Below are 124,655 nucleotides of genomic sequence, written 5' to 3' on the forward strand. Positions count from 1 at the left end.
GAGGAAAACTAAACATTGCCAAAGAAGAATTAGAAGATGTCATAGATGCCATCAAAAAATTAAAATAATATAAAATTATAATGATATGAAAGAAGAAAAATACTATAATTAACATCTGTTGTTTTAATACCATGCCTAGATCTTGTTATGGATATCTTAAAGGAATCCAAAAATGGATTTAGGCTCTTTACCTAAAATGTGGTCATTACAAATATATCATGAACAGGTGACAACTTCTTATTTAGCCGTCAAAAATTTTTAACAGAATTAAAAAAAGATTAAATCAACTCTCACTGAGAAAAACAATATATGAAATTATTACTAAAAGAAAGGAAAACAATATAATAAAAATAATAACAAACTGAATTACGCATGTACTATACCACGTGAAGCCTGTATCATTAATAATTTTTACCAAGAAAAACAAAAAGTTACAAAAAGAAAGAAATAGAAGGAGGAGACAAATGACTTATGGAGAGAATTGTACAGTGAAGGATGATGGAAGTTGTGGGCAAGATCACTACATGAAAATATTTCAATTCTTAAGACAACAATGTTTATTGAAGGACACTGGAAGGCTTTATTAACGTGAAGGATTTTATGGAGATAATCAAGAACTGATTGCTTGGAAGATTTCATGCGAGCATGTGACGCAAATGGAATCCAGAATGCACGAAAATTAGAAGTTGTACCTGCTTATTTGGAAAAAAATCAGATTTTCTTTATAAATTCTCCCCTTTATCTTGTTATTATAATATATATTTTTTAGATTCTAAGATTATTTTCAAATAACGTTAAAAGAGAAAGACAATGAAGTAGATAAACTTCTTAAACACGATTAAACAATATTCTGCAGTCAAAAAAATACTTAACTATTTATAAAAGAATTCATTAATTTATTAGAATAATATAATAACATGGTATAGATTGGGATGGGCCAATTTTTACTATTAATATAGAACTTATACAATTTGTTATAAAATACTAAGAAAGAAATATTCGGACATAGAAATTGACATTATTAAATGCCAATGTTCTAGTAAGTTTTTGCTGATTATTTATTAAATCTAATACATTTAATAATTTAACAAATATATTACTATAATTACAAACAACACTGAATGCCGTAAGAAACATGCAAACAACATTAAATACCATTCAGCGTAATCAGCAGGCAGATCAAGCATCACTAAGAAATATGCGTTAATTTATAACTAAGGAGTAATTCATTTTTCTTAAAAGAAACACAGATGCTTAGTTTGGAATTACTGATAAAATTCAACAACATAAATAAGCTATTAATGATAAAAGACAAAGGATGACTGAACTGTATAATAATTATTTGCATGGATGTATATAACCATTCACCACTTCTTCCTGAAAGAACTCCTAATGGAATTAAAGATGATCTTCAGATACTAATAAAAAGATTGTAAAGGATAACAATATGACTAAAGAAGTGGTTAATAATTTGAATTAACTACTAAAGATTTCTTTGTAAAAGATGTACTTGGAAAAGTTATAAGCTCATGTTCATGTAATAGAATTCCAAAAACGTGGATTACCACATAGTCTCACTTTGTTCTTGGATTCGTTCCATTTGATGGTAATTTTAACAAATTTATACTACCATTTATTTATGAAATGAAAGAATTTGAACAAGAGAAATTAATGAAAGTGAATGGCCAAGATGCTTGGAAAATATAGGTGTTATAACTACTGAGTATAGTTCTTTAACATATAATCTTTTCACTCTTTTCAAATAAAAAAAATAAAAAATATAATCTATTCTTCATAAACTATATAGAAATTAAATCCACAATAATATTAATAATTTATCAATTACAACTTCAACTTTGTTTTAGCAGAAAGTGATAAAACTACACACAGTCACACATAATATATTACCTCAATTAGTAAAATATTTTCATTTCATACATTTTTAAATTTATTCAATAATTGGCTGAATTTGAAAAGATTATCAAATTTATTTTAAACCTTTACAATTATACTTATGGAATTTATTACTTAACAATGAGATTCTCATCCAAAAATTGTTTTCATCAATAACCTGACTGATGTTATTGAGAAAACTCTTTTCAACCATCTAAAATCCTACTCCATTAATATCAAGAAATCAGGTGTTAAAAATCATACAGAGACTATAAAAAATCATCAAGGTGCCTGATGTTCAAAATTTGATGTCCTCCTAATTTTAAAATTTCTGAATAACATATTTAATGTTAAGTATCTGTCAACATCCCAAACTTTTAACATTCATTAATGGCTGTATTACTATCTGTATACATTACAGCACACACACAAAAAATATGAATGTTATTTAGAAAAAAAAAAGAATGAAGCACTCCAGGCCACAAAAAAAATTACCATTTGGACCTAACATCTGGAACTTGGCTGTAATAGACAACTCAGACGCAAAAGTGCACAATGATTTACTTGATAAATATAATAAGGTGATAAGAGAGTTTTTAGAAAAAAATGATGACAAATAATGTATCAATTGGATTAATCTATATGAAATTTGAGATACTCTTATATACTTCTATAAAGATGTGATCAGACCTACTCAACAATTACCTCCTTTACCTTTTCCTTCTCAATAATTAGAGCATCAAAAGTTATCTTCTTTTAACATTACAAATTACTACTAAAGATACAGAATTAATTTTTTATGTATAATTTTAATCCCAACTGAATTTTTTAAGTATACAATGAAAATATTTGAAAAATACTATTTAGAGTATAATTATTATTTGACCAATTTAAAAGATAGAACAGTAAAAGCAGTGGAACTCCAATTATTTGATCTTTATCATAACTTGCTAAAGTTATATTTTCAATCACACCATATTCTGCCAATTTGTGAACCTATTTTTTTCTTTAGGCTGGTTTGATTGGAAAAAAAAAAGAACAAATTTAGATACTCAAACAATTGAATCAAAGGCAAAAATTTAAAAATAATAGAATTGAGAAAATATATATTACATTAAAATAAGTAAAAAAAAAATGTTGTTTACATAGAAAAAAGATATCTTAATTAGAAAGTTTAATCCGCCTACACAATTGAATTATGCTGAAGCATCTATGTATAATAATAAATAAATTTATCAGAAAAAAACAATCAAATTTCCCGAAATATATATTGAAGGTTATCAGCGGCTTTCCTAGTCTTGTGGATCCGCTCAAAATCAAAGGGGAGACGCCTATTTTTACATAGTATTTGTTATATAATTCATTATATATTTATTAAAATTAAATTACATTTTAATGAAGAACTTTGTAATAAATCAAGAAAGGAAAATGTTGAAAATTAAATTTTATTAAATACTACTCTTTTCCGATTCCATATTCCAGTAAGTTTCAACTTTTTTTGTTTACCGCTATAAAAAACATGTTTTTTTTAAAATATTCTTCACTTTAGATTGGAACGTAGAGATGAACGCGGTCACCTGATCTCTTTACAATTATTTATTTTACCATACAAGATATATCTCATATTTTTTGTTTTCTTCTAGATCATGTATCTAGGTCATGTAATGATATTTATCTTTTAATTTTCTACATTAGAAACAATCAAATTTTGTTTCAAACACGAATTTTGGAATGGCAAATCTCTTCTTACGATTCTTTCTATTGCAAGCTTTATTTCCTTTGTAACAATGTCACTGTAATGATTAAACACATACAGTACATTGATTTGATAAAAATCGCCTATAATTTAATTTAATACACGCGGAAACCCTCCAAACCAACGTGAAAATCCACTATTACTTATTTTACATACTTATTTTACATTACGCCATAAAATATTCATTTTAATGATTAATAATTTAATACAGTTTAAATATCAGAATATATACAGAAAAATAATATTATTTTACCATTATGGTTAACAAGAAAAAATATTTACAATATATATATATAGTATTTTACAAAAAGATAATATTCTACGTAATTTATCAAGTAAATGAGATTACTTCCAATTTAAAATATAATTTATTAGAAAAGATCTCAAAGATGTGTTACAACTCATATGAAAACGTTTTAGCATGTCATTGGGAGAAAAAATGATTAAAATTCAGACCTTCATAATGCGCTTCTTGCAAATGGTATGGATATACAATCTCTTTACTAAATGAATCCAGTATTATTCAAAAATTCAATTTTTCGTCGGACATGACTATATTAATTGTATACGGTCGATCATCTGCTATAATTAAATGCAAACTTCTTCCAGCTGAGCACTCAAATCTCTGATGATATGGACGGGAGGAGTAGAGGAGCAAACTGCCAGCTGGCTCTACCATTTACGACTCAAACTTTCTCTCTCTAAAAAACACTTCTTTCTTTTTATATACAGATTTATTTCCATAATGGTCACTAAATTGTATGGTTCGAAATTTTAATAAAGATAACAGTGTTGATATTTTTAGAATTTTGTGGAATGGAGGAATGGGAGCAATAGAAGTCGTTGGTCCATATGGCATAGTCAAAAGCAATCAGAAAACCATATAAAAGCAGATGGAGAAAAAGTGAATGCTTTTCATTTAAAATTATTGATAATTTAAAATATTATAATTTCTATTTATCATAATGCAAAAGATGAAGTTTCGTGGAAATCAAAAGACTCAAACCTTAAGAAACGACAATTGCATAAAAAAAAAGACATTAATTACATTAATTCATCTCAACACCTCTATTATTATAGTACTATAAAGAATTTACTTTCTGTCGGGTTTTGTATTTTTATTCATTCATATAATACTTTTTAAAACTTTTATAATTGTTTTATTTTATTTATTTTATTTTACAACTTTTTAACCTTTTAACAAATAATTCTCAAAGCTTTATTAGTAAAAAAATAACACATTATTATAAAAGAAGTAATTAAATAATAATCGTTTCTAAATATTTTATAATAAAATATTAACTTCTACTAGTATATGAAAAAAAAAAACCTATAATTTTATTATTTTATATTAAATAATAAATCTAAAAAAATTTATAAATAACTTTTTTATTAATTAAATAAAAATAATTATATAAAATAAATATTATTTAATTTTATATTATTGAAAATATTCTTTTTTTTTATACAAAGAATTTATTTTCAACCTATTCATCATCATCATCATCATCATCATCATCATCTCCCTCTCCTTCATCATCTTCCTCTTCAATATCGGAAACTTCTTGGTTTAATGCTGTTAATCTTTCTCTATATTTTTTAATAGATGCTTCTTGATCGGCAACACAATCATATAAATCATCTCGTTCTTTTTCCAAATTAGCACAATTGGCTGTTTTAGTTTCAATTGTTTGTTTCAAAATATCAATTTCGTTGTTTAATGAACTTATTTGTCCCTCCGCTGATAATTTCTATAATTAAATGACAAGTTAATTAAGGAAAAAAAATAAATTCTATTTAAACATTTCAATTAACGTAATAAATATTTTCAATTTACTTGTGATTCCAATTGTTGTTCAAGCTGTTTTATTGATTCTTTTAATTGACTTAATTCTTTCTCTTGGGTTTGAATAACATCTTTATACGATGCAATTACTGAAGTTGAATCATTGTCGCCTTGATAGTCTGAACCTAAAAATTAATAATTATTAGATCAAAATAATTTTATTATTAAAATAAGAATACTAAAGAACCTTTTAGTCCTGAAAATGATTTCGTATTCGGATCTGCTCTAATAGATCGTTGAATTGTTTCTACGAAATAAGAAAATATTAATTAATTATTAAGAATTTTGAGAAATCCAACATTTAATAATCTTACCATAATTATTTTTAAAAAATTCTACAAAGGCATAATCAAAGTATAATTCTGGTAAGCCTCTTGCTGCTTCCTCTGGTACAACCTAAATGTGAATTCATGTTTAATCCTCAATTACATTAAAATAATTTATAATACTGTTATTTACCTGTAAGTATTGTGAAGCATGTTTAAAATGCGGAGATTCTCTTAATCTTGTAATACGATTAACAAATTGGTCATATCCAATTCTATTAAGTAAAATTTGTTGAAGTGTTGACCTAAAAACAATAATTACTTATTATTAATTTCAATCTTTTGAAGAAACATAAGCGTATGATTGATATCATACTTTGTAATTTGTGGATCTAAATTATGATTAAATTCATAACATATTCCCAATAAAAATGCACATAAACCTTGAACTCTTGCATCTACTCCAGAAGATTGAGTTATTGATGTAATTAGCTATAAAACAAAAATATTATTTAGCTAAAGAGTTTAAAAATAAAATATAATTATTCGTTATGTTTAAAAAAGGTACCATTTGTAAATGACCGCTTTCTGACAAAAATTCTCTAACACTTATTGGACTGTCCCATAACCAAATGCAAAGAGTACAAAGATATCCTATCAACACCCTCACATCTGCATTTTGTCTTTCTGCATTTTGTCTTGTTGCTATCATTAAGTTTCCAGCAATTGTGTGCAATAAAGTGATATTTTCTTCTCCGTTATCATCACCATCACCAAAAAATATTCCTCGTGCATACTCTTTTGATCTTTCATTATTCATAAGAATGTGAGAGAAAATTACCGAAGCAAACCAAACAACATATGGGTCTGCCTCCGAATCTTCCCATTCTAATAATGCTGAAAGCAACAAAGAACCAGCTGATTGAGGTTTAGCTAAAAAATCGTTGATTAATAAGAATTGTAATTAATTATTTCAAAAATATGATATTATAAATTAATAAATTGTAAATCTTTCTCAACCTATAATTATTTCTGAATTAGGATTATCATCGGGTGGTGGTGTCAGTGTTGATGCTAATACAAGTTGTGCATTAATATTATTAAATGTGTAAGACTAAAAAAAAAAAATTTTTATATATATTATATTAAAGGGTTCATTAATTGAAAAAAAATGCAAAAGATGAAATAATTTTAATATTAATGAATCTACCTCAAACGCATAAGTGGCAGCTGCCCTAGTTGAATAACTTTCTAGATACTCTGCTCCGACCGCAACAACAATAAGTGACATTACAGCAGGACGTGGTGGTATAAGAATTTGATCATAGGAAGACGACTTTGCATCATTTTCACTAGATTGAGATGGATGTGGAACAGGAACAACTGTTTTTGCTAAATATTCTTGACCATTTTGATTCCCTCTTATGAGGTCTGCCAAAGCATAAAGTGACTAAATTTAAAATTTTACAATTAGATAAATCAATGTTAATAATTAAAAATAAACTTAGAGCTGAAAGAAAAACGTACATGGGATTTCACTATTGAAGGGGCATTTGAAGACAAAGATAGTTCAATAACTGTTTTTAATACTCCACACTGAATCATCACATTCTAAATAAACAAATTACAATAAGTTGACTATTATCAAAATTTGTTATGAGTAAATTAATTGAATAAAATTTAATCCACCTGGTTGGTCACCGTATTCATATTATTCGGAACAACCAATATCTTAATTAATTCTAATAATACAATAGTATTGGCAATTTTCTGTTCATGCCAATCTTGAGTCAAAAATTCAAGATCAAATCCTTGATGTTGATATTCTGCTGAAAAATTCAACAATGGAGGAATTTTTTGTATACAGCTTGTTTCCCGGAAAAAATTCTAAAATACAATAAATTAATTAATAAATTAACTATTTTAAATACTAACAATTGTAAGATTTTAATTTCATACCTGATTTGAAACATTATACCGTAATAAATTGAGAATTAAATGCAAACAATCCTGAACAATAATTCCACCATTTAATCCATCCTCCTCTGTAATTATTTCCAAAAGTTTTTCAAATGCATTCTCAAATGCAACAATTTTTTGAATATCAGCATTATTTTCAGTAAGTGATATTAATAATAATAGCCCCTCTATATAGAGAAAATTAACATTAGTTAATGAAATTATGAAATTAATTAGTTACTTTGCTCCACAAAATATTTAACTTGCCATTTCTTATAATTTCTCTTCGGTCACCTAATAAATCCATCAAACGTGAAATTCCCATAGGAGCAGTTAATACACAATCCTGTACATGATCTGGTCTTATAGCTAACAATGTACCCAACAATTGTATATCATGAAAACGAACATAAAAATCATACTCTTGTAAAATATCCAAGAATAAATTTATATTTGCAGAATTCTAAATTAAACAAAATTTTGATTCAATTGAAGAATTGAAAAATATTAAATTTAGATGTTAAAATTAAGTTTCAGTTTACCTGAACAATTTCATCTGTGAATTTTATGGCCACATCGGTTGCAGAATCCTAAATCAAAACAATTAAAAAATAAAAATACTATAATAATTCATGTATCAAGAGAAAAAAGTAAATTAATTACCTGTCTATCAGGTGTACATAAAATATTTAATATTTCTAAAACAGCTTTTGCCGTATCGATATCTGCCCTATCCTCATTTAAAATATGTAAAAGGGCACCAATTCCTTTTTCTCCAACTTCCTATTTTCATCAATATTAATTAGTAGTAATATTTTTAAAGGAAATATAAAAAAAATTATCTCTACCTGCCGATATTCTCTTGAAAGGCCTTTTAAACCTAAAATAGCAGCTCGTCTGTCCTCCAACAATGTAGAACTAGAAGCGCGATCCACTAGTTTTGCAACAGTGTCTTCGACTGACTGAGGTTGACCTTTTTCTCCCAGTAACCCTTTATAACTTCTACTAAAAAAGTCCATTATCACTGTTGTTTTAGTGATTTTTTAAACGGTTAAATACAAGTTCGCAAATTTGGAAATCATACCGAAATTTTATGTTGATCTGACAACTTTTATTTATGATTGGATGAAATGTTTTACAAAAACTGCATGCATATCCTTTTTTGTGGCGAAATTTGATTGAATATAATCACAGTAACTGCGGTAACTTTACAAAAAGGATCTAATAACATGGAATCACATGCATGATGGTTAATCATTTGATTTCGTTAATGAACTCTATGTCTTTGCCTTCGCCTTTCGCTGGGATCTAATCGTCACCACGTGGTTCTTTTTAAAGCAAAATGAATTACAATTAAAAGGAACAGAAATTTACTAATGTTAAATCCTTTCTTGCAAACTAATATAAATTATATTGATAAGACCACGTTCGTACCAACTAAAAAGGTCCTTGGTAAAAATGCGAATAATTATCTTAGGACCTGCGAGTCATAATTCGAAAAAGTAATCGTTATGACAGTGACGGTTTCTGGCTTTCTGCATTATCATTTAATTAATTTTACCCCGATGATTTTTTGATGATGTTGCAGCCTTGCAGTTGCAGATTGTGAAGACGTGACCCTTTGCGTAACCATTAAGTACACAAAAAGTTCGTGATCATGCACAAACACCAGATACTGCGTAATTTATTTATCATTTCAAAAAAATTTTCACCTTTCTTTCAAGTCATAATCAATTTTCTTAAAAAAGGTATATACTCTTTTTGCTGCTACGGTTAATTGTCCACATTTTTGAGAATGAAACAAGAATTACTATTTTATTGCGGTGTTCGACTTTATGAAGAAAAAAATTAAAATCTTTTTATTCCAATTTTACGTTTTAAATGCGATGTGTTTCCCAACGTACATCTATACTTGTTTAGTTTAGCTTTACTCAAACACATGTTGCGATCTGTACTTGGCGGGATAAGAAGACAAGGTCAGAAAAAAACTGTTATGTGGTCCCCTGACGTGGAAGATAATTCTAAACCTTTACCAGGTGTGTTTTGTTTTCTCTTTATGTACTAATATTTTTATAATTTTACTAATAAAAGCATTATCTTTTATAGACCTACCAAGAGAAGGTATGACTGACGACGAAGCTTTAAAAAAGTCAGATGAGAAGTCTGTTATCCGACGTGCTAAAAAACATGGATATGCAAACAACAATTCCGATTTTGCACAAATAGGTTCAAGCAGCAAAGTAAATTATAACGTTAACCAAAAATCAAATTTTAGTTTTAATCAACCAACATTAACGAATGCAGTCAATTACAACTTTACACCAAGTAATAATAAACCGATTTTTAATTTTGATACCATGAGTGGTAGGTTTTATTTTATTTAATCAAAATTTCAACATATAATTTTATTAAATCTAGAAATTTTAATAGCTGTTCAAACCCCCGAAAGTGCAAAAAAATTTTGGTTTGGGATGCAATCATCAGATAATGAAATTCTTATGGATCAATCAAGTGCACCCAATTTAAGCCAGCAGGCAATGGATGGCGTGGAAAATCTCATTAACGAACAAAAGACACATATACGCAATAATCAAGCGAATAGTTTCATAGACCAACAGTCAGTTAAATCAGGCATAAATGGTAATTCCATCTTTTTAATTGCCGCATTAGCATTTACCCTGGTTTAATAATCTTATTTATTTACATTCAAAATTATTTAGCAGAAAAATTTAATACATTCTCGAATAGTGGAGGTCATCAAGCCTTTCGATTTGAGACGCAATCATCTGAGGATGATAATAGTGTAGTTCAAGAAAATAAAATGGATCCGCTATCAGACTTTGCTGTAGATCAAGGTATATATAGTGTAATTTTTCGTTATACTCTGAGCCTTTTATACTCTGAGCCTTTTTATTTGTTAATATTAAAGTATTCATTTTATCTTCTAATAGCTGCACAGATAGGTAAACTAACTGAAAACGAAAGAAAACGTAATCGAACCCTTCGGTTCGCACAACCGTCACAAAATCAAAAGGTATGTCTTAAAGTATTTATTTTCCTATGGAAATTTTTAAAAATAATGATTCTTTGTTTTTATTAATTTAGTCTCAAAAGATAAAGAGTGCGAATATAAAGTCCCAAGAATTAGAACAATTAGAACAATTAGGAACGAGAGTAAAAGATTTCGTTGATACAACAAAGCTTTACGCTCAAGTACAGGATGCAATAATTTTAAAGACATCAAACGAAATACCATCAAATGCGTCAGGACGGAATCGAGCATGGGACTATTTCGATGACGGTTTTAAAGCTGAAACAAAAATCTCAGCCAGAGTCGAGTCCAAGGTTGAATCTTTAACCGTTTACCAGGAAACCCCGCGAGTTTTAGATAATGTGGAGGAAGATAACAAATCCGGATTAAAACTTGGAAACGATTTGACACATGAAAATGACGAGCATCGTGACGTTGATGCGAAAGTGGTTCAAGTGATTGAAGATTTCCCTTCCGTTCCTGTCTTACCGTTATTAAATCAGATTATAAAGACTTCCGAGGTTACTCCCGTTCAATATGAGGAACAACCCATTACAGACGGAAACAACGACAACGAGATCGTCGATAAAGATACACTCGATAAATCGAATACATTTGAAAAATCGGATATTGATACAGAGAAGAAGGAGGAGGAGAAGAAGGAGGAGGAAGAGGAGGAAGAGGAGGAGGAAGAGGAGGAGGAAATAGACCCTGCTTTTCGGTTTGTGCAGTAATTTTTTTTATTAATAATTGATTTTAGTTCTGCCTTTTTATTTTTAACTATTTGTAAAATTAATTAGATTCACAACAATCTGCGATTTGCGCGACGAGGTCTTTAGATCTTCACCTCCTCAATCGCGACGAGAGGTTTCCCTTAAGCGAAAAGCTACCTTTAAAAGGGCTCCGACAAAAATAAAGAATGATAGTAAACCTGAGACAGAACATTCACGGAGACGAAAGGATCGTCTGTCAATTTTCGACGCGAATCGCGCAAATTCGATTACTAAAGTTCTTAACGAACTTGATTCAGTGATAGACCTTGATACTCCTGCTGAACGTCTATTTCGGCTTGAACATCCCGAATATTTCCCAATTGAGCCCTCGGAATCACGTGAAGAACGACTTTACGAGTACGAACGGGCACGTAGTACGCATGAAGCATACGTGGCTAAGTTAATGGCCAAACAAGAAAGCCGTCAAGAAAAAGTAATAATTATTAGTTGTTATTTATTGTATTTATTATATGTACTTAATATTAAAGCCTTATCACTTTTAGGTTGTGAAAAAACGCCTTCGCGAACTAGAAGATGAAGAGCTTCTTCGAGAAGCTAGAAAGGTGGCCCGAAAGAGAATCCAAGAAGAAATGGGCTGGACCCCACCTTCTGACGCAGAGATCTCGAGTTGGCGGGAACAAAGAGGAAGGTTTTCCCCGGCTGAAGAAGACGTATATGATGAAAAAGAGAGCGACGAAGAAAATGTTGAAACATATTTCACTCCTTTCGAAGAATCTACAAACCCATCAACTGCCCTGCGATCTTCTTCTATTCAACGCAGTAAGAAGGGTTTATCATACAGTGAACTTCGTCGTAGGACCAGGGAGAAAGAGCGTAACAAAAAGATTCAGGCCGAACTTGCAAAGATGCAAGAAACGGTACGAAAATGTCAAATTGAGGATTTACGTCACCAAATTCTTGAAGAAGAGCGTGTTCATAAAAGGCAGAAGCTTGTTGACCTTTCTAACGAAAGGGATAGGCGCGACGCAAAAACTATTCAACATATTCGCGAAGTGGCAACATCCAAAATTGCAATAGGACGAGCGATTCGCGAATTGGAGGATAAGATTGCTGCCGCAGAGGCAGAACTTTACCGAAAGAGGCGATTTGAAGACATGGTAAATGATCAGTCTGTCTATATGAAATGCATAAGAGATGAAGAACTTCAGAATGGAACCGTAAGCTCATGAAATAGGTTGGAATTGACCTCAAAAAAAGATTATTTGATGCCCGAATCTGGTCATAAAACTTTGTTGATGTTGAACAAATTGCTGAAGAACGGACTGAGTCGAACCGGAAGCTTCTAGAAAGGATAAAGGCAAAGCTTCATCAATTACTTACTGAACGAACCTCAGCATTATTAGACAATATATTGCTTGATACGAATTTGTTTCCTATCATAATTATCTTGTATATATTTTTTATATTTTTATTTTTATATCAGAAATTCTTAATTAGTAATCATTAAATTCAAAGGATATTGTATTTAAAACATAATTTTATTTCGTTATTTCAATATTTTGCAGACCAATTTTTATTGTATTTTATTATTTGTTATTTTGGGCAATTATGTAGTTGATAACAATATCAAATATAACGTAAATTTATAGAAAAAGTAATATATATATATATATATTAATTTTATTGAAATAATATTTTAGGTGATATATTTCATCTGCATTAATTTGTAAATAATTAGAAATTTGGTAAAGAAAACCAAACAATTTGTAAATATCAAAAACCTCAAAAATGTGATTCACTTATTAATTTTACTTTATTCATATAATGCTAAATTGTAATTTTAACAATAAACGAAAAAAAATTACTAAATTTAAGAAAGTTATTCAAATAACTTAACCTCCACAAGACTATCTCTCTATTTTGAACGTATATATTTTCCAATAACAAGAGCATGATCACGCTCATACGGTTCAAGAGTAATTTGCTCTATAGGTTTTATACGCTGTAATTTTAATTTCGATACTTCACTTGCAAATACTGATTCAGCTTTTGCTGTAGAATCAATGCAATTTGCTTTGATAGATATGACAATATATCCATTATTCTTTAAATAATGATGTGCATTCAATGTTATAATACGTGCTTGATCAGGTTGTGCAACATCAGCAAAGATAACATCTACCATACCAACTAACATTCTGTATTTGTGTGGATGTCGAGCATCTTCAATAATGGGTATAACATTTGTACGTTTCTTTGCCACATTAATAAGATCACGTCCTGATCGATGAGAAAACTCAACAGCATATACTATACCTTCCTATAATATAAATATTAACCATTAGACATTATTTCAAATACACGTTTCAAAGAAAAGAATGATAAATACATACTGGACCAACAATATCAGCTACATGAGATACCGTAGTCCCTGAAGCTGCACCAAGGTACAAAACTTTTTTATCAGGAGCAATAAAAATATCTTCAACACCACCAAGAATACCGGCAGCTAACTTTGATCTGAATGGATTCCAAACTCGATATTCGATTTTGACACCATCTGGTCCTTCTACTGAAATTCTTTTTTCTCCATAAACAGATTCCCCACTTACAAGATTTTTTGTGACAAGAAGATCTTCTTTACCACGAGCAACGAAAATACCTAATAAAAAAGAAGCAATGAATTATGTTATTAAAGGATAGATTTGAGTCAGCAATATATATATATATATATTATAGAATAATTACCTTTATGTCTGTGTGGTTCGATTATAACTCTTGATCCTCCTCTAGATCCTCCCCTACCACCTTTTCCACCACGACCTCTTCCTCCTCCTCCTCCACCACCACCACCACCACCGCCGCCGCCGCCACGGCCACCGCCACGGAAACCGCGTTTTTGAACACTTCCTAATTTAGATCAATTTTATTAATTTTTTTTATTTTTTTTTAAAAAAAATGCAATCAATATAAATATTCTTACCACCGCGAGTACCTTTACATTTATCGAATGCAATTGCAAATAATTTAAACATAAATTCATATATGTTAAGTTTCATTAAATCAACTGTACAAAAAAATTCTTTACCAAAATTTGCACCACCACCGCGTCCACCGCCTCTACCGCCTCTACTAAACGGACGACCACCGCGATTACCACCGCCTCGTCCTCTATTTGTAACTTTTATATTGTAATATAATAATAAGAAAATTTGATAATATCCGAGATAAAATTATTTTACTTACAAGCCATTTTAATTTGTATCCCAAATCTACTTAATGAGAGACTTTTAAATCAAATGAAGGGTATTTATAGACTTTAAAACGAAAACTAGGTCAATGGTGAATGATACAAAACAAACAACAGTTTATCAAAAAAAAAAAATGTCACGTGAAATCTGACATGAAAATATCGAGAATTTTTTATCCTGATTATCAGAAAAATTTTATTACAATATGCCTAAGAAAAAAAAACAATCTCGAACTACTAACAACGAGTCTTATAACAATAATAATGAAAAACAAAAAGAAACTTCTTCAACTAATCAACAGATTCATGATGAGACAACTAATAGCAGTATAAATGAAGTCCGATTACCACCATTAGAAGAACTTTCTAATACAGGATTTAAAATACTTCCGATTGAAATATCTTCACAAAAAACTATTTTTGATTCAAATTCATCTGATCCTTCTACTTTTACCTCAATTCATTATTGTTATTTTAAAAGTCATGAGTCACGTAATACTAATAATGATGATAATGATAAACACTTACCTCTCAACAGTACTCTGTTTATTTCAAATTTACCAATAGATTCAACAGAAGCACATATTAAACATTTGTTTCAAGAATGCGGAAAGATCGATAGAATTATATTTAATGAAGTTATTAAAGATGATGAATTTTTAACTAATATTGTTAATGGAAGTGATAATAATGAAGGTGAAAATAATAATGGATTAAATGAAAATGAATCAATACAGCAAGGAAAAAAATCTAAAAAAAAGAAAAAGAGAAAGCCAAACATGCAAGGGGGAATTGAGAAGAATGTAATTAGAAATTTTGAGGAAGGTGGCTTAAGAAAATTGTTGATACCAGATTCTTCTGCTCATATTGTATTTCAAAATTCAGAAGGATTAAAAAAAGCTCTTGAAATGACTCAAAAAAAGAGAATATGGACTATTAAAGATGTTGTTGAAATTCCATCATTGGGATTATCTAGTAATATTCTTTTTTTTTACGTATATATCGACTGTTTTTATTTTTATATAATAATTTTATTAATATATATTTTGACAGGGTGGTTACAAGATTATAGATTACATCGTCCAGGTCAAATAAAACTTCAAGAAGAAGTTGATGAATATATGCGTAAGTTTGAAGAAGCTGAATTAGAACGACATAAAGCTTTAGAAGCCAAACTCAATCAACCAGACGAGGATGGATTTATCATGGTAACAAGAGTTGGAAGACGTAGTGCTAATACGGATGGTACAATCACCGTAACAGCTGCTAAACCAGAGGAAATTAAGAATTTGAAGCCAAAGAATAAAGAATTGACAGACTTTTATCGATTCCAAATGCGTGAAACAAAACGAAATAGTAAATATGAAATTTATTTCTTATAAACGTTTATTTTTGCATACCATTATAACTTTATTTTTCATTTTCATTTTAAGAACTAATCGATCTTCGCAAAAAGTTCGAGGAAGACAAAGAAAAGATCGCTAAACTTAAGGCCGCTAGAAGATTTAAACCATATTAATTATATTAATTGAGAAATTTATGTGTATATATATAGCATCTTGTAGTTTATTAAATCTGAACTCTTTTTTTTTGTTTTTTTGAAACTTATATTTTTCTCGATCGCAATTCATTACTTAAGGAATTTTCTTTCCTGGTTCTACTTGATATATCACTCCAGAACCTACAAATATGCGTCAAATTAATATGGTTTCTTTTTTAAAAAAATACTAATTTGGAAATACTTGCCTTCAATACCATCATAAAGAAAGAAATTGTTGATAGGTAATTCCCTTTGTGATAACGTATTAAGGATATCCTGAGCTAATATACCTCCAAGAATAGCGCATACAGGCGATAATTCCGCTGTTATACTCAGAGTAAATGTCCTGAATTGCAATAACTATTGAATAAGTCTATGTTCGCAAATCGATTTCAATGATAAAATAGAGAGCTTACCGAAGAAATTCATCAGTAACAGTTGACACGTTAATATTATTCGAAGTAAATAATGAATCTTTTAATGATTTTAATTTTGTCATATCAATTTCATTAGCTGTGGGTAATCTTTTTTCTTCCTGTTGAAATTTCCATAAGACTGCATTATACAAAAATTGATTTACTAATTTATGCATCAATAATGAGAAGTGTGCACAATTATGTAATTAATCACTTACTTAGTACGCTCCACAATACACGGGAAATTTTATTTAGTTTCTTAACGGAAATCTGATCCCAGTCATTTTTTGACAAAGCTGTTTCTAAGCTCACAAATTCCTCATTTTTCTTTAATCGTGTTATTTCGGGTTCTTCCTTACCCGGTACAACTGTTTTTTTCTCCCTATATAGTCAAACAGTTAACTTTTTTAAAGTCACAAGCACAAATAAGCAAACACGTGACTTACTGTATATAGTCATGATGATTTAGATCACTGAATATATATCCAAAGAAACCATATGTACAAGCCGAATAGAACTTTTTGTTATATTTTCGGCAAATACGATCTACGTGAATCTATTACACAAAATGAGCACTATTTTTTAATTCGTTGAATAGACAAAAAAGTTAAGAATCTAGTCCTACCATAGTATCAGGACCACTATCTGTAAGACATATTAAATCGTAATTTTCAAAAAATTCCTCGGCCTTTTCGCGTATGTCATCCGTATCAGTTTTTACAACTACACGAGGATTCAAATGTCTAACACCATTAGCTGAAGCCAATGCCCTCTTGATGAAGTTGTTATAAATTAGCAAATTTTATCTACAACAAATTAGCATAAAGAGAATAAGTAATTCATGTTTAATTACATTCTTTCCAAGATCCTGTTCTGTTATTAAGAATTGTGCACCCAAATCTTCTTCCGTAACAATATTGTGATCAATGATTGTAACCGAACCAACACCGGCTAATACGAGATTCTTGCATACTTCATTACTTAACCCTCTTATTCCACTTATAAGAATCGAAGAATTACGCATTCTTTTATAATTATAATTATAAATAAAATCAATCTAAAAGTCTATATTTAATTAGAAACCAAATTTTTAATGAAATTTAGATTTACCGTTGTTGAGCTTCCAAGCCCCATAGTCTTATCTGTCTATCATACAAAGCAGCTTCATCTATCAACAGGAAAACAAATATTTTAATTATAATTTTATAAATATCAACATATAGTCAATTAATCAGAACCTTCAGTTATTTGTAAAGTTTGTGAATCCATTTAGAAATGAACGAAAAGATCTGATAAAGACTAAAGAGACAATTTAAACTTTAGAACTATTGACTAAAATGGAATAAATAATCGTTGTTGATCTGAAGTTAAAAATGATTAACATTAAAGCACCGGTTTATTTGTCATATGGTAACACAGACTTAAGCAATAGGTGCGATTGTTAACGGGTCCAGATTGTAACGTTTAATTTACTTAGTCTCCTGAAAAGGAAACGTTCGAGTGACAAGGGCCAAAATTACTGATTTTAAAGTATTTTCAATTGGTACATACATATGGTTTTACTAATAAGGCAGTGAAACAATATTTTGTTAAAACTAAAAATTTCTTCCGGGAAGAATAAACTTTCAGACCTTTTCGTCGCTTGCGAAATAACTTGTCGATGGTTTCCCATCTCCCATTACTGGCTTCAAAGCCCACTTAAACACTCTCTAGCGGAATTCATATTAAAACAATCTCACGCTTCTTTGTGCGAATTCTGTATTTTTTGACTTTTTCTTTTTGGAGCTCGCAATAACTAAACTCACTCCTCGACTAGTATAAACACCAAGCGTTAATATTACAGTCAAAAAAAATCATATTATTACATTCTTTTACTTCATTTTTTATCTAATTTATATCCTTATTTTTTTTATCTTTATTTCATTCCTTTCCTTGTTCATTTGTTAGCAATTATTGTTTATAAGATAATAAAGTTAATTATAGATGTTTTCAATATCAAAAATAAAATTGTATATGCTCGTTTGGTTAGTGTGTATAACAATAATATTCATAAATATAACGCCGGTAACAGCACAAGGTAGGAAAGATTATTTTTTTATTTTATTTTTCAATTCTTAAATTATCTAATATTCAATTATTAATACACAACCAAAACCTTTAGAAAATAAAGGTAGTTCGTCATGTATACCATGTGATGTCGTTCCAACATGTCCTCCATGCGGTAAAGATTCAAAATGTACTCTATCATTAAGAACATGTTTTCAATGTCCACAAGCAAGTTGTTCCAAATCATCATCAGACTTAGTGGACAATAATAATAACAGCAATAACCAAGGAAATAAAATTTTATTGCCAGCGGTTATTGGTGGTATTCTTGGGGTTGGTTTTTTGACAGCAATAGGCTATGTCTCCTTTGTACGGAGACGAAAAGCTCGAAATAATAGGGGTATTAAATTAGATAGTAACGAAGAAATGACGTCATTGAATGGAGAAAATGTCATTCCAATTGCATATATTCCATCAACTACTCCAACGACACCAACCACTCCTATACCGGAACCATCATATCTAAGAATACGAGTTTCTAATGTTAGCGCTGGAACCACACCGTTAGCCAGTCCCTTACCTCGTAATCTACTCGATGAACAATTAATTGATATTACAGATGATGATGATACAGCTCCTGATATTGGTACAATATTGCAAGCGACAAAAACATCACCTGCAGCTTCTACAGCTACTCTTGTGACAGCAACACGCGCCAAACCAGCACTTGTTCGGCTTAATACTATAAAACAAGCAACAAATAAAGAAATGAGTTCTACTCAATCTACGAGAAGTGAAAATAGCATTCCTAGTACCCCAAAGACACCTATGAAGAATACTTTCTTATACGCTCCTTCAATATCATCAGTACCAAGCAGTCCAACTTCCTTAAGAATTGGTGGTGATTCCGATACTGAACAAATGATGCCTCATATAGATATAGAAAGACCATCAGCGGAATCTTTTCGTGTTACAAATCCAAATCAAAACACGACGTCACAAAATCAAAATTTAAATTCGGCTGCATTAGATCCAATAGAAGGTCGACAATCATTTGGATTATTTGGTAGTGATGAAGTATATAGTAACGATCCATCATCACCTCAATTACATAGAGAGAGTATAATAAGTTCTTCGAGCTCAAACGGTAGAAGTACAATGTTTTCAGATGATGGAGATGGTGAGATCATGATCTTTTGGGGAGGAAATACACCATCTTTTGTAAATGTAGCAGGAGGGGAAGTTAAAGAACCTGGAAATAACGTAGATTCAACTAAAAAAGGCCAGAATGAGGAAATAAAAACGAAGGAATCCATATAAAAAAAAATAAGACGAAAAAAAGTTACATAAATAATTAACATTTAAGGATGATAATTTTTTAATTTAATCCGGAATTGTATAGTTTTTCCTTTAATTGTTACATATATGTGTGACTTGGTTAACTGGAGTCACGATTTCAGATATATTCGTCGGGGTTAAAATATCTTGGGTATAAATAAGTATAAATAAAAATAAAAAATTTAGATAGGCTAGCGGGTTCTAGCTAGTTTTCTTATAGCTTGGTTCATCTAATCGTCTACAGTAATTTAAATGGTTAAGAGTTATATACAGACTTTTTTCCTCGGAACACATTTCAATTTTTCTATTATACTATATTTTTTAATTTCCATTCTCTTATGCATCACACTCAACATTCACTTTTTTTTTAATTGTTTTCTTGCACTCAATTTTTTACATTTGTTTTATATATACAAAAGTTCGAGCATTAAACGGAAAATGAGATATATATATATAATATATATATATATCACTTTTTAAACATCAATTCTTTTTTTACTGTAAATTTTTGTAAGAAATAGAATAAAATTATTAAATTTTTTTATTGTTGGGGAAAGTGCACCACTAATTTATTTAACCGCTATTATAAACATATAAAATTAAAACCAATCTGAAGAAAATCCTAATCTATTCAAAATATCTGGGAACACAAATTCTAATTTCTTTACTTGTTCCTTGTTTGCTACTTCCTTACTTGTAATAAAAGAATGATTCATGTATCCTTTATTTGATTCAAATTTCCCATCACTTAACGACTGTCTTAAATCCGGCAAAATTGCTTCTAATAATTTTTTAGAATTCGCAGTATTTTTAGTCATATTATTTACAACCATTTCAACAGTAACAATCTCTTCACCTTGTTTCCAACAATCATAATCAGTTGACATGCAAACCATTTGATAAGCAATTTCTAATTCTTTAGCTAATTTAGCTTCAGGTATAGCAGTCATGTTTATTATATCACAACCCCAACTACGATACAAATTTGATTCAGCTTTAGTACTAAAAGCTGGCCCTTCCATACATACTAAAGTTTTGTTCTGATGCAAAGTACTTCCTTCTTCTTCTAGTACATTTTTATGTTTATAAATTAATTCTGATAATATTTGATTAAATGGATCAGCAAAAGATACATGAGCTATTAAACCATCCTCAAAAAATGTAGAAGGACGAATCCCTTTCGTTCGATCTATAATTTGATCTGGTAAAACGAAATCTTTTGGCTTAATTTCTTCACGTAATGAACCCACAGCTGAAAATGCTATAATAACTTCTACACCAATATTTTTAAGTAACGCCAAATTTGCTCTTGTTGGAATTTCTGAAGGATTATACTTATGTCCTTTACCATGTCGAGATAAAAATGCAATTTTGAATCCACATGGATCTTCAGCTATTGTAATTTTACTACTAGGATAACCCCAGGGCTAAAAAAAAAGAGTTTTTTTTAAAAAAAATGATTTTTTTAGAAATATAAAAAAATAAATAAATTCTTACGGTTTCATAGTAAATTTCATCAATCGTTTTCAAATGGTCAACTTCATAAATTCCACTACCACCTATAACACCAATTCTTACTCTATCCTCGTTATTATTACCTGCCATTTTTTTTTGGGGGGGGTCTTTTTTTGAGTGGTTAAAGTAGATTAAGTTAAAGTAGCACATATTTTCACGTGACTTTAAATAGTATAACAAACTTGGTGATTTTATAAAATTGATGAAAGATGTCTATCATGCTTAGATTTGGAAGGGCGTTCCGTTACTCTAAAACAATTTTTTAGTTCTTTAAGAGTGTTACATACGTCGTTGGACCTTTTTCTAACACTCTTCGAGGAATTAATAAAAAAAAAATTAATTTCCTAATTTCATCAGTTTCAGACAATTTAGAATTTCTTGTTAGATTTATTTTTAAGTTTGGAATCAAAGATGTGATATTTAGTTGCATCATGAATGTTACATTTATAACATTTATAACATTACAATTATGCCTATCCTTTTATAATAAATTGTTCTCTGTAGCTCAAAAATTGTTTAATATTGTATGTTAATAATTATTGTCTTTGAATTTTTTCATTCATTGCATTCTTGTACATTATTTCATTATTTTCATTAAACAAAAAAAAATAATAATAATAAATCATGGCTTCATCTGTTTCAACGAACGATATGAGTGATCCCTTAAAACCATATATTCCTTCAAATGAAACCGCTGAGGACAAGCGTAGACGCGTAATTGCAGAAAAGGAAGCAAAAAAGAAAAGTGAAGCTATTGACAAACAAATTAAAGCTGAAAAGGAAAGACTAAATAAACAAAAAGTGGCAAGATTGTTGTTGCTAGGTAAATATAAAAATGTTTGCATTAGTGATTAGTACTTGTTATTTTAATATTTTGACATTCTTATCATTTATTCAATCTTACAAATAGGTTCGTCTGAAAGTGGTAAAACAACTGTACTTAAACAGCTAAAAATTATTCATGGAAATGGTCTTGAGGATGAACGCGAGCAATATCGAAGAATTGTTCACCTTAATGTGCTTACTGCAATGAAGGCTTTAACCAACGCTCTTACAAGCTTTGGCTATACGTTAGATTCTAGCAATTTGATTCATCTCGAGAAGTTTAGTAGATTAAATTCAGTTAAAGATTCTTTGAACCGCAATTCTATTAGTGTTCAGGCAGGTGTTAAAGATTCTAGATTGAATGACAATGCATATCAATTATTCATGGAACATTCTGAAGCGATCGAGGCATTATGGAAAGATCCAGCTATTGTAAAAGCTTATGAACATGCTAGCGAAATTGGTTTACAAGATTCGGCGAGATAGTAAGTGTACTGTACTCTTTCATGTATCAATTCTGACATTTTTATTAATTCTAATTTTTTTTTTAGCTTTTTAGATAACGTGGATAGATTTACCGATAAGGACTATACACCTTCTGATGAAGATATCTTACAAGCTCGAGTTCGAACACTTGGCGTAACTGAACATCTTTTCAAAATAGACGGCACTACGTATAAGTAAGTATATAATAATGATAACACAATTTACGAAAATCAATGCTATATATTTACATTTAGTAATTCTTTTCTCTTCTTTTAGAATTTATGATGTAGGCGGTCATCGTTCTCAGCGACACTTTTGGGCGTAAGTTTCTTTTTTTTTTAATGTATTCTTTTTTTATATATATTTTTGTTCTGTAATAATTTATAATGTAATTACATAACCGACTTTAGTCCTTATTTTGATGATGTGAATGCCATAATTTTCATGGCTGCTATCTCATCGTTTGACCAAACACTTGAAGAAGCTCCAAATGTTAATCGTATGGCTGATGCAATTCAATTGTTCAAAAGTATATGCAATCATGAAATGTTTGTAAATACGAGTATTATCTTGTTTCTTAACAAGATTGACATTTTAAAGCATAAACTTACTTATATTAAATTGAAGGACTATTTTTCTGATTACGAAGGTATACTTTATAAAATTTTCTTCTTTTCTTTTTTATTTTCTTATATATCTTTTACATCTTTAACGTATTATATAGGTGATAATAAATTCCAAAGTGTAACAAAATTCTTTCAAAAAACATTTATAAATTGTAATGAAAATGATGACAAGCATATTTATGTCCACCTTACACATGCCACGGTAAATAATATTTATTCTATTTAACATTTTGATATTTTATCATTTTTAATGATATTAATCATTTGGCGTTTCATTATCTCTTACAAAGGATACAAAACAAATGCGCGTTATTGTTGCTTCAGTGAACGATACAGTTCAGAGAATGAACCTCAAAGCTTCGGGTCTTATCTAAATGATATTTGCAGATTATCAGACACTCATTCGACTTTTTCCTTCGTTTGCAATTTTTATTTAAATATTTATTTAATTTATTTATTCGGGAATTAGTGATTTATATATTGCTATTTCCAAATTTATTTATTCATTATTCTTTTTAATTTAAACGTCATTAGAGGCATTAGGAATACTGTCTGATGGATATTCGTTACTCTGTTGTCATTTCACAAAAAAAAAAAAATTGTTGAACAAATAATTAACGAGTACAACAATTGTATTTATAAAAATTTTTATGCTTTTCTGTGTTATATATTAAACATCAATTAAGAAAAAAAACTTTAATTTATTAAATAACTTAGTAAATATAACATTTTTTTATTTTTTTGAAGTTAAAAATTTCAGATTTTAATATATTGCAGAATATTTTCAATTTTACATCCTTTTTGAATTTTATTATCCAAATCCTTTATTGTTACTTCACCTTTCGCAATTTCATTTTCACCTACAAATATTACATGTGAAGCATTTGTCTTTACGGTATTACTTAATATATTTTTCAATGATGATTGGTGCGAAGAATGATAAAATAATGTCGGTATATCTTTATCACGTAAGAATTTGGAGAGGTTAAGCCCATAATAATAAAGCTTATTATTCTTTGAGGAAATAATAGGCTCAGTTTCTGTTGAAAGATTTTCAGACTTTTCACGATCCGGTATTATTATAATTGCCATTGGTCTTTTTCTCGACGGTATAAAGTTATCATTTAATATCATTGCTAGTCTATCAATTCCAGCAGCCCAACTATTAAAAAATAATATTATTAGTATAAAATATATATAAAAAGATCTTATTTAAAGAAATTGTATTCGTACCCAATTCCAGGAACTTTTTCTTTTCCGCCCATGATTTGAACGAGGCCATCATACCTACCACCTGCTAATACAGTTCCTTGAGCGGTCCCAAGATTAGGGTTCAAACACTTGAATTCAAATATTGTATTATCATAATAATCTAATCCCCTAACTAAACGGGGATTAATTTTATATAATATATTTAAATCTTGAAGTCCTTGACAAACATCATCAAATCTCTTGGCAGATGTTGAATTATAATATTCAGTAATTGTTGGACAGTCTTGAATAACTGGAGCATCTTTTGGATTTTTTGAATCCAAAACACGTAAAGGATTCGTTGAAATCCTTATTATTAGAGAATTTCAAATAATTAATATCTTCTAATATTTTAAAAATTTAGATAATTTTTGTTACCTTTTTGCGCTATCCTCTGAAAGATGGTGTTCATTTTTACGCAAATATTCTCTTACAACATCTCGATATTTTGTTCGAGATTCACTGTCGCCCAAGGAATTGATTTCAAGCTAATGCAATAAATTAAATTAAATTAATAACTTGCGGTTATAATACAAAATTTTTTAACTTAAATGCTTACTTCAATAGAATCACCAAGTCCAATCTTATTTAAAAATGTCCAAGCCATGTCAATTACTTCAATATCAGAGGTTGGATGTTCATGACCAAACAATTCAACACCAAATTGTTCAAACTATTATTATGTGATATAATTTCCTTTTAGTAACAATTGCGAATATTACAATAAAATAATTTCTTTAGATGTTCACCTGCCTTAACCTCCCTTTTTGGGGTCTTTCATGACGAAACATAGGTCCATAATAATAAAATTTTTGTGGGAGATCATAAATTAGATTATTGCTAATTAATGCTCTAACAATACCTACGCCAAATATCAAAAGTAATAAATTAAGTTCAATTGTTTTTCAACTTCGGAACATTCATCGGGAACTTTATTCCTTACCAGCAGTTCCTTCTGGTCTCAAAGTTAACTTGTCGTCTCCCTTATCAACAAAACTATACAATTCTTTTCCAATTATATCAGAATCTTCTCCTAAAGTTCGTTCAAAAACTTGAGACAATTCTAATATTGGAGTGGAAACCTAACATAATATAAAAAATAAATAGATTATATAATTGTTTAGAATTCAATCTACGAAAGATTGATTATATATCATTACATGATCATAACAATATAATTCCGCAATGGACGACGCAATTTTCAAGATATGACTATATTTTATATTTTCGCTTCCAAAACGGTCGCGTGTTCCTCTAATAGGTCGAGCGGGTTCAATTCTACCTGACGAATAAGTTTGCTCAAAATAACCGAATTAATTTCACTTAAACTGTTATAAGCCAAAGTTACCTATCAGTAATAACCTTCGATATGACTCTCTTTTGAAAGCCCTGCCATAATAATTGACCATGCGACTTAATCATTATTATTTTATTTATTTATTTTTTTTATAGCATATAATCAATTTTAAAAATTTTATTTAACCAAAGTTTTTTCCGATCAGTTATTGAGCTATTTTGGCCAGAATCACGATTCAGTCGACTCGGAGATTTTTTATAATAATAAAAGAATTCTGTTTGTTTTACTATGGCACAAGAAAAATTAAATGGCGTGTCTGACGATTGGAAAAAACAGACAAAGCATATAAGTTTTCAAAATAGCAATAGTGCACCTAGTTTTTCTGACAATATTCTTTATATTTACAATACGGTATTTGAAGGGGAAATAAATTTGTCGCAATTTCCTAATTTAAGAAGAATCAGTTTTGCTAACAATGTCACTGTAAATAATTTGGAAAGTATTGACATTAGCGAAAACAAGGAGTTAAGCAAGATAGTGCTAAATGAAAGTGCCGCCCTATATCCTTTGAGGAATTCCAACTGTAATTTACTTATCAAAGAAAGGCAACTAAGTCAAGTTGTTGTAATGTATCATCAATTAATGTATGTAAATGGTACAAGTGTTTGGTTAGAAAAATATAAGCTTTTGGGACAACAAGAATTATTACCTTACGTTTTGATTGAAAATGGTAAAAAATTGGAGCAATTAGAAGCAGAAATAGAAAAATTAAATCAAGCCATCGCGGAAAAGGACCAACAAATAGAAAGTTTGAAAAAGGAAAATGAAGAAACTCCAACTCTCAGTCAATTTCAAGAGTTAGTTGACATAGTATTTTCGCCTAATACTGATCTTGACTTTAATAAATTGAAAAAAGAAATCAAAGGGCTTAAACTGAAGTTTTATCTTCCTCATTTTCAAAAAGAAGAAAATACCCTTAAAAAGTTAATAACCGATGCTAAAGAAAAAGCAGGCACTAACATGGGAAAGTTTTTGGATCTTCTTCTCCAAATCCAAAAGCAAATATTTGAAAGACAACAAGAGAACGATTCTTTTGCTCAAGGCCAACTAAGTGCTTATCAAATTATTTTGCAGGAGAAATTGGACTATGATGAACTGCAAAAAATTTTAACTGAACAGAAGAAGCTTTTAAAATTAGAACAACAACTACGCTTCTTGCAATCTGATGAAGAAGAAATAGAATAAACAGAATAAACAGACGATTTGTATAGTTAGAGCATTATTAGTTTTATGAAATTTTTTATGTATTATACACGTATTATACACACTAGAATTGAAATTGATGAAAGTCTAATATCTATACCTATGAAAATTGACTATACAAATTGGAAACACTTGTATATTCTTTTAGCTTATAGTTATAATATTGCCAAGCTTCACTGTGTAATATTGTTGTTTCTTGACAAATTGTAAAACATTGTAAAACATTAAACAAACAGTGTAAAATATATATTAGCTGTAAAAAAATTTTATTTACGGTACATAATGTACAAAAATAATTATGAATAATACTTCAAATTTTGAGGATTTACATCGATTAAATCTCGGTTAGTATAATGTTAGTATCCCCACCTGTCAGGATATCAAGCACACGGGAGACCGGGTCAATTCCCTCGTGATGATTTCTCTTCCCAATATTATTCCTAATATAACCGAAAAAAATAAATGCAAAATGAATTAGTAATATTATCATAAATTAATGTATTACATTTATCTGTAAAAGAATATGATCAAGAGATCAGAGAACCTTGTCTCATCAAGACATGTGTCGTTCTGACGGCAATTCCTATCGTTAACAATATTCAGTGTATTTTCGTCATTTCTCTCAAGAATATTCTCATATATCAAAAATCGGTAAATACTTAATAAATAAACTAACCTTGATTTTTGTCAAATACACAGGCCTTTTTTTGTTATAAATTTTATTTAGATACGTTTGGGGAGCAAAATCTTTCGATGGAAACTGCTAATAAAACGGAATGTATCTTCATATCTCGCGGAAGATCTTACCAACCAAAAGTGAATCTATTACAAAAGATTTTAGAGGTCAAGAGTAAGTGTGAAAGTTAGTATTATAAACAACACAAACATTAATAATTAAAGATTATATAAGAGGTCAGACATCCAAGGATTGTTTGCCATCATAAGGTATTATTATCCTTTCGGTGGAAACTGCGAATCAAACGAAATTTTATCATCATGCCTCTCTAACACTCAAGAAACTAAATATCAACTCACCAAATATTTTAAAAGAACGTACAATAACACCTATACATAATAAAAAAACCAAATATTAGAGAAGCGTATTAAAGCTAAAGAGTTTTTAATCATTTATTTATATTTGCTATTTCAGACAGGTACTGGCTAAAGTAAATCTTTCATTTTTCCTCATGGTCGATAAGATGGGGAAAGAATAATAATATCATCATTCAATGAAGTCTTCGATGATAAAGAATTGCGTAATTTACCTTATCATAAAATGTCAATCATTATTTTTAAACTTTTGTCCGATATAAAAAAAAAAGAGAGAAAAAAAAGAGAAAAAAAAAGAGAAAAAAAAGAGAAAAAAAAGAGAAAAAAAAGAGAAAAAAAATTTTTTTTATCAATCTACCGATTAGACCACATTATATATGGGTGGTTTAAAAAAGCACGTGATGTTCGTTAATAATAATGATTCACTGTTAGAAAATTGGTATACATTCAAATAATTTATAACCGTCCAAGAATATTATGTTTTGCAAAATAGCTTAGAAAATATGACTTCTATCTTAGACCAAGCGACTCAAAGTGGTTCTTTAACTCAAACAGGCGTGTTAACTTCTGAAACTCTGTTATTTAGCGACTTTTGCCGTTTCTTAGAAGTAGTTTCTAAAGAGAGTGGAGACGCGAAAAAGAAAAAGTGTGCAAAATTTATACAAGTGAGAGGAAGTTCTTTTTAAGCCTTTGAATGATTTTAATTTCTTCGATAAAGCTAATAATTTTCCGGATAGAATTATCGTAGTAAATATGGAAATGATTTTTATCCTGTTATGCGTCTATTACTTCCACATGTAATTTTTTTTCTAATAAAGATGAATATTTAATGTCTTTTATATAAATTGATATGTATGTTTAATTGAATTTGTTATCTGTGTTTTAGCTTGACAAAGAAAGAACGAATTATGGTATGAAAGAGATGGTTCTTGCCAAAACTTATATATCTGTCATGGGATTAGCCAAAGATTCTGTTTATGCTAAAAGATTAATTCATTGGAAGATGCCTGGAAGCTCGAGAAGTGTATGACTTAAATCATTTGAAATTTCAGTATCTTTGGTATTACTTTAAATAAATTAATTTTAATTATATGATGGTATGCAAATAGAAAACTGCTGGTGATTTTGCATCTGTAGCATTTGAAGTAATTTCTCCTCGATCTACAGTTGTTGGTCGTGGAACAATGCCCATTGAAGATGTAAATTATCAACTTGATGTTTTAAATGCAGCTAGCGGAAAGTATGTTATAATCTTGACTCTCGATTTTTTTTTCACGTTCATTTGAAATTAATCATAATTAAATTTTTCAAAAATGAAGACAAGAATACCAAAAAGTAATACGACATTTCTTTAACGATTATACTGCCATGGAACAAAAATGGATTATAAGGATAATTTTAAAAGGTATATCTTTAACGATGAAGGTTTTTAAGTATGTAATAAGGCGATCCTTTTTTTTAATTAATTATAAATTTTTAGAGCTCAAGATTGGAATCAGCGAAAAATCAATATTTTCATTATTTCATCCCGATGCTTCTAATCTTTTCAATGTTTGTAGCGATTTGAGAAAAGTTTGTGAAGATCTAAGTGATCCTCACACTAGACTTCAAATATCGGTACGTATAAAGATGAACTATGAACATATAAATTTATCGAAAACTCGTATTTTATTATTAATTTCTTTTTTTTTCCATAGGATATTATTCTTTATCATCCATTCAAACCTATGCTTTCTAAACCCGTTGCTGTTCAGAATGTTATTAAGACTATGGGTGGTGATTTTTGGATAGAAGAGAAAATTGACGGAGAAAGAGTACAATTACACATGAAAGATGGGAGATTTGAATATTTTTCAAGGTAGGCTACAACTTTAAATAAAAAGACAAGTAATAATCAAGATAAATTCCTCATATCAAACTATTTCTTTAGGAGAGCCACACAGTATACTTATTTATATGGTGGTAGTAAATTTGAAGGTTCATTAACGCCATATATAGCTGAATTGTTTCATCCGCGTGTTAAGAAGTAAACAATATTGATTTAAAATCATTTTTTTACCAAAACAAAAATTTCAGTTGACATCTTTTACAAATTTTTTAATAGTATTATTCTGGATGGAGAGATGGTAGTATATGATCCTTTATTAGATATCTATAAGCCATTCGGAACTCTGAAAACCGCCGGGAAAGGTATTTATAATAATATTATCTCTTTAGTTAATGTTCGAATTTCTTATGTTTAACTATTATTTTCTATATGATAAGATCACTCCAATGACCCAAATAAAGAAAGACCTTGTTGTATGCTTTTTTAGTGATATTCTGATCTTTAGGGCTTTATAATCATGCTTTAACACATAATTATATTGAACAGTCGTAGTATTTGATGTTGTCTTAATCAATGACAAGCCAGTAATTGATCAACCATTACAGAAAAGAAACGAATGGCTTAAAACGTTGGTTACTGAAAAACCAGGATACCTGAGACTCCTTAGTCACAAAGAAGGCAGCACGGCTAAGGATTTAATTGATGCGTTAGATGAAGCTGTTATGAAAAGGTAGTATAATAAACTTTATTTAAATATATAATAGTGTTAACTTTAAAAATTTTAATTAAATAGGCAAGAAGGAATTATCATTAAGAAACCATCCAGTAAATATGTCCTTAATGAAAGGATTGATGACTGGGTTAAGATAAAGCCCGAGTACTTGGATTCCCTTGGCGATAGTTTAGATTTGTTAGTTATAGGTAAGTTTATAGGTATTTCTGTAATATAAGTTATATGAGGTTATTTATAAAAATTATTAGGTGCGGATTTTGGCGCCGGAAGACGTGGAAATATGTTCGGCAGTTTTATGTGTGGCCTAAGAGATTCAACATCGTCAGATGATAACCCAAAGTTGTATTTTATTTGAAGACAACTTTTTTATTGTAATAAATGTACATGCTTATTAAAATTCGGGGTTTCAAATTTTATTTATAAGGTTTATATCATTTTGTCGATTTGGAACTGGTCAGACGATGAAAGAAGCTGAAGATATTAAGTAAGTGACATGTATGAAAATTACTTGAAGTTTGAAGAAAGTTTACCACTAAATTGATAACATTGTTCATAGAAATAATTATGAAGGTTGGCAGCGATATGACCCAAATAATCATCCAGATTGGCTTGAACTTGGTAAAGACAAGCCTCATATGATAATTCATCCGGAAAAGTAACATTTACATTTTACTTTTGTTGAGAATTTATTGATTGTGAGTTTTACTAATTTGATTTTGATCAATGTCTAGTTCATTAGTGGTACAAGTTAAAGCAGCTGAAATTGTTGCTGGAAGTAATTATTTGCGATTTACAAATTTAATGCTCGAGAATGAGATAAAATGTCACTGAATTAACTTCATTGGATATAAATTATTAGATCAGTTTGCTTCCAATTATACGCTTAGATTTCCTCGATTTGAGAAAATTCGCGAGGATAAAGATTGGGAAAGTGCAATGAATTATGAAGGTATGTTACTCAACTTAATTATTTCATTAATCGTATCTATATTAAATTTTTTAATTTATCTTAAGAAATGATGAACCTTCGCAGACAGGCATCAGGACGATTGCAGTCCAGAAAAGTTACCGAAGATGATTTAGTGTAAGTTAACAAAAATGTAAAATTATGGTTATAATTATTATTAATGAGAATCTAAATTTGATGAAATTAGTACCACCGCGCGAGCCGTTAAGAGAAAAGGAAAGACGGCAGCACCACGTAGAGTAAGGCCAGTTCAGATTTTACTTAACCTTTTTCATTATATTTGTTCATTTAATTTATTGTTTATTTTAGGTTAAGAAATACACTATGCTTGAAACCTTTACTTCCAATATAGGACCGGTAGAAGAAAAATCCATGATATTTAAAGATATGAAATTCCGTAAGAGAATTACTTTATTCAATCTTTTAAATCTTTCATGATTGTTCAAATAATAACACGTTAAAACTTTTTATATTTCGTATAGACATAATGTTGACAAAATATAAAGAATATACAAAATCAGATTTTGAGCGTATGATTAAAGAACACGGAGGTAGCTATTCTCAACATCCTGGCTCTGATTCTGAAATTCATTTAATAGCTGAAGACGCATCAAGTAACTTATTTATTTATTGCTATATATATTCAACATTAATTTTGCAGATACTTAGTGAGTTATTTATATTACTATAGACTTTAGAGTCAAAAATCTTATCAGCCAAGGTGTAAGAGATATAATTCATCCTAGATGGATTACGGAATGTATTGATGCGTTAAAGCTGATCCCCTTGAGTCCAAAGTTCGTAAAACCTTTTTTTACTTAAATTGTTAATACTGTATTTCAAATTTTGCGTTATAAAAAGACAAATTATCTTATAATGTAGATATATGGTATTTATTACTGAATCAACAAAACAAGAATTTTTGACAAGGATGGACGAATGGGGAGATAGTTATACGGATGAAGTTACTATAGAAGATTTGCAGGAGGTATACTAACAAAATTTTGCTTTTTTTAAAAAAATAAATAAATAAATAAAAGTAAATCTTTTTTGATGATTTAAGACATTTGATTTAATGCCCTTGGATGAAGAAACTATCTTTTCAAATTATCCAAAGCGTCAAAAGTTAGCTGACGAGATCGAGGAACGTTATTTTGCAGATACTGGATTACCAAATTGTTTATTTCGTCGTTGTGTAGTTTATATCGATTATCCGCCACCATTAGAAAATATAAACAAATTATGGGCTTTATATGAAGGATGTCGTGATAGGTTTGTTGATTTACCTCAATATTATTTATTATATAATTCGTGGTAGTTTGTATATTTATATTTTATTATGTAATATTAAATAGGTTGAAGCTTATTGAATTGACTCTTCGTTACCATGACGCTCAAATTGTCTCCGATTTTTCGTTAAGTAAAATTACCCATGTAATTTTTGACGAAAAAGACTTAAGTAGATTTAATGAAATAAAGGAATTTCATGAAAAGTATGATTTAATTATTATTCATTTCATTTTATTATATATTAATTCATAATTCAATAATATTAAATTTGCAGGCGTAAAATATCACCATATTATGTGCGTTCTTCATGGGTTACAGACAGCGAGAATTGTGGAGTTTTACTAGAAGAGAATGGTAATTGATAATTGATTACTTAAATGTTTAAAATATTTATTAATTCTTTCTTAATATTAACAGAATATATTCCAAAAATATCAAAATAATGGCAACTGGATTTGTTCCTCATAAGCTTGCAATTGATATTTTCAATAAGTTGCTTCAGGCCTATTTTTTAATTTGCTAATTCCGGTATAAGCTTTAATAACAAAAATTTATATATGGATTTGCATTCTGGATATAAAATTTGCAAGCCCGGATCCGTCCTGTTACAGGCTTATTCATGATTAAATTGGTAGAAGCTACATTAATTGACTGTTAATTATTTGCACTGTTACTTTCTATATATTTATTTTCGTAGCATATTATCATTATTCAATAAATTGAATTTGAATCTGTGCAATTTGTCAAATTATTGTTCCATTGACCATTTCGTAGTGTTTTTTATCAGTAAACTGATAAGATCGGCAATTATGTATATATGTATGATATATTTCACAAACAACAAAATTTAGATTCTTCCCATGCGTTAAATTTGCAAATATGATAAAAATTCTCCTTGGTTTACAAAATCTTTAAAAATGGAATTAATTAATTTAATAATGCTCGCTATTGTAGCAATTTGTGGAGTAAGTCTTAAGTATGGTTTTGCACGATTCCTAATCGTGTTGTAAGTTGTATAACTTCCAAAAAAAAAATCAAATGCAATTTTTATTATTAATTTAATCAAATCCTATTAACCTCTTAATTATCTTTTATAGTTGATAATATGTATAATATGTTTAATCGTATCATCACCGCGACCACGATCACGAACTGAAAGTGAGAAATATTACAAAAGTTCTAATACAGATAAAGCACAATTGTTGCCTAGTATACATGATGAACCACCTAAATATACTTATTCAATTATTGTACCAGCATATAATGAAATAAAGAGAATCCCAAATATGTTAGAAGAAACAGTAGAACATTTAGAAAATCGTAAAAATTCGGATAAAAATTTTTCATACGAAATTATTATAGTTGATGATGCCAGTAATGATGGTACTAGTAATTATGCTTTGGATTTTTCTAAATCTAATAAAAATGTTGAATTAAAAGTATTAACTTTGGAAAAAAATAGAAAAAAAGGAGGAGCTGTTACTCAGGTATTTTATTTATTATTATTGGGAAAGTTTTCTTTTATTAAATTAATCGATGAATTATTATAGGAATTTAATTATTCTTTATATATATTTAGGGGATATTATGTGCCAGTGGAAAGTACATTTTATTTGTTGATGCAGATGGAGCAACAAAATTTTCCGATTTAGATTGTTTAGAAAGGGAATTAAATAAAATTATATCAAAAGAAGGATATGGGGTAGCTGTTGGTTCTAGGGCACATTTAGTAAAAACTGAAGCCGTAGTTAAGGTAAACTTTTATAATCCTTTTCCTTCACACATAGATAATAATCACATTTTAACACAATTTAACTTTTTTTTTTTGTTTACGCAGAGATCATTTATTAGAAATTTTTTAATGCATTCATTCCATAAAGTATTATATATATTAGGAATAAGAACAATAAAAGATACACAATGTGGGTTTAAATTATTTACAAGAAAGGCTGCATTAAATATTTTTAATAATATGCATGTAGAAGGATGGATATTTGATATTGAAGTATTATTATTAGCAAAATATTTTAATATGCCTATTGTAGAAGTATCTGTTACTTGGCATGAAGTTGATGGTTCTAAAGTTTCACTTATAAAAGATTCTATAAAAATGGCTATCGACTTATCAATTATTAGGTTAAACTATTTTTTAGGAATTTGGAAAATTAAAGATTATAATTCTTTGGGTAAAATTAAAAATGAGTAAATGTGAAAGAACTTTTATGTTTATTTATTTTTTTTTTTTGTATGTGAATAAATGGTTTATATCTAAATCCCTTTAATATTTTTCTTTATATGATTGTTTAATATAAAAATTAAATTTATGATTTCTCGTATTAAAAAAAAAAGGCTATTGAAAAAATGACAAAAATTTATAATAATAAAATTATCTTTCACCAAAATCCTATTTACTTTCAAAGAAACTAAAATTTTCCCTTTCCACCCTTCTATTCTCCTTCTTTCACCTTTTCCCATTTAATTCACATTAATATATTAAAGTCTAAAGAAACAACATCAGTATCAACACCATTACCAAAAGATGATAAATTCCAATTCGCTTCAATTGTAGGTACCCAACTAAAATGACTATATCTTGTTTCATCTTCATGTATAAAAGATTTTAATACATTAGGACCAATAAGTGCAGTATAAACATGATTAAAATCTGCTAAATTAAAATCAAGATAAGTAGAAGCTTCATCAAAAGTTACAACTAAAAGAGTTTTAGTAGAAGTTAATAAATGTTGAATTGAAGGTATAAACTCATTTTTTAAATAATTACTAGCGTATGTTAAATTAGTATTTTCTCCATTATTATTAATATTTGGTACATAAAATATATATTGAGGAACTTGATTTTTTTTTAAATCATGTTTTAATTGTGATGAATTAACAATTTTTGATACCAATGTTAAATTATTTCTTATATTATTCATTGAAATAAATGGATTATGTTTACGAACATATAATTTATCTTCTGATACATCTGCTTTAAATCCATCACCAGGATAATTTTCTATATATGCTTTCCATGTAATTCCTTTTTCTTCTAATGATTCTGGTAATGAAGGTCCTCCTAGATCTTGTGAAAAGTCTGTTAACATCCCACTTTTTGATGCACATATCATTGCTATATAATTTGGTTGTGATGGATGCCATATTCCATGTATATGTTTTAATAATATCCCTTGCTTAGACTAAAATAAAAGGAGAAATGTCAACAATTAATCGAGAACCTAAACCTTTTTTTTGTGATAACTTTATTTATGCTGCAAACATTGAAAAAATTTGAAAATATTTCTTACAAGGTACGACAAATACGGATCCTTAATTGCGTCTTCGTAATCAGTTGATCCCAAGACATACGTTATGATACTATTTATTTTTTTAAAAAAAAGAGTTTAATAAAAAATAATACCTAACATTCAAAACGTATGAATTACGTACCGATCAAAATATACTCCAGGTACTTCAGCCACACACGTAAAATTCAATAAACTTATAATAACTAAAAAACTCAAGTATATTCGAACTATTTCCATTTCTATTAAATAGGAACTAAAGAATTTTATATAAGTAAAAGTTTATTCAGTCAAGAATGCTCGTTATGAAATAAAGTTCTTGAGAAAAAAGAATAAAATCAATTTTTTTTTACATAGTATGAAAAAAAAAATGTTTTTTTTATAAAGGAACAGCCACAAAAATATCATACAAGTTTTTCTATGAAATAACCATTTATTAAAAAAACCTCGATGTACGTGATACGATAATGTTTCACCAGAATTATTGCTACTGCGGTGATTTGCCTATGAAATACTAATATTGTTTTTTGACAAATAAAAATATTTATCAAAAAACTTTTAAAATAAAGATTATGAAAAAATTCATAAATTAATTAATTTCTATTTACGATTAAGATCAATTAGAAAAACTTTGTGACACATCTTTACTAGTATTATTATGTACTATGTACTTTTTAATTAATTTTTGAAAATATAATCTATTGAAGATTCAAACGGTCCAACTCTTTCCGTAATGTTGCTTCAGTCTCGATTTTTTTTATCTGATTAAATTAAGAAAAAATAAAAATTAAATAAAAAAAAGAACCATTTACATTATAAGAAAAATAAATCTACTTGATAATACCTGTGTTTGTTCCAACTTATCACCGTTCTTTTGTCTCTCTTTAAGTTCATCAATTTGTCTTAATTTTTTTGTCAGATTTCGAATCTTTTTATCCTTTTCCGATAATTGACTCGCAGAATCAGATTTTACCGTGTCAACAGAATTATTAATATTATTAATACCGTTACTTATTATCGGTGATGTTGGATCTAAAGAGTTTTGAAAAATGTTAATAGAAAATTTATAAATGAATCGGGAAATTCATTAAGAATATGACCTTTATTCTCTGTCTCATCAACTTTAGCAGTTTCTTTTGCAACTTCTTCCTCCTTTTTTTGTTTAGGTTTCTTTTTATTTTTAGATCCTACGGGTTTAGCTCCATTTTCATGAACCTTTTCATCCGAAATGTTAACGAATAATAAATAAGCATTTTTAATATATTACGTTTATGGAATGAGAACAAAAGAATACCTTGACAGCACTTGGTGCACCGCGAGCACGTGCATGTGGTGGTAAATATGCACCTGCTTTTGTAGCTGCTTGGTATTAAAAACAAATATACATTGTATTATAAATAAAATTGTGATAAATTATTAAGTTGTATATTAGCAACAAACTTACGTGCAGTTTTTGTTGGGGACGCGAGACCCTTTGTTATTTCAGGTGCTGGAGGCAAATCAGCCAGAGGATAAAATTCAACACTTGTAGGACGCCATTGTATCTATCGATTAATAACATGCTCAATAAACATTTCAATTTTTTCATCCTAAAATAAAGAACTAACCTGCAATAATTCATCGATATTCTGATTATGCACTAAACTACCAGTATAATGCCAAATTTTATAACCGTTATCTACTCGAAGTCGTGGACTTAATATTGCTGTCATAATATATATCCCATCTGGCGACCAGGAACTTTCAGATGAATTGGGAGCTTCAATTTCTGCTATTTTTTTCAATGTTTTACGATCCCAAATGTCCATTTCTCCTTTCAAATTGCCAAATCCAGCTATGAACACCAGTAAAATCAGAAATAAAAGAATTAAGGTCATTTTAAAAGTTCTAATACGTTATAATTCAATATATAAAAAGGTTTGCATCGACATAAAGAAAGGATATATCGTCCTTGAGGATTAAATCTAACGGTGTTACGGAATATGCCAGTACCAAATTCATGTATGGGATTTGCCCGATGGTCAAATAACGTTGCTTTTGCAGGCATATCTAATTTATTTAAGAAAAATTATCTATTTTAAAAATTTTGTCAAAAGAAAAAAACATATACTAATATTACTTACATCCATAGATGACTACAAATTCTTTTGAACTTGGACCCCATGTAACATCGTGGATCGGACCTTCTTTGTCTATTAAATTAATAGAAAAAACATTAATATAATTAATTATGACTACTCGTATCCTGCCAATAAAAAATCCTTCGATTACCAAGCATAACGCGACAATCGTAACTGCCTGTCACTGATAAAAGGAACAAATTTGTCTCTAAAAATCAAAAGGAATTTAGTTTTTTTATATATATTTTTAAAACAACTTAAATATATTAAAATGTATTTACCCCCGTAGTATGATTTATTCGTTTTGTCTACATCAGTTTGGGTTAAAACTAATAAATTAGTACCCGAATCATTCCATTTCATTTGAATTTTGTCGGCTTTATAAAATGTCTTTTGTGCCAAAGGAACTTTAAAATTGGCAATGGAATATATTCGAACGATAGCAGGTGCTGCCTATAACACATAAATTATATTAAAAAGTGAATACAATTTATACAGAAATAGTCATAAAGTAAAACTTATCATAACCTACGTTTTTTTCGGGAATAAATACAGCTATAGAGGCACTCTTCCCAGGTGATATGGAAAAATCGCCAATATTTTCCAAACGTAATTTATTAGTAATCCCCTCATCCAAACGTTTACTATCGTAAAAATGAACCTCTCCAGTAACCATTCGACTAAAATACATTTCGTCTTCAGTCCATTGAACATTCCTGTATGTAAATAATATAACAAATTAATGTGTTTAACCAAACATACAAAATATATTAATTACAAACGAAAAATTAACTAACCAATTGTTTTGACTTTTTTGGGTAAACGAAATCAATTGTTTTCCAGTTATTACTTCCCAGATAATTAAATTTTTATGAACCGATCCATCTGCCGATTTAACTAATACGCATTTTAAAGGGTTAGATCAGTACAATCAGCAATAAAAAAAAAGATCGATGAACTACCTGGACGCTCCCAAGTGGAAATATATGTTCCCTTTGGTGAAAATCCGATTTCAACAATTTGTTTCTTCGGAATTTCACTCACAAGTTGAGCAGTTTCAGCATCAAATATTTTTACGCTAAAATAAAGTATTAAATAAGTAATTTTGAATTTAACAGATTTGACGTTACAAACAGCTATTTACCTTTCTGGTAAAGCACAACCAAGATATTCACCATCCTTACTATATTGAAAAGTTTTGACGTTGCTACCTGGGCTATTGAAGGTGATTTGTAAAAATAAAATAAAAAAAACACACATACAAAACGCTAATTTTATAAATATCTACTCTTCAAAATTTGCTACTGGTTCGTAAGTTGGGTGTCCAAAAACTAAACCTAAATTATTAGCCGAACGATCTGTTGAGCAAATCAAAAGAATTATTGAATTATTAAGTTATTTGTTAAAAACACCGGGAATCATAATATGTTAATATACGATAAAAACTTGCAGGCAAATTGTGTAGGTGGTGCGTCTGTCATAACTTCGAGCAGTATTAGACGTTACACTGACAACGGCAAAGAGGTAAACAACGAGACGTTTTTTTCAAAAAAAATATATATTTGATCAATTTATGTAGAAAAAAAAAATATTTTTATTGATTCCAAAAAAATTCCGTTGTCCGACACTAATTTAAACTGTGCATAATTCTTGTTTCTATGTTAATCATGTAAATATAAATTTATAATATAACAAATAAATAGTTTTTTTTTCAAATGCTCATCATGATGAATTAAGATTATTATTACAAATCTAAGTGAAACGTGACAAAATATTACGTTATGTCTGAAATTCACTTAGTAAATTTTTTGAAGCTTAAAGATCTAGATCTTTGGAAAAAAGCTAAACACCACTCATTATCATTAACTAGACAAAAGTGTATCTACACTAGCTCTGTCAATTTTGTCCAACCAAAGAAACTATTAAACTAGATTGCTTTTACAGAAAATCATACACACACCTAGTAAGTACAATTATATAATCGATCACTAAGTAAAAAATGTCTTTTTACGGCCATTATCATCTCTTAAAGCCCAAATCATCAAAAATTATTACCAATCCGAATCCTTTTTGAGGAAGGACTACCGATGTCGGTTGGATAGAAGTGGTTTGGTCAGTATTTTCCACGCTTGCTCTTGCTACTTTCAGATTTTCTAATAAATAGTAAAATAACGTTAACATTTATTAAAACACTTAAATTAAAATCAATCGACTATAACAAACAAATGCTTACGATGTATCTAACCCGCGTTTACTCCCTTTCTTAGCATCATCCAAGAACTGATTAAAACCGAACGGATCTGCTTCTTCTTTCTCGAATTCCACAGGCCCGTCCCTCGACTGTAAATTAAAACATATTATCATTAGCTATCTTAAAATTTAAGATTCGGAAGGAATATTGAATGAACTTCACTTACATGGGCGGTGTCAGCCCCTTGGAAACCTTTTGTAATCCCAAATCGGTCTACGTTAAGCATTTTATTAACGCTCTCAGCATTCCCACCTCCATACAGATCCGAATCGTATTCCTTTTTAGGTCTATATATGCTCGAAGAACTTGCACCGGCAAACAGCGGTTTATCGTAAAGATCATAAGCTATTTAAAAAACCAATATTGTTATTAAATTAAGACAGAAAATTATAACTTATAAAATTGAAAATGTAATAATTACCTTCATCATCTTTAAAACCAGAATCAAGACCTTCAGATTGATTAAATAATCGAGCGTCAAACATGCTTTCTTTGCTCAATGTTGGTTTGGCCAATCCCAAAGCAATCTTTTCTGAAATATCTCTATTTTGCTCACTAAACAAAAACAATAATAAAATTAAAATTTACTTTAATTTGGTAACTATCAAATAATATCAAAAGGATATCTTACCGAGCAAGATATTTTGCCCTTTGTTCAGCACCCATTCTAGAAAGTCTATATTCTCTCTCACGTTCCTTCCGTCGATCTCGTCTTAATTCTTCTCTCTCTCTCACTTTTTCCTCATCGGATTCAGACTCCGATTCCGACTCTGCAACAGCTCCAGTAGCTCCTCCAGAGGCTGAAGATATACCGGCTCTATTATTAAGTATAACTTTTAATATTTTTATTTATATGCAAAGAAAATAATTTTAGTTGCATACCTTTCTTCTCGTGCTTTCTGTGCTAACATACGTAATCGTTTTTCTTTTTCTTCTTTTTCTTTTTGAGCAAGTTTATCTCGCATCAAAGCACGCTGTTTTACTTCCTCACGAGCATGTCTATCCGCAGCAAAAAGAGCCTCAGATAATTTTGAAAAGTTATCATTAATTGTAACCTCCTGCAACCCTCGTCCATCTGCCGCCAAACGTTTGTCAAGTGGAATAGTATATCCTTTCGCATTTTTCCAGTTAGATATACAAGGTGGAATAATCCATTCTTGTTGTTCTTTAGCAGTAACTTTGCGAGGAGGAGAATGTAAAACTGGTGCCGGCGGCGATGGTGGACCTATAATAAAAAAAAAAGTTAATAAAATTGTAGTGGATTACTCACAAATTTTTATGAATATAGAGAACATTTAAACCTTACCTCGTGGAATCTTTTTGTGCTTGAATTTCGGAGGTTCCATTGGATCAACAGGCATTTCCACCATTCTAATAATTCTCTGAGTAGCTCCGGAATTATAAGTTTCACCTTGCTGTCCAGGAGTATAACGGATATATGTTGGTTCTAACGGTTTATTAACTTTTACATTTTTAGGCTGTGCTGCTTTTATTTTGCCTAGAAAATCGAGAATTATAATAAATAAATTGAAGCGACAATTGCACTTGGAGATTTTTATTTAATTATATTCTGCCAAGTTCAGATAATTTAGATGTAAACATAATTTCGCATTGATTATGTTTTTATCAATCTTATATTATTGGGACGGTAAACATAATTTAAGCCTGCATATAATCAAGTCTCTTTCAATCATTATATTTATACCATTTTAATCGAATTTCCTCAGGTCCTTTCCCTATTCGTAATCTATCAACTAAACACTAAATAATTATTTCAATATTCCATATTATGCGCAAAAAATCGGAAGTTGTCATTATAATATTACTCTTTTTTCTCATTTTTTTTTCGTCCTTATTTCAAAAGCGAAACCTAACATCCTTCGATCACAGATTATATAAATTTTCAATGGTTGTCGCAGTGATGAAGGAGTCTGGCTGAGACTCTCAGCCTCTCCTGATTGTCGACGAATCTCCACTAATTAAACTAGGTCTTCTACTCCAGGTTATTTATTCATCGATTTTTAGATGAAATGACGATAGTTGTTAATTTTGAGCTCGTTAAAAAAACACATTTTCTTTTTCATCATCACGATGATTTAAATTCCAATTCCTAATAAATCCAGCTTATCCACTCTATTATTTACCGTCACCAACACCACTATGATTTTCTTACTGGTATCCTTATAAGACATGTTATGTTAGCAAATAATTTACCTTGTACAATTTTTTCTAACGCCTCTCTTGTTTTTTCCGTTGTTTCTTTTACTTCATCTTCGCCCGGTCTTTCTAAAGTAACTTTTTCGATATCGGCTCTTTGATTGAGGGGTACCAAGTCTTTGAATTGTGAATGAATAACTCGAGATTCAGTATGTCCATGTTTCGCAATAGCATCATATTGAATGTTTCCTTCAGCATCAACTTGTAATGCAAGCGATTCAACGCTTTTGGTCTATAATAGTTGGTAGAAACGTTGGTTTGTAGAGATAGTTATCGTATGATGTTAGATATATTATTGATTTTTATAATTATTATAATTATTTATAATATAAATTAACTCTTATACTCACTGTTGTAGTGCGACCCATATCCAGTGGATATTGCGCTACATGGATTTCAGGGAAAGCACCACCATTGCCAAAATCTTCCTGAGTTTTTGGTTTCCAACCAGATCGTTGTCCATATGGAGGTGGCTGTTTCCTTGGCTTTACAGATGTAAGTTCATCATATTTTCGTTCATACTTATTTTGTTGTTCCGAACTTAAAAGTTGTTGTCGTGGCTTTGGTAGAACACTAAAATGTATAAAAACTCGAATTAGAAGAAGTATATAAAGTAGATCTACAAAAATTTAATAGATCTTGAGTAAAAAGAAAAAAAATATTTTAAAAATTTCACAAGAAATTACCTTGAAAGAGTAGTCATTATTTTAAAAAAAGTTATTATGAAAGATCTTAAAAAAGTTCGTTGTTATTTCAGCCAGTTTATTTAAACATTTTAAATCACGTCATAAATCTTAGTTCTAAATTACCCAAAAGGAAAATTCGTTTGACGATCATTTCTTAAGATATACCAGAAGAACGTTGAACATAAGTCTGTCATAATCTATAATTAATTTACTTTCGATATAACGGATTTCTCGATTTAACGAATTTTTAACAAATTTTACTAATGGAACGGATGGTTTCATTATATCGAATTTCACTGTGTATTATATTAACTTTATAAAAAAAAATGTTGCAATATTTTTTTTCCTGTTTTACGGATACCACACAAGATTGTGTATTTTGTGACCTAACTGACAAAAAGATAGTTTATGAAGATGAAAGAATTGTCGCATTTCATGATATAAGTCCGGCCGCTAAATTACATTTATTGATTATTCCTAGAAATCATATAGGTAAACGAAAATATTAAAAATAAAACTTGTTATAATTAACTAATTTAGTTATTAAATATTTTCTCGTTTCAAAGATAACGTAGATTCTTTAACACCAAATGATGCTCCTTTATGTAAGTTTCTTTTTTTTTTAATGTTTTTTTTTATATTCAGTGGTAATTAATAATTATCTCGCGTGCCATTTAGTAAAACATATGATTGATACAGGGAATCAACTTCTATCCGAATCCGGTTATCAATTATCAGAAAGAAGGTAATAAAATATAGTTCTCTCTCGGATAATTTGTAATGATGTGATCTGTACTAATACAATAATTTGATTTTAGAGTAGGATTTCACGTTCCTCCTTATAATAGTGTTCATCATTTACATTTACATTGTATCGGCCTTCCTTATAGAAATATATTCTATTCAACAAAATATACGGAATTGGTGCATTGGTATTCCAGCGGTGAAAAGATATTGAAATCTTTATCATCATCTACTGAATAGAACATAGCATGGACTTAATTTAATTTAATCTTTTAAAATTAATAATTAATTTATGGAAACAAAATATAGAAAATAATTAAAATAATTAAAATAATTAGAAAAGTAAAAAACTTTTTTTAAAAAAAATTACAAACAAAAATAAAGACAATTCACATAATTTATTTTTGCCAATGACAGCTACTTATTACCAAAAAAAATCTTGAAATTGAAATATTTTATTCAATTTTATTAATTCACAAGTATTATCTTTAGATTGTCAAAGAAATACCAACCAACCAAAATATTTAAAGAATAATAATTTTGCAAGTTCCAAAGATCAATATATTTTTATATATTTTATTAAGAATAATTATTATAATTTTAAAATTACATTAACCAGTAATCAATCTACAATAAATATTGACCAGGTCTATATGATAATAAGGCAAGAATGGTTAGAGATTTAAAGAATTTTTTCGATGATAAAAAAAAATAAAAATTTTTTGTTATTTTGATTACCGGAAAATTTCATTTACTTTCAGTTGTTGTTTCTTTTCGATTTTGCATTTTTAACATCATCGATCGATTTAAACGTTCAAATTTCTTTAAATCGCTGGCTTGATCTGTTTTATATTTTAATGCTGTAAAATTGTCCGTAACTTTTAAAACTAATTTTCCATGACGCCAACTTGTTAAATATCGCGTCTATAATATATTATTTAATGGATAATATAAATACTTAATTAAACTGAACATTGAATTATTTTTAAAAAATGCTTTACCTCTTTTGGAGAATTCAAATAAAGTTCTTCAACTGCTTCTTGGTATTTATTCCATTCCTTAATGTAAACCATTGTATAAACAAGAATTTATTATATCAGAATTAGAATTCTTACGCCCGTAAATATAGATGCACCTATTGCGTTATGCACAGCGTAACTCAATTTCACCCAATTATATTGAAATCGGTAAATTTTTTTTGATGATTGACGATCTAGATACATACTTAAAATCTTCCAAAGGAGAAAAGATGGACATCTAATCTTATATTTATACTCTTATTTCTCTTTCCTTTTTCTCTCTCATCTTTTAAAAATCCTGTCCTCACCTCCATTAAAGTAATCTTTTCACAGTATGGCACCAGTTGGTATTTCTGTTCCTATAGAAAAAGATGGCAATTTAGAAAAGAAACCTGTTAGTTTTATCAACCTTGCCGTAGGTGCAGGTGAATATTTATTTTTTTGTTCGATATATCGCATAAATAGCTCATTTAAACTAGAAGTTTCAATTTAATTGAAGGATATGTAATAAATGATAATTTATTTATTTAATTTAGGGTTAAACATGTTTGAGGTAACTACACTTGGTCAACCTTTTGAAGTTATAAAAACTCATTTGGCAGCAAATCGAGGTGATAATATCATAACAGCTACAAAAAAGACTTATCAAAGAGGTGGTCTTTTAGGATTTTATCAAGGATTAATACCGTGGGCTTGGATTGAAGCTAGCACAAAAGTATGTTATAACTATTTGTTAAGATTTTCGATTAATTTATTTAATTTAATTGATTTAACATTTTTTTATTAAAATTCAGGGAGCAGTACTTATCTTCACTGCCAGTGAAGTCGAATATAGAGCACGTGTTGCCGGTGCGTCTCCTTTTGTGGTATATATATATAAATATAAAATCTAATTAATCTTGGTTTATTTTGTTTAAATGATTCATTTTATATTTACATTCCGTTCATAGGCCGGAATTGTTGGTGGTATGGGAGGGGGGTTAGCGCAAGCCTATACCACTATGGGATTTTGTACTTTTATGAAAACTGTAGAGGTTACTCGTCATAAAGCTCCTGCAGGACAACAAGTTTCAACTATCAAAGTTGCAGCTGATATCTGGAAAAGAGAAGGTATTCGTGGAATAAATAAAGGTGTAAATGCCGTAGCACTTCGACAATGTACCAATTGGGCAAGTAGATTTGGGTTAACAAGAGCAGGTGAAACCATAATTAGGAAGGTTCGAGATGGTGAGATACCTGATTATAGTAAACCATTGTCTCCAATCCAAAAAATTTGTGCTAGTGCCATCGGAGGGGGTTTGTCTTGTTGGAATCAAGTAAGTGACAAATTTATTAGTATCAAAAAATACTTATTTAATCTAATTCTAATTTATTTATTTTTACAGCCTATTGAAGTTATTAGAGTAGAAATGCAATCTCAGGTTAAAGCACCAGGAAGACCCGAGAAAATGACAATTGTTACTTGTGCTAAATATATTTATAAAAATAACGGGTTTAAAGGATTCTTTCGCGGTGTGACACCTAGAATTGGTTTAGGTGTTTGGCAGACTATTTGTATGGTATTTGGTGGAGATGCTGTCAAGGTAAATTAATATAATTTTATTATTGTTGTTGTCATTGTTTATATTTTTACTAACAAATATTTTCATATTAAGGCTAAAATTGCTCAAAGGCAAGCTGCAAAGATTTAATTAAGATCAAAGAGGAAAATAGATAAAGGTTCATGAAAATGTCACTAATAATATATATAATATATATATGTATAGATATAGATATCACAAACTTATTATTTAAATTATTTTTTTTTTTTATTAAATTATTAAATTATTTTAATTTAAATATATATATATCCATATATATATATTTTTTAATTAAAAGAACGAGTATAAATAATTAGCATATTAATAGTTTTATCTTTTTGTGAAGTCAAAAAAATATTGAAATTTATAAAATATTATTAAAAAAAAAATAGTACATATAAAATTGAAAATAAATTACAATATTGTAAAAGCAAAAAAAAAAAGTCCAAAAATAAAAGTTTATATGATTGAAAATATCTAAGTAAGATGTAACCAAAAATTTTTATTTTTTTAAGAAAAAAAAAATTTTTACTGATTAAAATTAAAAAAAAAAAAAAAATGATGATGTCACTTATGAAGAATACAGGAAAAAGTCACTGTAAACTGAACTAAAGACTAGTGGTGAATTATTTTTTTTTTACAATTAACATCTCTCAAATTTCTCTTTGATAAAAATTTTTTTTTTTTTATTATTCCTTTTTTTTTTTATTTATTTATTTTTTCTTTTTTTCTTTTTTAATAGAATCAAATAAGAAATTATTCCCATGAATGCTCAACAACTTCTTTGACTCTTCTATTATATTCTTTACGATTTTCTCTAAACAGATTAGCAGCTTCGGCATTTGCCGGTGAATTTGGATTAGGGTCATGTAGTAAACTTTGAATACTTGTCAAGATAGCAGCGACATCATAAGTTGGTGACCATCTATTTTGAAGAATATCAAGACATAGTTCTCCATTAGCATACACATTTGGATGAAACATTTTTGAAATGAATTTAACCGAAGGAGGCTTATTGGGATAATTTTCGTCAAATTGGAGAGCCAATTTAAAAGTTCCGTCTTCAAATGGTGTATCGGCTAAGAAGGAGAAGAAAAAAAAGGAGATAGAAAAAATAGAAAGAATAAAATTAAAATATAGAAATATAGAAATATAATGTTTTCATAATTCAATAATTTGTCATCGTATTTTTGTATAATCGATATTTCAATAAATATAATAGATCATATAATCATTTTCTAAATAAAATAAAGATATCTCAATATAATTAACTCATAAATCACACATTATGTGGAGTTAAAACAACTTCTATTGAAAGAACTTTCTTGAAAATTAATCAGACAAGATAATTATTAAAAAGATTTTCCCGACTTTTAATGTTTTAAAAAAAAGTTGTCTGATAAAAAAAAGGGCAAACTAAAAGACAAACTATACAAACATACTGCAAATTTCTAAGTAAGAAAGTTTTAAAGATTATAAAAGGCAAATAATAAACCTTTTACTTACCAGGACCAAAGATGACAGCATTCCATAATAGAATATTATCAGGGCAAGGTGCTCCTGAGATGCCACCTGGAGGATCATTTTGAAGTCGTTTAAAGTCTCTCATAAGTCTACGACGCGCTTCAGTGGACATTTTTTAATTTTTTTTTGTAGGTTCAAATATGAAAAAAAAATTTAATAATTATAAACGGGGGCTTCAAAGGTTTGCTGTTTGTTCGTGAAAATTTGATCTGCGGGGTTTATAACTGAACATTCTGGCCTTATTATTTATATGCATCAAAAAACGTTACGCCATTTCCAGTCATGTGAATTATTTGATTAGAAATCTGTCTAGCCAATCAAAACTCAAGTTAAAAATATCGTGAATATAAACGCGTCAGAAAAATAAACAACCTTTAATAATTTATTTTTTATCCTTTTTTTTTTTTATATTTAATTTTAAAACAATGAGCTTCGAAACAAAAAATATTCGAGAAAATATTTCGTTAAAAGGTTCTACCAAGATAGTTGTGGAATTCTTTGGTAATTTATAACTTTTTAAATCTATGCTATAAATTTTTTATTTTATTTTTTTTTTAAGCGTTCGAAATTAAACTTTTTATTTACTTTATATTCAAAAAAAGAATTTGCGCTGAATAGGTAAATTTATTCATTACCTTTTTTTTTTATAAACTTATGGTTAATAATCCTTAATACTATTAAAATAAAAGTATTCTATTTCAACGTGCCATATATCCTCCGGAGGATTTTAAAATGGTAAAGAAATACGGACTCAATGTTCTGGTAACAATTGATGATTCTTTAAAATCTTATTTGAAAAAACTTTTAACTCAAGTAGAAGGTACGTTTTGTTGATTTTTTCGTGTTTTCTTAACTATCCATACCTTTTAATTAATAATTTCTTGGGACAGTTTGGATAAATGCTGGAAAAATTAGCAAACTTATATTAGCAATCATGAATGTCGAAAATCGTGAAATTCTTGAACGATGGCAATTTGATATACAAATCATCGATGAGGAAAATAAAGAAAATAAGGGACCGTATGTATTATATATATAAAGTTTGCTTTATTTTATTAATTTTTTTTGTTTATGAAAATCAGAGGTGGGGGAAAGAAACAAAGAACCGATCAAGAAATAAAAAATGAAATTCAAGCAATTATTCGTCAAATTACGGCCAGCGTTACATTTTTACCTGTACTGGAAGATGAATGTACGCTTTTTTTTTTAAAAAAAAAATGAATTCTGAATTTTAAATTTGTAATCTATAATTTATATAGGTACGTTTAATATTCTTGCATTCACCGACAAAGATGCGGAAGTACCAGCTGAATGGGATGACTCAGATCCACTTATTATTCAAAATCCTGAATACGTTAGGTTGAGATCTTTTTCAACCAAAAATCACAAAGTTGATGCAATCGTTTCGTATCGTTTAGGTTTTTATGATGACCCAAAACGATGAATTAGATAGCAATATAACGTGTATTACGTGCGAAGCTTGAAAAACGCTTTTAACAAGGTTTGAATTTTATATGTATAAAAAAAATAATAATAAAAATTGTTTATTAATTGAATTTTTTTTTACTGTAGTTAAATAAACAATTTATTACAACGAAGAATTTTAAATTATATTTATACAAAATTTTTTAAGAATAAATAGTCAAACAGTTTAGGTAGTCATGGATAGGATCAAGGATTAAATAATCTTTGTTACTTTGTAAGAAAAAATTTAAATGACTCATCCTATAACTCTGCAACATGAGGTAAATGGTCCAAATTTATTAAAAAACGATTTTTTTAGAATTCCACATAAAAATATTAAGTATGGCTTGTAAATCTATCCTAACAGTTAAGTATTTTTCTTAAATATTCCCACTTTCATCACTTTTTCTACCACACGGTAAGTCAGACTAACTCTTGTACTCCTTTCCAGAATTGCGTCTCTATTCACATCATCCGATAAATTCATTATATTCTTTTGGCTCAAATTATCAGACTTTCTTTCTTCGATTCCGTGTAAATAAGTTTTATACAAATCATCTTGAAGTACTAAGAGACTAATATACAAAATGATGCGTTTATAATTGAAATTTTTACAATGATTAAAAATTTAATGTTACCTTCGAGGTTCAAGAAGTAAAGAAAATTCTGGTATAAAGTTTGTCACATTTTGTTCCAAGTTTAATTCCTCAGTACGACGTTTATATAAATCAAGAATAGTATATGAATTTAGTGAAACTGTTGCCACTGTAGGATAATAAAACGGACCATCCTCATGTGGCTTCAAAAAATTCAATTAAAAATTTTTTAATCGGTCAAATAGTAAGATAATCTAAGATAATCAAATAATACAATATCTATCAAAATTCATATTCACTCACCATAATACCCTGACCAGATTCGTATTCATTAATTAAACAATGATTTGGCAATTTAAATTTTGAGCAATTATTAAAAATTTCAAGTTGTGAGAATTTACTAAAAATAGAATCTTTTAACCATGATGGAAGTGGTTCAGCTATCATACCACGTTCCGTTGGTTTACCACCTAATAAAAAATACATATGAAGATTAAGCAGTGTCATCATTATTAAAAAGAGAAGCATAATTATTTTTAATTCTTTTTACCCCAATTCTGAAGTCTGTACAATGATATCATATTTTTTTTTCGAGTTTTTTTTTTAAAAATAGATCAAATTAAAGATTTTCCTTTTTTTCATGTGTTTGGAACAAAAAAGAAAAAATAGGAAAAGAAAACCTTCGATTTTTCAGAGTGACCCATTTTGGTTTTGGAGCTGAATAAACCTAAATGATTAATTAATAATTATTGATTATAGGTATGAATTAAATTAATAAATTAATTAATCGGTTTCTTCATTTTCATACAAAATAAAAATATATATATATATATATGTAAATACCTTATTTAAAAGTTCTTGTTCTTCTTTTTCTGATATAAAATCTCTTATATAAAAACCACTATCTGGAATATTTTCTATTTTAAAATCTTTTAAATTGACATTATCAAAATCGACCATATTCGACCGATCTCTAAAAAAAAAAATAAATAGATAAAAATTTTTTTTTTCCACAAAAAAAAAAAGGAAAAAAAGAAATTTTTTATGGATTACATCATCATAATGAAACAATGGATCATGGTGATGTATTTGATTATGTCAGAATATGGTTCAATAATATTCAATTAATTATTAATTCTGAAAGAACCGTATCACAAAATCCCGTATAGGATGTGATTAGCAAGTATCTCTATCTTAGAATCTTTGAGTAACATCGACGATTATCGTTCATTATCGTTCGACCATAATATCGACATGTTCGTGATTTTTTTTTAACGTTTTAACGAATCATGGACTAATTATAACGATAAAATCACAAACACAAATACCAGTAAGAGATTGGAAATCAAAAGGAAGCATCTTTATCTTTATTAAAGGAAAATGTATCTAATTTGAAAATCAATTTTTACAAAAAAAAAGGGTTGAATTTGAAAGAAAGTAAGTAAGAAAAAAAAGAAAAGAAAAGAAAGAAATAAAAAAAGAAGAACTACTCCTCCATCCTTTTCTCAACAAAAAAAAAACCTATCAAAATTTTTTTTAAAAAAAACCTCTATTGAATTTGAATCATTTAAAATCAAAAAATCTTTCAGTTATTTCAGTTATTACAGATAATTTAAAAAAATGAGTTATTACTAATAAATTTATTATTTTCTTTTTTTATAATAAAATGAAACAAAGTACTCGCCGAATTTAAAATGTATTTTTATAAATTGTAAACGTGGCGTAAATCACCATAAACGCGGTTTGCAAATTGCAGGTCTATAATAATAATGTCGTAAATTGTAATGGTTAAAAAAGTGTTAACTGGAACGTATATTACCTTTTAAAGGAGCTTTACATATAAAAACGGTACTGTAAGTCTGTAACATGAAACTTTAAAATTTTAAATTATGAAAAAAAAAGTCAAAAAAAGAAAGAGAAAGTCAAAAAAGAAAGAAAAAAAAAAAAAGAATAATAATAGTAAGGTAAAAATGGTTCAAATCGAGATAAACAAAAAATTGAGATCAAAATGAGATTTCATCAATCTCATGGGGTTTGAACGAATAGCAAATAGTTGAACGAATTTGAAATTGTGATATTATTGTTGGATGGAAGCCCAACAAAAAACATGAAAAAGGATTGATAGAAGGGTTGACAGATTACATAATTAACATTTTTGGAAATGTTTTTCGTCATCGTGCAGATTTTATCACGTTCTTCATTATCTCAGCAAGTTTCAATGATATATTTACGCATGTAAATTCCATATAAGTAATAATCAGCAAGACTTATATAATCAAAGATCGACGAAAATTTTTACAAAAACTTTACGCAGTAATGTAAATCGCAACAAAAAGTTTATACAGTATATCTCTTTGACTCTTATCTATTATGATTAATGAAAAATACAATGAAAATTGAAAATCTGATTGTTTTTTTTTAAAGTTTTTACGATACCAATGAATGATGCATTTACATATTAGATTGTATATCATATTTAACAAATGAAAATAAAAAAAGTAACACAAACTATTTTAAAAAAAGAAAAGTTTTTTATGTTCTCGCGTAAAAAAAGATTAGCGATTCATTCAATTTAATGATTCTATAACAGGATTTTTTATCTTTTTGTTCTAAAAAGAGAATAACAAAGAATTTTGTTTATGCGATGCAAAAGAAAATCTTTTCAAAAAAAAACTTGCATCAGAACTTACCATCTTTATTTTCAATGAAAAAATACCCAAATTTTCTTTAACCCACTTTTTTTGATATTTGTAACACCACATTTTTATACAATTTTTTTCAAATATAACAATATAACGTAATACAAACAATGAAATTGGTTCTATACACGACATACAACACGTGGTCGCGTGATTTCTATAATATAGGGAAAAGTTGGAAAGTTAATTCTCAAAATTCTATTATTTTCATCATCATCTTCTCGTATGTAACCACCCCGCAGTTTTTGCAGTTTTCCTAAATAATTATGTCATGTCAAAATCTTTCTTTGAATGATCATTTTTTTCAATTTCTTCTTTTATACATCTGTCGGAATTTCCTCACAATTTCATTGGAAGTTCAGAAATGGAAAATAACGCCATATTGCTGTTTTTATGTATTTTTTTTTTCGAACTTCTTTATTTATAGAAAAAGAATACGTAATGTACGATGACATAAATTACGTAATTTTTAATTTCATGTTTCTTTATCTTTTTTTTTTTTGCTTGCATTTTTTTATTTCCCGCTTGTTCGGTTCAGCCAACTCATAAGAAAAAAGATTATATTTCGCGTATTCAAACATCGGCATTATTCCGAATCAATTAGTTTAAACCAGAATACATAAAAAAAGGGGTCTTTTTCGTTGTTTCAATAAAGTCTCTTTTTTTTTTTTTTTTTTTTTTTTGAATTATGATGATAATAATATTTATTATTGCTACTATCAATTGATAATTATCTTTAGATATTTTGACATCCTATCAAAGATTTTTTTTTTCTTCTATAAAAAGAAAAATTTGTATATGAATCCATTTTAGAAAACTAGATTTTTCTTTTTTCTTTTTTAAAAAAAGAATCATTTTTTTTTACTTTACGTAAAATATTATTAATATTATTATTCGTTTTTTTTTTATCCTTTGTCACTTTAAAAAACGTAATTGTATTCAAAATGTAGAAATCTCTCAATTGGAGGATGCAAGAAAATTTGATAACAAAGTAAATGCAATGAAATGCACTTATTAATCTCATCGTATAATGTCGTTGCTAAAGTGACTATCTTTCCGAATCGAGTTGAATATACCACATCTTTGTCTTTTTTTTTTTGATTATTATTATAATTATTATTTCGTTCTATTCGTTTGTCATTGTTTTTTTTTTAAATTCAAAAAAAAAAAAAAAATTTTTTAATTTAATCATTATATTATATTTTCTTTATCTTTGTTGTACAAACGATTTAAATGACTTGTAATAAACTGCAAGAAACAAACAAAATATTAAATCATTAACTATTAACAATGACTGCGCCCAGATGAATTTAGAATAATTCGATCCCTCCATGCTTTCCGAACCTGGTTGTTGGAAGAAAAAAAAAAATTAAAATGAGTGCATAAATGTTGAAATTTATGATATCATATTGCTAGCAAGTTCATCTCTGCAGATCATATCTGGCGAGTAAGAAATCGAGAACAATTCTACTTGTTTGAAAAAAAAAAATCTATTTTTTTTTTCTACAAATGTATGTCGAACAAATTTTGCAGAAATATGAAATAATGTATGCAGCTAAAATTTGTCAACATTCTTGTAGATTATTTATTATTCTTTCTAAAGGTATTTATTCACGTAGATTTCGGTTTGTACCTTTTTTTTTTTTTTTTTTAATTCTCTCTAACCCACCAATTCATTCCTTTATTTTATAATTAAATATCTTCGCCCCCCCCTTTAGATTTCGACATTACTTACCGTTAAAGAGTAATAACTAAGGGGGGGAGCATGAGAATTCAAGTATCTTTCGTGATACATCGCTCTTCCTTTATTTTATACTCGATTTTTTCTAATATTTCAGTCAGTATAACACGTTTGATCTTTAATAATGTTGATCTATTTTCATTTATTTGCTTATATAATCTTACTTTGACTTCTACCTTTTCTTTTCGGTATTATGGATATTAAAATTTTTTATCATAATAAACTTTTATTTTCTTATTTATTTTTCCTTTCCTTTCATCTTTCTAGCTTGCGAACGGACGGACCAAATCGTTACGGCTTATCGTTTCTATCATCTTTTTTTTTAAATCTCGTAAAACAAATTACATTTTCGATTTTTTTTTATATGCCAAATCATTCAAACCATTCAACCATTTTGTTTATTTATGCATTATGAATTTATTATTTTTTTTTTCATATTTTCCTTTTGTGCTCTGGATGATAACATCCAATTTTTATTTTTAAATATTATGGTTCTTTGTTCTATTTTTTTTGTTGTTTCTTTAAAATTCGTCTTTTTGAAACTCATCGACCCTTTAGTGATCGTATTTATTTCTAGCCGAATATAATTTGGTTAGTATGTTATTATTAAGGTTGGTTGTATTCCTTATAACTTAAAAGTGCGGAAAAACTCAAAGTCAAATTATCAGATCTTAGCTGTTTATAGTAAAATATGCCGTGAACAACAACAATATGCGCGATTTCACGTAAAACATTTTTTTCAAACTTTATTTTTGTTTTTTAATATTTTTATTCTTTACATTACAGGCTTATCGTAACAGCCACAACATTATAACTTTAATGTTATCTTTTTCAAAGTGAGTAATATTTATTTAATACGCGTTTGAACGGACGGTGATGGTGACTGGATTTAAATATATATATTTTTTTAATTTTAGGAATTAATTCGCTAAAGTTTTTTGCGTGTTTTTAGAATTTTTTTTCTAGTCGTATTTACTATATATTTAAAAAAAATTTATACGCACTTTTTATTTATTTGTTTGCCCTTTTTTACTTAAACATTCATTCATTTTTTCAAATCAAAAAAAAACCATTATTTTTTTTTAAAAAAAAAAAAATATTTTTTTTATTTATTTGTTCATTTTGAATTCTTTTTTTTTTTTCTTCTTTTTAAATTTTTTTTTCACTATTTTTTTAAAAAACATTTTAAAGTGAAAAACAAATTGAAAAGAAAATTATTTTAAAAAAAAAAAGAAATAATTTTTTTTAAAAAGTTAGGTTTTTTTTTTGTATTAGTAGTAGGAGGGGGGAAAATAAAAAAATAATTATAAAATAAAGATGTGCGGAATTTTTTTATCTGAAAAAAAAAAAAAAAAGAATATCTTCTTTTTTTTTGTAAAAGGACCTGTTGTTTGTTGTTTTGTTTTGTTTTGTATTGTATTGAAAAAAAAAACAGTATTTTTTTTTTGGAAAATCATTAGTTAGTTTTCATAAAAAAGTTAATATTTAAAGGGGATTGGAAATCCCCCTTTTTTTTATAATTTTTTTTAAAAAAAAGAGAAGAAAATTGGGAGCAAAAAAGGTTAAGATAAAAAAAATAAAATATTTACCTCAATTATAAAAAATTTGTTAATGATATATATATGATATGTAAATTGAATTACAAACTTTTAGACATTGATGGATTTTTTGTTAATTGTTTTGTTAAAAAAAAAAAGTGAGAGAGAAAATAAATTTTGTTCAAATTAGTTGTTTTCCAAATTGGGTTTCCTTCTTTTTTTTTGTAGGTTGTGTGTATTTTAAAAGAAAAAAAAAATCTTCCTTTTTTTCCTTTAAAAGAAAAAAAAAATCATTATTATTATTTTCATTTCAAAAAAAAATTCATTATTTTTTAAAAAATTAAAAAAAAAACCAAATTTTTGGTTTTTTTTTGAAAAATTGTCCAAAAAAAGGCTTCTAAAAAAAAAAAAAATTTTTTTTTTTGCTAAAGGAGATCTTTTTTTCTTGATTTTTCTTGATTTTCAAAAAAAAAAAAAAAAATAATTTTCTTTTTTCTTTCCTTTTTTTTTTTTTTTGGTTCCAAAAAATCATTATTTTTGTTATTATAATATATTATTTTTTTTTTCTTTTAAAAAAAAAAAAAAGAAATTTTTTTTTTTAACTTCATTACGATTTCATTACGATTGTTGATTTTTTTTTTTTTGTGTTTTTTTTTTGTTATTTTTTTTTGTTATTTTTTTTTTTTTATAATCGATATTCGATTCATTATATCGATTATTTTTCATTTCATTAAAATTTGTTCGACATTAAAAAAAATATTGATCATTAAATTAAAAGATCAATTGTAATTAAACATATATATATATATGTATGTAAAAAATAGAAGAAAAAAAAAATTAAGCTTGACCGAAAAATAAACGAAAGGGATAATTTCCATTATATTGCGGGGATTTTTTTTTTGATTTTGAACGAGCTTCGTTTTTTTTTATGATTTTTTTTCTAAAGAATCAAATCTTAAAAAATTAGAAAAAAAAATAATAGAAATTATGGAAATGATTACGTCATATACTTCTTATCACGTGTTTTTAAATCGCAAAAAATATAAAGAGAGAGAATGATTTTTTAAGAAGAAAAAAAAATATGGAAAAAAAAATTATGCATATAACGGGATTATAAGAAAATATCTTAAATTTTTTTGGTCCATGATATAATGAATGATTATATCATGACTAATTATCTTATAAAAAACATATGCTTGTAAAAAAGAAATATTTGGGTTATAAAAATTATAAAAATCATAAAGCGTATTAAACATGCTAGGGAATTTGGAATCATATTTAAATTAATAATTTAAGGTAGATATCGAAAAATTAGGTGCGGTAAGAAAATGTAAGGGAATATAAATTATTTTACAAAAATGATTTGCTTTTGATAATAAAAAAAAACATAAATCGCTATAACGAATTAGTATCAAAAAGCAAATGAATCGATTATAATGTTTTATAAAAAATTTTGGATAAAGGTATGTATATGAAGAAAGTATTTGAAAGATTTCATGTTATTTAAATTCTTCGGTAAGTTCTTCAATGTCGTATCCGTTAAGCTTTTAGCTCACTCTCCTCCCTATGATATGAATCGTAAAAAAAAAGAAAAAAATTGGAAAAAAAAATAAGAAAAAAAACCTACCAATAAAAAATAAAATGAAAAAAAATGATGATAAAAAAAAAAAAAAAAAAAGAGGGTGCATGCACTAAATTTTTTTTACTATATTACTAAAAATTTTTTTTTATTCACATTACAACAGTATCACTACCACTAGCGGTAGTGACAACATTATTATTGTGTTGTTGTTGTTGAGGCCAATTATTCATACCAAGGTTTTGCGGCAAAGCGGGTCTTGATCTTGTTTTCAATAATTCACATAAATCATCATATACTCTATCAGTATCTTCATCGTTGCTTGAATATCCCCTTCCATTGTTGTTATTATTTTGAGAACCTCCATATGGACCACGGTTACGATCAGAAGATGCAGATGATGGTGGGGATGGGCTATTTGAATTTGGATGACGATAATCTGGTCTAAAAATTGGTTCGACTGTAGAATCTGTGTTTGGACCTGGTAAAACTAAACTTGATCCTCTTGATGGAGTATCTGTTACAGGACGATTCAATGCTGATTTACATAATGACGAAGAACTTGGAAAGTAAGAATACTGGTAAGAACAGTCTTTATTTACAAAACCATTTTAAAAAAAAATTCAAAAAAAGCTCACCTTCTTTACGAACGGAATCCCTATGTCTGAGCCAGGGTTCTTCACCAAGACCTTGAGATTCATCTTCATTTCTTGATGAATTATTATAATGAGAATAACTTGAATTTGCACCAGTACTAGAACTATTTCCATTATGTCTGTTATCATCATCGATAACTTCCTCCCCTTTTAATTTTGCATTTTCATTTTTTAAATTACGAATAATCACTGCCATTTCAGCTTTTTCTTTTTGCAAAGCCTCCAACTGCTTTTTTGTAGTCTCTAGTTCCTTAGCTTTTGCCTCCAAATCTTTAATATATCTATCCTTACGTTGGCGAAAAGCGCGTTGAGCAGCTCTATTTTGAGCAGCTCTCTTAGAATTTGTCAACTGTCTAGTAGGAGGTCTATTAGCAACCATACTTGCTGCATTTGTCATATCAACACCAGGATGACTTTGTGGAGGGGGAAGAGTAGGTGCTTGGTGTGTACCCATGGTATGTTGAGGATAGATAGGTTTTTGAATTTTTTCATCCATCGCAACTATATTATGGACTAAATTCAATATTATTATTAATTAAAAAAAAATTAAGGGATTAATATTAAATTTTTTTTAAAAAATTGAAAACGATATAATAAAAACCGAAAAGCAAACCAAAAAATTGAAGAAAAAAAAAAAAATTTAAAAACGAAGGACGAATTTTTTTTCTTATAAAAATATATAATATAAAAAAAAAAAAATTTAAAATAATTTCTTTGTTGAGAAAAAAAAATATGATTATATAAGAAAAGGAAGATCAGGAAAAAAAAAAACTGTGACATTATATATATATATGTAAACACACACACACACACACACACACATATATATAAAATAATGATTACTGGAAATTAAAATACAAAAATAGGGACTGTATATTAATTGATATTAATTGATGCCCTCGGGTTACGACAACTTTTACTGGCAAGGATGTACATGCCGTTGAGCCGTTTCTCCGCTGGTCCCGCATCGATCATCCCAACATGGATTTTTTTTTTCCAAACCCAACAAATAAAATAAAAATAAAATAAAATAAAAAAAAATAAAGAAATATTGATGCAAGACTTTAATAAAAGAACTGGCAAATGTGTAGATGTTATATATATATAAATAAATAAATAAATATACAAATAAATGTATATTATTAAATTAACGGTTTTTTTTTTTTAAAAAAAAAAAGATATTCAGGTAAAAACGGGTGGTCAAAGCACCAACTATAATAAACAAGGTAAAGAAGAAATTCGTGAAAATAAAAATAAAAATATTTGATGAAATAAAAATGTTCGAAAATAATAATAATAAAATAATAATATAATAATATAATCAAATAATAAAATAATAATATTCAAATATAAAGGCAAGTAATATCAAGAAAGAATCGTTTCTATCGTTTCTTTTTTTAAAAAAACTTACTTGAACCGTTCGATGGTTGATAAGGGGAAAAAGATGAAACTGGATACATTGCATTAATTCTGTTATCTGTCCATTGTGTTGATGGGATGGTTGCCTTTTGAGACATACTTTGATGTGATTGCTCAATAACAGTAGTAAGTGGAGGAGGTTGAATATGATGATAATAAGGACTTGTTGAAGTATTATGGCTAGGATTATTATTAATAGAGGAAGCGTAATTTTGTCTTCCGTATATAGTTGAATTAGAAGAAGGAAGGGGACCCAAAGAAGACGTATTATGTGTGTACACTGAACTAAAAGACATGGTTGGAGATGACATCGAATGTTAGTTTGAAACACTTAATGTCGATTTTTTTTTTTTTCGTAATAAGAAACGAAACGAAGGTAATACGAAAATATTTCCGTATAATATATATAAAGAGGGTATTGGCTTAGTAGGACGAAAAGATTTATATATTTGCGAAGAACAGGTGAAAAGAAGTAAGAAATCTTAATTATTTTTTTTTTCTTGCATTAAAAAAAGAGTACTTGAGTGGTTTATATAATAAAGTATAAGAATAAAAAAAAAAAGCCATTTAAATTAAATTACCTGAAAAATTTTTTTTTGTGTATGTTTTAATCGATGCAATAGATGCAAATACACCTGAAGCGAGTATATATTATTTAGAATAAAAAAAAAAAAAATTTTTTTTTTGTTATTTTCAAAAACGAATACAAAGTATTACATAAAGGCCAAAACTGCTTATTAATTATCATTCGAACTTTATAAAAGTTAGGGCGGCCTAGTAATATGATTTTAGTTTGATGCAAATATAAATACCTGTATCTCTGATTACATAAATTACAATTTTTCTGTCACCACACTTTTTCGGGATCTAAAAAAAAATCTGATAATAACAATGTTTGTTATTAAAAGGAAGATAAAAAAAAAGAAAAAAGAAGGTACGTTTAAAAAAGTAACAACCTTTTTTGTATAAAAAAAAGTGTGGTGTATTTATAATTATAATATAATAGAAAAAAAAACAAATAGAAAAAATTAGTTGTGATACTTAAATAGAAGAAAAAAATTTTGTTTCTTATGTTGTTTACTGTAAAAAATTTTTATTTATATTTTTATTTATATTTTTTAAAAATCATATAAATAATAATTCAAAATATGCTAACCATATTTTATATGTATATAATAACTATAATAACTATAATAACTTTAATAATATATATATATATATATATATAATAATACATAAATATATATGATATATGATATTATTTACTGTATTATAAATATATACTTTACATATATATATAAAAATAAATATATATAAATATATATATATATATATATATATATATGTATGTACATATATTTATATATTTTTACAAAAAAATATTGAAAAATTTTTTTTTTATAAAAATTTACTATGGCTTGGGCCATTTGTAGAAATTTCAGGTTTTAAACTTTTTTAAATCTTACATGAAAACAGTTTTGTAACATGTAATCGATCATAATATCATCTTATTAAGCATAGTGTTTGAAAATTGAAATAATTTAATTAATTTATTTTTCTTTAGATAATCGGGAAAAAAAGAAAACAATAAGAATCATTGTTATCAACAAAGGAAGAAATAACAATGACGAGATTCTTTTTTTTTTCCTAGATTTTCAAAAAAAAGAAAAAAATTACGATAAAAAAGATTGTCAATTTGGTTCACAGGTTTTTTGGTCATCATTATTTATAATAAAGATTCTACTTCAAACGAAATTTTTTTTTAAAAAAAAAAAAAAAAAAAATTGGGATTATTTTTAATTAATTTTATTCACCCAAAAAAAGAAATTATTAAATTTTAACGTACTCCGAATATATCACATTAATATATTTATTGTACACCTTTTTTTTTCATTACAATGCAAAAGTATGAATAGGATGCAATCTGCGTACATAAACAACAGTTAGTTCTGGTGCTTCAGCATATAAATTCCTCTACTTTAAAAAAATTTGCAGATCAAATATTTTTTTTTTTACTTGTTCCCAAATTATTTTTTTTTTATTATTTTTTTTTATTAATTCAGTAGTGAATATTTTTGATCTATTGTTATGTATATATGTAATACAGCGCGTTTGCCTTGCTTTATCAATATAAATCTAAATGATAATTGTAGATACTGCATAAACACGCATTTATTCAATGAAACTTTCTTTTTTTTTTTTTTTTAAACAAAAGAAAAAAAGAAAAAGAAAATCGAGATATTGTAACGTTAAATTTCATTTTGTGTAATATTCATTAGATGAGAAAGAAAATTAAGAAATCTGACGATAAAGGCAAAAATCGTTCGATGCAAACAAAAAAAAAAAAAAAAAATATTTTTTTTACATCTAATTGAATGGATTCTTTAAAATTTCATTTGATTATTCTGAAAATGGGAATTCCATGAGAAAAAGTGCCCCCAGGTAAGTGCGCCATGTTCAAAAAATTTTATATTTTGAAAATGATATAAAAATGTAACAATTGTATGCACCTCTTTGCTTTATTGCTTTTATAAGAGATGCCCACGCCAAAACGATTGTACCTATTCTCATTATAATTAACATATTTGATACAAACTTTTTGGGCTACCCTGGTTTTCATGAGTCGCATGCAAATCAACTATTGAAATCTCACTATAATTGTAAAAAGAAAAAAAGAATTAGAATAAGTTTAACCTTAAATTTCGATCGGGAAATTTTTACCGTTCGATTATTTATATAATCTTACTAACCACAATTAGAATCCCATTATATAAATGTTTCTTTTTTAATTTTTCCAAATAAAGGGACTTTGAAATTCTGGGATCTCCTCTTTCTTGCGCAATTTGTCTTATTTAATATTCTTTGAAAATCAATTTTTTTTTTTTCAAAGAGGATGTTCGTTAATTAAAACCTGTTGGAATATTTTACGAAAAGAAAATCTTGTATGATCATTTCATTCAACAACTGTCAAAAAAAAAAAAAGTTGCCGAACAATTAAAAAAAAATAATATATTATTATTATATTATGTACAGTATATAATATAAATAAGGAAATCTTCCCCATTTATATTGGTTCTTACTTTCACGTCAAAAAAAAAAACGAGTTTTATTTTAATATGGAAAGTCATAAATAAGCAAATAAGCAAATAAGCAAAAAGTGAAAAAGACAATCAAATAAACAATGCTTTCACATTGTTTTAATCTCACCCCCCTTTTTTTTATTATTTACGCTAGAACAACTTGGTGACTCTCCCCCACTTTTTAATAATTCTTCACAACAATTAAATAATTCATTGATCACTTTTTGACAACGTGATTCTTGAAAATTATTATTTTGTAAACACGTTTGAATTTGACACGCTTCTCGAAGACATGGTTGAGTATTATCTTTTGGGGGTAATGTTAGATCCCCAGAAGATGGTTTGTTTGGTGTTGATTCTCTCGTATTTGGACGCTAATACCATCAAAATAAAAAAAGTTAAAATAAATATATACAGTATAATAATGTATACATAATTAATTTAAAAAGATGATCTTATCAAAAATTACCATAGCGTGATTTTCATAAAAAGAACTTATTTAAATAAAAAAAAAAAAAAAGGAGGAAAAAAAAAAAATTTTTTTTTCTTGTGAGAATAAAATCCATTCAATTTAATGAACTTACTATTTAGGTCAATGATTACCATTGGCTACTTGGCTTTCTTATCTTATATTAATTAAAATTTTAACCGGGTCTTAGCGTGATCGTTTTGATAAGCCAAACGTAATGCATCTATGAATCTTAAATTTTAGGTGAAAAATTACTATGTCATTATTCGATAAAGCCGTATTGTGCAAATCAGTTCTCCGCATGAGAATGACCCGAAATAATAATTACCTTTACATAATCGAAAATTAAATCTACCTTTATCTTTTACAAATTATCGGGCAGATTATCCTCGTACAAAAAAAAATTTTCTTATTCAGCGCGCACACATTTTCTGCACCATGCAAACGCAAAATAATTAATAAAATACCGTTCGTAAGACCTTTCCTCTTTTTTCAATCAAATTAAAAAAAAAAAAACTCACTTACTATAATTTTTTTTACCGGTAATTCACGGTATATCCGATGCACACAAAAGAATCTAGTAAATCATTGTACTTACTCATCAAATATTTATTTATATTCATATATATAAGCAAAATTAAGTAATCTATAATAAATAAATGAATCAAATCGGATTGTTTTTCTAAAGATTTGCGGGTTGGTGCGTTCTTTTTTTTTTGCAGTAAAGTTTAAAATTGTTGTTACAAAAAAATTTTTTTGTGATTGTGCTTTTTTTTTGTTTGATTTCTTGATTAATAATCAAAATCGCTAAAATGTTTGAATAAAAAAAAAACCAAATTAGCATGGAAAAAAAAATGGCCTGAGCCATGCATGACGCCTAGATAACATTTATCATTGTAAATAATTTGTCAACTTTGTTTATTTATCCCTTAATAGTTTACAAATATAAATAATTTTTAGTCATCATAATGATGAGTTCCTAAAGTAAAAAAGGAGAAAGATTCTTTTTTTGGGTTGTGTTTGTGGAAAGTATTTAACAAATAGTTTCATGTGTAAATATAAATAATGAAAAATGTTATAATGAAAAGGAAATTTTATTATTACCAGATATTATTCGTAAAGTTTAATTTTTTTTTTTCAGATTTATCCCGGTATTTTTATATATATATATTTATTTATTATAATAAATATATTAGGAATTAAGAAATTTAGAATTAGAAATGTTCGATTTTAAGAATAAAAAAAACCATAAATACTATAAATTCTTCAAACCTTCATTTATCCGGAATTCCATACAGAACAAACAAATAAAATTTATCATCCGATTATTTCCGTGTTGTAGAGGTCGCGAAAATAAACTTATTCGACAAAAAGGTTCGGCCATAATTTTAACTTTATACTGTAAATAATTTTGTATCACGTGAAATGATTTTTTATAGTTTTTTTTCTTTTTTTTTCTTTTTTTCTTTTTTTTTGAAAAATCATTTCTCGATTCTTGCCTTTTTGTAAAAATGAAATGCAATAATCACATAACTTGATAATATTTTCCAAATTTCCGATATTTCTCATATAAAATCATCTCTATTTATACTTTTTATGTTTAGTTTTATAGAAGAAATATTATGGATTTGACAAAAAAAAAATCAAATATAATATAACCAATATAACCAAAACTTCATTTAATCCTCTCTTACGTTCTTTTTTTAGATTATTCTGAAGGATCTTATCAAATATCATCCAACCAGGACCTTTTTTTTTTTTTTTTGAGGGTTTCATTATCAAAAGGTAATTTAGAAAAAAAAAATCTAATCTTTATATATATATATATATATATATATATATATATATATATAAATTATATATAAGACGGTTATAAAAAAAAACTTTTTTCTTTTTTTTATTTACCTTTTCTTAAATATTTTTTTTTACCTAGATTTTTGTATCAAATTTTCTTCATATATACTTGGATTTCCCCCCAAAAAATGATCTGTTATTTCTTATTATTAACTAAATTTTCTTCGACAAAGGTTTTAGCATTATTATAACCAGATTTAGTAGTTTCATTAATATCAAAATTAATCAAATATTGAGCAATCCCCGTAACATTCTCATTCCATGCAGATTTAAAAGAAGGGATGAAACGATTAGAAACATAATGTTCGGTTTTAGAGACTGATGGTAAAGGTAATTTTGGTCTATCGTCTAATTGTGTAGATGGTAATTTTGGTTTCTAATTTTAATTTAATTTTAATTAATTAAATTTTAATTAAATTAATAATATATAATTATTCATATTTACAGAAATAATAAAAAATTTTTTTTAAAACGTCAATTTCAATATTTCAATGTAACCAAAATATCCAAAATATCATAAATTTTAAAATGAGTAGTCAAAAAATTATTAATTACTTAATTATGTAACTTACTTCATCTCTTAAATGCGAGGGTAAAGAAGCTTCAAGTTTATATTGACTATTATAAAGATTTTTCCGAATTTGATCTGTATTAGATTCAATTTCATATTTAAATTGATATAATATAGCAGCGGATGTTACAGCACCTGCTGCTAATGCTAAAAATTTAGACATTTTTTTTTTTTTTTTCTTTCACTTATTGGAATTTTTAGGAAAAAAATTGTAAAAGTGTTACAAAAAAAAAAACATTCCCCCCCGAATAATTTCAGGTGATATTTATGTATGAAAATTTCGTGTTACGTTAAAAAAAAAATTTCTGATCAAATAGAAAGACTCGATCGTCAAAATTAAAAAAATTAAAAAATTTTATCGAAATCAATCGAAAATCATGTTAAGAATAAATACTTTTAAAAAATATCCTTTCATTAATACAACCAAAATATTCTTGACTTCAAGATGTCTTAATACTTTAGGAAAATCAAAACCTTCAACTAATACAATAGATAATTTGGAATTTTATCCAGGAAAAAGTTCAATGATTAGATTGGAAGAATTTTATGATAATACTTTATCTGATAATTTAATGATATTAAGTTATAAAGATCCACGAACAGAAGGGGAATTTATTAAAAAAAGAATTAAACAACATCCTCCTTTAACAAAAGCTGCACAAGATGTTGATAATCCTTTTAAGAAAAATCGTCCACCAATAAAACCTAGAGGTGGTAAAAAAACTCAACCTGTACCCCCTCCTCAATCACACGAAACTATTCCTAGGTTAGATGAAATATACATACATTGTATGATTAAACAAGCTATACATAACAAACAACATTTATTAAGTGGTCTTATGGCTTTACAATGTATCACTTCCGAAAGACCAAATGTCGTTTATTCCAAAACTGGTGTAGCTAATTGGAAATTAAGAGCAGGTTAGTCGATTAGGTTAATCGTGACTAAACAAGGTTAAATGAGGGTAACCGCGATTAAAAGAGGTTAAACGAGTTTAAGCCAGTTTAAACGCGAGTTAAACACGAGTTAAACACGACTTAAACGCGTAATTATATAATAAATTAAGTGTAATTTTTTTTTTTTTTTAGGAATGCCTATTGGATGTGTGGTGAACATTAAAGGTCCTCCGATGTATACTTTTGTCGATAAATTAGTTGAAATCGTTCTTCCACGATTGAAAGAATGGTATGGTGTACCATTAAGTTCGGGTGATGGAAATGGAAATATTGCTATGGGATTTCCTTCTAGCGCATTATCTTTATTTCCAGAGGTTGAAGGAAATTATGATTCATTTCCTTTGATGACAGGATTTGATGTTATATTTAATACTACTGCTTATACTGATCATGAAGCAAGAGCTTTATTAAGTGGTTTCCAAATTCCTTTTAATGAAAAAAAACGAAAAAGAAGAAATATCCGAGTAATGGAATAATGGAATATGAAATTTTAGTAATTAGTAATAATGGAATATGAAATGTTAGGTAATTAGTAGTAATGGAATATGAAATTTTAGTAATTAGTAGAATGTAATGTCAAATTTTAAATTGTAGAATATAATTGATTATTTAAATATATATATGTATATACATATTTTTTTTTTAATGATTATAATTTGGATTATAAAAATTGGATTATAAAATTGGATTAAATAATTGGATTAAATAATGGATTAAAAATTAGATTTTTGATTAAAAAGTGTTTTTTATTTGATCTTTTAAGATTTTTTGAGAAAATTGAATTGGATAATTTAGATTTGTTTATGCAATTAATTAGGGTTTCAAGACAAGAGACCATACTTGGGTAAGATATATCCATATTAGAAAATGGCTTAGCGATAAGAGGTATCGATTTGTATTATTTCATTATCGTATTAGGAACTGGCAAGGCCTTTGTCATTGAGAAGTTTATGGTTCTTATCATAATGACGTTAATTATTTGGTATACGTATAAGCGTATTTGGAAAAGAAGAAAATAACATTGAATTGAGGTGACAAAACATGAAGTATTTTCTTTTTAATTGCATTATTCAATTTTTTCTTGCAAGAGATTACTTACTTTAAGAATGCATTTGATGTTATCAAGAGATTTATTTACTTTATGAATGCGTTTGATACCTTACTTAGAATGCATTTGATGTTATCAAGAGATTTATTTACTTTATGAATGCGTTTGATACCTTACTTAGAATGCATTTGATGTTATCAAGAGATTTATTTACTTTACGAATGCGTTTGATACCTTACTTAGAATGCATATGATGTTATCAAGAGATTTATTTACTTTATGAATGCGTTTGATACCTTACTAAGAATACGTTTGATGTTATCCTTACCATAAAGTGTCACTATTTTCAAAGTCGGCCTAATATTAGAGCGCCTACCACTTTTAAAAAATTCGTCGGATTTTTTGCTGAATTGTTGATGTTGGTTGTTTACTGGCAAGATTATCAAGTACCATCACAATTTTTAATCTCTTTCAGATCCAAGGATTGATCATTGAGAAGGTTACGTGTTTTAACCAAGGACGGGGGGACCTTCCCTATCAGAAACTTTATATGTCAAATCACTTAATTAGATATGATTAAAATAAGAAAGCTACATTCTATAATCCAGACAAAGAATGAATTCAAGTCTTTTTTAAAGAAGAATGAAATATTAATGAAGCTTTAAAATGGTTAACGAAATCAACAGAAAACGGAAATGTTAATGCTCAAAATACTTATGGGACAATTATAAGGAGAAAATAATAAAACAAGGAAATTTTTGATAATCCATCAAATTATTTTAATTATTTTTCAATCTATTGAACTGTTACATCCTGATATTTAATAACAATAATTGAGTCTTCAAACGGAATAGTATATATAATCTTTCATAATAAATGAAGTAATCTTGAATTTTGTGGACGGTGGAACAGATAATATACCACCATTAGATGGCATATATGGAAATTTGGGTAACAAACAACATAATTATGATCTTTATAATAAATGGGGCGAGACACCAGGAACTCCTTTAAAAATATTAAGGAATCTATACTTTTTTTTGGAAATGAATTAAATTAATAATGAAAATAGACCATTGTCTATTATTAAAAAGAAGGAACAATCAATCTGGCTAAATCACAAATTTACAATGGATGTAATGGATGTCGAAATGATAGAACCAACAATTAATTAAAATAATCAGAAAATAGACCTTGTCTAAGAAGGAGACATTTACGATGGATGTCTTTAGTGATGGAAATGATGGAATCAGCATTTACGATGGAAGATGGAAATGATAGAACCAACAATTAACTAAAATAATCAGAAAATAGACCTTGTATAAGAAGGAGACATTTACGATGGATGTCTTTAGTGATGGAAATGATGAATCAGCAATTAACTAATAAAAATAGACCCTTGCCTAAGAAAGAGACATCACTCTGACTAAATCACGCACATTTAGAATCAGCAATTAGCTAAATAAAAAAATAAAACCTTGTCTAAGAAGGAGGCATCACTCTGGCTAAATCACGCACATTTACGATGGATATGGAAATGTAATTCTCATAATTTCATGAATAAGAAATGGATCGTTATTTCATAGTATAAATTTAATTTCTTTTATTAATTAGCACTTAACAGAAATTTTCGCGAGAAATATTATATAATGATGGAATTAATACTTATCGGACAAAGAAACTTATATTCTTTTATATTCGTTAACAAATATTTGAGTGCAAATGCCGCACCGATATTATCAATATTATGGTCAAATATCACTAGTCTCGACAAATTCTTTATCAGGCTGAGCCATCAGGCTGAGCCTTTCCTTAAACTGAACGAATTCTTGGAAAACCCACAAGATTCTGATCATTAATTTCTGATGCATACACACTATTTAATACCATAATACGAAATCAACTGAAATTTTTTTTATTGGTAATAGCAAAAAAAAATAATTACATATTCAATTCAAATAAACTTAATACTTTTTAACTAAAAAATTTCGATACAAGTTTCTGGTCTAAAGAATTTTCAATCTCCCTGCAATGACTGCATACACCGACCAAATTATATGAAGGAATGACATGTGAATGATCTATCCGTGATTGGATTAGAACCTTCAATAATATCGTCACGTTCGAGTATAAGAAAGAAAGTCTCTCTTTATTTGAGACGTGCTAAAGACCAATATTATCAGAAAGTAATCCATGATAAATTAATGCGCACATGAAACCAACATTAGTAGCATGAAATTTTACATTGAAACATCATTGTAAAATATGTCTTGAATAAAAAAATATAAAAAAATTAAAAGAGAGAAAATAAAAATATAAAAGAAATAAAAGAAATAAATAAAATAACGAATTTTACAAATTGAATCACTACAATTATTGTTTGGAAAATAATAATTGTAGTGGAAGTGGAAGTTCAAGCGGCGGATCCAGAATTTTGTTTTGTAAGACGACTTTAAATTTTCCTTCGCGTAGAGACTTTCGAGGAGTAATTCGCTCAAGTATATCATCTCAGATTGTACCTAATTCATTTATATTCGCGCTATTCATAAAATCCAGCAGCTTTTGTCTGTTAATCTTCACGAGTTCTTTATTACCACTTAAGAAATATTATCCAAGTTTGTCGTAAAATATTAATATTATTCCTGCAATCCTGCAATATTCGCTGACCATACCGGAAATATATTTAATATATTTTATCTCATATTATCATAATAATCTTTCTGGGATGGACTTCTTTGCACGACAACCTTTCGACCTTCGGCTTTTCTTCTCTTCCCGGGTAATCTCTGAATTCATATTACAGATAACTCGAGAAACGGAGTTGGTACCAAAAGGTGGGTTGTGTTACCGTTGATACGCTTAAAATTAAAGTCACATGAAATTATAAAACAAATGTTGGGCAAGATTATGTTTATTATGCAACTTTATGCAACTTTATGTTTCCCGATCAATTACATTCTCATGTGACTGACCAGACTGATCTGTGTTTTTTCGAAACGCGTGATGTCACTATTCTTATCATTGTTCTTTTTTTTTTTGCTATTTATGCTATTTATTTATTATTTTTTCTTTTTTTGTTTCTTTCCCTTTGTCAATTTGTCAATTTATTAGCTTTGGCAGCGAGACCAGCGCGTCAATTTTAAAAAATGCCTGAAAGTAAAGGTTCGACACTTTTGATATTTAACCTTTAATTTGTTACTTTAAATACTCAATTCATGTTTATTTAGGTCTAGAACTCACAATTTCTAATCTTCCCGAAAAATACAAGGATCGAATTCTCGAAAGAAGAAGAACCCATGGGTTTGTTTCTTTTAATACGGGCTCTTATATGAGACTTTTTTTTTGGTTCTAAAAAACATTAATTTTACAACGATCACAACTTTTACAGAACTCGCAGAACAACGTTTCGGGATTTTAAAATAACATTACCTCCAAGACCTGCCGAACAACCACGTACTCCAGAGCAAATATTACAACGCCCTGAAAATGTTTTTGATAATAATTTTAGTACTAGTAAATCCGTATCCTCAAAGAGAAAATCTGTACATGATGATGATGATGACGAAGAATATGAACAATTAGGTTAGAAATTATGTGAAATTATTTGAGAATTATTTTTCGTTAACCCTATATATCATTTTAGGAACACCAACACCTAAAATGAAAAACAATGATCGTTCACGTTCTAGTCAAATGTCTTTGGGCTCTCCGATGGAGATTGATTATAGTATCAATGTTGGAAATATTGAAGTTTTGATATCAAAAGGAAAATATAATGATGATGAAGAACGATCAGGTAAAAGAATCTTTATTATAGTTATTTTCAGTTTGGATTGATGCCGATGATCAATTTGTGATGCTCGAAATTTTCTATTATAACTACAGATATTGTTATAATGGATGAAGTAAATATTCTCGACAAATCACCAGGGAAACAATTAGGTTCGGAGTTTTTTAATTTATATATTAATATATATTATTGGTGCAATTTATTTTAATTCAACATTTTATTTTTTTATAAATTATAGTTACTATTTTGGATGAAGTAGATATTCCGGAAAAGTTTTCAGAAGAACAATTAGGTTCAGATTTTTTCGATGAAGCTCTAACATTTAATTATAATTTATATTTAATTTTATAATGATGATAGATATTTTTATGGGCGAAGGAAATGAAGGGAATGAAGTAGATGATAGAGATGAAGAAGAAGTAAATGTCCAGGATAAATCGTCAGAGGAACAATTAGGTCAGATTTTTAATGAAATCCTCAAATTTTATTATAATTATATTACTCTTTTTATTCATTCATTTATATCAACGATAGACATCGATATGGATGATGTAGAAGTAGTCAAATCTTCAGATGAACAAGAACAAGTTACCGAAGAAAAAGAATTAAGTCAAAATAAGAGAAGGTCATCACGTCGTAAGAGTAAAAATGAACGTGAGATTGTAAATGATAAAGATAAAATTCCGGCTAGATCATCAAAGATGCATATAGGTCTGATTAATATGGAAATTCAAATATTTTTTTTTAATTGTAATTTAAAATTATTTTTTTTTAAAATCTTATTTTATCCATTCTATAAATTATAGATACTGAAAAAGATATGGAGGATAAATCATCGGAAGAACAGATCGTTGAGACCACCGAGGACACTGAAAAAGTAATAGAAATAAGTAAAGGCAAGAAGAAGCCCACGCGTCGTCACAAGAATATTGTTAGACGTGGTGTTGTAAAAAATAAAGGCAAGGCCTCGGCTAAGTCGCCAGAACAAATAAGTTGGGTTTTAATATATATACATGTATCTATGTTATCTAATTGTTTTTGTAAGAACAATTTTTAACTTTATTAAAATGATAGACACTGTCATGAATGAGGTTGTTCCAGATAAGTCGTTTGAAGAACAAGAAAAGGTCACTGAGATTAATGAAGAAGCAAGTGAAAAAAATCAAAACAAGAGGAGGTCCACGCGTCGAAAGAACATTGTTAAACGTGATATTGTAAAAAACAAGGACAAAATCTCGGCTAAATCACCAGAACAAATAGGTCGGATTTTAATATATATGTATCTATATTATCTAATTGTTTTGTAAGAACAATTTTTAACTTTATTAAAATGATAGACACTGTTATGGATGATGTTATTCCAGATAAGTCGTCAGATGAAAAAGAGGAAGAAGAGGAACAGAACGCTGGGACCGCTGAAGAAGCAAATGAAATAAATCAAAGCAGAAAGAGACGCACGCGTCGAAGGAATGAAGTTGGCCGTGAGATTGTAAAGAATAAAGGCAAGACCTCAGCTAAATCATCAAAACAAATAGGTCAGATTTTAATATGCATATCATTAATAGTATTTGAAAAAACAATTTTAACTTTGTTTAAATGATAGACATTACCATGGATAAGGTTGTTCCAGACAAATCGTCAGATGATGTAACAGGAATAAGTCAAAACAAAAAGAGGCCTACACGTCATAAGAAAACTGTAAAAAATAAAGGAAAACCCACGGTTAAATCTCCGGAAATATCAGGTCGGATATTAATCGTAAAATTTATAATACTTTATATTATTATCGTTGGTTCATGATTTTATGTAAATAACAGATACTGTTATGGATGAAGATATCCCCGAAGATGCATCTGTTATATTGCCAGAAGACCAGAATGTTGCCGAAGAATCTATAAATCAACCTTCTGAGGAAACCATGGATTTAGAAGAAGCGTTCGAAGAACAGACCGCCATAAATCAAAGCAGGAAGAAGTCCTCCCGCCTTAAGATTAAGTGTCATAAAATTGGAAGTAGTACTATTCAAGACAAAGATGGAAATATAGTCAAGAAGACAAGTGCGGCCAAATTAAATGAACTTGATATTATTGGTGATGCTATAAATGACACTATTATAGAATTTTTGTTCGTAGAAAGTTACTTTTTTCCTATAAATCTTATTGTTAAGCACTATCCGATCATAATTGTATCTTTATTTTTTTTGTTTGTTTGTTTTAGGAACGATAATAATTCATTTAAGAAAGAAATTCAATATTTCAAGAACGAGATAGAATTACATTTACTTGAGCAGGTTTGCTAATATCATTTATTGTTGTTCGATTAACATCGTGTGTCTTTTCTTACAGTTTTTTTTCTTTCTTTTATTCTAAGTCTGATCTCTTTGATGAACAAATAATGATGCGATCATCGTTAAGAAAATCTAAAACACAAATGAATTGTTTGCGAAAAGAAATGTTGGATGTGCAGCGTGAACGTGATAAAGTGCGTAAGGAATTGGCTAATGAAAGAAGAATATTCGTAAATGAAGAACAAGAAAGAAAGGTTTGTAAAATAAAATAGAATTTAAATGGAATTTATTCATTTATATATAATCATTACAACTTATTAAATTGATAGAAATTAGAACAAGCACATAACTTCCTCACGGATCTTGAGACATTGCGTGAGGCTGTTGATGCTGAGGATAATATGCAAGAGGATCAAGAAGATGAGGGAATTTTGGTTAGTAAATTAATTTTATAATAATTGTATTATCATTATTTTACATATTTAATTAAAAGTTAATTTATGAATTCTCTTTTCTCATAAATTAGGACGGCTTCAAGGGTCTTTTGGTTTCCGTTACATCCCGAAAGGGAAGATTTGATGCTTTATGTCGATTCAATATGTTACTTGAAATGTGTGAAAAAATTGTTAGACAAGCTACAGATACTTAAATTTAGTTTAAATAACAATTAAAATTACCCGTTGTTTCTTTACAAAATTAAATTAAAAATAAAATGGAAGAATTCGATAAATTATCCTATTTAGTTCTAAAATAGAATTTTCATAAATTCAAGTTACACAAAACCGTACTTTGTTGAACGAATAATCGATAATGTAACGATGTAACGTCAAATGTTGCCAAGAAAAACTTACAAAGAAATTATACAAAAAAAGGCCGAAACATGTTTGTAATATATATATAAATAATATATGTACACGTTATATTATGATAGCCAAACAAAGGAGTGAAGGACACAAGGGATACAGGTAGATCTGTTTAACTGTGTTGAATCTGGAAATTATATAAACCATAAGGGATACACTATACCAAATTCAGGATACAGTTCACAAACCCAAAGTTTATAAAAAAAGCGTGGTGCCCTTTAATACGCTTTTTATTTTCTTTCACATTCATTACTAACACCAAAAGGAAATCGCAGGCCGATTTACCAAACCATTAACACCCTTAATAAAATACTTTTTTATACTGCACAAGTTCATTTTTAAACTTTCCTTACTAAATTATTATTTAAATCGCCGTGCGGTTTCTTACAAATCACAAAATTTTCAAAATTTAAACGCAAGAAATATAAAAAATGGCTGCCAAGACACAAAGAAATTCTACCAACGTCAATAATACTCCTACTGTAACTATTGTTGATTCTGCTGAACCAAGAAAATATAGAGTAATGGGAAGTTGTTGTTTTTGTATACCAGAAATTGTTGGAGTTTTCGCTATTTTATCAATGTATTTTGTAAGTAGCTAAGTCTGATTAAAAGTTGGAAACGAATATTCCAATGTAATAATTTTTTTAACTTTTTTACTTCATCATAATTAGTTCACCGGAATGTTTGGCGCTGCAACTTCGTTCTTGAGTTTGGGCTGTAAGTTATAAAAATAATTTATAATTTTTTATTAATATCTTTTACATAACTAACATTTTAATTCTTTATAATTTATTTAGATACTGATGATGGATTAACTAAAGCCATTTTGAGCGTTTTTGGTATTTTAAATACGTTATTTGTTATTGCTAGTGCTTTGGGTGTTAGTGCAATTAAAAAGGTATTAAAAAATTTCTGGTTGGCATTTGATGATATTTTATTTTTCCATAATGTATTAAAAAAAAATATATATATAAAATTTTTTTTTTCAGGAAAAAATAGTTTTGATGCATCGTCTGTCAATTGCCTTTTGGGTTATTACAGCATTAATGATTATCATAAATATAATCATTCTTGCTCTTGACTTTAATTCCAAAGATTCATATATTAATGAATGTGTTTCTGCTGATCCGAGTTCACCTAATAGTAATGATGCGGATACTAAAAACTTTTGTGAACACACTGTTAGAGCATCTTTGATTGGTGAAACTATAAGATTGATTGCCCTTGGATCAGTTTCGGTAATATATTTTGTAAAATTTGATGTGTAATATAATATCCCTATATAGAAAAAATTTTCTAATTATTTACCAAATTTTTATTATAGATATATTTTGCATATGTGATCTTTAGATTTGCAAGAAATATGAAAAAAGAAGTTTTGCCTTTTACGGCTCCACCGGTTCCAATTAACGGACAAAGTACTCCCACATATTTTGTCTATTCCGCACAACCACCAACATCAAATAATTGGGTTCCTCCACCTACTTATACTGTCAAAACAATACATTTACCTGATGATTTTAAACCCGATTCAAAGAATCCCTAATTAAAAAATATAACTGATCATATGTTATGTGCAAATTCATTTTATATGGATATGTGGGATGAGTTGTTTTATTTATTAAATTCATTTGATGCATCATTCATTTTTTTTTTCATTTGCAAATTAGTAATTTATGTAATTTTCTTTAAAAAAAATCCAACTTTGAAATTCATACAAACTTTCTTTAACTGTAAATAACCATCAATTACAACATTACTATTTGAAAAAAATAGAGTGCGTTATAGGTTGGGTTCTTTTGTTTATTCAATAAAAAGTATATATATTAAATTAAAAATAAAATTATTTTGGTGTAAATCAAATCACGTGAATCGATTACTGCAATGTATTAACTGTTAATATTAATTATCAAATTTCCTGAAACCGGGTCTAGGATAATAATTTGAATGGTCTATTTAAGGAAGCTCATAAATAAAACCTTTCCTAAACAAAATTCAATAAATTAGTCAATTAGTCAAGCGTTTGGTTTCATCGTAATTATTTGTAACCTAGCATGTATTTCAATTAATTAAATTAACCTTTTTCAGAGTTCTAGTCTTTTCTTTTTTTTTCCTTTTAACCAAAATAATCAAAATGAATAATATGAAAATATAAAATTGTTTCAGAAAAAAATGGCGTAATAATGAACCATTAAAAATTCAGATATTATGATTGGAAAGATGATCAGAACAAAAAAAGAATGTCGATAAAACCAAGGTCATTTTTTTTTTAATAAAATGTCGTACTACCAAAAAAAGTTAATCACAAAAAAAAATAATCTGAATCTGATTGATAACAAGGACGGGTAATTTTTGTTATTTATTATTTTATTGCTCTCTTTTATAACCATCATTTCATCATTGTTTAACGCAATTTTTTTTCTCACCCGTTCACATAAAAAAACAAAAATATTTTTCCTTCTTTCTTTTACTATTTATATTAATACAAATCATAAATAATGCTAAATAAAGCTACAATAATGCTACTACTATTTAATTATTTATTTCATAATGTTGAATATTAAATTTTCCTCAACAAACATTTCAAACTATAGATTTTTATTTAATACAATTAAAAATTTAAATTATATTAACTTAAAATTTGGCTAATTCAAAAATAAAATTGCCATTATTTTAAGGAATATTTTATTCAATAAAAGAAAATTATGTTATAAACAATATGGATTATTACCAAGTTTCAACTCAAAAGATTGGATCATAATATATTTTAGAATTAATAAGATAATGAAAATAAATTTTGTTAATCTCGTTTAAGATGGCTTTGCGGCATGGTGTTGTGGCAGTTATTTGTAAATTTTGGGCCTCATTAAATAGAAGAATAAGATTTAAATGTGATGAAAGGTTTATTATCTTAAATCGTTTTTAAATCGTTGAGGGACATTTTTGATTTATAATTTAGTAACATATGAAGAAAGAATTCATTAAAATTGATATTATTTAATAGTTAAAGAGATGAAAGACTTCACCACAGCCAGTCTAAGCCTGGAGCAGGCTTTGATAATCTAAGTGATTGAATTCAATTTTACTTATTCAATTAGTTGAACCTTCACAGCCTGCAAAAAAAATTAGAATAATCAATAGAATTTATCTCAAAATTTTACAAATATGTATGAAATGCAACTGAAAAAGATGTTATAGTAAAGCATGTGTTGCTGAAAATATCAATTTGTTTCTTTACATTTGGCAGTTTGTTTAAACAATTAAGAAATCTTATGTTCTATACACTTAAAGATAAATATATTCTCAGGTACCCAGAAGAGGATCTTGTAAAAATTCTTAGAGACTCAAGTTACCACTCTGAGGAATGGGAAGAAACAGATCCCAAGGAAGAATGGTATTTACCTGGCCAATTATTCATATAAATTCTCTGCATATGACTTACAAAGAAATCATTTTGGATGATTATTGAATTCTTACTCATTAATTATGAATTACAATTGTTAAGATTTTTAGTTAGAATTGGAATGAAAGAATTTTATTTGATTTTTTATATATAAAAATTTATAATTTTATAATATAAATATTTTAAAAAAACATAAATATTTTTTCCTTTTTTTATTTTATTTTGTAATATTGAAAATCAACTTAAAATATTTTTTCTCAATAAACATATCAAACTATAATGTTAGTTACCAGTAACAGTTAAATTATAAAGAAACATTTTTTTTTTATTTGCACCAGAATTTGGTAGAATTTAGTAACTCTTTGATATAATTATATCAAAGAGTTACTGGTGATTTGGAACAGATTATAAAGATAACTTCATATTTAATGGTAATTTTATAGTCTAATAGTAATCTAATAGTGACTTCATAATCTGACAATGACTTCATAACCTAGTAATTACATGACTTAGCAATAACTTTATAACCTAATTACATAATCTATTGGTAACTTTATAACTTATTAGTAGTTCTATAATCCAAAATTCAGATTCCTTTATAGCCTTCTAGCTATTGCTTTAGTTAATTCTTACTACCATATACATCTGAAATTAAGCACACCTTTTTGACCGTAATGCTGGCCAGGAACAATATAATGTAGGTCAAAATTTTCATAATTCTGGCTAGGAGTGCAGGTGCTTAATATCGGATGTATATGGTATATTATTTTATTAACTGATAACTCTTTAATCTAATAGTGATTACATAACCTGTTAGTTACACTTTTCTTCTTTATCTATAGCCTTTTTAGCATTAAAAAAGTATCTATTTGTTTATGTATTTTTATAAATCTTTTATTGGTAATAAAAAGTTATCCACTTGTTTATCTATCACTAGACCTTTTCTTCTACATCTATTTGGCAGTCTTTTAAAGTGTGATATAAAAAAAGTAACAGGTAGTACAATCAAATTTTATATGTTAGTTTTAGCTTAAAATTATAGAATATAGTACTAATTAAATTATTGTATTTTACTGTACTATAAACCCTGAGCAATATATATACAGATAATAAAAAAGGTCAAAAATTTTATAATAGCTTTACGTAAGGTTTTTATTAAGATAAATAAGCAAATTCAATATGTGACTGAGATGTTTAGATAAGTAAAAATAAATATAATTTAATTTAATTATATATGTAGTTATGTTAATATACAGCATTGAATAATGTATTGAACTACACACTAAAAATAAGTAATCTAATCATATGACTTTATAATATTATATTTACACAAAAATTATTTAATCAATTTTCTTATATTTATGATTTTATAACAAATGTTTTATTTTTTAAATAATATTACTTTAGATAAAATATCCATCAAAGTAATTTTTTTCACACCTTATTAGTTTTTATATATTATTATTACTATATTAAATGTTATATAGTATATTATTAGATAATGTTATCACTGATTTGGTCTGGAGTGATAACTAATGTCAGAGATGTTAAATTGAACAGTTGTGGTGAAAAGGTCAAATAGTTCCCAATAGAAAATTAATAATGATAGTAAATAGTGTAAGAGTTTCTTAAAGATAAAAATCTATCAAACAAATAATGACAAACACAAAGGTAAAACAAGTAGAACATGTGAAAAGTTTACCACAAAAAAAAATTAACAAACAAATCATACAAAAAACAATACTTCAGATAACACAATCTCTCTGTTAGATCTACTCAGGTGTATCAATATTATTCTATTATACTAATATGATTAATCAATCAATTGTCCTTTTCTCATCGCAATTATCTGTAAAAAACTTTCTATTGCTATTTCGTATAAGTTCCATGTGTCTATATTTCATCAACTATGTAAATTTCAAGAAACTTCTCTAGCTAAACTAATGAAGCAATTTACTAATGTTATAATAATTAAACTGATACTTATAATTGAATACTTATGAGTCAAAAGCAATAATAATACTAAAAGTGGTTAATTAATGTAAGTAACTAATAAAACTAAAAATATATTATAAGAAATGTTTCATATCATAGGATTTCTGCGTACTACATCATGTGACTTGTTCGATCTTCAACTATTTCCATGGGTAACCCTAACAACAATTTTAATTAATTCAAAAATTTTGGTAACAATAATACAAATTTACGATTGCTACTATTGATAGTTCAAAGGGTTCAAAAGATTCTTCTGGAGCAGTTGCTCCTGTTGATAATTTAAAAAATACAAATAATTCTTCTGAAGCAAGCGCCGGTATTGATAGTCCAAAAGATTACTTAAAAATAAAAGAAAATCACCAATCTCAAGTTTTTCGAATAATTTCAAAACCATCTTATCGTTTGACAAAGGAACGAATAAGCAATTGGGCCCATATGATATGATTACGTGAAGATTAGTTTAACACCAATTAAAATATAATTTATACTAATTTTAAATATAATAATGCGCCCCATAATTAAATTTACTAGGTATATTACGGCATTACGAATTATCACTCTCATGTGACATTGTGACATGTGGTTTATGAATTTTTCTTCGAATCTTCGTAATTGATCCTTGACACATCGTCGTAGTATTACTGACTCACAGTTCGTAGTAATTAGTCAACAACCAACATATATATATATATGATAATTAATCAAAATGTCAAATTATTCTTCGCTATTTCGAGTACTTTCGCCATCCCGGGTACAATCTAGGTATATGGCCGAATTTACGTTATTTTGCTACGTTTTAGGTACACCTGTTAAGAGTGCAATTCCGATTGACATCGGCAATATAACCAAAGTCGATGGTCCCGATGTCTCACTTAAAAAGTTAAATTTTGGGCATATTAAAAAATTGATATGGCCCAACGACAACAAAGCCAATCAACTGAAGCTAATGAAGTTTGTAACTCCTCTCAAAGAAGATAACGAGGAGTTGAAGGAACTTAACAAGAAATTTTATGAAAACATTGAACTTAGTGATAAGTTGAGCCCATGTACAAAGGTTTTAAAGGAATTTCCAGCCGGATATGAGTTTCTGGATGACTACATCCACATAATTGTACAACCGCCACCGCCCGTCACCACTGGTAAGTGTCTCCCAATGGTTTACCTTTCGAACAAGAAATTCGCGTTATCTCACATATTTTTTTATTCGATTAGCGACGAAAAGACAATTGGATTCAGATTATTGGGATGAAGTCCGATACCGAAAAAAAAGGAAACTAAGAGGTGCGTTTATAATGCCTTGATAAACTAATCCGGTCAATTTTTTCAGTTTGTAAACTATTCCACTTAAAACTCAACATCAATATTTACATTATTATTTCTTAGTTCCGGAGACAATCCTTACTCGTGCTCTAAAAACAATGGAGGATATAATGAAAATTTCTGATGATCCTAGGGTTTACTCAAACCCTGAGAATTTACTTCCGCTACCGTTCCCATTCCTTGGCGAAAGAAAACCAGTAGAGAGGTTTTCTATTAAAAATAAGAGATTTTTGTATATGGGAAGAAAGGCATTTGACAATGTTCTAAACACTATTAATGAATTTAAATATGAGGAAGGTTATATGGATTGTTTCATTTATGGCACTATCGGATATGGAAAGTCACATATCCTTGCAACAATAGTGTGTTTTCTTCTTAGAACTGGAAAGCGTGTAGTATACCTTCCAGATTGCCGTGAATTAGCCCGGGACCCAGAATATTACATCAAGTCGGCCTTATTTCTCACCTACGCAAATGATAGTGCGAAAATGAGTGAAATTCATTCCTGTGTAACGCTTGATGAGATAGAAGAGTTCTGTAAGGAGGAATCAGAACCGCTATACATAGTTGTAGATCAAATGAATGCTTTAGATGGTCATAATAATACTGAAATTGATGAAACAACTAAGCAACGAATTGTAGGATTCCTCGGTCGAATAGCCACAAAACATTATTATATTAAGAGTTCATCAGCAAACAACATATCGGCATTGCATCTTAAATTAAAACAAACGAATGAGAAAAAGATTGAACTTTATGAAGGATTTGATAAGGTGCGTTTAAATAAATGCTCTATACTTAAATATTTTGCGTTAATATTTTTTAGGATGAGATGTTACAATGGTGGATTAGAAACAATTCCAATTTGCCATCAATGGATGAAGAACGAAAAAGGAAAATCGAATATATCACCGGACGAAATCCGCTCTTTTTGAGCTTTCTTCCAGGTTCCGAAAAAAATTTTGAAGATGCGTTGGATCGCTTAAAATCAATATTAATAGAGAAGATAAAAATACCAATGACAAACTTTTCTGATATTATAAAAATAGAAAGATGGGAAGTGTATGTATTTTAGTTTACTTTGTGATTAATAAGTTATACGAAAACTGACTTTTATCTTTACATAGTCACGTCAAATTAATGTCATCATGCATGACAAATAGTTTTGCTCCTTCTGGCTATGGAACTGACGATTATGACCACCGCTTTTTCTATATTAATAAACACGAACGCTGTCACTGTATATCTGGATATGTACGGGATCAATTGGCTGACTACTTATTTCAAAAGGGCAATTTGGAAATATTCACAAATCCAATTGGATCCAATGTATAAAAAAGTTTAAGAATAACCCTTCGGTAAAGGGATTCATGGTGGAAAAAGCATGCCTTGCTAGTATTTATAAAAATGGACTTATGGCAAGTGCGATAAATTTTAAGTTTGATAATTAAGTTTGATAATTACAAATTTTTTACCTGTATAGAAGAAATCGATTTTTCTATGAATGAAGGACTATGCACATTTTATTTACCACGTCTCTGGAACCAAAAGTCGATCGATGGATTAATAACCCTTTACAAAATGAAGAACAAAAAAGAAAAAGTTGAGGAAAACACATTGTATATTGCTCCAATTCAAATTACCCTTGATAAAGAAACGCATTCAGATTCCGAAGCATCTTTTTTCTCCGGGATTTGGCCAGAATTAGAATCAAAGATATTGGGTGGCTTGAAAGTGGAAGTAATATTCATTTGGATAACACGCGAAAATGATGTAGATTATTTTGTTGAAGCTAATAAGAAAATATTAAAGCAAAGGACGATTGAAATTAATCCACAATATACATTGAGCTTGAGAATATTCTATCTCGTATTTAGTTTCATCAAAGTAGTTTACAGGAAAGGTTGCTTGTTTAGAAATAATAATTCTTGACGAAAGGAAAAAAAATTAATCCAGAGAGGGATAAAATTAAATAATAAAAACGGGTTATTCCTATTTTTTTCTGCTACATACGGGTTATATTAAAAAGATAGTCCGGGCCCAGACCGGACTGAACCAAAATAACTGGTCGCCTTTGGCGCCTGTGTCTGGGTTTTTGCGCTTCCGAGGATTCAAGGACGTGAATATCGTCCTTGGGTTTCTTCTTCGAGGGGGCGAAGCCTAAAATATCAGAAGAAATTCCTGAGTTAATCATTTTTAAATAAACCAAAGCATTTTCACATGCTTCTTCTGCCAAATAATTGTGAGGCAGTCCGGTTCTTTAAATATAAGACTAAATATTAACATTTTAAGAAAAATTCTTATAAACTTTTCTTAATACTAACTATTTTTTTTAATGTACAATTTTAGACATAATTTGATTTATTATTTCCATTTTTATGTCATTTTTTTAATTATTATATACACTGAGGATTTCATAATATCTGTACGATAGTGGTCCAATATGTGTTACATATCGGGTTGTTGCATATCTTTTTTTTTTTTTTTAAATAGTAACGCGTTTTATTAATTATTTAAATTTGATACAAATTACATAATTAATCGTTAAAACACTTAGAGCTTTTCGAAAAAAACCCTATCTATAACTAAGTATTCTAAGGACAAAATTTCTAATACTAAACTATGTCTAATCTAAAAAATTATACATTTTAGGTGTTAGATCCCAAGTGGTTTTAATACTATTACCATCTGTTATTGATCCCATCATTTTTTCTAACGTTAATGTTTTTATTAAATCTATTTTTTTCTAATTTTTCTAATTTTCTTGTGTTTTTCTATTTTTATTTTTTTCTACATTATTTTCTAGTAATAAGTCTTCGTCCTAAGATCTATTTTTTGTATATCTGCTTTATCTTCTAATCTCTTAATTTCTTCGCATCTCGGGTATCCAAATCCTATTTTTCATTTCGTCATACACAAAATTCCAAAGCCTTTAATTATTGCTTTCTCTTCTTTCTTGGTTGTTAATATGTTGAAATTCTCGTTGTATACTCCTCTACCATATCTTGCTCTTGGTTGTTGCATATCATACTCGTATTGTATAAATATCATAATCATATCGGTATCTTGATATTTCAATGATATCAAAATACGATGTTTAATTGATTATATCCTGATATCTCATGTTATATCCCGATATTTTACTGATTTTTATGTGTATTGTATATTAATATTTATTAATAAACATCATTTATTTATTTTATTTATTTAAAACTAGATATTTATTATATGCGTTACATTAATATTTTATCTTTCTAAACTATGTTGTTAATGGTTTGGAACATTGTTCTAGTTGGTTCGATTCCAACAAACAAAGTTTAATACGTCTCAGATGTCTTTGATATCTCATCGCGTCTACGTTTCCTATCCAAAAAACCTGCAAAAATAAGAATTCATTATTAGCTTTGTCTAATAGCACCATTATCATACCATTTAAAGAACCTACGTACCATGATGTTTCGCCCCAAAATTGTTCCAAAGCCTAAAAAACATCCAAAGAAATTTACTGACCACGTCCATGAATCATCCAGAAATCTAAAAAATAAAAAATGCGTTAACATTATTAAATAATACGCCATTGACACCATACAAAGGACCTACCATGAAGAATATAATGTTGTTTAGATCATCTAGGAACCTAAAAAAATAAAAAAAGTGTGGCGTAATATAGTTCAATGTCGCCATTAACATCCACACAAAGAAACCTATCACGAATTGTCCAAGAATCGTCCAGAAACCTAAAAAAAAGAAGAAATAAATAGCATTATTATTGCTATTAATACCAATAACGCTCACCCAAAGAAATTTACCGCAAAAAGTTGTCTGGAATCGTCTAAAAAATCAGTGTTAATCTAAAGAGTTCGTTCCTGTTGTTCCCGTAATACCACAATGGACAGCATGTTTCTAAAAGCAAAAAAATATAAGTAAATAACGGAAATATATTTTGTAATATATTTTGTAATTTCCGTTTTTACCTTCCGAGCTCCGACCTTCGACTTAAAATAAAAAAAATTAGTTTTTTTTTTTTGAAAAAAAAAGATTGTCGGATCATCAGTAATTCTAACCTGAAACGTGACCCAGCCATTCCATAGTTCGATTGTAATTTCGTCCAGCGTTCCCTATAAAAGAAAGAAACATTAGACATGTTTCTAAAAAATCAAAAGAAAAAACGTTAAAAAAAGATAAAACTGATTCCTGGCGTTCCTACAAATGAAGAAAGAAACGTTAGAAACGTTTCTTATTTAACACACCACACCCACCTCACTAACACCTCTTGTGTAAGTCCGGTTCGTCCAAGAGATCCGGTATGCGTGTTATGTAAGTTGTACTGAGCAATAAAAATTGTTGCATAATATTTTACAATAATATATAAAATATGGTTTAATGTTGATATTAATGATAAACTATATTAAGCTTTTAATACTATTTCTAACTATCTTGTAGTACTATTAATTTGATTCACCACTATTATTAAAAATAACAACGAAATTAATGAAAACTTTATCAGCTGTCAATTTTGAAATTAATTCCTCTAATCTCTGTTTTGGTTTCTCTTGAACAATATTCAAATCTTGTAATGGCTGGCACGTAGAATTGCTTTTATTTATATCGTCTGTTAAATTAATAATTTCACTTTTATCTAATAAAAAAAAATAAATATCTAATAATTAAGTTACAAATGCATTATACAAAACAAAATCGATACCATTAATTAAAGATTTAGCAGTAATAAAATTGCCTTCAAGTGTAATTGTTGGAAAATTTAGCACTTTTGTTAATTGATTTTTCAAGAAGTTATAAAATTTAATAAACTTTGTAAAATATAAAAAGTATCAAAAAATAATAACTGACCAGATTGTAAATTATTATCATTTTTTTTATCAAATCCAAATACTTTATTAAGCTTCATTGTATTATTGTACTGCATTTTACGTTCTGGTCATTCATATCTTGCTAATCCTTGTTCAGACTTATGTCTTGAACTAGCCATACATTCAGCATTAGAAAGAACAAGTGTTTTTTATCCAGAATGATTACTAATCTTATGATTATTCAGATTAATGTCTGTACAGCTAGCAATTTGTTTCATATAAGTTTTAAGATCCTTTTCAGATACATGTTCCTTGTAATACTATTGTCCATTAAATTCATCTGCAATAAAATGAGATGTTTTAATTATAATTTCATTTAATTAAATGATCAATAATTAATTTATTTTTAATTAACATTCAATATGTAATACTTATTACATTTATTAATGCCACAGGATTTTAAATAAAAATGTGTACTTACTTGAGTTGGATATTTGGAAAAGTATAATTCATACATATTAATAATTTCAGGAATATTAGGAATATACAACTTTTCTTTTTGAGCTTGAATGTTGTTAGCTTCACATTAATTAGTTTTTGAATGATAAAGAATTACTTCAAATCCATCATATTTATCTTTTTTGCATAAAAAACTTTTAAACCACCGCAGAGTCCTAAAAGGATGGCATTAAAGAAACATACACATCGTAATAAACCTATAGAATTATTTACAGACATTGTAGGATGATTTATGATTTGTAAAAGCTCCTTTTCTGTAAATCTTTTCCTTTATGTTCTCCATTTGAAGCAAGATTTTTAACTTAAACTTTCCATAATTTGTAATATTCTTCTTTATTTAATAAGTTAATTGGTTTTAGAAGTGTTAATTTCTTATTTAAATGATGGTTTATGGAATGAAAACAGTTGTTAAGTAAATTAGTATGGTAATCAGATCCATCTTGTTTCTTTATAGCATGAATAAAATGGTACAACTGATTTTCTAACTCATCTTTTGAATCCACTTGTTCTATTAATCCTGGATACTTACAATCAGATCAAAATCTTTCTAAAGTATGAATCTATGTAGAAGTGGTATAATCAGTGTTCTTGCAACAGCTACTATTAATAAGCCTTGCCATATCATCATCATTAGGTTTTTCATATGTAAATTTCATCTAAATAGTAAATGTTTAAATTTTAATACTTAAAATAGCTAAAAGTAAATAAAGTAATATCACCAATTACTTTTTTTTGCTTTTTGGCTGATCTTTCATCATTAGAACTCACTATTATTTCAATATTAAGATAGATAAGAAATGGAAAAAAAAATAAAAGGATATTTTAAAATGACATAAATAAAAAAGAAAAAGAGTAGTATTTTTTTGATAATTAAGCTTTTAACTTTGACATTATAATATCACATAATAATTTATAACTAATATAATTATTACTTAACATTATATTTTCCTAAATTCCCAATAATTTTCCCAATAATTCCAACTCAAAAATTGGTAAAATTCAACCAAGATTAAAACTATACCTATTTATACAAATTTAAAGTTATACTAAAGTTATTCTTACTTGTGATAATCACATGATCATGAAATTCTTGTTCAAATATCATGTAACTACATTTATAACTAAACTAATAATAATTATTCTAATCTAAATATAAATAATTATAAATAACTTGACTATAAATAACTATTATTATAAATAATTAATATATAATTATTTTCTAATTATTTTAGTTAAATATTTATCCATCAGTTAAATATTTGTCTGTATTTCATTTGGTATATTATTCATCCTTCAGGTAATTATTTTTCTGATTACGTAATTATCTTGATATTAAGGGTTACAGCAGGTGCTTTAAATTTATCTATTTTACCAATACTCCAATTATTTTATAAGTTTAAATACCTTCTTAAAAATTCATGTAATAGAGAGGTATAAGGCCAAAATTCCAAAATTTGCAAATACTGTGATTCACAATATATAGTAATATTATACACCTTTACTATACACTAAGGACATCCCAAAATTTAACTAGAATTATGAAATTTAATTAGAATTATAAAATTTGACCAGAATTATGAAATTTAACCAGAATTATGAAATTTGACTAGAATTATGAAATTGACTAGAATTATGAAATTTGACTAGAATTATGAAATTTGACTAGAATTATGAAATTTGATTAGAATTATGAAATTTGACTAGAATTATGAAATTTGATTAGAATTATAAAATTTGACTAGAATTATAAATAAAAATTACAAATTATATAATATAACATATATATTGCTACTTATAACTTTAAGGCTGTTGCAACTTAATTGTTTGTTTAACGTCCAGGCCTTTTGAAAAAATTAAGGGGAAGGGGGGCTTAAGTTAAATAAACTAAATAAATAAACATAGGAAAATTTGAAAATTTCAGAAGGGATTATTTATCATTATATGTTTATTAGCTTTTAAATTTTTTCAAAAATAAAGGAGGTATTTAATAATATGTGTTTATTAGATTTCAAATTTTTAAAAAAATAGAAGGAGGTGGTGGATGTTAAACAAATAATCAAGTTGGAACAGCCTAATTATAATAATTCTGATTATATATATTTTTTATTTTTCCTTAAATTATAATTTTTTATATTATATTAATAAGTAACTTAATTGTTATTATTATACTTTTTAAAATTGTTTTATTTTTTTATAAATTATCTGATAAAAAAATCATCAGATTACAAGACAATTATCAGACAAAATCAGACAATATTATCCTATAATCATCCTGTAATCATCTTATAATTATAATTACTTAGTAATCATAATGTACACAGAATTTTGAAAATTGCAATTACAGTCAACCCTTGTTATAATGAACTCTAGGGTTCAGACTTCATAAGACTATAGTGAAGATTTTAAGAGATTTGATTGGTTAATTTTTTATAGCAAAGGGAAATTTATTATAATTGTCTGAAAAATTCACTATATCATTAAGGGTTCGCTATATCAAGGTTTGACTGTATTCTGATTTATTATTAATAAACTTATATATTTAAATTTTTTTAAAAAAATTAATTAAAAATAAATAATTTTTTTTTTTAATTTTATCTTTATCAAAAATAGTAAATTTATTAATAATAAATATATTTTATATAATAATATATAAAATCTTTCTGTAAATCATTTTATTTAATAATTGGCAAATATATTTAGTAAATAATAAACATTTTTATTATATAAATTTATATACAATTAATTTATATCAGATATAATTAAAATATTTTGTGTAATAACCATTATATTTAAATTTTTTTTTTTATTTATTTATTATAGATGCGATCTTGTCTTAATATAATTACGCCTTACTTACATATACTAAACTTATTAAAATACCATTATATTTAAATTATTTATATAAATAAATTCTAATTATATAATCTTATTTCTAATGGCCAGTTTATTACATAATATTCCAAAAATGAAAATTTTGCTTTTCATAAAAATGGTTTTATAAATATTTTAAAAGTAAAATTTATATAATAATTATATAATTCCAGTTAGCATTAAAGCCAATCCTGATATAAAGCAACAGGTTACTAGTTTTAAGTTTTAACTAAAAAAAAATTAAGAGTACTGCTAATTTTTAGTTATATATCAGAAATTTTTTATATTAATGCAAACTTATGCAAAATTTGTATTAATTTATATTTTATAAATTTGCATAAGCCTATATTTTATATAAGATTATAATGCATAAATTTATACAAACTTATGTAAATTCATATATATAATTTAGTTTATATAAAGTTGAAATTTTTGTAATCTTACATTTCATAAACTTACTATCAAAAAAATTTCATAATGCAGTTAAAAGCTTAGTTAGAAATTATATTTAGCAGAATTTCTATATAGAAAATTGTAAGTACAACATATGCAAAAAAATGGATAAGATGAAAAAATTGTAAAAAAAAAAGGATTTATGTTGTGTAACTTGTCAAATTTTACGATTTGACTTTAGAGTACGGATTTTCATACATTTAATTAAAATATCATGTGACTATCATAGTTCAAATAAAATTATGTGGTACCAGGTTAATTTCCTAATACGGTCATTTTTTTTTTAATAAGGCGTGACCTAAATTACCCCGAGGGGGTATCCTTAATATATACTGTATGCTATGAAATCACCTGCTTGAATATAAAGTACCCCCAGGAGTTGCTCCTGTACTTAGTACTTTGCTACTTCAAAAACCAGGAAGAAAGAATTTGGATTTCTACTTTTTCTACGAAAAAAAAAAAAAGATTATAAATTATACATTGGCGCAGCATATTGGCGCAAATCGACCATTAATTTGTATAAACTATATGAACTATATGAATTCTATTTTTAAATTTAATTTAATTATGTATTCAATTTTTTGATTTATAATCAATTTTATTATAATTATTAATATTAAATAATTTTTAGGTATACATACCCTGTTTTATATAAATTTTTATAAATAGAAAACTCTTACAAATTCTTATTTTCGGTTTAAAATCTTTAATTTATATATATATATATATATATATTAAATAAAAAAATTTAAAGTAATTTGTTTATTTTTTCTGTGGTTTAAAATGGTAAAGTCTAATAATTATTTGTAATCGAAAAAAAAAATACTTTATCGATTTTTTTTTTTATTATTGAAGGAAAATCCTTTTGTAGTTTAAAAACGGAAAGTCACAATTATTATCAAAATGAATGCATGCAGTCGTTTCGATAGGAATTTCTCAAGCATGCTGAAAATAATTACAGTTAATCGTGTTTTACACGACATATATGATTTAAAATTATTGAAATAATGAAAAAATAATAAGTTGAATGAGCGTAAAATTAGCTCAAACACATTTTCCAAATATTTATATATATACTATAGTCATTATTGATTATTATTGTTTGAAACATTATTACTAAAGGCATAAATAATAATAAAAAATAAAAAAAAAATTTGTCCTTTACGGTTTACCTAACAGCCATAACAAACCCGACAATTAGAGTATTGACGATAAAAATTTTTATTTTATAATGAAATTAAACTTAACCAATAATAGTATAAGAAATTCCTATGATATTGTACCTTCCAAGATAATCAAATCGTTACAACACATCTGTCTTTGGTTGTGACGTAATCAGGAAACGTAATGATGCATGATCAGGAAAGTCACTTATCTTCACAATCGTTTCTATTATTAATTCAGAAATTTAACTATTTATATTGAAGTTACTACAGTAGATTTTACATTAAAATTCGGGAGATGGTGATCAAAGAACGATCAAGAAACTCTTGTTTTCCAAAAGTATTTATTTTCACATGAATAAATTTTTAATTGAAAGACTTTAATTGTTATTACATCAATGGTTCGAATTGAGAACCCTAAAAAAAGCTTAGCTTTAAAATCCTGGGACCGCTTCGGTACGACTACATTTATTTTACCGTATGATGTTTTTGGGTTCTTTTTGTGGAATTAATGGCGAAGATATTACTTTTGTGTACCATATTTAAGAGGTATTATAGATTTATAGTAGTTCAATCACTTTAAAACGTAAATTAGATACGCTATAACGAAAAAGTAAACGTCTTTTTTTATAGGCTAAAACAATTTAAACAATTCAGTGCATTGAATCAATGTTATTATAACATAAAATTGCGTAATCGAAACGCGTTATTTAACGCGTAAAAAAAATTTAAGTCAGAGAAAAAGGTAATAATTAAGTAAATTATCTTCATTTCTTATTATTTAATTTTCCGTATAACTTCCTATAAATTCTCTAGACACTTCGGACTTTTTACTTCTAATGGTTTAGTCTCTACATTTTAAGTGAATATTTTAACTTTTAAGTTCACTTTAGTATCACACTTCCGGAATTTATCGTAATCATACATTTAAGTATTTTGTTAAAGAATGATAATGGAGCATTTATTAATCAAGTAAATTCCAATTATGGTAGAAAAGTTGCCAAGATACTTTAGATGGACAACCACCGCCAAGTGGCGTAAATGCAGTGAGAAATATTGGTTTTGATCAGTTTAATAAATAGCATTTCGGGATTGATTCGGATGATTCGGATTGTTATATAGTTATATATTGAATGATGGGCTTTAATGAGGCTTATTCTCATATAACAGATAGGGATCGTTGTGTAACACTCTATGAGAAAACGAAAAGATTTATTCACGTGAATTTTTTTTTTTCAAACAAAGAATGTATGAACATATTACTTAATTGAAAGTTATAATTATTCTAAATTTGTTAAATTTAACAAAGATATGAATTAATAAGTAAAAAAAAGGGTCTTCATACAAAGGATTTACGCATATACTATATAATATATATACTGTATATACACAATATACACATATATAAATGTTATAGTACGTATCGTATATTGTATATTATACTTATTATATTGTACTTTCTACGCCACGGGACCATGTTTTTATCGTTTATTCAAAGCTATGTACGTGACTTTATTTAAACTCTCTATATTTGAATGAACAAAGATGATCAAAGTTATTATAAATTTATTTCACAAAGATATTTGTAATTCATTGTAAGTCTCAATTTAGTTCAATGTATAAAGTCATATAAAAATTCCATCGGTACAATTAAGGCTTTTTTACCGAAATTTTTATATAAATATACTGCGGTAATCGGAAATCGGTTAAATCAATGAACTAACAATTAAAAAATAAACAATAAATAGAGATCATAATAATATGGGAATAAAAGGACTTCGCCGTTGTTTGCGTAATATGACATATGGCACAGTAAGCCCAAGTAAAGACCGAAGACCATGTGAGTGATATAATAACATATAAGTTCCGGAAAATTCTTTGTAATTTAAATATTTAATTAAAATATAAAAAAAGTAGATCGCGAGAAACCGACTTCTTTTAAAGATTCCTTCTTTTAATTTATCCAAATAAATTTTAGTTTTTTCCATCAATTCAATAAATATAATCATTTAATCGGAATAACCTATTCAATTAGGTAAAATGAATCGGTTAAATAAGAATAATTAAGAATTATTCATTTCATAGTTATTTAAAATTAAGATCCACAATTTATTTACTTTTTTTGTTTAAATGATGGTTGCTCATAAAAATGTTTTAAAAAGAGTAAATAATAATCGGAGAATGATATCTTCTTTCATATCAGATTGATTAGTAATTATGTATTGTAAGCATACAATACTTTAAATTAATTAATTAACTCTTAAAAAAAATATATATAAACCCTCATATTTCCGTTTTCTTGTTTTCTTCGAAGGTAAACGCTTTTATGATTAAAAAAATTCCCCTAAAAAAAAAAATGCTAATTTATACGGTACAGTCCTAAGAAAAAATCGTCTCATACATATTATATTATATGCAAAATTAAGTATCCAACACCTTATGATTCTTTTCGTCGTCGTCGCCGCCGCCGTCACCGTCGAAAGATAATTTTATTTTATGGAAATGCATATTGTAATTAATACATTCCCTGCATCAAAAAAAAAAAAAAAAAATTTTACTACAAAAAAATATCAATCAATCCTTTAAGTTTTGACCATTGAATGGTATACAATATCTCAATGTCCTTCATAATTAAGATTTTAATCCTTTATATTATTAAAGGATTTCTAAGCAAATAATTTTTTATGAAAAATTTCAAAAGGCTACACTTAACTACTACACTACTACTATATTACTACTATATGCGTTATTTAATAAGTTTTCTGAAAATTTATTGTTTCTTTCTTTCTTCTCTCTCTCTCTCTCTCTCTCTCTCTATACATATATAACCCAATTTAATTTTTCTTTATTTTTTTTTTTAGAATTAATTAATTCTTGTATATAATTTTGTATTTTTATTTTTATTTTTTTTTGTATATAATTTTTTTTTATTTAGAAGACAAAAACTTGTAACTAATATTAATTTTTGGTTTTTTTTTTATAATTAATTTTAATAAATAATAAAAGTAATTAATTTTTTTTTTGGTCCTTCCTAAATTCTTTCTTTCTTTAAAAAAAAAAATATTTATTATTTATTTTATTTTATTTTATTTTATTTTATTTTTATTGTTGTTAAATTATTAAATTATTTGTCCCCCGTGGCGCAACATTGAATGTACGTTCTTGAAATACTCACTTTGATCCAAGCATTTTACGCCAAGTAGATCCTATTTAAAAAATATGTGTGATCGACAGGAGGGATCAAGAAGGACACATTTGGAATATCATATTTATTTTTTTACCATGTAAAAAAAGTAAATTGCTCAACAAGTCAACTTTTGGAGTTGTAAAAAAAAAAAAAAAAAAAATGATCAACATCCCAAACGGAAGTATATAAAAGGAAATAAAAGTAGCATTAAACCAGTAAAATCAATTTGATTAGATTATATTGTTAATTTATGCAAATTACCCCTTTTAATCAAGTACCAAAATAAACAAATAAGCGAAATTCCATTTAATTTGGATAATTCCGACATGTACTACGTAATTGTACTTAATTTACCAAAAATAAGCATCAGAGTTACAATTTAAATATTTTTTATTATTATGTAAATAAAATAATATATATGTGTATATAAATAAAAATAATATGTTTGAATATAATAATTTTTTTTTTTAAAAAAAAATGATTTAATTTTCCTAAAGGAAAGATCATCGGACTTGACCGAATCAGGGATGAATCAATTAACCAATCAAGGTTAATTTTTTGAAATCTGAACCATTTTATAATTTTCTATAATTGGTTTAACTAGGAATTAACGAATCAAAATAATTAAAAATAATTTTATATTAATCGATTTTGATTATACCATTGAAAATATAATGGATCAAATAAAATAATTTCGAGTAAATAACTCATTTAAAACGCGATTACGTTTCCCGATTTCCGGATTAGGGCTAACCATTACGCCATAATTTATATCCGGTTGGTGAATTTTGATTAGTAATCCTTAAATTTTTCGAAAAAACGCGTGAAAAATAACCGGCCAATTAAAATTAAGATAATTAAGATTTTAAAATGTTATATAAATTTGATGATGATGATGAAATTTTTTTTTAAATCTTTAATAAAAATGGAATATTATAATAAAATTTTAAACTCCGAATCGCGTCAATTCCGAGGATAAAACATTTTTATTCAATTATAACATTTTATTTCTCTCATCCCGAAAAAAAAAAAAAATATCTGATAAGATTTAATCAATTATTACAATAATATAATAATAACAATAATAATAATAATAAAAAAAAATTTATCTCCTAATCAACTGATCAAAAAATATCTTCTATATGCGGTATCTTAATATTTTAGTTGTTTTTTAAAACTAAACTAGTTTCGGTTCAGTTACGCCAAAGTTTCGGCAAGTAACTACATTTATATTAACCTTAATAAATATAGTTTCGGTTATTTGGCCAAAACTAGTTTCGGATGAAACCTTTTTCTGTAAATTTTTATTGGGAAACCAAATTCAGATTTGATCCTTATTGATCCTTATTTGTTTACCAAAGTATTCCTTTTTCGTAATCCTAATAGTTACATTTCGATTGGTAATATCTTACTAATATACTACAACAGTAGTATGTAATAATAATAATATCAACAATAATAATAACAATAATAATAATAATAATAATACAATATGTTACAATTGGATCAAAAAAAGTTACTGTACGTTCATAAATGTAAATAATTTGTATAAATTCGCGTAATAAGGATAACTATGGAAAGTTAGGAATCGAAAATCAGTAGGGGTTATCAAGATTTTTACGCCCGAACATATAAATTTTTCAATTTATTATATACAACATTTTCTTCACGTAGACGACATAATAGTTTAAGGAGCGTAAAAATATCTGTGGAGTATAGGAATATAATAGGGATAATAGATTTTGTTATACGCGGATAATCCGACAATCCTTTCGGATAATCCCGTAGGTGAAAAAATAAAAAAAAAAAGCTTTGTATTCCTTATATTCGAACATGTTCGACATAGGGACACGCTATACTTCTTTGATACATGACATATTATACATACAATTCAGTATAGTTCTATTACATATTGTTTGTAAATGGTTAAATATTGGAAGATCGACTTATGATGAACTATAATGAACCATATAAAGTTGTATTTACAAGTTAACGGAAATAATATCAATATCCCCCTTCCCCTATTACTCCATAAGTATTAATAATATACTTATATTACGTAATGATATACATGTGATATTCGAATCCTTGTAATCATTGTATCATGAGAATTTCCATAATTGTTGAGATGTGTCTTTTTCTTTTTAATAATGAGGAGGCTTTATTATCTGTTGTCGATTTTCTGATAGGTCGTTACACTATTATTACAAATCGGGAAATATTGAGCCCCATCGCAAAATCGCAGCCAATTCCCTCAACTTCTCTTTATTTATTGATTACGTTCTTATTCATTCTTAGATGTTGAGTCTATATTCTCATTTAATATATTTATTTATTTTAAAATCTTGATTTTAAAAATAAACAAATATCATTATTTTTAACATATGATTTTTGATTTCTGCCGGAAAATCAATCTCCCCAAAAAGTTTCCAAATAAGTAATAATAATTATTATCTATGAAAAAAAAATTTTCTTAAACTGTGTGTTACAATTGAATCGAAACTAAAAAAGATCATTATAATAATCAAATTTATTTATTTATTTTTTGTTCTTTTTTTGTAAATGATTTATCCTTACGTAATTCGTCATTTTATTACATTTTTTAAAATCGACGTCTTATGTCATCCTCATTAATTGTAATTGGTTTATTGATTAATACGCAATCTTATTGTTAATAAGATCTTTTTTGCTTTTCCGCGTAACAAATTTATATTTGATCACAGCAAAAAATTATCTTATTAAGATTCTATAAAAATGGTTAGGCTATTATATACTCTAAAAAAAATGATTTAGAATACCTTATTCAGTTTAGTGTTAGCTGTCAAAATTTCACAAGAAATCAGGAAACGATCATTTCGTTTATCATATTGAAGATTCTTTTAAAAAAAAAAAGTACCGGGTAACCATCGGGTTTTACGTTTGATTCTATAATAAAATAATTAGTCTCCTGAAATTAACAAATTAAGAAATTTTATTTCTGATCTTCTTTCCCGTAACTTTAAACAGTCATCTTTTCTATAATGTATGTGGCATTCATAGTTATTTCTGAAGGCGCGGAAGCGGGGTGATCGCAATCCAATAAATTTTATCAAGAGAAATTACGTTTTAATAATGTTGTACTTATATACCATAGTAATCCCTATTTTGGATATTTATTATAACTATCGTATGATGTAATATCGATTCAAATTCTTGATGTTCTCATTCGAAATAATTAATTATAATTTAATAACAGATGTTACAATTAATTTTTATAATACATTTCATATTACCCGGATTTTATTATATCCGTCGATTCAAATATGATGGTTACACCATTATTTACTTTATTTGGAAATGTCTATAGAGCTTTTTACGATAAATTTCGTAATTATCGGGAATTTGTTATTTTACTCCTTGCCAAGAGAGCAGCAAGATTTGTTACACCGTAATTCATAATAAAACAATACTGCTGTTGTGCTCAGACCAATGCTCCGAATCAATTTTTTTTCTAAAGCTTTGCCGGGTTTTACCGAATGGACAGATTTTCATTCAATGGTATGATATACCGTAAGCGGTAATTTATTTATTTATTATTATTATTATTATTTTTTTTTTCAAAACACATATGAATATTAAAGTTCACATATGAATAAGTGATGTGAAACCGTTTAACCCACAGTTCGGAATCGAATGGTTTAGCTACCGCTGTTTTCGACTATTTACTGCGGTCGGTTAAATCCGAAATCCCGACATCCGAAATCCCGATATCCAAAAGTCCGAAAGTCCGAAAATCAGAAAGTCCCAAAGTCCGAAACTCCGAAACTCCGAAACTCTTAGCGAATGTTAGGAAACTTTCGAAATTGGCTGCGAGAAAACTATAAAAGTTTCAGCAAGGGGCTTTATATTTTCGGACAATACCTGAACCTATACTATATTTTTAGAACAGTTACCGACGCTTGCACGTGACCAGCCACGTGTTATAATATGTTTGTGCGTACACATGCATAGAAACTGGTATTTTTCCGGGCTGTTATGAAATGAATTGGAGAAGTAGGTATGACGGGAAGCATTTTTTAATGTTATAATTACGTTGGCTATCATGGATTTATTACAGTATTCATTTTTCAATTTTCCGGCAGGTTCGATTAGCCGAATATCGACAAGACGGAACTCGGTATCAAAATTTGCCGACATCCCAAAATTTGGTGTAAAAAATTTGGAGGCCTAAACCAGTTTCGGCTTGGGGCTGAACCTCTAATTTATCGTAAAAATATGGTTTGGGTTTAGGCTTTGCTAAAATTAAAAGCTTGGCAAAATTGGTGGCGCAATACCAGTGAATGAACATGTTTGTTTTTGACACAACTTTTTTAAATCTTTTCAGTAGAATCCATGCAAAAGTCGATCTCCGGCAAAAAGTTAAAGACGTGAAAATTTTACTCGTAAAAAATTTTGCGTTAATGCGAGTGAATTCCGTAAAAATACATTTAATAATTTTTCACCACCATGGTTATTTAATCAGATTTGTTTTTCAATTTACATTTTATTTGTAAATGCTAGTTACCCAAATTTTTTGATTTTTTTTAATTTCTCGAAATTTTAAAATTAATTAGTTACTTTAATTTTCTTAATATTTCATATTTTTAGATTTTTAATTTAAAATTTATGATTTAAAATTTATGCAGTAATCCTTTTAATATATATTATTGCTCTATTAGGAACGACACTTTGGTCCAGATGTAATACCGTAAATAATTTTTGAAATTTAGTAAGAAAAATATATATGTTTTTTTATCAAAATATGTTTATAGCTTATCAAGTATAAATTACGTAAATTACGTAAATTGCAAAAAATTTTATATCTTACATTACTGTCGCTAAAATAGCTGTTGGAGAAATGATCCTATCGAAGAAACGTTTGGTCAATAAAATTATTGTCGGTGTAAGGGGCATATGAGACGAAATTTTAGGATAATATATTTTTATTCCCTCAAGAATCTATGTTTCTTTTTTAAACTTTATTATATTTGCATAATTACTTGATAGAGGAATTGTAAAATTATGTCAATATTATTCATTTAGCTGATAATAATCAAAGGTATAAATGATAAAAATACAATCTGAGATATTTCCATTATATTGTATCTCCTTGATTAATGTTATGACCCTGTAATGTTTCTATTAATACTATTTTTTTTTTTTGAATCATATATTTCATGAATATTAGGCTACATTTAATAATAATCAAATCACAGAATAAATATTTTACAAGGATGGTTCAGTTGTAAGAAGCATCTTTTAATTAATATGAATCTATTAACAATTAAGAATGAGATTATAAGAAAAAATATTTTTTTTTGAGCGGCAATGTTGTGAATTTGTAAAATGAGTATTTTTAGATCAAAAAAAATTTGATATTCTTTTTATTATTGACACATATCATTTTTATTTTGAGAAACTACGTAATTAAACATTAAGAATGTTTTACTTTATCGTTAACATTTATTAATATTTCTTAGTTAATAATACTCTCCCTATTTACGTTTAATTTTAATTTTTGTAAAAAAAATTTTATCCGTAATTTCTGTAATTTCTGTAAAATCTCCGTGAATATGATGTATTTACGGAAAAATAACTAAAAATCTAGGCAACTTGAATAATTTCCATGAATATGATATGATATATTACGAAAATAACATGGAATAAAAAACATGGGATAAATTTTTATAAACTATTTTCACTCATAAAGCGCAAAAAAAAAAAAAAAAATTTGAATTTAGATATGATAAAATTATTTTAAACATTAGTGATGAAAAAATAATTTAGAAATTATTAAGTTATACAATTTAGCCTTAACGTTCGAAGGATCAGAAGAGATCGGTGTTAATAATCATGAAATTTTGAAAAGTTGAAGAGGGAATTTTTTTTTTTTTTTTTTGGTATAAAAGCATGAACTTTGAAGGGAGGACGAATATGATTGTTTAAATTTAAAGATTGGAAGGACATCAAGCAAAAAAAAACCGATTATCAAACTTGTATTATTGACTTATTATTCCTTTTATTTTGAACCAATCAAGAAAGAATTCGTGCGTGATTATAATGAAATTTATGTATGTATTATAATTATTTTGCACATTGTAAAACGTTATAGTGCGATGATGTGACCGTACGAAACAAAAAAACTACTATCCAATATCGAAATTCTTTTTTAAAAAAAAAAAACGTTCGTAAAAAGTTCAATTTTTAAAAACATTTTTTAAAATTTAATATACATGATATAAATATTCACGATATAGGTTTTCCAAAAAGCCTTTACACAATTATAGCTAGTTTATTTAACAAGTACGACTAAAAGACACACACCGACGCCACTTTTATCACGGCGCCTCCTTACTGCGCCTCAATTTTAAATTATCGTAGTAATATTTTTTTCAAGGCGAATTCTCATTATTTAATTTCAAATTTCAGTATAATGAATTAAATTAATTCAATAAATAGTACAAATATATAACTTTTTTTTTTTTGAAAAAGAAAATGATATATAGAATAAATATTTTCAAAAGATACTAATGTTGGAAAAATGGCTATCGGCAAAATGGTGATTCATTTTGGAAACAAGTCGGCAAAAGTTGAAGACGGTAAATTTTATGTCAGTAAAACAGGTATCGGTAAAATTGGTTAATACGAGGTTCATATAATTTACAATTGTTTTCATAAGTTACGGGACACTCGGCTCTTGCCGAAAGTAACTCGGTGACACCCATCATTTTTACTCCGTGCCGAGAGAAACTCGGTAAGATTCGGTATAGCTCAGAATAAAATAAAAACTACAGTCCAGTGTTCCAAATCTATCTAACAATATAGTTTTTTACCTTATTCTGAACTTACCGAGTTTTAGCGAATGTACCGACAAAAAATTTTATCCGTTATTTATGCAAGCCTTTCACGGATCCATTTACAGAAAATGAAAATTATTTCGTCATTAATTCCAACACCCCCTGTGAAAAAAAGTCGATCCGCTTTTTTATATTCCATCTTCTTTTCCATAAAGGGTTCATATTTCTCCTAAATCAGCTGTAAAGTTTTACCGAGTATTGCCGAATGTTTGAGCATGCGATTTTGTGTCCCGTAACTTATGAAAAACAACTGTAAACATATAAATTAACCGAAATTGATGTATGCAAATTTTAGTGCAAATATCAACTCTCCGTATGAGCCGATATGACGAACATATCCGCCGATAGGCGATATAACGAATATTCCAGTTTTTACAGTAATATACGGGACACTCAGCAAATTTTAAAGAACTCGGAAATATTCGGTAAAGCTTGACGTAAAATAAAAATTATACGCTAATTTTTGGAGTAATATTCCGAGAATGGTGGTATAATTTTATCTTATTTTGAGCTTTACCGAATATTTCCGAGTTCTGCTAAGTGTCCCGTACATTATGAAATCAGTTTTACAGTAAAGAACTTGATTGGTTGATTCGTTATAACTAGGGTATTTGATCGGTTAAAAACTCACGGGCTCGTTCAGTTATATCGAGAGAGCTGACGGCTGACTATATATAATAATTAATTCGTGATCCGTCTCCGAACCAGTGAAAACTACTAATAAATTTCGGGGAACTGGTTTTACAAATTAATTACTTAAATGGCTTTTGAGCTGATTTGCCCAGAATTTTTTTTTTTTAAGTGTTATATAATAATGTTCTGGGTATATTGAATGATAAATTTGCATCGTCAAATATTAATATCACAAGTTTGATCAACATATACTTGCCATTTAAGGCTACGTTGTTATACAAATTGGCGATATTGCCTAAATAGTAACCAGCCAAATTTGTATTATAACCCGGCTGAAAAATAGTGTAACCAATTGCTTAAAACCGAGGTCCATCAAAAATTTTTACATTGAACGATTAGTTAAAAAATTTTTTCTTTAGCGACGCTGGATTCCGGCCTTTAAAAATGCCATAATTATTCAATACAAGAGGTGTAACAATCACAAAATTGATATTTTTTTATTAAGATGTTATTTATTTGCTGGTAAATAATTTATTTAAAGGTTATAAACAAGAAAAAACAAAAAAAAAGTATTAAAATTATTTATTTCTATTAAACACAGGTCGTACTATATTTTGCTTATATTGAGTGGTGTATCTAGTAATTTTGCAGTTCTTCTAAACTTCTTTTCTCTAATAATTTGTAAGTTCATTTCACATTTCCTGCGTGCTATATCTATTGCTCTTATCTGAATTTCCCACTAAATTAATTTGCAAAATAATTCCCCAAAATGTATTAGTAGATTTCACTGGTTTGGAGACGGATCACGAATTAAAGGTGCTTTTCAGAAAAGTTAGAAGCAAATCCCTCAATTACTCCAAACTTATCTTCACATAAAATGCAGTTATTATTAATTTCATTACTTTCCCTATATCAAAATTGTATTGATATAATAAATAATTTATAATACTATGATTTATTAAGATGTTTTACAGTATATTGAAATTTAAAAAATTCAAACAATTGAAAAAAAAATCAATAATTTAAAAGGCGACAAAAAATTTTTAGACCAAGTTAATATTAATTTAAAGCAATGCACTATTTCATTTTATATTCGGTTTTTTTACATTGATTAAATTTTAAATTCGAATAAAAAAATTATAGTCGGTCGAATATTATCGTCGCTGTTTTCAGAATTGTGCAAATTACCTAAAATATAATTACCAGATTACAGATTACAGGACAATTCCTGGACAAAAATCGGACAATATATCCAGTATAAATCGTCCAATCAAAATCAGTAATCACAGTCACAACGGGATTACGGTAATACAGTATATACGGACAGATGATTTTCCCTAACACCATTTTGCTGCTGACATTCATTTTACCAACATGAAAACTTACCTGGCCTTATTTCACTGAAATGCCATTTTACCGACATAAAAAATTACTCGACTTGCCATTTCATCGAAAATTATTTACTGTAAATAATGTAAATAAATAAATTTTCATTTAGTTGCGCCTCGCTTCTTGTTGTATCTTAATTATTTTAAGTAAAATTTTACTGCTCTTAAAAAAAAAATTATAAGCTTATTTACTTTCAAATTGCAAATAATAAAATAATAAAATTAAATTTATTCAATAGATAACTTCCGATTTTTCAAATTTTGTAAAAAAAAATTAGTAATCTAATAAATAGTTATTATTCGGTGAAACCATTTTTTGCTTTTTATTAATTAGATAATGATAAATTCAAAATAAATATATATACTTTTTAATTACATATAATAAAAATAAATAATTAGAAAAATAAATCAAAAAAACTTTACATTTGATTTCATAATATACGGGACACCCATCACTCCATGCCGAGAGAAACTCGGTAAGATTCGATATAACTCAGAATAAAATAAAAGCTATACCTGCTCCGAATCTAACAATTCTAACAATATAGTTTTAACTTATTCTGAACTTTTCCGAATAGATGTCCCATATATTATGAAATCAGCAGTAAGCAAAATTTCATGATGTTGATCATGTCGGTAAAATGGCGCAAGTCAGTAAAAGAGGTGTCGGTATAACAGGTGTCGGTATAACAGGTGTCGGTATAACAGGTATCGGTATAACGGGTATCGGTATAACAGGTATCGGTATAACAGGTATCGGTATAACAGGTATCGGTAAAATGAATGAATACGATCACAACTTACACAAAAATTATTAATTAATAATAGGGTAATCGTTTGCATCGTTTGCATATTATTATTATGTATTTTATAAATATTATATGAAAAGTGATGTAATGCATACAAATATGAAAAAAATCTTAAGTTTATTTAGGGTTTCAAGTCCAAATATCAATATAGTTTATATATATATATATGGATTACGCCAATGTACATAAATTTTATTATTACATACATTTTTGTTTTTAAGGTACAAATTCTTGAAAAAAAAAGGGTTCTTAATTTTTTTTTTTAAAAAAAAGGTCTAAATTAGATTTTCAGAACAAAAGCGAAGAACTAGTAATATTAATTAAATGCTTAAAAATTATTTTCTTTTCTGCGCCACAGGAAAATATCATTTACACGCTCGAAATACTCGAAATAAAATTTAAAAATAAAAATGCATATTTAATTTACAAGCTAACCAAGTCAAAATCAATAATTGGTAAATCAAAGTAATACAAAATCTGTTCAAAGATCCAATCTACTGGGAAATGAAAAATAAGAGCCACATTGCATTAAATTAAAAATCTATAATAATATATCGGATCGGTAAGATCCAAGGATCTTCTTCATTAGTTACTAACGTTGTACTAGTAAACGAATATTTGTAAGACAGGAAATTTTTTTAAAAAAAAGGTTATATCATAAATGGTAAATTAATTAATTTATTATTATTATTATACAAAAATTCAAGTATAAACAATTTGAACGTCGTTTAAACTTAAAATAATTAAAATAATTAAAATAAATATAAATAAATAAACAAATATTTTTACTATATTTATTTTTTATCTTTTAATCTATACAAGACCATAATAATCTATTAGTCATTAAAGACCAAACACAAAGATAATTATCTTCAAAATCAAGATTCTTTTCAATTTGTTCCAATTTAGCTTTAGGTCTTAAAATTAGTAAAGCTTGTAAATATTTTTCATCAGCCCAAGTAACGTAACTTAATTCTAAAATTTTTACAAAATCGTTTAATTCAAAATCTCCAATATTTTGAAATGGCCAATCTTTACCATCATTAAGAGCGTAATATAAGATATAATCTACAGCTTTTTTAAGTGTTTGACCATCATTACCAACATAAGTCCAAGCATCATTATAACCGTAATGATCAGCTCTCTCAGCCAATAAGAATAATGCTTGTAAATTAAATATAGAATAATGCCAACTTAACATTCTTCGAGTTTCGAAAGGTTGTTCACCAGATGGTAATATTCCTATATTTATTCTATTTATAAGAGCTTGTTTGGAATAAGTTCTTGCTTGTTCATCATGTCCCAAAAATGATAAAATAAAAGTTACTTGTACATCATAATGAGTACCATGATTATTAAATCCATCTTCTTTGGCTTTTATTCCTATAGGAGAAGTTGTTAACCAAGTATAATATTCTGAAAACCATCGACGTAATTTTTTTTCTATAACAAAATTCCATTTTGATGATGAACGCATTAATGGTATCGATTGTAACATTCTAAATACTGGTCTTATATCTAATACACCTGTTCTTCTACCAATAATATCACCTTTTCTAAACCCTGCATAATTTAAATTTGGATTCATTCTAGTTTTTTCATCAATAAACCATTCATTGATTCTATATAAAGCTTTTTCAACGTAAGAATTATTATTTGTAAAAAAATAAGCGAATCCTAAATTTCCAATTTCTTTAAATAAATCACGCATTAAAGTATAATCTGGTATTGTATAAATTTCGGGATTTTCTATACCATCAATTCTAATATAAGGTAATCCATTAGGTTTATCAGGATTTGGCCAAAAATATCTTGAAAGTGACATATAATCATGTGGATCATTTGATGGTGGTAAGGAATTTTTTAATGTAACTGAATAAACTGTATTATTTAAAACTATTTTATCTGCTAATTCTATTAATTTAATTAACATTTCATGATGTTGTTGTCTTAATATTTCAAGATAATTTATATAATATTCTCCACTTATATAAACTTTACTATTTCCTGTTTCATCAGTTAATATTTCAAATTTTTCTGTCGTATCGGAATCGACTTGTTTATCATCTTGTGTTTTTGATACGTACGAATTTGTTAAAGAGATTGGTTGTAAACTTGTTACTTCTTGTTGTGCCAAAGATGTCCAAAAGGAATATGATAAAAATAAACACAAAATCAAAAGAATTGTTAATATATTTATATTATTAACCATTTTTTTATTTTATTCTATTATATATATTATATATTTTGTTTTTTTTTAAAAAAAAAATAAAAAAAAGTTTTTTATTATAATAAAAAAGTTATCAAAGGAATGAATATAGTGAATGAATATTGGAATGAGTAGTAAGGAATGATGAAAAGGATGAAGGAAAACGAAAGGACGAAAGGATTAAGAGTCGTGAATAAAAAATATCGTGTTTAATAAATAATTCGATATTCGCATATTCGCATATTTGTATATTTTGCATAAACAACCAATCATTTAATAAGGTCTAAATATAAATTCTTAAAAATGTCTTAATAAGGAAATAATTTATGATAGAATTCTAGAAATTGACATAAGTGGCGCAGTACGCAAAACATATTAAATTCTAGAATTACACGAAATTTATTAATGTAACGTGAATGTCATATGAATTTTTACACGCCATTTATCCTTACATGGTCTTTTCGGGCGAAACTAACTGAATTTGAAACGTTTCGCTTCATGTTTCTTTTCGTCCAGTATTAGGCTGAAACTCATGATGCGTAATGTTAATGTTGCGTGATGATTGGTTATAAATATTACATCATTAACATCTATAATACTTTCAAATTTACGGCGTAATGCTTAAAACCATTGTCTTTGTTCCCTTCTTGACTAAATATCCGAGTTTACATACACATTCCATAACTTTGATATTAAACTTTTTTTATCTAATCACTGGACTTTGTCTAAACCTAAAATATTGTAGTACCTTTAGGTTACGCTCACGCTTTTAGAATTATTTTCGGGTAATTCGTGAATATATAGCAGTATAGGGAAGTTCGGCGTTCTGTTATGAGTTTGGTTGGATAATAATAATAATATTGTAACATTTAATTGTGTAACATTTGATTTTGTTGAACCGATATGGTTAATATCAATCGAGAGAAGTGATTTCTAACAAAGTTTATGTATAACATGATCTGCACTAGCCGTAAATATAGATATGTACGTCACTTCGTGACGTCCATACAATATCCATATAATAATAAATGACAATTTTTATTATGTATTAATAAATACTAGTTATACTTTGTCCTTCTCAAAAGTCCTAATCCACTCAAAAAATTTTACAAATCGGATTATCAAAAGTTGAAAGTGTATTGAAAGATAAGAAAAAGCGCACTCGGAAAAAAGAATAAAATATTTTTACTAAATTTTTTTTTTTTCAGTCCATTATATTTCAATGAATGTTAATTAAGTTTTAGTGTTAACCTTTCAATGATGTTAATATTTTCAGGGGACCTGCATTCCCTTACGTTACATAAATATCAAATATATGTCAACTAAAATAATCGGGTTTTTGATGAATTCATCAAACTGTCTATCTTTATATTTATTTTATTTTATTTTATTTATTTATTTATTTATTATTATTATTATTTTTAAAAAAAGTGGGAAAAAAAGTACTACATGGGAGGAAAAAAATAAAATGATTCATTTTAACGGTTTATTTTCTTGATCATTAAACTGTTATGAACCTTTTTTTATTTTATTTTATTTTTTTTTTCAATATCTTACAGCCATTACTAATGGTCATTGAGATGATCCTCAGCGATCATAATAAACCTAAATTCATATCAGTAAACTAAAGAAAATCCTTCAATAAATGCATTGGTTTATCTGTGATCCATTTATTAATGAAATTATTTTTTGTGAACAGTTATGATTACACTGGTTACTGTTAGCTTGTAACAAATTTAAACGTTGGAAAATCAACTTATTGCTAATATCATCGTGCATAATTATTTGAACTTTTTATAATGAAGGGCTATAAATGTATGCTTTAACAAAGTTATAATGGTCTCCGACTCGAACTTTATAGCCTTAATTTGGATTTTCATTTTACTCGAATAGATAAATTTGAATGATATTTGATAATCAAAAAATCATAATCTTGTGATATAAGATGTGGCTAATTAAAAGATAATCTATTAAGTATCTAATAGCATAAAAAATAAGATTTATTTTTATTTTATTAATAAATTTTTTTTTTTAATAAAAAAAAAAGAACAATTATATTTTATTTCGAGTTAATAATTGTTTTGAATTTTTAGGTATCCGGAGTTTAATGCGCGAAGTTGTTCGTGTAACAAGGTCCAAACTCATTCAGAAATACTCCGCAATTTAGCCAAATTTGAAAACATTCTCCCATGCTATAATTTGTAAATCCCTTTCAAATTGGGTTACGTCTTATTTCATGTCATTCATTTTTAAAATGGAATTTCAAAATTTATTTATTTATTTATTTTTTTATTTGCATTCCCTTTCATTCCCTTTCAAAGATAAGACGTTGCATGATCATATGTTAACAGAAAAAATCGGTTTTTTGATGAATTTTATCAACTATATCTATTGTATCTATTTTATTTGTTTATTTATTTATTTATTTATTATTATTATTATTTTTTTTTAAAAAAAAAAGTAGGGATAAAAAAAGTACGAGAGAAAAAAATAAATACTTAAAATTCAAAAATCTTAGACAAGTAAAACCGACTCATTTTTAACGGTTTATTTTTCTTGGTCATTAAACCGTTTTTGAGTCTCTCTTTTTTTAATCTATCTTTCAAGTTGTACAGCCGTCATTAACAGTTATTAAAAAGTATAGGGAGGATTATTTTCAGCGATCGTAATAAACTTAATATGGAACTTTCATAAATATGTAAAATATGGAGACTGTAACACAGAGAAATGTAGTATTTATGATCTGTATAAGTGAAATTTTAATGAGTAAATTTATATCGGCGGACTAAAAAAAGGTCCATAATCTTCAATGACATTGGTTTCACGCTACTTGCAGTATCTGAGATTTTAAATTGTTTTTGTACATCGGTTAGCTGAATGTTAACTTGAACGGTAGAAAAATAAATTATCAACGTCATCATGCATAATTATTTTAACTTTGTTACACATTCATTCATTCATAGTTCTTCATTTTCGTAATTTCGAACAATGATGATCATCCTCTTTTTTAATGGCTTAATTTAGATTTTCATTGCTCTCGAATAGATAAAGCTTTTGAATGGTTTTTTGATAATCTTAATCATAATCTTAAATGAAATAAGATGACTAATTGAAAGATAATCTATTAAATATCCAATGGCAAAAAAATAAGATTTATTTTATTTACTTTTTAATATTTTTTTTTTAAAAAAAAAACGAGAAAAAAATGCGTTGGAAGAAAAATAAAATTAAAGATTAAAAATCTCTCAGTCAAGCAAAAATGATTTATTTTTAACGGTTTATTTTTCTTGGTTACTAAACTGATTTGGATCTTTTTTTTTTTTTTTGTCTATTTTTCAAGTTGTACAGCCATTACTAACAAGTTATTAAGTATTGGGAGGAGCGATCAAATAAACTAACTTAATATGGACTTTCTTAAATATGGAGAACTGTAGCACATCGAGGAAACATAGTATTATATTTATTATTTTTCTAAGAGATAAAAAGTGAAATTTTATTGAGTATTCATATCGGTAGACTAAAAAAAAAGAGGGCCATAAATTTTCAATGTTGGACTGGTAATCAATAAATACATTGGTTTCACACTACTATGATCCATTTGCTTAATGAAAATATTTTTAAATTGTTTTTGTGAATATTTATGATTTCACTGGTTACTGTAAGCTTGTATTAATTAAACGTTGGAAAAACTCACGCATAATTATTTGAACTTTATTAAAAGCATTCATTTATAGTTTTTCACTATAAGAAGTTTTCGTAATGGTCTTCGACTCTAACAATGATGATCATCCTTATTATGATTTCATTTCACTCGAATAGATAAGTTAATGGGTTTTTGATAATCAAAAATCATAAATAAATAAGATTCAACAAGATGGCTAATTGGAAGATAATCTAATAGCGATAGAGATAAGACAAAACGATTATTTATCAAAAATAAGTTTATCTAATTTTATTTTTTTTATTTTTTTTATTAAAAAAAAAATAATTATTTTATTAGAGTTAATTATTTTGAATGTCCGATTTTCCGGAGATTATACGCGTAATTGTTTGTTGTGTAACGAGGAAAAACTCATTCAACAAACTCCGATAAATGCTGCAGCTAGCCAAATTTTCTCATGTTGTAACTTATAAACACTTTCAAGTTGGGTTACATCCTGTCATGTTGTACTAATGATTTTTTTTGGTTTTCCTAAAAAATTCAAATTTTATTTATTTATTTATCTTATTTGCATTCCCTTCCAAAGATAAGAACGTTGCATGATCAACACCAAATATGTCAATATCTGTTGTATTTATTTATTTATTTATTCTTTTTTACTGTTTTTTTTAAAAAAAAAGAGAAAGAAAAATGCATAGGAAGAAAAATAAAATTAAAATTTAACCGGAGAAACTTCGTTATGCGGCCAGTCAATTCTCTCATGATCATGTTGCGCTCAATTGAGAATTTCTTTAATTATCCTGTTCATTAAGTCTAGTGGGTAATGAAGGAACAAATGTTTGTAAAATCTCATAATCAAGCAAAGATAATTCATTTTTAACGGTTTATTTTTTTTTGTTACTAAAGATGTTCATCAGCGATCAGATCGAGTATCTTGAAGCAAATCCAGCGTATTAATAAAACTAACTTAATATGGACTTACTTAAAATATGGAGACTGTAACACAGAGGAAACATAGTAGTATTTATGATTTTTCTAAGAGATAAAAAGAATTTTTATAAGTGAAATTTTATTGAGTAATTCATATCGGTAGACTAAAAAAAAAGAGGACATAAATTTTCAATGTTGGACTGGTAATCAATAAATACATTGGTTTCACGTTACTATGATACATTTGCTTAATGAAAATATTTTTAAATTGTTTTTGTGAATATTTATGATTTCACTGGTTACTGTAAGCATTAAACGCAACTTATTCCTAACATCGTTACGCTATTCACGCATAATTATTTGAACTTTGTTAAAAGCATTCATTTATAGTTTTTAACTATAAGAAGTTTTCGTAATGTTCTTCGACTCGAACAATGATGATTATCTTTATTATGAGTTCATGACCTTAATTTGGATTCATTTATAAGTTAATGGTTTTTGATAATCAAATTATAATCTTAAATGAATAAGATTCAATAAGATGGCTAATTGGAAGATGATCTAATAGCGATAGAGATAAGGGCAAATGATTATTTTTGATCAAAAATAAAATTTAACTATTTTATTTTTTTTTATTTTTTTATTTTTTTATTATTTTATTCGAGTTAATTAATTATTTTGAATGTCCGATTTTCCGGAGATTATACGCGTAATTGTTCGTTGGAAAACCAATCCGATTATTGCTGCAGCTATATTATAATTTGTAAATCCTTTCAAATTAGGTTACATTGTTATTCATTGTTAAAATGGAAAAAAAAAATATATTTTATTTTATTTATTTATTTTTTATTTGTCTTTATTTGCATTCTTTTTCAAAGATAAGACGCAACTCATCAAATATGTTAATAAAAAAAATCGGTTTTTTGATGAAATTCGTCAAACTGATTAACTGCCTTGATGTTTGTTGTATTTTAAAAAAAAAGCGGGAAAAAAATGTAAATAGGAAGAACTGAAAAAATAAATTCTTATAGTTAAGTAAAATTGACACATTTTTGACGGTTTATTGTTCTCGGTCATTAAACGGTTTTTGAGTATTTAATCTAAATTGTACAGCCATTACTAATGGTTACTGAGTCATTTGCTTGTTATAGTGAGGATGTTCTTCAGATATCGTAATAAATCTAACTTAATATGTACTTTCTAAAATATGGAGGACTGTAACACAAGAGGAAACAGTATTTATGATTTCTCTTAGAGACAAAAAAGAAAAACAAAGAATTTTTATAAGTATAATTTTGAAAGTAAATTCATATCGGTAAGCTGAAAAAAAGGTCCGTAATATTCAATGTTGGACGGTATCAATAAATACTTTATTTCACACTACTTACGGTATCTATGATCCATTTACCAATCAGTAAAAATATTTTTTAAATGCTAATAAATTGTTTTTGTAAATAGTTATGATTACACTGGTTACTGTTAGCTTGTAATAATTTAAATGTTGGAAAACAACATATTGTTAACATTATCATGAACAATTACTATTTGAATTTGTTAAAAACACATTTCATTTACAGTTTTCATTATAAAAAGGTTTCGTAATGGTCTTCGACTCGAAGATCATCCTTATGATCTTAATTTGGATTTTATTTTCACTTGAATAGATAAGCTAATGGTCTAAGATAATCAAAAATCATAATCATCTTAAATGAGTAAGATGGCTAATCGAAAGATAATCTATTAAAATATCTAGTAGTAACGATAGAGATAAGGGCAGCATTTATTTTATCAAACATAATATTTTATTCTTTTATTTTATTTATTTATTTATTATTTTTTTTATTATTTATTTTTTTTTTTAAAAAAAAAAAAATTTGTTCCGATTTCTCGGAGTTTTATACGCGCGACTGCTCGTTGTGTAACGAATACAACCTCATTCAAACTCCGATTAATGATGAAACTAGCCCAATTTGAAAAAAATTCTCTCATACTTTAATTTGTACATCTGAATAACATTTTAATATAAAAATTCAATTTTATTTATTTATTTATATTTTATTATTATTTTATTTATTTATTTTATATATATATATAATATTTTTTTGGATTTACAGTAACAAAGAAATCTATAAGTAAAAGAGTAAACGTTTTTTTTTTTTTGAAAAAAAGAAGAAAGTATAATAAAATAAATAGATGATAAATCTACAACTATAAATTTTTTTTCACAAGTTTTTTTTTTTAGGATTATTTAATTCAAAATATAACTCAAATCCATTCGGTTTTGGATGACATTTCTTAAAAAATCAAAAATATATATAGTTAGTCATATTTCATATTATCAAGGTTTTGCCTCTATAAGCATTAAGTTTAATTATATGGGAAAAGATCATCGGGTTTACTTACTGTTGAATAAACGGGTTATAATAATTACTGAAAAGTTCATCATACCTAAATTTTATTTAGTATTAATAAAGATAAAATAAAAAAGATTTGATATACAGTTACTTATTATTTGAACGAAGAAAAGAATATATTACTTTATTTTGCAATTTGTAGCTGTTCTTTCGGAAGATTTTTTAAAAGACTTTGCCGCAAGTTCAGAAGCGATTAATTTCCAATCTTTTTTACCATGTTCGTTTACTATTTCAAAAAGTAGCATTTCCTCCTATAAAAAATTAAAGCATTATATGATTAAGTTTTAAAATTCTAAATAATAAAGTTAAATCTTTTAAACGAATATATACATATAAAGGCCATGTATTTTCTTGATGGTTTTCCATTATTATTTTTTTTAATATAAGGGGATTTAAAATTTTTTTTTTATTGTTTAAAAAAAAAGAATCAAGAAGATTTCAATTTTTTTTTTTTTAAGTCATCATTGGGTTTTTAAATAAATCTTTTACATTCAGTTATTTAAAGACATAAAAAGTAAAGCTCAACAAAAAAAAAAAAGGAGGGAAAAATTTTTTATTATTATAATTATAAATTCATGTTATCAAACAAGAAATTTGAACGTTTAAAATAAATATTTGATAATCTTTTTTTTTTTACTTTAAATTCGTTCCCACGAAAATTCTACAATTTAAAGTTTATTTAATCGAGCGATCAATCATATAATTACACAAAATTAATTAAATTTTTTTTTTCTTTATAATAAAAAGTAAATGGTTGTTATCTTTATCTATTCAAGTATATTCAACCTGATAAGATTAAAGTATTTTGAATGAATATCGTAACATGAGATAACCATTGGGGTCACTTTTATTTTTAAGTAGGTCGACCATCAAACGAAAAAAAAAAAAGTGCGATCAATGATTTATCGTCATCTGCACTATACTATATTTAGTTAGTAATATTATACCGGTTTTTCAACAGGATATATTAGAAAAAAAAATGACGTTTAAAATTGGGCTGGAAATTTAAAATTTCTATTTTCTAGAAACAAAATAATAATAATTTGAAATTTTATGAATAAATTATTATTTATATTATGGTAAAATATGGGTTTAAACTGATTCCGTGCCGGTAATCCTTAAGGGAAAATTCTTCCGTTAATGTTACGAGAAATACTGATCAATTCTTCGATTTATAATTAATTAAGTTGCACAACCAATTTTTAATTGATTAAAATGGTTCGATAAAATAGGTAAAATCATACTAATGCTATATATGTTATTTGTATCACATAATACTATAACAATGGTCTCATGGTCTAATCCAAATTAAGTGAAAAAGATAAAGTCTGTTCTGCATAAGGATAAATTTATATGTTGTGTATTTGTTGTAAGAAGGCAAACTCAATAATCAAATTACGGATATTGTCAAAGAGATCTAGTAGCTAATAAAAATAATACAGGATTTATTTATCGTTATTGATAATATTAAAATTAGGTTTGTTGGATCTGTAATCAAGTTAATTCGGATTTATCGGACATTTCCCGTACCAATTATATTCCAATTTCTTAATTTGAACTAGCTCGATTATTATAATTATAATGTTAATTCTCGCCAAATATTATAATTTCTACCAGTTTTGAGATTGAATGCCTTATATCGTAGTGGCATATGGAATCAGATCGAACCCTTAATTTTAATTCGTAATACCGTTTTCATTCGAACTTTATGAAGTCAATAAAGAAAATTCTTCTCCCCAGACTTGTGATGCAATTTCTTTCACAATTCAATTATGAAAACCCTCCAATACTTTTGTGTAACATATATTATATTAAGTTCACGAAGTAACGATGTAATATGAAGTATTACTCGCGTATTCTTACTATATTGATTGTTATATGCTCCACAATGTATATCAACTTATTGTCCGGAGCGAAGCGAAGGACTATATATATATGTCTACGCATTATGAAAATGATCGATCACGTGAGTTTCTCTGTCCTTCACGTGACTCCATCCAATGAATTTTTTCGCACAACGGTTTCCGTTTCCTAGTTAATACAAAATATAATACTAGTTATGAAATACGATTATTTATTTAGAACTAGAATGCGAAACTTGTAATCTTGAAAGGAAACAGGCTACGCTTAATTATGTTAAGCAAGATCCAGTATACGACATTACAAGATATTGTCCATTAGTTTATTTCTCTAGATTAAGAAAAAATATTAGAAGTCTTAATAGATAATTCAGGAAATTGAAGAATGCAAATTGAGATTATAAAGTAAAATTTTTGTAAGTGTACATATATATTGTAGATCTTTAATAAGATTGCATCGGACTCTTTTAAGTACTGTATCTTATTAGTGGTATTGGGTAATTACTATAAGGTAACAAAAGATCAAATTTTGAATCATGAAATATTTCATCGATATAAACACCTGATCATACTATGTTCTTTTCAAATGTTGCACTAAATTATCAGGCAGATTAGCATCAAATAAAGGATTTTGTAGATTTATTACGTAACTTTATGAACAGAAATGATTCGTTTGTAATTGATGAAGACATTGTATTCTAACGTATCAGGATTTCAGGTAATACAATAATAGATAATTTTGGCCGGTATATTACAGGGAGGTTTGGGGCAGGACGACTTGGAGTATTAAAACAGCACTGGAAATTTGCTCTGATTATGTTACTTAATCATATAGAGAAAGTAGCCGAAAAAGGACATATTGAATCAATATATAATCTTGGAATTGGTTATCGATATGGAATAGGAACTGAAACAAATGTACTTAAATCATATAACAAAGCAGCAGAGAAATCTAAGATTATGTAAATTAACATTATCCAGAACATTAATAAGTTATATTAAATACGGCTCAAACCAATTAATCAGTTATTCTAATCCATTTAAATTTAAAATATAAATCTGATATTCAAAACTGGGTTTAACCTCTAATTTAGAATAAAAACTGAGAGAACAAATAATATATATTATCGATATTATTTATAAGTCAGACAGAACCAAAATGTATTGGTGCGTGGTAAAATAAAAAGTGGTTAATAAAGTTATTTAATAAAATTTGTTAAATTGTAATAAAAGTAAAATTTTTAGTGGCAGCGTAAACTATATAGAATACGGAAATGTAATGAAATAATGGAATATTTAACAATTTCAGTAGAATTTTAAATATAAATCCTTGTGAATGATGGAAACATCGTAAAACGCAATTTTAGAAAAAATGTTCTGATTAGATATTTTTTTTATTTGTTTTACTGTTTTCATCTTCACTTAGTGCTTAATGTAATATTTTTTTTTTTGCATATAATTAATAAAATAAATTTTAACGTTTAAACATAATATACGTTTTTTTAAAAAATATAAATCATTAATTTATCACGCTTGTTATACGATCGGATCTGGAAATTTGATGTAAAATTAAGAAAAAATAAATGGTAAGTATAAGCGTAATCCATGTAATTCACTAATTTCTATCAATGAATCATAAAATAATTGCATAACTAGATTATATAATAATTTCTCTACTGTATGTCACGAAAAAATAACAATTTTCTCTGAGTTAGTAACGCTTGAGCAATATTTTCCGTTGAATTAAGTTAATAAATCACATTAGTTTAAATCCTTAATAAAACCAACTAAACACATCTAAACCCTTAGCTAAACTTTGAGTCTTTCTCACTAAATTAAAAGTCTGGTGAACTGTTAAAACCAAAAGGTAAACCATTTTTTAACTTAATAATTTGTGTAACCGAAAAATTGTTACCATTTTAATTAGAAACTGCGAACTATTATAATTTCTAAAATTGATCTGATGTAATAACAAAGAATGAGTCTATATATTTGATTAGATTATCATAAGTATTGATATTCCTTTCTCCTCATTCTTTTTCTTCTAATTCATAAAGGAAACGGTACAACCAACTCCTCCCACTGCCTCCACATGCGTTACGCATTTCCAAATTTATGGAAAAATGCTTGAAGATCACACAACCAATTCCAAATTAAGCGAAAAAGTTGAAAATCATCACATCAAAAGTATACTATCGCGAATTTTGCCGGTTCTGTAGATTGTCCGAATTTCCTTTTTCTTACTAGTAAAAATTGGCCCCGCATAATTATTCATAGAGCTATTCCTTTTGTGTATTCAATTTTTTCAGCCCATTTTTAAATTAGCTATATATTATGGTTAATTAACCAAATTGACAGGTTAATTAACCAGTTTTCGGAAATTCTCAATCCTATATAATATATATGAAATTTCCTTTTTTTTACTAGTGGAAATTGAATAAAAGATAAATTTCTATATAAATCATTCTTCCCTTCGTAACTTTTTTTCTTTTATTTTGTTTCTTTTTATCTTTCCTTAGGATTGAAATATTTTTTTTTCTAAACGATAAACCATACCAAATGGTAAGAAAAAAAGGTCCCGTTTGGGAACATTTTCAAATAATTGACAATAAAGACAACCGACATCCTCACGTACAATGTAAACACTGCTCTAAGGACTTTCAACGAGCTGTTCCCGAAAGAATGCAGGCCCATCTTAACAAAAAGTGCCCAAAAGCACCGAATCATGTAAAATCACAAACTAAACAACAAAATACTACATCTAAAATTAATAATATTGAACACATGAGCGAAGAAGAACAAAAATCTCTTGGTTTATTACTGGCTAAAGCATTAACTTCATCCTCTAAGTTAACTATAGAAGAAGTAAAAATGCAAACGGATGATAATGAACAATTGCTTTATCCAAGTGATATACGTCATCTTGGTTATTGTTACCAACGTGGGATAGGAACTGAAAAAAATGAAAAAAAAGCATTTGAATTATATAAAGAAGCAGCTAAGAGAGGAAATATTACTACAATAAATGATCTTGCATATTGTTATGAATATGGAATAGGAACTGAAAAAGATAAAATTAGAGCATTTGAATTATATAAAGAAGCAGCTGAGAAAGGAAATATTGACGCAATAAATAATCTTGGAAAATGTTGTCAAAATGGAATAGGAACTGAAAAAGATGAAGTTAGGGCATTTGAATTATATGGAGAAGCGGCTGGAAAAGGTGTTATTAATGCAATCAATAATCTAGGATATTGTTATCAAAATGGGGTAGGAACTGAAAAAAATGAAATTAGAGCATTTGATTTATATAAAGAAGCAGCTGAAAAAGGAGATATTTATGCAATCAATAATCTTGGGAATTGCTACTATTGTGGAACAGGAACTGAAAAAGATGAGATTAAAGCATTTGAATTATATAGAGAAGCAGCTGAAAAAGGAGATATTTATGCAGTAAATAATTTTGGGGATTGTTACTATTATGGAATAGGAACTGAAAAAGATGAAATTAAATCATATGAATTATATAAAGAAGCAGCTGAAAAAGGAGTTATTGATGCAATTAATAATCTTGCAGTTTGTTATGAATATGGAACAGGAATTGAAAAAGATGAAGCTAGAGCATTTGAATTATATAAAAAAGCAGCTGAAAAAGGAGATATTTATGCAATCAATAATCTTGCATATTGTTATAAATATGGAACAGGAACTGAAAAAGATGAAAATAGAGCATTTGAATTATATAAAAAAGCAGCTGAAAAAGGAGATATTGATGCAATAAATAATCTTGGAAAATGTTATCAAAATGGAACTGAAAAAAAATGAAATAGAGCATTTGAATTATATGAAGCAGCAATTGAAAGAAGTCATATCTATTCAATATTTTGTCCAGGATATTGTTATCAATATTGACTTGGAACTGGTAAAAATAAAATCAAAGCATTTGAAATTTTGAATTATATAAAGAATATGAGGGTAGATTGTAGAATTTTCGTTTATTATTCTGGAATTAATTTATCGATGATAAAATAATTTAAATTTGATACATTACTATTGAAGAAGTATTACGATAGAGAAGATTAAAATATTAATGATTTATGTAGATCGAGACTCAAGTACGATTCTTAATTTCATTAGAGGATTATTTGAAAGAACTCAAAATTTCTAGTGGAGGATGTTGTTGGAAACGGATGAACTTTAATGTATTGATTAACGCTTTAAATTGTCAATTGTTTTTAGTTATTTTTGTATTAAGTACTCATAGCTTATAGTTTTATAAACTTTTAAGTAGATTATCGTTTATTTTTTTATTCTAAGTTTATAGGTAGATATTGTATGATGGTTACTCTCAATTTCATATGCATTGTTATACTTTAATATTTAATTTTATTATTAAAGGTCATTTAAAATTAGGCTTGATATAAATTTATAAAATGCATTATCATAAAATTTTAATTATATGTTTAATACGACATTGATTATTCGGTTTGAACTTGTAATTATAAGTTCTATATAATTGTTGTAACTGAAATTGAAATTTGACTGAATTTAAAATTCAGATACGGGAATTTCTGGGAAAGCCGATTGAAATTTAAATTCAGATATGATCTTCAAGTATCTGAATTTAAATTTCAGTTAAATTGGGATTTCAGATATGAGGTTAACTGAAATTAAAATGTCTAAATTTCAAATTCAGATACAATTGGAATTTCAGATACAAAGTTGTCTGAAATTAAAATATCTGAATTTCAAATTCAGATAAAATTGGAATTTCAGATATGAGGTTAACTGAAATTAGAATGTCTGAATTTCAATTCAGATAAAATTGGAATTTCAGTTACGGGGTTATCTGAAATTAAGATGTCTGAATTTTAATTTCAGATAAAATTTCAATGTCTGAATTTAAAATTCAGTCAACTTTTCCAGAAATTCCCATATCTGAATTTTAAATTCAGTTAAATTTCAATTTCAGTCACAACATAATAGTCTATAATGCTTATCGTTATTAACCTCAATAATTTTACAGTAATCATTAAAAACATTAAATTGATAACGATGAACCATATAGTGTGAAATAATATCCTTGTGTCGTTACGAAAGAAATTCTGAATTTTGTTCGGAGTATCCTGTCTTGTTTCGGACAATTGTTTGATTGTTTCCAATATTTTTATGTGAAGTTGCATAAATTTTGGCGCTTAAATTTCGGATTTGTGAGGCTTATAGGTACTATAACTTTTAATAATTTTTTGAAAAAGAATTTTTATATTACAACGCGAAATCACTACTTTACTTTTGAGGTTATAATAAATATAATTATTCGTATTAAAATGTTTTAAGCTGTTGAAAATCATGAAATAAATTAATAAATATTTTAAACAGCATTATCTTGACATGCATATTTTTTAATGTTTACTTAAAATAAGTGAAGGAAGTCCGAATGAATACTCCAGTGAAACGATAAAGTTTGTTCAGTGGAAATATTTTAGGAGTTTGACGTACTGTACGTTGAAGAAAATTTCGGCCAATCATTGAAGAAATTATACTGGATTAAAAATTTAGAAATTACAGAAAACATAAAAATTAAATGTTGACAATCTTGCGTATTAATTGGTAAGAGCGAATTAGGCATTTGTAAAAAAATTTGGTATCATTGATCCGATCTTGATAATTTTTTTTATGTAACCGATTCGTTAGGTCAACATTATAACAAAATATACCTAATCTATAAATCTATAACTATTAAAATTGGAACATAACTTCACACATCAACAGGATCACCTCTTTTCTTTAATCCGATTCTTCACCAATCGACCTTTACTTAGGCTATAGAACGAAGTTTACGTTGTTAAATCCTGCGGCTGCCGTATTTTCATCACTGTTAGTAATTAACCATAGTACGTTTTTGATGTATACAAATTGATCTCAAATTTTCTAAGACGTATCCATGATGTCTTTAATGGATTACAGTCGTAACGAAATTTGTAATTAATAATGAATGGGGATCCATTTTTTTTATAACATAAATGTTGTCTCACGATTTCAAATAATACATACGTACATAAATAGAATGTATAAAATAAATATAAAAAGAAAAAAGAAAAAAAAGAAACAAGTCAAAACTTTAAAATGAAAAAATCTATCTAAATATATCTATCAATCTTAACGTTATTTAAAAACCCTTTGTTAATTTTTTAAAGCTGCTATCTTTAAATATCGTAAACTTTTCTCTTTATCCCTATTTAAACCAACCATACCAGCATAAATACATTCTACCTAAATAAATTGTGCTATAGCATTAAATATTGTAAGAAAGCATCAGTATCTTTAATAATTTGATCATGATAAAGGGAAAAAGCGTAACGTAATTGTGAATCTGCTGCTTCTTCATCTTTAGTCACCGGATTTATGTAATTTTATACCTTCTAACAACAATAATGGTTGAATCATTGGTAAAATAACCGTGGCTTCTGATATAGGATCATCATTATCTCCATCTATGATAATGTTGTTGTTGTTGTTATTATCTAAATTACTACTGCTCGGTTTTTTGTCCAAATCTGTTCATTTTCTTGTAATAAATTTTCTAGTTGGTGGTGTAAATTCTTTTAAAGGACATTTGCGTTAAAGTGTATAGTGATTAAACAATTCATGAAGTCTTGGTCGAAGTATTGGATCATTTTGCCACGCTATTTAAATTTAAAAAATAAAATTTTATTAATACTGCAGAAATTTAACAAGTTAAGAAAGGCTTACTTTATGAATAATAATTTATCTCACCAGCTCGAATTATCTTTGTAAAATCTTTTTGAACTTCAGATGGATTTCACGTTTACCAGCCTTAATACGATCAATAATGTTCGTATAATTCCAATTTCTATATGGAATTACATCAAACGCTATCTTCCACAAAAGCATACTAAAGCTAAACATAAAAAAATAAATATATGTAAGATTAATTTTATCACATTGGTCGAACACACTTTTTCAAGGAATGAACAGAACAAACCTGAAAATATCGCATTTTGATGAAAATTTTACTTTTGTTCCCTGCCTTAATTTTCAGGCGCTGACCCAATGAACCACCGCTGTTATACTTCAGCAAAGTATCTACCATACTTCGCGGATCCTCCGAAATTAAAGCTAGCTACCTTTGGTTCAAGTCTTTCATTGATCTAAAAAAAAAATTAATTTAAAAAAATATTCGTAAAAGAAAAAAAATCCACTTTAATTCTCGCTTACCATAATATTTTGACATCATTAATCTCTTTATTAAGAATTTGACAACCATGTAAAAATGATAGCCTAAGACAAATTCCTAAAGCAAAAATTTAATTTTACAGGCTAATCAAAAGTATATTTTTCATATAAAGATTGTAAATATCCCAATCAAAATAATCAAAATCAATACTTGACCTACATCTAAATCTGATAATCCTAATCTTATAATATTATCCGAACTATTTAATAATTGTAAAATCGTTATTCATTATCGAACCTTGATGATTTTTCTGGTTACCCGCTACGAATTTTGATTCATAAAATATTCTCCCCTTATTATTATTATTGTTTAAAGTATTAATTATTATCATAACTTTTGTATCAAGTTTTGTCGCCTTTTTTGATTGAAATTTGACTTTTTTGAATTTGTGATCTTTTGACAATTATTTCATCATAATGGATTAATTTCTTTATCCAATGTCGTAATCCACACCATCAACATTTTCTAAAAACTAGAGAAACAAATAAGTTAAAATATTTCTTTCGTCAAATAATTATAAAAGTAAATTAAAATGATAATAAATTTGCTAAATTTCATACTTTAGCTAATATGGCAGTCTCATCATCCCTTACGCCTTGATCTTTTTGAATAAGTCACTTTTAAACGTAAATCAATTACAACAATATCATGAAATTTTTTAATAATACTTTTAAAATATTCTTTCAATTTTTCAACACTATTAAATCATGAAGTTGTAAAATATCAGTAATAAATTGACGTATCCTTTCAATAAATCAATAAAATAATGATAACCATAATAAATATTTTGTTATAAAAAATATCCAACGTTTTCCTCTTTATGTCTTTTTAAAGATTTTTAATAGACATTTCAGTACTTTCTACTCTATCAATTAAACTATCACAAATTTTTTGTTAAATTGAGTAGTTTCATATAATTCTAAACTATTTTTAATTAAATCAAGAATATTTGATATCAAAAACATTGAAGATTATCAATAACAGCAATATTTCTAATCTATCTCTCCTTTCCTCGAACGTCGCTCCATTAAATAAATAAAAAAATCTATGAAAAAAAAGAACGTTCTTGTGAATTTACGTATAAATAGTCTATAAAATATTTGTCGAAAGTAAAATAATATTGTATAGTAACAATAAAAAGGAAAATGAGTGAACGGAAATGTGTAATAGAAGAGATTAATTTAATTTTTTTTAAATGAAACTCACCTGGAATTTATTATACAATAACCTTTTTATATATATCGATAGAAAAGCAGACATCAAACATCAAATAAAAAGAAATTTTAACCATTTACGCTACTGCTCATATGCTGTTTGTCGACGCACTGTCACGGGAACACCATAATCACATGCTATCTCATTGATGCTGCGGTTAATATGCAAATACAATAAATATGCAAATACTGTATATACTGCGGTATAAAAAAACTAAATTTTTAGTATATAGCACATTAATTTTAATGTTATCGCAAGAGAAATTAATAGCTATAAAAAATATGCAGCATGTTTTAAACAATTTTTTTTTTTATTAAAAAATTCTTGTTTTTTTTTTGTAAAAATGAGTTTAAATGATATTTTTCAATTTTTTTTAAACTTCATTTACAAAAAATTATTTTCAAATATTTTTCTTGATG

General features: G+C 27.2%; 37 protein-coding genes across 39 annotated transcripts; 18 read left to right on the forward strand and 19 right to left on the reverse strand.

Annotated features, from left to right (window-relative positions):
* Positions 1-5,136: 5,136 nt before the first annotated feature.
* On the reverse strand, positions 5,137-8,779 carry OCT59_029273 (uncharacterized protein; the record flags this gene model as incomplete). The annotated part of the gene is made up of 16 exons (XM_066142785.1): positions 8,569-8,779; positions 8,384-8,503; positions 8,263-8,310; positions 7,988-8,183; positions 7,721-7,908; positions 7,451-7,648; positions 7,289-7,372; positions 6,972-7,211; positions 6,782-6,875; positions 6,330-6,694; positions 6,138-6,253; positions 5,955-6,066; positions 5,810-5,891; positions 5,683-5,742; positions 5,487-5,620; positions 5,137-5,400 (listed from the first exon to the last, which is right to left on the reverse strand). Exons 1-16 carry the CDS (start codon positions 8,737-8,739, stop codon positions 5,137-5,139), a joined length of 2,472 nt encoding a protein of 823 aa, XP_065994599.1. The 5' UTR covers positions 8,740-8,779.
* Positions 8,780-9,659: 880 nt separating this feature from the next.
* On the forward strand, positions 9,660-13,370 carry OCT59_029274 (uncharacterized protein; the record flags this gene model as incomplete). Its single annotated transcript, XM_066142793.1, has 8 exons — positions 9,660-9,756; positions 9,827-10,084; positions 10,151-10,360; positions 10,441-10,575; positions 10,672-10,754; positions 10,826-11,472; positions 11,552-11,957; positions 12,028-13,370. The coding sequence occupies 8 exons, from the start codon at positions 9,660-9,662 to the stop codon at positions 12,712-12,714; spliced, it is 2,523 nt and encodes an 840-aa protein (XP_065994600.1). The 3' UTR covers positions 12,715-13,370.
* Positions 13,275-14,738, reverse strand: OCT59_029275 (Small subunit processome complex component; the record flags this gene model as incomplete). Its single annotated transcript, XM_025323574.2, has 6 exons — positions 13,275-13,805; positions 13,879-14,147; positions 14,234-14,395; positions 14,469-14,480; positions 14,574-14,666; positions 14,732-14,738. The coding sequence occupies 6 exons, from the start codon at positions 14,736-14,738 to the stop codon at positions 13,401-13,403; spliced, it is 948 nt and encodes a 315-aa protein (XP_025173510.1). The 3' UTR covers positions 13,275-13,400.
* A 181-nt stretch (positions 14,739-14,919) lies between these two features.
* On the forward strand, positions 14,920-16,358 carry OCT59_029276 (uncharacterized protein). Its single transcript, XM_025311246.2, has 3 exons — positions 14,920-15,710; positions 15,789-16,091; positions 16,169-16,358. The coding sequence occupies exons 1-3, from the start codon at positions 14,942-14,944 to the stop codon at positions 16,252-16,254; spliced, it is 1,158 nt and encodes a 385-aa protein (XP_025173511.1). The 5' UTR covers positions 14,920-14,941; the 3' UTR covers positions 16,255-16,358.
* On the reverse strand, positions 16,117-17,960 carry OCT59_029277 (uncharacterized protein; the record flags this gene model as incomplete). Its single annotated transcript, XM_025331176.2, has 9 exons — positions 16,117-16,416; positions 16,482-16,621; positions 16,692-16,830; positions 16,910-17,073; positions 17,138-17,247; positions 17,317-17,463; positions 17,545-17,716; positions 17,802-17,859; positions 17,930-17,960. The coding sequence occupies 9 exons, from the start codon at positions 17,958-17,960 to the stop codon at positions 16,370-16,372; spliced, it is 1,008 nt and encodes a 335-aa protein (XP_025173512.1). The 3' UTR covers positions 16,117-16,369.
* Positions 17,961-18,605: 645 nt separating this feature from the next.
* OCT59_029278 (uncharacterized protein) lies at positions 18,606-20,307 on the forward strand. The gene is made up of 2 exons (XM_025319563.2): positions 18,606-18,768; positions 18,853-20,307. The coding sequence occupies exons 1-2, from the start codon at positions 18,675-18,677 to the stop codon at positions 20,055-20,057; spliced, it is 1,299 nt and encodes a 432-aa protein (XP_025173513.1). The 5' UTR covers positions 18,606-18,674; the 3' UTR covers positions 20,058-20,307.
* A 281-nt stretch (positions 20,308-20,588) lies between these two features.
* Positions 20,589-21,680, reverse strand: OCT59_029279 (uncharacterized protein; the record flags this gene model as incomplete). The annotated part of the gene is made up of 2 exons (XM_025309446.2): positions 20,589-21,502; positions 21,573-21,680. 2 exons carry the CDS (start codon positions 21,678-21,680, stop codon positions 20,675-20,677), a joined length of 936 nt encoding a protein of 311 aa, XP_025173515.1. The 3' UTR covers positions 20,589-20,674.
* Positions 21,681-21,792: 112 nt separating this feature from the next.
* OCT59_029280 (uncharacterized protein) lies at positions 21,793-24,319 on the forward strand. Its single transcript, XM_066142837.1, has 7 exons — positions 21,793-22,413; positions 22,501-22,900; positions 22,967-23,095; positions 23,178-23,222; positions 23,312-23,550; positions 23,626-23,729; positions 23,818-24,319. The coding sequence occupies exons 1-7, from the start codon at positions 22,215-22,217 to the stop codon at positions 23,899-23,901; spliced, it is 1,200 nt and encodes a 399-aa protein (XP_065994601.1). The 5' UTR covers positions 21,793-22,214; the 3' UTR covers positions 23,902-24,319.
* OCT59_029281 (uncharacterized protein) lies at positions 24,284-26,200 on the reverse strand (the record flags this gene model as incomplete). 2 transcript variants are annotated; one of them, XM_025319564.2, is made up of 8 exons in its annotated part: positions 24,284-24,689; positions 24,761-25,087; positions 25,157-25,266; positions 25,338-25,451; positions 25,528-25,640; positions 25,722-25,860; positions 25,939-26,056; positions 26,127-26,200. In XM_025319564.2, 8 exons carry the CDS (start codon positions 26,198-26,200, stop codon positions 24,284-24,286), a joined length of 1,401 nt encoding a protein of 466 aa, XP_025173517.1. The 2 variants fall into 2 exon arrangements, with proteins under 2 accessions (XP_025173517.1, XP_065994602.1); XM_066142842.1 differs by having other exon boundaries at positions 25,939-26,060; positions 26,127-26,187.
* Positions 26,201-26,227: 27 nt separating this feature from the next.
* OCT59_029282 (uncharacterized protein) lies at positions 26,228-27,836 on the forward strand. Its single transcript, XM_025319565.2, has one exon. The coding sequence runs from the start codon at positions 26,364-26,366 to the stop codon at positions 27,318-27,320; it is 957 nt and encodes a 318-aa protein (XP_025173518.1). The 5' UTR covers positions 26,228-26,363; the 3' UTR covers positions 27,321-27,836.
* Positions 27,837-28,833: 997 nt separating this feature from the next.
* On the forward strand, positions 28,834-33,951 carry OCT59_029283 (uncharacterized protein). The gene is made up of 27 exons (XM_025319566.2): positions 28,834-29,053; positions 29,126-29,185; positions 29,275-29,412; positions 29,498-29,628; positions 29,708-29,793; positions 29,869-30,005; positions 30,086-30,246; positions 30,319-30,414; positions 30,493-30,578; positions 30,654-30,689; positions 30,763-30,946; positions 31,010-31,137; positions 31,198-31,288; positions 31,374-31,433; positions 31,506-31,604; positions 31,681-31,724; positions 31,809-31,898; positions 31,964-32,033; positions 32,104-32,155; positions 32,226-32,313; positions 32,399-32,530; positions 32,608-32,713; positions 32,799-32,904; positions 32,980-33,188; positions 33,272-33,409; positions 33,481-33,560; positions 33,624-33,951. Exons 1-27 carry the CDS (start codon positions 28,892-28,894, stop codon positions 33,647-33,649), a joined length of 2,796 nt encoding a protein of 931 aa, XP_025173519.1. The 5' UTR covers positions 28,834-28,891; the 3' UTR covers positions 33,650-33,951.
* A 155-nt stretch (positions 33,952-34,106) lies between these two features.
* On the forward strand, positions 34,107-35,676 carry OCT59_029284 (dolichyl-phosphate beta-glucosyltransferase). Its single transcript, XM_066142858.1, has 4 exons — positions 34,107-34,212; positions 34,304-34,693; positions 34,786-34,959; positions 35,044-35,676. The coding sequence occupies exons 2-4, from the start codon at positions 34,493-34,495 to the stop codon at positions 35,410-35,412; spliced, it is 744 nt and encodes a 247-aa protein (XP_065994603.1). The 5' UTR covers positions 34,107-34,212; positions 34,304-34,492; the 3' UTR covers positions 35,413-35,676.
* Positions 35,403-36,906, reverse strand: OCT59_029285 (uncharacterized protein). The gene is made up of 3 exons (XM_025311247.2): positions 36,654-36,906; positions 36,512-36,581; positions 35,403-36,403 (listed from the first exon to the last, which is right to left on the reverse strand). Exons 1-3 carry the CDS (start codon positions 36,746-36,748, stop codon positions 35,687-35,689), a joined length of 882 nt encoding a protein of 293 aa, XP_025173521.1. The 5' UTR covers positions 36,749-36,906; the 3' UTR covers positions 35,403-35,686.
* A 300-nt stretch (positions 36,907-37,206) lies between these two features.
* OCT59_029286 (uncharacterized protein) lies at positions 37,207-40,175 on the reverse strand (the record flags this gene model as incomplete). The annotated part of the gene is made up of 16 exons (XM_066142867.1): positions 40,079-40,175; positions 39,917-39,986; positions 39,773-39,844; positions 39,591-39,706; positions 39,426-39,525; positions 39,161-39,344; positions 38,910-39,081; positions 38,780-38,836; positions 38,632-38,700; positions 38,453-38,557; positions 38,116-38,354; positions 37,953-38,052; positions 37,803-37,867; positions 37,609-37,723; positions 37,353-37,540; positions 37,207-37,269 (listed from the first exon to the last, which is right to left on the reverse strand). The coding sequence occupies exons 1-16, from the start codon at positions 40,107-40,109 to the stop codon at positions 37,207-37,209; spliced, it is 1,746 nt and encodes a 581-aa protein (XP_065994604.1). The 5' UTR covers positions 40,110-40,175.
* Positions 40,176-40,201: 26 nt separating this feature from the next.
* On the reverse strand, positions 40,202-43,855 carry OCT59_029287 (uncharacterized protein). The gene is made up of 10 exons (XM_025323301.2): positions 43,783-43,855; positions 43,447-43,669; positions 43,094-43,328; positions 42,186-42,377; positions 41,762-42,104; positions 41,511-41,696; positions 41,301-41,434; positions 41,046-41,224; positions 40,862-40,968; positions 40,202-40,781 (listed from the first exon to the last, which is right to left on the reverse strand). The coding sequence occupies exons 1-10, from the start codon at positions 43,797-43,799 to the stop codon at positions 40,742-40,744; spliced, it is 1,656 nt and encodes a 551-aa protein (XP_025173523.2). The 5' UTR covers positions 43,800-43,855; the 3' UTR covers positions 40,202-40,741.
* Positions 43,856-43,931: 76 nt separating this feature from the next.
* Positions 43,932-44,939, forward strand: OCT59_029288 (uncharacterized protein). Its single transcript, XM_025319568.2, has 4 exons — positions 43,932-44,274; positions 44,349-44,387; positions 44,461-44,527; positions 44,601-44,939. The coding sequence occupies exons 1-4, from the start codon at positions 44,109-44,111 to the stop codon at positions 44,764-44,766; spliced, it is 438 nt and encodes a 145-aa protein (XP_025173524.1). The 5' UTR covers positions 43,932-44,108; the 3' UTR covers positions 44,767-44,939.
* Positions 44,940-44,952: 13 nt separating this feature from the next.
* On the reverse strand, positions 44,953-45,667 carry OCT59_029289 (uncharacterized protein). Its single transcript, XM_025323575.2, has 3 exons — positions 45,528-45,667; positions 45,265-45,450; positions 44,953-45,175 (listed from the first exon to the last, which is right to left on the reverse strand). The coding sequence occupies exons 1-2, from the start codon at positions 45,597-45,599 to the stop codon at positions 45,274-45,276; spliced, it is 249 nt and encodes an 82-aa protein (XP_025173525.1). The 5' UTR covers positions 45,600-45,667; the 3' UTR covers positions 44,953-45,175; positions 45,265-45,273.
* Positions 45,668-45,733: 66 nt separating this feature from the next.
* On the forward strand, positions 45,734-47,604 carry OCT59_029290 (uncharacterized protein). The gene is made up of 6 exons (XM_025319569.2): positions 45,734-45,970; positions 46,082-46,260; positions 46,340-46,411; positions 46,496-46,861; positions 46,931-47,128; positions 47,201-47,604. The coding sequence occupies exons 1-6, from the start codon at positions 45,880-45,882 to the stop codon at positions 47,234-47,236; spliced, it is 942 nt and encodes a 313-aa protein (XP_025173526.1). The 5' UTR covers positions 45,734-45,879; the 3' UTR covers positions 47,237-47,604.
* On the reverse strand, positions 47,324-48,871 carry OCT59_029291 (Ubiquitin-conjugating enzyme E2 2). The gene is made up of 2 exons (XM_025319570.2): positions 48,632-48,871; positions 47,324-48,204 (listed from the first exon to the last, which is right to left on the reverse strand). Exons 1-2 carry the CDS (start codon positions 48,759-48,761, stop codon positions 47,882-47,884), a joined length of 453 nt encoding a protein of 150 aa, XP_025173527.1. The 5' UTR covers positions 48,762-48,871; the 3' UTR covers positions 47,324-47,881.
* Positions 48,872-49,068: 197 nt separating this feature from the next.
* OCT59_029292 (uncharacterized protein) lies at positions 49,069-50,769 on the forward strand. Its single transcript, XM_025326971.2, has 8 exons — positions 49,069-49,150; positions 49,252-49,267; positions 49,339-49,469; positions 49,540-49,669; positions 49,732-49,841; positions 49,909-50,150; positions 50,222-50,348; positions 50,433-50,769. The coding sequence occupies exons 1-6, from the start codon at positions 49,075-49,077 to the stop codon at positions 50,091-50,093; spliced, it is 648 nt and encodes a 215-aa protein (XP_025173528.1). The 5' UTR covers positions 49,069-49,074; the 3' UTR covers positions 50,094-50,150; positions 50,222-50,348; positions 50,433-50,769.
* On the reverse strand, positions 50,481-51,788 carry OCT59_029293 (uncharacterized protein; the record flags this gene model as incomplete). Its single annotated transcript, XM_025309450.2, has 7 exons — positions 50,481-50,688; positions 50,752-50,912; positions 51,013-51,179; positions 51,260-51,273; positions 51,390-51,436; positions 51,553-51,682; positions 51,763-51,788. The coding sequence occupies 7 exons, from the start codon at positions 51,786-51,788 to the stop codon at positions 50,481-50,483; spliced, it is 753 nt and encodes a 250-aa protein (XP_025173529.2).
* A 3,385-nt stretch (positions 51,789-55,173) lies between these two features.
* On the forward strand, positions 55,174-56,073 carry OCT59_029294 (uncharacterized protein; the record flags this gene model as incomplete). The annotated part of the gene is made up of 5 exons (XM_066142926.1): positions 55,174-55,245; positions 55,417-55,480; positions 55,727-55,740; positions 55,936-55,985; positions 56,067-56,073. The coding sequence occupies 5 exons, from the start codon at positions 55,174-55,176 to the stop codon at positions 56,071-56,073; spliced, it is 207 nt and encodes a 68-aa protein (XP_065994605.1).
* A 1,301-nt stretch (positions 56,074-57,374) lies between these two features.
* OCT59_029295 (uncharacterized protein) lies at positions 57,375-61,251 on the reverse strand. Of its 2 annotated transcripts, XM_066142935.1 has the most exons (6): positions 61,154-61,251; positions 60,923-60,976; positions 60,334-60,626; positions 58,905-59,435; positions 58,502-58,804; positions 57,375-58,251 (listed from the first exon to the last, which is right to left on the reverse strand). In XM_066142935.1, the coding sequence occupies exons 3-6, from the start codon at positions 60,437-60,439 to the stop codon at positions 58,235-58,237; spliced, it is 957 nt and encodes a 318-aa protein (XP_065994606.1). In that variant the 5' UTR covers positions 60,440-60,626; positions 60,923-60,976; positions 61,154-61,251; the 3' UTR covers positions 57,375-58,234. The 2 variants fall into 2 exon arrangements, with proteins under 2 accessions (XP_065994606.1, XP_025173530.2); XM_025319571.2 differs by lacking the exons at positions 60,923-60,976; positions 61,154-61,251 and having other exon boundaries at positions 60,334-60,879.
* Positions 61,252-62,990: 1,739 nt separating this feature from the next.
* Positions 62,991-63,893, reverse strand: OCT59_029296 (uncharacterized protein; the record flags this gene model as incomplete). Its single annotated transcript, XM_066142942.1, has 4 exons — positions 62,991-62,993; positions 63,092-63,188; positions 63,533-63,795; positions 63,891-63,893. 4 exons carry the CDS (start codon positions 63,891-63,893, stop codon positions 62,991-62,993), a joined length of 366 nt encoding a protein of 121 aa, XP_065994607.1.
* Positions 63,894-65,110: 1,217 nt separating this feature from the next.
* OCT59_029297 (uncharacterized protein) lies at positions 65,111-66,220 on the forward strand (the record flags this gene model as incomplete). The annotated part of the gene is made up of 4 exons (XM_066142951.1): positions 65,111-65,264; positions 65,598-65,675; positions 65,824-66,107; positions 66,192-66,220. The coding sequence occupies 3 exons, from the start codon at positions 65,111-65,113 to the stop codon at positions 65,874-65,876; spliced, it is 285 nt and encodes a 94-aa protein (XP_065994608.1). The 3' UTR covers positions 65,877-66,107; positions 66,192-66,220.
* OCT59_029298 (uncharacterized protein) lies at positions 65,754-66,548 on the reverse strand. Its single transcript, XM_066142957.1, has 2 exons — positions 66,317-66,548; positions 65,754-66,120 (listed from the first exon to the last, which is right to left on the reverse strand). Exons 1-2 carry the CDS (start codon positions 66,476-66,478, stop codon positions 65,881-65,883), a joined length of 402 nt encoding a protein of 133 aa, XP_065994609.1. The 5' UTR covers positions 66,479-66,548; the 3' UTR covers positions 65,754-65,880.
* Positions 66,549-66,692: 144 nt separating this feature from the next.
* On the forward strand, positions 66,693-68,005 carry OCT59_029299 (uncharacterized protein; the record flags this gene model as incomplete). Its single annotated transcript, XM_066142966.1, has 3 exons — positions 66,693-67,081; positions 67,148-67,236; positions 67,405-68,005. 3 exons carry the CDS (start codon positions 66,693-66,695, stop codon positions 67,746-67,748), a joined length of 822 nt encoding a protein of 273 aa, XP_065994610.1. The 3' UTR covers positions 67,749-68,005.
* A 3,391-nt stretch (positions 68,006-71,396) lies between these two features.
* OCT59_029300 (uncharacterized protein) lies at positions 71,397-75,138 on the forward strand. The gene is made up of 17 exons (XM_025319573.2): positions 71,397-71,482; positions 71,548-71,620; positions 71,709-71,902; positions 71,964-72,116; positions 72,206-72,262; positions 72,349-72,402; positions 72,471-72,566; positions 72,645-72,821; positions 72,917-73,102; positions 73,185-73,370; positions 73,448-73,645; positions 73,714-73,854; positions 73,928-74,234; positions 74,328-74,400; positions 74,481-74,651; positions 74,727-74,831; positions 74,924-75,138. The coding sequence occupies exons 1-17, from the start codon at positions 71,467-71,469 to the stop codon at positions 75,044-75,046; spliced, it is 2,310 nt and encodes a 769-aa protein (XP_025173534.2). The 5' UTR covers positions 71,397-71,466; the 3' UTR covers positions 75,047-75,138.
* Positions 75,139-75,504: 366 nt separating this feature from the next.
* Positions 75,505-77,125, forward strand: OCT59_029301 (uncharacterized protein). Its single transcript, XM_025319574.2, has 5 exons — positions 75,505-75,850; positions 75,935-75,980; positions 76,061-76,161; positions 76,253-76,501; positions 76,588-77,125. The coding sequence occupies exons 1-5, from the start codon at positions 75,692-75,694 to the stop codon at positions 76,807-76,809; spliced, it is 777 nt and encodes a 258-aa protein (XP_025173535.1). The 5' UTR covers positions 75,505-75,691; the 3' UTR covers positions 76,810-77,125.
* A 4,242-nt stretch (positions 77,126-81,367) lies between these two features.
* On the forward strand, positions 81,368-83,316 carry OCT59_029302 (uncharacterized protein; the record flags this gene model as incomplete). The annotated part of the gene is made up of 5 exons (XM_066142984.1): positions 81,368-81,800; positions 81,874-81,942; positions 82,045-82,754; positions 82,808-83,043; positions 83,109-83,316. 5 exons carry the CDS (start codon positions 81,368-81,370, stop codon positions 83,314-83,316), a joined length of 1,656 nt encoding a protein of 551 aa, XP_065994611.1.
* Positions 83,317-83,562: 246 nt separating this feature from the next.
* On the forward strand, positions 83,563-83,913 carry OCT59_029303 (uncharacterized protein; the record flags this gene model as incomplete). Its single annotated transcript, XM_066142989.1, has 1 exon — positions 83,563-83,913. One exon carries the CDS (start codon positions 83,563-83,565, stop codon positions 83,911-83,913), a length of 351 nt encoding a protein of 116 aa, XP_065994612.1.
* A 1,590-nt stretch (positions 83,914-85,503) lies between these two features.
* On the reverse strand, positions 85,504-86,125 carry OCT59_029304 (uncharacterized protein; the record flags this gene model as incomplete). Its single annotated transcript, XM_066142994.1, has 7 exons — positions 85,504-85,515; positions 85,582-85,618; positions 85,686-85,718; positions 85,791-85,813; positions 85,866-85,884; positions 85,956-85,976; positions 86,046-86,125. 7 exons carry the CDS (start codon positions 86,123-86,125, stop codon positions 85,504-85,506), a joined length of 225 nt encoding a protein of 74 aa, XP_065994613.1.
* A 304-nt stretch (positions 86,126-86,429) lies between these two features.
* On the reverse strand, positions 86,430-86,890 carry OCT59_029305 (uncharacterized protein; the record flags this gene model as incomplete). Its single annotated transcript, XM_066142998.1, has 3 exons — positions 86,430-86,620; positions 86,687-86,749; positions 86,833-86,890. The coding sequence occupies 3 exons, from the start codon at positions 86,888-86,890 to the stop codon at positions 86,430-86,432; spliced, it is 312 nt and encodes a 103-aa protein (XP_065994614.1).
* An 18,452-nt stretch (positions 86,891-105,342) lies between these two features.
* Positions 105,343-107,072, reverse strand: OCT59_029306 (uncharacterized protein). The gene has a single exon (XM_025308723.2). It carries the CDS (start codon positions 106,900-106,902, stop codon positions 105,499-105,501), a length of 1,404 nt encoding a protein of 467 aa, XP_025173537.2. The 5' UTR covers positions 106,903-107,072; the 3' UTR covers positions 105,343-105,498.
* Positions 107,073-113,889: 6,817 nt separating this feature from the next.
* OCT59_029307 (uncharacterized protein) lies at positions 113,890-114,270 on the reverse strand (the record flags this gene model as incomplete). The annotated part of the gene is made up of 3 exons (XM_066143013.1): positions 113,890-113,938; positions 114,028-114,155; positions 114,235-114,270. The coding sequence occupies 3 exons, from the start codon at positions 114,268-114,270 to the stop codon at positions 113,890-113,892; spliced, it is 213 nt and encodes a 70-aa protein (XP_065994615.1).
* Positions 114,271-118,547: 4,277 nt separating this feature from the next.
* On the forward strand, positions 118,548-119,588 carry OCT59_029308 (uncharacterized protein; the record flags this gene model as incomplete). The annotated part of the gene is made up of 1 exon (XM_066143020.1): positions 118,548-119,588. The coding sequence occupies one exon, from the start codon at positions 118,548-118,550 to the stop codon at positions 119,586-119,588; it is 1,041 nt and encodes a 346-aa protein (XP_065994616.1).
* Positions 119,589-122,384: 2,796 nt separating this feature from the next.
* On the reverse strand, positions 122,385-123,005 carry OCT59_029309 (uncharacterized protein; the record flags this gene model as incomplete). Its single annotated transcript, XM_066143027.1, has 6 exons — positions 122,385-122,449; positions 122,541-122,553; positions 122,652-122,685; positions 122,770-122,814; positions 122,880-122,935; positions 123,003-123,005. The coding sequence occupies 6 exons, from the start codon at positions 123,003-123,005 to the stop codon at positions 122,385-122,387; spliced, it is 216 nt and encodes a 71-aa protein (XP_065994617.1).
* Between the last annotated feature and the right edge of the window lie 1,650 nt (positions 123,006-124,655).

The sequence above is a fragment of the Rhizophagus irregularis genome, chromosome 9 (genome assembly GCF_026210795.1).
Source record: "Rhizophagus irregularis chromosome 9, complete sequence".
Lineage (NCBI taxonomy): Eukaryota > Fungi > Glomeromycota > Glomeromycetes > Glomerales > Glomeraceae > Rhizophagus > Rhizophagus irregularis.

Bases quoted from the DNA above. Each gene is read 5' to 3' on its own strand.
- OCT59_029300 (XM_025319573.2), top strand. The intron at 72,117-72,205 runs GTAAAAGAATCT...TTATAACTACAG, and splicing joins TGATGATGAAGAACGATCAG to ATATTGTTATAATGGATGAA. The intron at 74,235-74,327 runs GTTCGTAGAAAG...TGTTTGTTTTAG, and splicing joins GACACTATTATAGAATTTTT to GAACGATAATAATTCATTTA.
- OCT59_029289 (XM_025323575.2), bottom strand. From the start codon at position 45,599: ATGGTTTACATTAAGGAATGGAATAAATACCAAGAAGCAGTTGAAGAA. The intron at 45,451-45,527 runs GTAAAGCATTTT...AATATATTATAG, and splicing joins ATTTGAATTCTCCAAAAGAG to ACGCGATATTTAACAAGTTG.
- OCT59_029280 (XM_066142837.1), top strand. From the start codon at position 22,215: ATGGCTTCATCTGTTTCAACGAACGATATGAGTGATCCCTTAAAACCA. The intron at 22,414-22,500 runs GTAAATATAAAA...TCTTACAAATAG, and splicing joins GGCAAGATTGTTGTTGCTAG to GTTCGTCTGAAAGTGGTAAA. The intron at 23,096-23,177 runs GTAAGTATATAA...CTCTTCTTTTAG, and splicing joins ATAGACGGCACTACGTATAA to AATTTATGATGTAGGCGGTC.
- OCT59_029291 (XM_025319570.2), bottom strand. From the start codon at position 48,761: ATGTCCACTGAAGCGCGTCGTAGACTTATGAGAGACTTTAAACGACTT. The intron at 48,205-48,631 runs GTAAGTAAAAGG...TCTCCTTCTTAG, and splicing joins TGCTGTCATCTTTGGTCCTG to CCGATACACCATTTGAAGAC.
- OCT59_029284 (XM_066142858.1), top strand. From the start codon at position 34,493: ATGTTAGAAGAAACAGTAGAACATTTAGAAAATCGTAAAAATTCGGAT. The intron at 34,694-34,785 runs GTATTTTATTTA...ATATATATTTAG, and splicing joins AAGGAGGAGCTGTTACTCAG to GGGATATTATGTGCCAGTGG. The intron at 34,960-35,043 runs GTAAACTTTTAT...TTGTTTACGCAG, and splicing joins AAACTGAAGCCGTAGTTAAG to AGATCATTTATTAGAAATTT.
- OCT59_029292 (XM_025326971.2), top strand. From the start codon at position 49,075: ATGAGCTTCGAAACAAAAAATATTCGAGAAAATATTTCGTTAAAAGGT. The intron at 49,470-49,539 runs GTACGTTTTGTT...TTCTTGGGACAG, and splicing joins ACTTTTAACTCAAGTAGAAG to TTTGGATAAATGCTGGAAAA. The intron at 49,842-49,908 runs GTACGCTTTTTT...TAATTTATATAG, and splicing joins ACCTGTACTGGAAGATGAAT to GTACGTTTAATATTCTTGCA.
- OCT59_029276 (XM_025311246.2), top strand. From the start codon at position 14,942: ATGCCTAAGAAAAAAAAACAATCTCGAACTACTAACAACGAGTCTTAT. The intron at 15,711-15,788 runs GTAATATTCTTT...ATATTTTGACAG, and splicing joins TCCATCATTGGGATTATCTA to GGTGGTTACAAGATTATAGA. The intron at 16,092-16,168 runs GTAAATATGAAA...TTTCATTTTAAG, and splicing joins GCGTGAAACAAAACGAAATA to AACTAATCGATCTTCGCAAA.
- OCT59_029278 (XM_025319563.2), top strand. From the start codon at position 18,675: ATGTTTTCAATATCAAAAATAAAATTGTATATGCTCGTTTGGTTAGTG. The intron at 18,769-18,852 runs GTAGGAAAGATT...CAAAACCTTTAG, and splicing joins AACGCCGGTAACAGCACAAG to AAAATAAAGGTAGTTCGTCA.
- OCT59_029285 (XM_025311247.2), bottom strand. From the start codon at position 36,748: ATGGAAATAGTTCGAATATACTTGAGTTTTTTAGTTATTATAAGTTTA. The intron at 36,582-36,653 runs GTACGTAATTCA...AAAAATAAATAG, and splicing joins CCTGGAGTATATTTTGATCG to TATCATAACGTATGTCTTGG. The intron at 36,404-36,511 runs GTAAGAAATATT...CTTTTATTTTAG, and splicing joins ATCCGTATTTGTCGTACCTT to TCTAAGCAAGGGATATTATT.
- OCT59_029298 (XM_066142957.1), bottom strand. From the start codon at position 66,478: ATGTCTAAATTTTTAGCATTAGCAGCAGGTGCTGTAACATCCGCTGCT. The intron at 66,121-66,316 runs GTAAGTTACATA...AATTAAAATTAG, and splicing joins CCTCGCATTTAAGAGATGAA to AAACCAAAATTACCATCTAC.
- OCT59_029287 (XM_025323301.2), bottom strand. The intron at 43,329-43,446 runs GTGAGTATAAGA...CAACTATTATAG, and splicing joins ATATGGGTCGCACTACAACA to ACCAAAAGCGTTGAATCGCT. The intron at 40,782-40,861 runs GTAAGCATTTGT...ACTATTTATTAG, and splicing joins AAACGCGGGTTAGATACATC to AAAATCTGAAAGTAGCAAGA.
- OCT59_029295 (XM_025319571.2), bottom strand. From the start codon at position 60,652: ATGTCATCTCCAACCATGTCTTTTAGTTCAGTGTACACACATAATACG. The intron at 59,436-60,333 runs GTAAGTTTTTTT...TATTGAATTTAG, and splicing joins TCAACCATCGAACGGTTCAA to TCCATAATATAGTTGCGATG. The intron at 58,805-58,904 runs GTGAGCTTTTTT...TATGTAAATCAG, and splicing joins GGATTCCGTTCGTAAAGAAG to CATTGAATCGTCCTGTAACA.
- OCT59_029306 (XM_025308723.2), bottom strand. From the start codon at position 106,902: ATGGTTAATAATATAAATATATTAACAATTCTTTTGATTTTGTGTTTA.
- OCT59_029288 (XM_025319568.2), top strand. From the start codon at position 44,109: ATGTTGCAATATTTTTTTTCCTGTTTTACGGATACCACACAAGATTGT. The intron at 44,388-44,460 runs GTAAGTTTCTTT...CGTGCCATTTAG, and splicing joins ACCAAATGATGCTCCTTTAT to TAAAACATATGATTGATACA. The intron at 44,528-44,600 runs GTAATAAAATAT...ATTTGATTTTAG, and splicing joins TATCAATTATCAGAAAGAAG to AGTAGGATTTCACGTTCCTC.
- OCT59_029301 (XM_025319574.2), top strand. From the start codon at position 75,692: ATGGCTGCCAAGACACAAAGAAATTCTACCAACGTCAATAATACTCCT. The intron at 75,851-75,934 runs GTAAGTAGCTAA...CATCATAATTAG, and splicing joins CTATTTTATCAATGTATTTT to TTCACCGGAATGTTTGGCGC. The intron at 76,162-76,252 runs GTATTAAAAAAT...TTTTTTTTTCAG, and splicing joins GTGTTAGTGCAATTAAAAAG to GAAAAAATAGTTTTGATGCA.
- OCT59_029290 (XM_025319569.2), top strand. From the start codon at position 45,880: ATGGCACCAGTTGGTATTTCTGTTCCTATAGAAAAAGATGGCAATTTA. The intron at 46,261-46,339 runs GTATGTTATAAC...ATTAAAATTCAG, and splicing joins GGATTGAAGCTAGCACAAAA to GGAGCAGTACTTATCTTCAC. The intron at 46,862-46,930 runs GTAAGTGACAAA...TTATTTTTACAG, and splicing joins GTTTGTCTTGTTGGAATCAA to CCTATTGAAGTTATTAGAGT.
- OCT59_029283 (XM_025319566.2), top strand. From the start codon at position 28,892: ATGACTTCTATCTTAGACCAAGCGACTCAAAGTGGTTCTTTAACTCAA. The intron at 30,006-30,085 runs GTACGTATAAAG...TTTTTTCCATAG, and splicing joins ACACTAGACTTCAAATATCG to GATATTATTCTTTATCATCC. The intron at 32,034-32,103 runs GTAAGTTAACAA...TGATGAAATTAG, and splicing joins GTTACCGAAGATGATTTAGT to TACCACCGCGCGAGCCGTTA.
- OCT59_029282 (XM_025319565.2), top strand. From the start codon at position 26,364: ATGGCACAAGAAAAATTAAATGGCGTGTCTGACGATTGGAAAAAACAG.